This window comes from Talpa occidentalis, unplaced genomic scaffold, assembly GCF_014898055.3.
Source record: "Talpa occidentalis isolate TD23 unplaced genomic scaffold, MPIMG_talOcc4v2.1 talOcc4.9, whole genome shotgun sequence".
Classification (NCBI taxonomy): Eukaryota; Metazoa; Chordata; class Mammalia; order Eulipotyphla; family Talpidae; genus Talpa; species Talpa occidentalis.
In genome coordinates, this window is record NW_023605305.1 from 111,915,522 (window position 1) to 112,045,234 (window position 129,713).

General features: G+C 48.5%; 2 protein-coding genes and 1 long non-coding RNA gene across 3 annotated transcripts; 2 read left to right on the forward strand and 1 right to left on the reverse strand.

Moving 5' to 3' along the window:
• Window positions 1-7,342: 7,342 nt before the first annotated feature.
• PTGFRN (prostaglandin F2 receptor inhibitor) lies at window positions 7,343-75,007 on the forward strand. Its single transcript, XM_037500555.2, has 9 exons — window positions 7,343-7,444; window positions 32,498-32,866; window positions 35,533-35,946; window positions 40,583-40,963; window positions 51,048-51,473; window positions 56,346-56,765; window positions 65,489-65,596; window positions 69,709-70,014; window positions 71,583-75,007. Exons 1-9 carry the CDS (start codon window positions 7,396-7,398, stop codon window positions 71,747-71,749), a joined length of 2,640 nt encoding a protein of 879 aa, XP_037356452.1. The 5' UTR covers window positions 7,343-7,395; the 3' UTR covers window positions 71,750-75,007.
• An 8,380-nt stretch (window positions 75,008-83,387) lies between these two features.
• On the forward strand, window positions 83,388-114,974 carry CD101 (CD101 molecule). Its single transcript, XM_037499826.2, has 9 exons — window positions 83,388-83,490; window positions 90,361-90,741; window positions 92,084-92,500; window positions 95,447-95,833; window positions 99,296-99,664; window positions 100,309-100,713; window positions 101,469-101,879; window positions 104,388-104,783; window positions 112,328-114,974. The coding sequence occupies exons 1-9, from the start codon at window positions 83,448-83,450 to the stop codon at window positions 112,558-112,560; spliced, it is 3,042 nt and encodes a 1,013-aa protein (XP_037355723.1). The 5' UTR covers window positions 83,388-83,447; the 3' UTR covers window positions 112,561-114,974.
• Window positions 101,585-114,780, reverse strand: LOC129145141 (uncharacterized). The gene is made up of 5 exons (XR_008550265.1): window positions 114,428-114,780; window positions 108,198-108,310; window positions 106,127-106,219; window positions 104,770-104,936; window positions 101,585-101,632 (listed from the first exon to the last, which is right to left on the reverse strand). It is a non-coding gene; the product is annotated as an uncharacterized LOC129145141 (long non-coding RNA).
• Window positions 114,975-129,713: the final 14,739 nt, after the last annotated feature.

A 129,713-nucleotide genomic window follows, 5' to 3' on the forward strand; every position in this document is an offset into this window, starting at 1 on the left:
AGAAGGGGGTGGGGAGGCAGCCACTGCGCAAAAGTGAGAAATGGCAGCTCAGTGCTGGCGGGACCATAACATCTGAGCTGTTGACTGCAAAGCATTTGGGGCAAATGACCATCCATCTGCCTGGGACTCTCAGACCAGCCAACCCTCCAGCCACTGTGTGCTTAGAGAAAGCAAAGTAACTCCAATATTTGCTCTCCCAGGGCAGATGGGGGGCCAGTAGACTTGCCTCAGGTTGGGGCAGAGAGGCAGCTGCCTCTGCTCCTGGAAACATGTCCTTTCTCAGGAGCCCCTGGGACTCTTGGGGGCCACCGTGCCCTCTCTCCTCACGCAGGCCTGGAGTTCAAGGGCAGTTGACACAGCTAATTACATTCCAGCCTTTCTCAGGAAGCAGAGTTCATTGTGATTATTACCTCATTGTATTTAATCTGCAAATGAGGAGTTAGAATTTAAAATGACTCTTGAAGGGCAGGAGGTGTGGAATAGAGTTTTACAGTAGGATGGATAAGAAAGCAGTTCCTACATTGTGTAACCTCATGGACAGAATAAACGAAATGAAAATGAGGAAAAGAAAGGGAAAATATAGATGATGAGGGAAGGAGGAACTGGAAGTGAGGTTATTCGAAATTCATGCTTTAAATCCTATTCATTTGCTAGTGGGGAAACACAGATTTGACCATAAGTTGTCTCACCACCACCATGAAAAAGGAAACACCGGCAGTTATATTTACAGAGTCCTTAAGGCAGAAAGAAACCGGTCGTAAGGAAAGGCACAAACATTTGTAGTGTTGAGATGAGCGTACCATTTCTCTGTGGACCCTAAATAGAGCGGCTGCTTCCTAACATAATGAAGAGCATCTGTAAACCTGCCCTTCTAGAAGCTGCCGCCTGCATCAGGCCGGTTCTTAGGATATATACGTTGATGGCTTCATGACAAAATGCAGTTCAGTAAAAGCAATTTTATGGGGGTGCTGATGTTATATCGCCAGGTATCAAGCTCACTGTTGGCCTTTATAATTCATGATTCAAGAGTAGATCTTAGGGTGTCTAGAAGAAAGTAAGACTGCATTTACTTCAGATCATCTCCCATAAATATTGTTTCTCACAGCTGAGCTTTTGCGAATATTGAGAAGCAATAAGTTAGCAATCTTCCAATGGGTGGTAGCTGTTCAGGCACTGGTTATGTGCAGAAGTATCTGCTCTACTCATCCATCAGCCTGCTTGGCCCCCAAGATATCCTCTTGGGGAGATTCTGGGGCCATACCAGGACACCCACTGAGGCTCAGAAGTGGCCCCCTGGGTTTTTCATCAACAGGGTGCTCTGTTGTGACACAAAGTCTGTTCTTTTTAATTCAGGGGCAAATGGGCAAGCAAGACCCCACAGGTACATGTCACAAAGCATGGATGCAACATATTTAGGCTGGAAAAACAATTACTACAAACCTGCTTTTACTGTAGGGGGAGAGATCACTCAGACAAGCATCCATGAAGTGGCTAGCTGGCAAAATGCCACTCTCTGGCACCTTCCAAGACAAAGTTGCAAAATGTACCCCTGCTAAGTCACTTGGTAAGGGACAGTATGAGCTACAGAGTAGGGTAGGTGGGGAGAGGACTTGATTTTAGAATGATTCACCTGAGACCTGTCCAGGTGAGAGCAGGCAGGTGGCAGGGGGATCAAACCTAGTTTCCACAATAAAACTGTGGCACCTGCATGAACTTGCTGTTCTGTCACAGGGCCACCGTGCCATCTGACCCCAAAGGGGTGGAGGTTCGAGAAATGGGCAGAGCAGCACAGACAAAGATTTCACTTTGGAAGAGGCATGAGGAAACAGAGCTGGCAGGATTTAGATATATCACCCCATCTTAAGGCTGAGGCCTTCCTTGGAGGTCAGCCTGCCTAGATCGCCACTGAAGGCAATAATTCCTCTCTCCGGTCATAAGGAAAAGCACAACCACAGGTAAGCATTTAACCTCTTGATTGAGTGCTTTTCAGAGGAGAAAACACCATCAAACAATGCAGCTTCTCTCATCATTGAGCGAGCTATGTTTATGACAAACTAGGCCAATTCTGTCTCTTGGCAGTTTTTACCTAGTAACTCAATATAACATCCTGAAGCAAGCCTAGTCCTCCTTTGAAATGCAAAACTTCCAAATAATCTGGAGAGAAGTACTGACTGCCCTGTTGTCTTCTCCAAGTCTTCCAGAAGAACCTATTTCCATATAAGGTAACTCATTTCTGGGTGAGTGTTGCCCCATTTAGCCAACATAAATATAGAATGCCCGGTTGAATTTGAATTTTGGAATAACAGAAACACGTGTGAGTATAAGTAGGCTCCATATGATATTTGGGACAAACTTATAACTCAAAAATAATTCCTTGTTTATCAGATATTTGAATTTAACTGGGCATCCTATATTTTAGCTTGGAAACTTTCTCGGGAGGCATTTAAGTTTGCAAATGTGTTTTAAATTGTACTGTTTTGAACTTCAGCTAATATGCCAGTTGAACCCAGAGAGCTTAAAGAGGGATGAGAGAATCTGGTGGGGAGATAGTAAGGACTAGGAAGGAGAACACCCTATTCTTCACTCCCTCCTGACCTGCGTGTGAAGCTTAGGGTAAAGTGCCTTCCCGTGAGGGGGTTAAAGTTCCCCCCTTACCAGTTCAATGCAGGGACAAGGTTGCACCAGGCGGGTGCTGTTAGTGTGCAGACTGAGGGGTGTCCCAGGATCTCCGAACCTACAGGCTCTAAAGGGGGTTCTGCCATCCATCACATAAAGACCAAACATACTCTTCATGTGAAAGAACTTTAATAGGGTTAATGCATAAAGAGGGAAGAAAAGATAACAGTTTTGCAATAAAACACCCAAAGTCACCCATCCCCTCATGGGTGAACGCCCAGCCAAACAGGGTTGGTCCAAAGTGGAGCCACTGAGGCCTGAAAATTTGCCCCAAGTCTAAGGCACCTTCTGGTGGGCACCCATAGGGAAGGAAGGGGCAGAAGGTTGCAGGCAAGTCTGGGACAAAAGGAGCCAAATTCAAGTACAAGTCAAGATACAGGCTGCCATGGTCAGCCTCCCCATGGGCCTCTCACCCCATCTCTTCCATGTGTCTCCTCCCATGTCCCCCAAGTTCCTGGTGCAAGTCCACAGCTGAGAAGCAAGCTCACCTCCTTCACATTTCTCTGCGAGGGAATCAGCTCTCCAGTCTCCTCCAGCTTCCCTCCCTGCTCAGCTTCCTCTCCACTCTGTGAGGCAGGGGACCGCCCCCTTTATGGAGATTCCTCTCTGTGATAGTACCTCTGGGTGCCACTAGCACTGTGGTATTTCTAACATCCCAGATGTGACACCTCTTCCGTCGCGTAATCACTCTGCAGTCTTCACTCCGTGTAGGAGTTGTTTCCAGCCCAGACGACAGCAGATTTGCAGAAAACTCCGCACAATGGCTTGTGCGCCTCTTATCTACTTACCTCCCTTTTCATTTTCCTCTGCTGTTCTGGCATCAATTTCTTCTCTTCCTTTACAGATCCCAGCACTTTCAGTACCTTAAACTAGACCAGCAGCTCCCCAACGGCAAGGACCATATTCTTTAGCAGTAATAATGCCTCACTTTCACAGAGGGCTGGGGCTGGTCCTGCGCAACACCAGTCTCACTCCGTCTTCCTAATTTCTGGTCACACTCGTCCACCCCAGGGTCCCTGCTGGTGTGGGTCCTCCAGAGAGGATGCTCAGGAGATACTTCCTACCTGGTGGGGGTGGAAGTTCAGAGCACTTTCTCCACTACCCCCCAACTCCCAGACACCAAGCTTAGCCCGTTCCCAGCAGACCAGGCCTCTCACTGTTAGTGAAACCTGTCAGATGAGCATTCCAGAGCCTCCCCACCCTCGAGGACTAAATGGCTCTCACTTATCAGGAAATGAGTCTTCTTCTCCCCACCCCTCTCTTTTCAACTCTTAATTTCATTTTCTAGTTCTATGATTAAGTCTTCAATTTCTTTTTCATTAGTAATCCCTTGTTTAACTTCAATAGGGGACTCCGCACCTGGAAGTCTAACAGAGACTATTTTAATGAACATGATTAATAGAGTTGAAATGTTGTCATGAATCACACAGCCTTTCCCCGCCACACTGCTGAAGTAGTGTGGGGTCATCTGGAGTCTTCTCTGTGTGTGTGTGTGTTGGTGGAGGTGACAGGGTCAATATACCAGGTCTGGGTGGCTCTCAAAACACTCAGAAAATTCACTTATGGGAACCTTTTAACATTTCCATTCTTAACTTTAAATAATAAGATGATTTGGTGATCTCAGCAGTGTCTGGGAAGAAAGTGAGGACCCTCCTGGTGTTTTCTGGGGTGGTGCCTAGAGCCAGACAAAGTGACTGGCCACTGTGACCAGAGGCAGAGGGACTGTGATCTGGGGAAGGAAAGCACGCAGGGTGCGGGGCAGAGCCGCTGAGAGTGAGTCTTCCTGCCCCAGGCCAGCAGGTAGACTAACCCATGTGAGAACAATGGATTGGGGCAAAGCCATACCTGGACGGGTTAGTCACTCTGACAAATAAATAGCTTTCTGAATAAAAGCATCATCAGAGTCCAAAGTCCTGAATGGACAGATTGTGCTGTCGGCTGCAGGTGCTGTTTCTTTAGTTAGAAATGTATTTTATCCTTTGGTAGTCAGGGGCCAGCGGCTGTGGAGGTGATGAACATGAGGTGTGGAGGTGATGACCACCTGGACTTATTAACTGACCCTCATTTTCTGCTACAAAAACGCCCGACTTTCACGACACAGTCACCGGACCCTCCCCAACAGGCTGCCCACTTTTGCCCTATTCCACATGCGCTGCCTGGCCTGTCTCATTTATTTTTTCCATTTCTATTACTAACCACTGTTCTTTCCATGATTATAACATGTACTATTAATTTAATAACACCTGGGGCAGGGAGGGCAGGGAGAAGAATCTGTCAAATACACAACATTCACTGAAAGCGCGGCCCACCTCACGACTAAAGACCTGCCGATCCTCCAAGATTCTTTCCACAGTCACCCCCTCTGGCTTTTTTCTGATAACCTCACCCAAGCCTGAGCACTCCCTGTGTCCACACTGCACCTTGTCCCTGGCCCTACCCTGCTCAGCCATGACGCCCAGGTTGGAAGTGCCTCAAAGGCAGGACCTGCCTCACCTATCACTGGACTCGCCGGGTCTGGCCCCACTTCCTGGCCTTCATTCATTCTGTGAATATTTATTGAAGACCTACTGTGTGCCAGACACACTTTTGGACTTGTACTTGCTTGTTAAAGGGCTTTTAGGAAACATGGACTTGCAGTGACTGGAGAACACAAAATGAGAAGGGGACAGAATCTCTGGGCCTTTTATTACTCGAGATGGAGCGACACGTCCGCTGTGCTGTCTCAGTTGGCTCTGCGATGAACACTGTAGATTAACCATTAATTTCAGAGAGTTTGGAGGTGGGGAAGTCCAGGACCAAGGTGCTGGCCTTCTCAGTCCCTGCCCACCCCTGGTGGGAGCTCTCTTTCAGGTCTGTAGACAGCTGCTTTCTTGTTGGATCCTCTTTGGGCAGAGAGAGCTACCTGGTGTCTCTTCTTATGAGGACACTAATTCCATTCTGGGGAGGGTCCCATCCTCAGGATCTAATTATCACTCCCCAAAGCCCCACCTCAGGTACCATTGGGAGGTAAGGTTTCAACATGTGAATTGGAGGTGAGGGGACACAGTCAATCAGTCCAGTGCCAAAATGTATGGGTCAGACATTAGGTGCTGAGGGTAAAGAAAGAGAAAAATCTGGATGTGCTGCAATCTGAGGTGCAATCGAGAGAAATCAGATCTTACTCTTCTCTGTAGTCCCAGCATCTTCCAAGGCCTAACATCCAACTTGCATTCAAGGTTAATGGAATTAAATAGAAAAAATTCCCGGAGAAATTCTAGGGAAGAGGTGGAATGAGAAGCAGAAACGAATTCCAGGGTAGATGAACAGCACGGAGAAATGCTTGGTGGCGACGTTGAATTAAAAAATAGTTTCCCATAATCTTACACTATCATCACACCATTCTGATGTGTACAATTCCGTGGCATTAACTACATTCACGTGATTGCACCACCACTGACAAGTTTTTAAGTCTCTTCCAGAAAGATTCCAACCTGGCTGCTCCCACTTTTGTTAGTGGAAATAACAAAAGATGCAACAGAACTAAGGCCGTGTTCCTGCACACCCCCTCCCCCACTTGTGCAGTCTCCCCATTAACATCCGTGATTCATTTTGCACATATCAATGACAGGCCCTAGTGATGGGGGGGGGGGCCTCCAGCCGGTGCCTGTACGTTTGAATCATCCTTGTGAAGTTTTATACAATGAACACAGCCCCCGCCCCCATAAGGGTCTTTTGTATTCCACTCAAAAACACAAAAAACCTACTGTGGGGGAAGGGAGTCTTTATTAGCAAACAGTTGTGTCCACTTAAAACAAGAAATATAAGTCTTAAGAGCACATTCCATAGGAAGGGCTGTAGCTATAAATACCCTCTCCCCACGGGCGCTCGAATCGGTGCCACCGCCAGCCCTGGGGGGGTCGGAGCCGGCCAGGGAAGGCCGGGCCCGCCCAGGGTGAGCAGAACCTGGACACCAGGTTCGGATCCTGCCCCCTCGGCGCCACGCATTCTCGAGCAAGTCACCTAAGCACTCCAGGCCTCTGCTCCACCCGGAGCTTGGACTCCGGCCTTCAAAGCCCCTTCCTTTCCTCCAGCCCTGTCCGCCTGGTGTCCAGCAAGGCCCGGCGGCGGGCAGGCGGGGTCCCCAGGTGGGCACGCGTGGATGGACCAGGGCCCAGCGGACACACGTGGGCGAAGCCGCGCGGGGGCCGGCGGGGTGTCCGGGACGCGGCTGCAGCCGGGGGCTCTCCAGACCCGCCTTGCCAAGCCCAACTTTTAAAGGTCGGCGGAAAGTTTGCCACGGGGTGGGGGCCCGCGGGGGCGCAGGGGGCTCGGCCGCCGCCTCCCCTTTAAGCGGGTGGCCCCGGCGCGTCCTCCGTTACCTGGAGCGGGGAGGGGCTTGGGAAAGTTTGTGTTTGTTGCTGGCAGAGCGCCGGATGGGAGGCGCGGGCGGGCGGGCGGGCGCTGCGGCTCTTCCCTTTTGCTTTCGGGAGGCGGCCGGGCTGCGCGCTCGGCTCGGCGGGGCGGCTCCGCGCCCGGCTCCCGGGGCCTGGCTGGCGGCGGCGGGGCGCGCGGGGGCGGCGGCGGGCGCGGGCTGGCGAGGGGCGCACGCACGCCCGGGCGCGGGGACCTCTCGGCTCGCGCGGAGAGCGGGGCGGGCGCGCGGCCCAGGCGGGGGAGCGCCGACTCTGGAGCAGCCGGAGCTGGAGGAGGAGGAGCGGGAGGCGCTCCCGCCCGGCGAGCATGGGGCGCCTGGCGCCGAGGCCGCTGCTGCTGGCGCTGCTGTCGCTGGGTGAGTGCGCGCGGGGCCGGCCGGGCGCGGGGGGCCGGCGCCCCCGGGAGATCGCGGGGCGCGGCTGCGGCGCGCGGCCTGGGGCGCCGAGGGTGCCGCGGGGACACCCGGCCCGGGCGGCTGGGCACGGCGGGGCACGGCTGGGCACGGCCGCGGGGTCGCCCGGCGGCGGGCGCGGACCCGGCCCGGGCGCGCGCGGGGTCCGGGGGCCGCTCCTCCTCCAGGCCGAGCCTCGCCCCCCACATGTGCGGGGGGAGTGGCCCCGGGCGGCTCGCCCCAGCCCGCCCTACCTGTTGGCCGTCGCGAGCCCGGCTCACCTTGAACTCGCGGCCCGGAAGGTGCCCGCGGTCCCGGCCGGCGGCCCCAGCCGGGGGCGGAACGCGCGCCTGGATGCGCCCCGCCATGGCAGCCGCGGGCCGGGGCGCTCCAAGCCGGGCCCACGCCGAGTTGCCTTTCCAGGGAGGCGAGGAAACCCACCAACTTCCTTCCACGAAGGTCACCTGGCGGCCCGGAGCGCAGCGGTCAGGACCGGTGTGCCAGCCCTTCTCCGTGGCGATCGTGGCCACGGCATCTGCCCCATTCTCCTTGCTCGAGACCGTCTGCAAGCGCCCGCCCTGCGTGTTTATACACAAAGACCTGGAGCCTTGGCTGCTTCAACTTTTCCTACCTGTTACTTTCCTCCCTGCTGGCCCCTGCCCTTTGCCCTGCTGAAACCCTTGGCGCCTGTTGACAGTTTGGCCCCAGGGCCCTCCTCCACCCCAAGGAGTCGTTGGATCCTGGGTGGTTTATTTCCTCTCCATTTTCCATGCACCCCAGGCACGCAGACACCATCTTCGGGGTTATCTTAACGTGGTTACCAGCCATGGAGATACCTCTGTTTATTAAGTGCCCACCGAGGCCCCCCGGGGCAAACCTTTAAATCTTTCATCTTCTTGGATTTCTTTGGTTAGTGTCAACCAGGACAGAATAAATCCTGCAGCCTGACTGTGGGTTCCCGTCCAAGCCCCTAGGGAAAGGCCTTCTGAGCTCTCGCAGTGCGGGTGGATGTGGTGTCTGTCCCAGACAGGCCGCAGCTGCACACAGGGTAAATGACTGCCCTGCACTTACAGGCAGAGGGTCCCAGAGGGAGCCTGTCACCACCTCCGTGACCTGCTGGCACCAGGGCTCAACTGTCCCGGCCCCCTGGACGGCTGCTGCTCATCCCCCAGCCCTCCAGCTGCCTCTGTGTTTTCTTCCTTCACCTCTGAGGGGCTTTCTGGAACTCACTTCCTAAGAGAGCTTCCCCTAGTCACATGGCTTTTAGCTGAAACCATGTGCAGGAGGCTTCCTGCCTTTCTCTGAGCATCTCTCCTAGGCTTCTGATCTGCTGCTTTTGTTCTTCCCCTCCACCCAGGGACCCTTGCCACTGCTCTGTCCTTGCACACTGCTCGTGGGAGTTCCCACCGGCGAACTGGCTAACATGTCTGGGTCAGTTAGGGCCAGGGCCTCTGGCTGCACAGACGGTGTGCTGTGTAACTCTAGGAGCTGCTGTTCACTTTGTAGTCAGTGTGAATGGCTCCCCCTAGAGTTGTGCACTTCACAACCCTGCTTGCTTGTAAGGGGGTGGGGGAGTGAGGCAGAAGTTTGAAAAGAATTACCTTGAGTAATTATGGTTAGGGAGAAATGGAGGGGGCAAAGAGAGACCTGCAAAAGCAAAATAGAAGCCGGTAAAGCTTGGGCCTCTTGATACACTCTATCAGCGTGTCCTACCTGGGCTGGGCAGCTCATGTCCACTCCACTGGAATTTCTCTTGTGTCATCAGCCAGGACCTTTTCCCCTAACAGTTCCATGAACTTGGTGTTGACCTGGTTGCTCGCGCCCGCAGAATCTGGAGTGGCTTCCCTCTACTGTACTGATTCCTGAAACTTAAGATGCTGATCGGCAAGGTGATCTTTCCTCTTGTGTTGCAGCCTGGCATCATCTCGCTGTCACTGCTGTCTTGACCTCCACATTTGCACTGCACCTCCATTTGGTGGCTCCCCGCCCCACCCAACACACACACACACACTCGACCTTCTTCCTGCCCTTCCTGGTTGTATGACTTCTACCTTGGATCATTCCCCATGCAAGTAACGTCTGACATCTTCCTGGCTGGCCTTTTCTCCCAGCCTTGCTTCTTAGTTCATCCTTTTCCTAAAGGGTCATTCTTGGGAGTTCCACCTTTATTGGTTCTTTGTGATTTTCTTCCAGAAATAGTCTGGCCCTTAAGTTCTCTCTACTCTGGATGTCTCTGATTCAGACACTCCATTCCCAGGACCTTGTTTCTGTCCTTTACTTAGAAACTATATCAACCTTTGACCTTCCCATTTTCCATCGCCTTGGGATGCCTCTCCTGTTTCTCTTCCCTTGCCTGTGTATTTCCTTTCCCCCCAAAACTCACTTTGTCCATGAAGCTTTCCTAGCTATGTCAACCTGTCACCATCGCGTCAGAACCCACTCAGCTTCATACTCAGTTTTCACTTCTGCCTACGTCTGACCAGTCTTGTCCGCTCAAAACATTATTCCTTAAATTCCCATGAGAGTCCACGAAGTCTCCCAGATCGGTGCTTCACTGAGTGGTTGTTGGGGGTGGATGGACAGACGATAAAACAACTAACCACACGACAGAATGAAATACCTGACATAGAAACCAAGTGTTGTTAGGAAGCAAAAAGAGAATGATTCATTTTGACTTGGGATTGGGGTTGATTTTGCTGAAGATGTGACATTTGAGCTGAGCCTTGAGGATAATTATAATATTGAGAGGAAGAATGGAAAGCGTTTCAGGCTCTGGGGAAGGCAGCAAGTGTGGATGAGTTGAAAGGACATGGCTCATTCAGAAATGGCGTGTGAGTGCCGTGTGACTGGAGGTGGGCGGAGGAGTATCTAAGCAAGCTGGAAAGGTAGGCCTGGGGTGGTCCTGAAGGTTTTTCCCATTGTGCTGAGGGGTCTGGACTGTGGGTTTGTTGGTCTGTGGGTTGCCACCAGGCAGCCTGTGCTTCTCCATCACCACCAGTATTTATCTCATTGTATCTTTTTTTTTTTTTTTTAATCTCATTGTATCTTACTGTCTGTTCCTGGTCTCAATCCTACCCCTGATTATGGGACCGTGTTGGCCTTACCTGCAAACGTGTTCCTATTACTAAGAGAGTGCCTGGCAAGAGTAGGTATGTGATAAATATTGAGGAAACACATGTTTATACCTTTTATCTCTGGGTAGCGGGTAGTCATCAGAAATTCAGAGGGAGGATTAACACAGCACAGCCGTGTGCTTGAGAAGGTGAGCCCCATGGGTGTGAATCATGCATTAGAGACTGGAACGTAGAGGACCATGGTGATGGTGATATTCTCTTAATTTCAGTCTTTTTAGAAAAAAATATACAAACCTATCGGAAGAGTTCTAAAGCAACAAAAGCATTTCAATCTGTATCTTACAATGTATTATCAGAAAGGTGAAACGACACTACAAATAGCCCGAAGCAAAGCAATTTGAACAGTGGAAGTGTCTTTCCTAATAGTCCCGAGAGGATGAAAAGTTTGGGTGGGGTCTCTCCACACAGCTGCTCTGGCCCCCAGGCTGCCGTCTCCTCGCTGTCCTCAACACACAGTTTCTCAGATCACTTTGTTGGCATCTTCGTCTTTCTGGTCCTATAAGAGGAGAGAGAGGGTGGAGGATGCAAGGTTGCTTCTCAGCCAAGCTTGGAAGCAGCTCGAGGCATCTCTGCACAAGCACCATTGGCCGGAAAGTCATCTGCTAGCTGCAAGGGATGCTGGGAGTGGAGGGTGTCCTGGCAGCCATGTGCCCACTTCATGGGGGCAGGGAAGACCGAGCTGGCAGCTCTGTGCCAGTCAGAGACTACAAGGTAAAAAGAAGCACGTGCCCTCGACACCCCCCACCACAGCCGGAGCACAGCCACTCGTGTAATGTACGCGCATCCGTATGCGGGATATTTTCTTCCTTTATAGCCGCTCGCAGCCCCTTGCACCTAAACAGGCACAGAGTGATAGTAGTGATAGTGCACATAGTGATAGTGCACATAGTGCACACCAGGCATTGGGCGCTTCTGTGTGTTCTCTTACTTAATACTCACAAGGGCACTTTGAGAGAGGCACCGTTGTTCCATACTATACAGTTGGGGAGACTGTGCCCCGCATCACAGGGGCATGGGGCGCGGCTCATCCTGGTGCTGCTAAGGAGAAGTGGGCCACAGAAGCCAGCCTCGCCGGACCCTGCTTGAGAGCATGTTCTGAAAAGGATGATCCCAGTTTGAAAGCTCCAACGTGGTTAAAAGAAGGAGGGCCTGGTGCAGCCTAGGCCCAAGTCCTGGCAGGTCACCTGGGCTGCTCTGGGGAAGCGACCTGGGAAACTGGCTTCTTCCAGAAAACAGGGCAGGCGGGGGCGGGCTGCAGGAGGAAGCCTGCGAATCCATCCAGCTTAACGGGCTTTGAAGTGCCCTGGCCTTCAGAGATTCCTTGGCACTCATTTTAGCCTTGTTAACAGAATTCCTGTATCTGCCAAGCTGATTAATGCCTGCCCTGGCTATAATTATTCTTATTAGCCTGCTGAATAGGAACTGGAGTTGTCAGTGATCGTCCTTACAAGGCAGCCGGGCTAGTCGGCATTTATATGGCTGTTTTGTTTCTGTGTGGAGCTGCGGAGCTCGATTTTGACCCCTTAGATTGAATGTGCCTTTTCCTCTGGGAGCTGGGCCTGGCAGGTAAATCAGGTGTGTGCTTGTCAGGTGTGTGCTTATCTGCAGTGCCGGGCCGGGTCTCACCTGATCACATGAAGTTGGGGGAAGCTGTCCTGGGGGTCCATCCCGTTGGATTCATTCATTGTCCTGGTGTCTTAAAGGCCATGCGACTCTCTGCTTTGTGGAAAATAACTTGGACTGGCAAAAAATTCTAAGTAATTTATCTTGTGGAAAAGGCGAAGTGCTGCAGTTGGCACGGTCGGTGGCTTTTGAGATCCTGGAATATTTTTCCCCGCGCCAACTGTATTCTTTGCGAAGCAACAGAATTAGACCCGCGAGTTACCCCGTGGCGATCCGGCGGTGTGATTTCCAGGAGAGGAGCGATAATGGCCCCGTGTACACGTTTGTGTTCTTCGAATGCTGATTTCTCCACAATATGCCCGAAGTGTTTGTGCTAGATTACGGAGTCGCTAAGCAGCATGATTCAAGTTTAAGTATGATGTTCGGGGACCTTAATTGCATCCTGCTTCGCACCTTTATAAGCAGCTGGAACCTGAAAGCACTTACATCACTCAGGATATTTCAGGGGGATGGAGAAACGCTGCTTGGCTGTGTTGCTCTGTCTAGGATGAATTTGGTTGAGACTCCTGAGCTACAGAATCGTGCTTACAGGTTCGGAGAGGGTCCACCTTGAATTCCTAATGAAATAGAGCAGTCTACACACAGATGGGTCACTTCCAAGACCTTAAAAATGACACAATGTCCTGCTCATGGCTCCTCCTGGTTCTTATTTAGAGCTGGACTGGACCAGAACTTCCCAGCTCATGGCCCTGGCAAGGGACTCACCTGGGTTTCAGGTGTGTCGCATTGATGCCCTCAGTCCCCAGAGCTTGCAGTGGGAGCCCCCTGCAATCTAGGATCCCCTGTGAGCCACATAAATGTTCAAACTGCATGTGCTGTGATTTGACCTGGGGAAACCCAGCTCTTTAGGAAATGCATGCAGCGAGGAGGCAGCAGCGGGAGGGAGAGCTCTAGGAGTATCAAGGGCATGACAGAAGAATGGGGGTGGGGTGGGAGGGACTTGTTGGAAACCAAGCAGAGATGCAGGTGAATAGACTTGTTAAAACGGGACTGGCCGGATGCTCCCCAAAAGTCAGAGAGGTGAATACAAAGAGAAGCCTTAGGTTTGGAAACTGAGGTTGCATCCATGAGTAGGGAAAGAGGAAGGGAAATTGCAGGCATTAAGGAGAGAGGCAGAGACTATAACCCACCTGTTTAAGTGGTCCAGAGTGGAAGAGCAGGCGAAGGGAGGAGTTGGGGCCCAGCTGACTCAAACAGGATCCGGGGGACTCCAACTTGGCCATCTGGGAGACTCCCGGAAAGAAGTAGGCAGGGTTGATCGCTGGCCAGCGACCCCAGAGAAGGTGGGACAGTGGGGCGGATAGCGCTCTGGCCCTGGAGGTCGGTGTGAAACCTTCTCCTGGAAGGAGGGAGAGAAGGTAGCTGGGGCCAGGGGAACGTGGAGGGGCAGTGTGGTGTGGGGAGCAGGGTCTCTGCAGCACTGTCAGCCGTCCCGGACACGCCAGTGAGAGGTTATCATGTTCCCTCTCTCTGTCTGCACACATTTCCCATGTCCTCTGGAAGCACCTGCTGTTGGTTGGTGGGATCAGCCTCCATCTCTGAGCGCTGCTGTCACATAGACTCTCCAGCACGGGGACCTTACAGCCACAGTATAACCCTGCTTCCCCCATCTTCATCAGCGCAGAAGATTTCAGTAATTTGCATTCTACATAAACTCTTCCAGGTGTGTTTCCACTAGTGGAGGCGACTGGCCTGATCTCATGATTTTATCCAGTTCAGCAGCCTGGGAGGAAGGGAGGACATGGTGTGGCGCTCCGTGGATGAGGGTGGAGGGGTGAAGGACTCTTCCGGGAGCTGTGTTCGTATCACAGAGAAGATGCCAACAGTGCAGGCCAGACAGGTGGGTGAGCGAGGCTGGAAGGCTGGTGAATTGCAGAAGGTTTGAGGGACAGAGGCTGTGATGAGAGTGGAGAAGCAGATTCAGAGACACAGGGAGTGGGTGAGCCAGGCAGGCAGGAGGTGAGGATCAAGAGCACTAACTTTTGAGTCCAGGGTCTGGTAAGTGGAAATCCGGAGGGGATTAGGCAGGGCAAGCAGTAATTAATAAACACTTGTCCAGTGTTTTCGCCTCTCATGTCATTTCATCCACTTCCTGCCTAGTTTCTGACTGGGTTGAACCTGAATGAAATAGGGGATGATCATGTGACTGTAGAAGCATTAGCCCCAGATGGTGTAGGGGACAGGTGGTACCTGTGACTGGGATGGGTTAGGGTTTAGGAGCAGAGGTGCTGGGGAGAAGCCAATGTGAGAATTATATCCTCCCAAAGAAATCCCTCCTGCTCTTTTTTTAAAAAACAAAGATTTATTTATGTATGCATACAAGAACTGGGGTACAGGCTGGAGGTATGGGGGTGAGAAGATTCACCAGAACAGAGTGGGGAACAGAACAGGCAGATCTACTGAAATACACTGCTGTGGGGGGCAGCGGGGAGACAGGAGAGGTCTGCTGAGCCATGAGGATCAGCTCCCTGGCTGGGGCTCGAACTTGTGCTGCAGTGGCTGCAGATACCTTCATAGTGTTTCGACTTAACCCCTTGAGCCACCAGGGAGGCCCTTCTGTTTTTTTAATAGCACTTACTGTGCTGGGCACTGCCCTGCCCATGCAGTAACTCACTTGGTAGACTCATGACCTGATGAGGCAGCTGCTGCCATTACCTTCCTGCCATAGATGAAGAAACTGAGTCACAGAGGGGTGTAATGACTTGCTCAAGGTCACACAGTAAATGCAGAGCTAGCTGCAGGGTTTGGGCTCTGCCTCCTTTAGTCCAGATGTTCAGAGGCAAACATGTTTGAAAAACATAGTAAGGAATAAGTACAATTAGCCAAATATGGTAACATTTGTTTCCTTGTCTTTGAATGTGGGTGGCTTTGATTCTGGCCCTTGATCCTAGCTTTGCGACCTTGGACAAGTTGCTGAATAGCACTTAGCGAGTCTGTGAGTAGGGGACGGCACAAGCTGATCCCTAAGGCCCCCCTTTATCTCCAGGATTCTTTGAGTCCACGCTGACCCCTGCTGTTGGCCATATGGCACTTGGTTGGCCCGGCTGCCCTGGCTCCATGCCCATCTTCCCTGCACACCTCCCATCTGCAGCCTGAGATCTTATCTCCCACCTGCCTGGCCCCTCTCCAGGATGGCCAATGGTGCCTTGGAGGGCTCAGAAAATTGTTTGCCGTTCTCGCACTGTTTCAACAACTACTTCTTCTTTCTAGCCCCTGTCCTGTGCTGTGGCACTGGGTGTCTTTTCCTGAGGTCCACTAGGTAACAGCAGTGTCCTGTCTCCAGGCTGTGTTTTTAGGTGGACTTTGGAAAACAGTCACAAAACAGTAAAACCAAAAACGTGTTTCTAGGTGGCTGCCTCTTTGTTATGACTGATTTTGTTTTCACAAATTTTGTTAAGGAATCAGCCAGGAGTGAGTTGGGACTAAGTGACCAAGTCCTGGCCCCAGGACTGGTGTTTTCTTCTGCCTTCAGTGGTCCAGGGAAGAGCTGGGTAGTCGGTGCTGATGCCCAGACTTTCCTTCTGCTACTACCCCGCAGGCCGCAGTGAGGAGGACACAGACATCTTTACCCGTTTCCAAGGTGTAGGCACTAAGGCTCTCCCACCATCCTAAGGGGTAGGAGGGTTGAAATTCAGACATCTCTGACTATGAGCCTTGGCGGAGACATGGGATCTAGTTCGGGGTGGTTCTTTGTTTTCATCCTCCTAGTCTAAAAGAGGGAAAAGTTCATAGTGATGATCAATGTGGTACCCACTGAAAGGACACAACCTGCAAAACCTCCACATTGTTGGGGGGCCTGGGCCTCTCCGACCAACATCCTTGCTGCCTGCTGGCTGCTGCTGACCTCACAGTTTTCTCTGCTTGTCTTGGAGACAAAAGTGTTTGAGGCTTATCAAGAACCCTCTAGCAGGGAAGTCTCGTCTGTATTCGAATGACTTGCTGTCCTGTGCTGCTCTGGAGGTGAAGGGCTGGGGAGCGCTTTGTAAATGCTCTGCCCTCCCGGGGGGCCTGAGAACAGAGGATTAGCTGCTGTGGGGTCTGTCCAGTTTGCTGCTGCTTTGCTTCATATTGCAGAGAGGACTTAACACAACCAAACCAAACCACTTTTGGCACGGCTATTCATTTCTCCATTTTCTGAACGCTGGCACATCCAAATGTTTTCTCATTTATTAGAAGACATTATAGTCCATCATTTTGATGGAGAAATCCATACAGTAAACTTCAAGTTCAGACCCCAATGCTTAGCTCTGAGCCTGGCTCCTGGTCTCGTTGTTCAGGCTGTACCTGGTTGCGAGGACACCTCTTGTGTCCAAGTCTTACTCTCCTCTGCACTACAAGACACCCCTCCCTTTCCTTGTTGTTTAGCACTTCAGCAGCAATTAGGGAAAATTTACCAGGTTTCTGACACTGTGGAATAGTACAAAGGAATTGCGAAGTGGCTTCTGAAATGGAAACTGAGCCAGTTGTAATTGAACAGCAGAAGGTGCTTTTAAAACACCTGAGTGGATGTGTTACTAGGAAGCTGTGTGTGGGGGGGGTGGGGGGGAGGTGCTGTGGAGTTATGGGGTTAAAACTGAAACCAGGAGCTGTGAGTGTGAGCAGACTCTGCATGGCAGGTGGAACTGGAAAGTGGTCTGAGCCAGGAGCAGGAAAAGCATTTCAGGTATGAAAATGATCTGAGTGCTTTTACAAAGGTGGGCGGACATCAGTGTGCAGGTGAATGTCTCCTGTGGGGATTAGCTGACACCCTGGAACAGTCAGCGAGACCTTCGGGGATGTGGCTTGCCAACTGTGGGGAGGGGAGGCTGGCAGAGCGGAGGAATGTGAGCAAAGTCACCCTGGAAGGTGTTGGCAGCATCTTCAGTGCCCACAGAGCAGCTAAGAGCCCACATGCTGGAGGCTGGTGAGGTCTGCTGGGGCTTGCAGGAAGCCGGCCTGCTAAATTAAGGTGATAAGTCAGGCCATAATCCTATTTTGAGTTGCTTCTTACAAGGAAAATGGCTCACAAAACAATTACTGATGTTCCCCTTAGGTAGTTTATCAGAACATTTCTTCAAAGGACTATCACCTGATAAGGGACTCAGATATGTCTTAGAGGAAGGATGGTGCATTTTAGGTGGTTTTCTATGGAAACGAGGTTTGTGCAATCACAAGGCCTATTCATCAGAGTCCCATTTTAATAGCAATTTATCCCACAAACAAGTTTCATCGGAAACATCAGTATGAGTCCCAGAAACCTTAGTGTCGTGCCTGACTTGGGCATAACTAGGGGAGCTACCTCTGTTACCCCAGGACTGTGGGGTCCCCTCTGGGATCACCTGTAGACCTGTTGGGAGTTCTCACCCAGCAGGGTGTGAGTTTGAGCCTCAGAAAAAAGCTACAATAAACGGAAGCTCTGTGTTCTGTTTGGTCCAGTGAGTTCATTGAAGGTATTTGGGCCTCAAAACAAAGAAGTAGGAAAACAGCGCATGCCGAAGTTTTGTGTTTTTTTTAAAAGATTTATTTATTTATGCATGCAAGAGCTGGGGTGCGGGCCAGAGGTGTGGAAGGATGAGCGGATTCACCAGAGACAGAGTGGGGAGCAGAACGGGGGGATCTACTGAAACACACTGCTGAAGGAGCAGCAGGTGAGGCAGGAGAGGTCTGCTGTGCCATGTGGGTAGCTCCCTGGTCGGGGATTGAACTAGTGTTGCAGAGGCTGCAGATAGCTTCACAGTGCTGTGCTTAAGCCCTTGCACCGCCAGGGAGGCCCATGCTGAAGTTTTGATGGCTCCTTGAAGATTGCCCCTCCCTCCACGCCTCAAGAAACATCTGTATGACCTGGTACCATGCCCCGCATGTGTGTGCGTACTGTTCTGGAGTTTTTGCCTTGGTTTGATGCCTTGGAGCGCAAGTCAAGTCTCCCTTCCCTGGAGAGAGGAGGACGTGTTCTGACCCGGCCAGGCGGACTGCGGCAGAGCCTGTGTCCTGGGCTCTCGTCCAGCTGTGTTGCTCTGGAGTCAGCCATCGATTTATAATCATCTGTATTAGGGCGAGAGTCTCTCTGCCCCAGCCCGGACTAGAAGCTCCGTGAAGGCGGGGCCAGGCCTGTTTTTGTTTAAATCAGTGTGTAAAGAGTCAGGTCTTTGAATGATTATCTTTTAGATAATCATTTATGCATTTAGAAGACGCCTCGTGTAGATCTCATAAATACATACATATGTAATACACAGCACGTATGACGTGTGCAGTGTGTGTGTAAAATACCCTTATAAATCTGTGCTGTGGATCTGAAGTCATCAAGGGGGCCAGATTGGCCTCTGTGTCCCTACCACCTTTTGAATTTTTATTTATGTATTTATTTTTTTAAAGATTTATTTATTTATGCATACAAGAGCTGGGGTACAGGCCAGAGGCACGGGGGGGTGGGGGGGGTAAGATGATTCATCAGAGACAGAGTGGGGAACAGAACAGGCAGACTGACTGAAATACACTGCTGAGGGGAGCAGCAGGCGAGACAGGAGAGGTCTGCTGTGCCATGTGGGTTTCCCCCTGGCCGGCTGGGGATCGAACTCATGCTGTGGAGGCTGTGGCTTGCTTCATAGTGCGGTGCTTAAGCCCTCACACCACCAGGGAGGCCCCTTTACCACCTTTTGTAGGTGGCCCTCCTGTGTGTTTTGGCCACTACCACAGTCTCTGAAAGAACTGCACGGTGGGTTTTATTTCTAAAAGAGGAGCGTGTGGGGCTGGGGGGTAGAAGAAAGTGGAGCCTGCGCATGCAAGAGAAGGGGCGGAACATCTCCGTTCTTCTTCCTCTTGTGATTTTTCTCTGTCTTTCTTCTGGCAGCGGGTGTGGATGGCCATTGAATCATGGGTTCTCACTATTGTGTCCACGCTCCCTCCACCCCTTCCTCCCTTTGTGAGGTCGACACACCCGCTCCCATCCCAAGCTGGCATCTGTGCCTTCCTGCTCTTCGTCTTGGTGGCCCACAGCGTGGAGACGCAGACGTCCTCAGCTCCAGCGCGTGCTCCGAGCGCCCGAGGCTGTGTGAGTCCAAACCACAGAGTGTCTCCTTGGCGTCGCCGTCCTAGCAAGGGCCCCGCTCTGGCCTCGCCCGGGAACACGTGCCCCGTCTCCCTGCCTGCCCGCTTCGCAACCACCAGTTAGCTCTGCCTCGTGCCAGGCGTTCCTCTAGTTCTGGGCACACAAGGACGTAGGCGCAGCTTGATGCCCACAGCTGCCAGTCTGCACGTGGAGGTGTGACCACGCACAGGAAGAGGGTGGCCCGGGCTTCAGAGACAAAGAAATGCAGAAAGTCTAGAGGAAAGGGGAAGGCATTCTGGGCAAAAATGCTCTTGCGGGGAAGGGAAGACTCCGGACACAATCCTCTCTCCCTGCCTGGACCCCTGGCTGTGCCTCGTCTCCCCACACGCGCATGTTTTAGGTTTGGGGTGGAGAGACCATGTGGGGACCCTGGGGCTTTTGTAAGGATTTAAAACTTCCATGGAATGGGTTTGTCCTGCCCCAAAGAAGAATGATGACTGAACTGATGTGGCAAAAGTCAGGCTTTGGAATAGGCCGTGTCACTTCCTGGGTGCTGAGAACGGCCCCCTCCACTGCAGCTGCGCATGAAGGGGTCTCCAGGCACGTGCGTAGCATGTTCCGTGATGGCTTAGTAAAGCACCCCGATGAGAATTCACTGGTGAGCAACCACTTCTGAGATTCAGGAGATGAAGTAACACCTCGGTGATGACCTGAAGATCAATTCCGGCTGTAGAGTCCCAGCCTGCAGACACCCTTGGAGGGGGGCGCGGGGAGGAGATGGGGTCATTACTCACCAGGTGTGTTGCTAGGCTGGGTGGGGGGACTTGGGAGCTGCCCATCAAGGGCTCACAGCCCAGTGATGGCAGCAGACAGCCAAATAAACTTGGGGTACATACGGTGGTCAAGCCAACTGGCCCCTCAGCAGAGACATCCTAAACTGCCTAGGAGGGGCTGGACTGATCGGGGGGAGGATCAGAAAAGACCTCGCCCAGGTAGGCTTGTCTGAGCTCATTGAATCCTGATGACCAGTTGGTTTTTGTCTGGCAGAGAAGGGGTGGGTTGCTTCCAGCAGAAGGAAAAGTATGGGTAAAAAGTGTACCTGTTTATAAGAGTGCACTGGCCTTAATGAAGAAAGGTTTGCGCGTGTGTGGCTGCTGGAGAGGGAAGCTAAGGTGAAGGGTCTTTGGAGGGCAGGGGTTGGGGCTGGAGGCAAAGGCATAATTGGGAAGAGCCATGAATGTCACCTGGAGGGGTTAGTGAGCCTGAGGCTATAGATGAATTTGTCTGTTTTTCTGGTTCTGCCTTCCCTAGAATGTTCCACGTCCCTGGTGTCCTGTGTTTACTTGACATCTTGAAAGATGCTCATAATGGGGAGAGCTCATCTCAGCATTTCTACGAAGGTCACAGTGTCTCAGCCTCCTGCACTCTGACTCAGGCAAGGTATTGGCTCCTCAGCTTGGCTAATGACGTGTTTTGCACACAGTAGGTGTGCAGAGACGATCTCCCAGTGGAGCAATGAAGCATCACACTGATGGAGCATAAAGCATTTTTCTTAAAGGGCCCATGAACCCAGAATCTGTCAATTCCTTGCAGGCCAAACTACCACACTGTACTCAGCGTGGCAGCTCTGGAGGCTGGGCCTGGGTCTTCGGTGTTGAGGGCTTGCTTGCATAAGCCCTATTTGGGCAGGGAGTGAACAAGGCAAGGGAAGAACAGAAAATGGGCATGAGAAAAAGGACAACAGCGAGAGACAGGAGAGAGCCGCCCCGGGGTGAGGAGTCGGCAATTATCTCAGGTGCCACTGTGCCCACAGAGTTTAAACCGAATATAAATCCCCATCTCGTTACACTGGAGGCTAAAAGGAGGGCCAGGTGTTCATGCAGAACTTGGCAGGCTACGTCGGCCAGTTTGAACATGGAGAGGGTTGAAGATGGCTGAGCAGCGAGAGATACTGGGCACCGCTTGGTGCTCGAGCAGCTGTTAAATTTATAGAGCGCTCTAAAATAATCCTTGTGCATAGATTTTTGCTTCAACCGTTTCTATCTCTGGCCCTTGGACAGAGAATTGTTTGCCTCATTTCTGGTTTACTGAGTTATTTTGGTTACTGATCAGTGCACACCGCCTTGGAGCGGGGGTTGCATTTTGTTATTTTCGTCGGGTTCGCCTCACTTCTTGGAACCCCAGTTTCCTTAGTGAATCCTCTCAAGGTCACGTGAGCGGGGTTTGCAAACCATGCAGCAGTGCTATAAATGTGAGGCACTTTCGGTCAATTACTGGGTCCTTGCGGGCAAAGCCATCGCTCGGGGTTTGGCGACGTGTCTCAGAGAGGCTTCCACAGGAAGCAGCGCCACTATAAATATTATGGAGCCAGACATTTATTAGAAGAATTAGACTTTACACAGTTGTGGGAGGAGCTGGCAAGTGAAGGCCTGAGAAGGGCACTTGGAGCGTTGGGAGAACTACCCGCCAGGGGTGACGATTTGGACTCTGGGTGCCAGACTGCGTGGTACTGGAGGGGGGCGGCAGACGTGGTGCCTGTGGAGATTCATGTCTTTTCTTAGATGCCACCTCTGAGTTTGCAGCCAAGTGTCTAGTGGTCTCTGGCCAGGAAGGCCTGCAGCCCGGAAGAAACCGGGGGCAGAAGAGTGAGTGTGAACTGGGTCCGCTGACACCTGTGCTTCTGCTCTCGCTGTCGTCATGACCCCCAGGCTTAGTGACCGCTGCTTCCCTTCACCACCCAAATCCCCGCCACCCCCACTTCTCTAATCCCTGGAACAGCCCAGGGAAGAGGATTCTGTACTATCATCAGGTGGACACAGTACAAATCCCCACAACTTAATAATGTAGAATTAAAATTTGGGCCTGGCCCTGGCCCCCAGAGTCCCAAAGCCTGCAGAACTGGCAGCAGTGGTGTGGCTGTGTCTCCCTGTACCTCACGGTGGGCGCTTCTGCTGGGCATTGGTCCGGGTCTGGTGGTGCCTTGCAGTGTGTCCCCGGCTGCTGGTGGGCTGCACGGCCCCCGCCTTCCTTGCACTCCTGTCTGTAGTGCCGGAGGTGATGATTATCTCCGCAGCAAAAGCTAAGTCAAGTCGCACTGTCCCCAAAGGGCCTGTCATTTCCTGTGGAGTACAGTCTCCTTTCTGTCACCATGTTCGTGTTTGATCAGGGATCATCGATTCTTATTCCTCCTTCTCACTCCTCCGTGAAGGCTTCCAGAAGGTTTCCAGAAATGCCTGAGTACAGACTGGAGTGAGAAACTGTCATGTTTGTGCTGAGAATGAGCTTAGACGCTGCACCTCTCCTGTTCACACCCTGCTCTGCTAGACACACCCCACTTTCCTGGGGTTTCTGCCACCAGCCGGGCCTGAAAGACACGGGGAGTACTGTCGACGGTCATCTGAACCCCTGGAAAATAACAGCTTTATGAGATTTTAGGGCCATACCTGGGCCTGGTCATCACTCAGAACTCTGTCACTGGTTTTTTTTGTGTGTGTGTTTTTGGTTTTTTTTTAAAGATTTATTTATTTATATACAACAATTGGGGTGTAGGCCAGAGATGTGGGGGGTGAGAGGATTCACCAGAGACAGAGTGGGGAGCAGAACAGGCAGGCTGACTAAAATACACTGCTGAGGGGAACAGCGGGTGAGACAGGAGAGGTCTGCTGCACCATGTGGGTAGCTCCCTGGCCGGGAATCGCGCTCGTGCTGCAGAGGCTGCGGATTACTTCATAGGTTGCGTCTTAACCCCTGCGCCACCAGGAGGCCCTCTGTCACTGTTTTGAGGTCAATTCTGGTATTTCCCTCTGTGACCACGACCTCTCCCCTTTACGCCCTTCTGATTTCCTCGTGCCTGCTGCTCATCCTCACTGTGGTGGGTCCCCGTCCTGAGACTTTTATTTTCCAGCCCACCAAGCCATGAGGTGAGGACCTCATGGGCTCCTACCAGGTCGGGTTTTCCCAGTGAGCATGTTCCGTCCTAGGACCTTCTGTCCTGTGTCTTTGCCAGGCCTCAGCTTGTATTTCAGTCGTCTCCACCAAGCCCTCCCTGTCTCAGGGCCGGAGGCTCCCAGCTTGCTGGGGAGAATCTCCAGCGGCCCCCCAGCCCCCGGTGCTTAACCTCTGAAAAAAGGGCTCTTTGCCCCTGTTGAGATTCTTTGCCCCTGTCCGCGTGCTCCCTTCCCCACGTGCCCCGGGCCTGAGTGTCTGTGCTGATGACTCGCCAGTGAGACTCTCGGCTTGGGCCTCCTCTAGGCTCCAGCCTTGACTCTCCGGTGCCGGCTGCCTGCACCCCACCCGCCTGGCAGCGTCTTAACTTACAGGGAGCAGAGGAGAAAGCTCGCTCAGCCAGACGCGTGTTTGGGCCCCTCAGGTTCCCCCTCATCTCCGGAAATGTCTCTACCCTGCGCCCCGATGGCCACGTCACAGCCCGATTCCTCCCTCCTCCCTCGCTCTCCATTTCATTCCATGTTCAAGACGTGCCCCCCGTCCGCCTGCTCCCGAGGCAGCCCCACGTCCCCCAGGCGGGTGTCCATCCCCTTTCACTTGATCTGCTGCAACTACCTCTTCATTCTGAGGTCCTGGCTTCCAAATTGGCCACAATCCATGTTTCACACAAAAAGCCTGGCTCCACACACCCCCCCCCCAGTTTATGGGCTCCCATTTCACCCAGAACCGACGCCCCCGCCCCCTCATCCATCACAGGCCGGGCGCGCTGATCTCTTTTCCATCCTTTGCACAGAGATGCCTGCTCCACCTCGTTGTTCTCGCGCTTGCTGCTCTCTGCCCCAGCAGCTGGTCCCAGAGCTTCTGCGCCGCCGCCTCCTGCCTCTGGGCTGACCTCAGACGCGCCCTTCTCAGAGGGCCCTCGCCTGACCACGGGCTGAGAGCAGCTTGGCCACCCAGGGCCATCACATTGGACACCTCCTCTCCATGCACCCACCCTCAGTCTCTCCTGCCGGGAACACGAGCTCCCCGCCAGCAGGGACCCCCGGCCATGTGGCCTCCGCGCCTAGAGGTGCCGAGAGGGCGGCTGCTGCTCCAGAGCGAGCTGCTGCGTGTCCTGTGTCTCCCCTTGCTGCTTCGGCCTCTCTCTGCTTGCACCTTTGATCATCCGCTCCTCCTGTCTGGCCCCCTGCAAGCCCCACAGCAGCGCCCCTCTGTCTCCCTGGGAGGCTGGGGTCATGGGTTCAGCCCACCTGGACTTTTCTGAGGGTTTGAAGTTGTGCTTTTCCACCCTAAACTGAAACCTACATCAGGAGTCTGCTCTAGATATTCCACAGGCTGCAGATGTGGGTCCCACCCGGGAGCTTGCTGCCTGCCAGGCACAAGCAGAGGAGTCTGCCCCTAGGAAAGGCTGTACCCCAACCCTTCCGTCTTTGCATTCTTGCATTTCAAGCATTTGGGCTGCTGGGATAGGACTCTTTTCTGGACTTTTTCCTGACCCCCCTCTCTCTCTCCCCGCTTCTCCTCCCTCTTACATCTGCTGGTGTCTTAAATAAAAGAGTTTGTTATGACTTTGCTTTCCCCTCCCCTGCTTCTCCTACCCCTAGGCTGCCCTGTGGACTCCCACATCTCACCCTGGGTGGGCCTCTCTTTACCCCCCTACCCCACCCTCTGCATGTGGCACCACATTCATTTTGGGCTCAGGAATCTTGTGGGAGTTTCCGTTCCCGCCACCTGCTGAACCTTTGAACTTGTCTAAAGCTCACGGTCTCCGCTGTGATGCCTCTCACCCCACAGGTCTATCCATGGATCCTTTTAGCAGGAGTCTCAGAGTGCCTCTCTTTCTGGTCCAGCATTGCTCTTAGTGTTTCTCCCCTGTCATCTTTGCTCTTATTTTAATTCTTAGTGTTTCTCCCCCGTTTCTCCCCAGTCACCTTGTAGAAGGTGCTGGACTGGCTCCCAGGTGTCTGCTCAGCCTGCTCTTCGTACACTGCTCTACCTGCTCTTCCGCACACCTGGGCTGTGCCTAGTCCCTCCCTTGAACTGCGCTCACCTTGCTTCTCAGTGCCCCCGGTCTGCCCCACCCCCACCATTGTTCAGAGGCCCAGCTCAGATGTTGACACTGCAGAAAGCTTTTCACTAATCCCTTGGGTAGGCACACCCTCACTTTTGAACCCCTTGGCATTTGTTAATACCTCTCTTTGGTTACTTATGTCCTGTCTTATGTTACAATTTTCATACACACCTCATGCCTCTTAACGTGCCACGCGCCCCTTCGAGATCCAGGGACTGATTTCCTTTCTCTTTTGAATATCATCTAGCACAGGGGCTTCTTGCTCAGGTGTTGCTTGTTGAACGAGTAATAGTATCTTTTGTCTAGTGCATCTCAGGGAGGTCTTAGCTGAACCCCTTCTTTTCTTAATGATTATAAGGCCTGCTCTAGTAGAACCTTGTTTGTGTCTGGCTGGGATCTTGAAGTGCTGCCATATGTGACTTCATTATACAGTCTCCGATGGCTGTAACTTGTTTAATGTGTGCATTGCTGCATTTTCATCACTTAGGGACTGTCTGCACTAAAGCTGGCACCATCCCTTCCTGCCAGATCGCTCAGCGGCAGACATGAAGAGACAAAGGTTTTTCATGTGTGAGTCAAGTGCTCCAATAAAGGCACAATGAGAATTTACAGATTTGACCTTCTGCATGTTCATTTGCGGCTCACATGTGAACCGGGAAGGTCGTGGGGAAAGGCAGAGACCCCCAGTCTCTAAAGGTCTTGTAAGGATATGGGAGGAAGGGTGAGGTGCCCTTTTGCAAACTGAAATAGCATCAGCGCTTTAGTTTCTGTGGGTCAGCTCTACCTGTATTGCTGGAATCAATAGCTGCCAATACTTATCTTACAAATGGCTCGGGTTGGCAAGCAGATTGCTTCTAGGCAGCTCGGGGAGATGATAACATTTGAGCAATAAAAGACACAATTGCAAAAGTCCTATGCAGATATACCGTACTCTGCAGGTCTTGATTTAGAATAATGTTGCTGATAAACCAGTGAAATAAAATCTATTTCCCATGGATATCTCAAGGGGGAGGAAAAGGGTAGGTAAATACAGTTTAGTCTTCATTAGCTTGACTCTTTCAGTGATTCCTGGTGGTTGCCAGTAGCACTTACTGAAAGAAACATTGCAGCAATAGTTTACCTTTGAGAACTTGTCTGACTTTTCCTGCTCGGCCATCCATCCATTCTACAAGGTAGAAGAAAGTTGAAGGCACTTAATTATTTTCTTGAGTACATCAAAGACAGGGAGATGGTGATCTGGAAACTGTTACCTCTTGGTTGTTAATTACCTCTACTGCTGAAAAGAGCAGCAGGGCTTCCTAAAGTCTTGTCTATATGATTTTGGGATACATTTCTCTCCACCTTTTTAAAATATGAATGGTGAGATGTTACCCTTAGTATCATTTACAGCAATGAAAGCAGTGTGTCAGAAAAAAAACAAATAAACTAGAAGTTACTTTTCACAGTCCTATTATTTTGTTTCCCCCATCTATCTATTCACACTGAGAAGATACAGTATTTCTTAGTGACTCATTTGTTACTGTGCTGCCTATCTGATAGCTGTTACCCTTCTAGGATATACAATATTTTATAGGGAATTTCAAGCTGTTTCTTCTTCCTACTCAGAGCAAAAAGATGAAATCAACAGAAGGTGGTATGTTACCTGGCAAACTGAGGGGCTACCCAGGACCCCCAACTCTGCCTGCTGTAAATGGGTTCTGCCATCTGCCACATGAAGACAAAACAAACTCTAGTGCATAAGACCTTCAAGAGAAAAGAACTTTAACAGAATTAGTGTGCAATAGAGAGGAGAGAGATTAACCTTTTAGCCTCTTAGTATTTACTTCTTGCTTAGCTCTCAGCCGCTTAGCTCCCACCACTGGCCTCTAAGCAGCTTTGCTCTGGGCAGCTGCCTTGAGGGGGAAAGTCATGGTGCTTGATGGGTTGTTTCTCTGCTGTTGTCTTTCTTTCCTAGCATCTTGGCTCCTCAAACTATGACTTTCTTAGAGGCGCTGGACTTCAATTCTTGTATTCTTGGCCTCTGACATGCTGGAAGTTCTGAGCTACTCACTTCTGCTTGGACTTTGGCCTACACCACTTAAAAATAGGCAAATATCTTAAGAGAAGAGACAGTGGATCCCTGTGCTTTGTCTCTAATCTTGGCCCTTTGATCATGGATACCTTGATTGCTCACCAGGGCATTCAGTTATCTGTACCTTCTATTTTATCCATCTTTTGTAATAATGGGGAAGGTGGTGCTGATCTGATACAACTGCTTATAGCTGAAAACTGTTAAGTGGAAATCTCGGTTATTGGTTGTTTGAAATAGCTCTCCATCCCCTCCCAAAACTATGGAGGCAGTTTACACTGAAATACACATACATGGGGTAAAAATCTTAAAACAAGGGTAAAATAAATCAAAAGCATGGGGCAGCGGGGAAGGCAGAGCAAGATATGAAGATGGAGGAAGGACATAATCATTAGGCCTTTAAATCATGGATGGCTTCCCTAGTTGACCATCAGATTTAATACTGGACTTCCATGAAGCTAAGGCATAAAACATAAAAGGACACTGCCTTTTTTATGTGTTGGGGAAACAGGAAGTTTGAGATGCAGAAAGGAGAGATGAAGTTAGCAGTAATGACTGTATTAGGGCTGTTGGCTGGTCTGCACTGGGAGTTAGGAGGCAGGGAGGGCTCTGGGGCTTGGCTAAGAGGAGCTGATCTGATCAGGGCATCGACAGTGGGGTGCGGGGCCACTTAGTAATAGGGGTTGGGAATGGTTTGGCATAGAAGTCTGGCCCCACCTCACCAATGTGGCCGTAAAGTGCCCTTATTTTGTCTTATGTATCAGAGATACTCCCAGACTGTGATAACTGACTTATGCATACAAGAACTGGGGTATAGGCTAGAGGTATGGAGGTGAGAGGATTCACCAGAGACAGAGTGGGGAGCAGGATAGGTGGATCTACTGAAATACATGGCTGAGGGGAGCAGCAGGCGAGACAGGAGAGGTCTGCTGCACCAGGTGGGTCAGCTCCCTAGCTGGGGATTGAACTCATGCCCAGTAGTTCACAATAGCTTGATATCACTGAGACTTTAACCCCTGTGCCACCAGGGAGGCCCTCCTTGTACTGAATGAATGTTCAGGGAATTTTATCAGATGGATTCTTATGTCATTGAACTACGCAATGGTGTCCTCAATAGTACTTTTAAGGTTGATAAAGAAACACTTTTCAAATGAAGATGTCTTGTATTGCCCATGAAAGCAAATGAAACCACTTTAAATGGAGACAAAACCAACACAGTTTAGGTACCAAGTGTTTTGAATGGTGGTACAATTTGGAAAACCAGAGGAAAATCTTGTTCTTTTCCCCTCAGTTATCAACTGTTACAAGAGGTTTTGACAAAAATTGGCAATGTGTGGGTATGTAAATAATCTTTTTTTGATTTGAAAAGAGCCATATGCTTTACTTTTTTATATTCTATTTATTTAAAAATAATATTGTTATATCATAATATTAGAGGAAATCTGTGCTAACTACCAGATTGCTGGTAGCAAGTTAAAATTCTGTTCCCAAAATTTAAAATTTTGTTTTGCATGGAAGAGGGACCATCCAACTCTGCATGCAAGACACTGCTTGGGTCTATAACTTTTTAGATTAGAATTTGATCTGTCAAGCATCTGTTCTTATCTACTTTACTTTCCCCAGAGGCACTATAGCATAGCTGCCATGGAAGGTTCTTTGCAGGATGGGTTGGATCGTGGAAGCAGTGATGCCCAAGCTAGGGAAGGCTTCACAGAGGAGGTGGTGCTGGGACTGTTGCTTGCAAAAGGATGAGGAGGTTGCTGGGAGGGCTTTCCAGGTGACAGGTGCACAACAGAGACAGAGGCTTTGGAGGCTTTGGAATTTCCAGAAAATGAAGAGTCATTTGCCTGGTGGAGTATGACATTATGGAGGGACAATGGCAGGCGACAAAGCTGGAATGGTAACTGTGAGACAGATCATGAAGTCTTTTGTATGTCATCTATTCATTCACTCATTTAGCCAAATATATTGAACAACTACTGTATACCAGGCCCTGTTTTAGGCCCTGGTGTTCAGCAGTGAGGAAAAAAACCATCACTGCTCTTATAGAATATTCCAGTGGAAAGAAACAGACAATAAATAGTAAAAACATAGAAGTGCACATGAAATATATTAGGTATTAGTGATAAGGAAATTTAGCAGGTGCAACCCTAGGGGTGGGCTGCAATTTTAAGGTGGTCTGGAAAGGCCTCACTAAGGTGGCATTGGGACGAAGATCTGAAGCTGGCAGAGAATGACAGAGTGCTGCAGACTGAGGAGCTGTGCAAAGGCCCTGAGGTTGAAGGCGGGCTGATATTTTCAGGAAAGCATGAAATGTAGTAGAGAGAGCAAGGGGTGAGGGGGGGCATCAAGGAATATGGTTGGAGGAACAAGAGGACCAGATCTGTACAGTCTTGCTGGCCTCTGAGAGCATGTTGGGTTTTCTCTGAGTAGGATGGGAAGTACGCACGAAGTTCTGAGCAGAGGGATGACTAATACAGTGGAAGATTTAAAAAGATCACTTTGCCTGCTGTGTTGAGAGCAGAGGGTGAGAACAGAAGCTAGGGGCCAGTCGGGAGACCATTGTAGTAATGCAGGGAGCAGGATGGTGGCCTGAAGCAGAGGGACAGCGTGGGGGGTGTGGAGGTAAATCGTGACATGTAGGTGATGAGGAACTACTGAAGACTTTTGACCGCTGAAGTGACATACGGTGTGTGTGTTATAAAGACGATCTTGGCAACCACATGGAAGGACTGGAGAGCCGAGAGAGGTGCTGGATCAGCTTCCCATCCTCCGGCCACTACAAATAACGAGAGACCTCGCAGGGAAGGTAGTTTTATGCCTGGGCCTGCTGGACGCGTTGCTAATGCTGTCCACTTCTCCACAAGGAAATTCCTTTGTGAATTTTGCCAATGGGGCAAAGTGAGAGATTGTGACCAGTTTATTCTAGAGGCAGCCTGCAAAGCAGGGGGCAGCAGACCCCTCCCACATGAGGGCCTTGGTTGCCTCCTGGCTCTGTTAACCTTACATGGCCCCGTAAGTCAGAGAGGGGCTTGGTGACTCGTGTCCTTTTTGTAGGTGAGGACACTCAGGCACAAGAGGGCTCAGCACGAGACTGTGTTCCCTCCTAAGGGTCTCCACCGGGACCCTCCCTCTGAAAGGTCTCTTTGGTGGACACAGAATTGTCTGCCCATCTCTAAAATTAAATGTAAAAAAGAGCTCACTGCTTCCCTGCTAGGCGGTTTGTGTTATTCAGTGCCCTGAGAGGCCAGTGACAGAAATTAGCTGAAGGAACTTGAGTGGGATGAGTGGAATTGCAAGAAACTAAAGTGTTCAGGGGAAAGTGTGTGTGGGGATGTGGGGGTCCAGGTGAGTGTGGAATGATATAGAAAGTGTGGCTGATCCGGTGGCCCAGGTGATGGCATCAGGCCACCTGGCTGCCTTCTCCCCACCCTGTGGCCCAGCGTGGGCACGCGGATCTCTTCTACTCGATGGTTTCCTCGCCAAGTCAGGAGGGCACCTTCCAGCAAATCATGTTTGTGCTAAGTGCCTCCACCAGAGTCAGTGTCTTCCTGAGATGCTAACACAAAAACGAGCCAGGAGGATTGTGATGACTGGGTTCCAGCCCAGAGACTCTCTCTGGGACCAGGTATGTGAGGTCAGCCCCATCTGAGGGGTGTTGGGCTGCACCCACAGATACTCTGATGACTTTTCTGGAAGTGCCAGGTGAGAGGTCATGGAGCATCAGTCCCTAGATTAGGGACGCTCCCTAGTTACAGACCTTCCTTTATTTTAATGACATCTGCAATGACGCTGACCCCAGACAAGGCCCCTTTTGGGGTAGATTTTGAGGGGAAGGGAGACATACTTCAACCTGTAGCAAATGACAAAGACACAAAATTAAACGTTAGTGGTAGAAGCTCCTGTCTCCTGTGGTGCTTGTTGCACGCGGACTCAGCTGGGCATTCCACGTCAGGCTCTCAGTGGATCCTTGACCCACTTCATAGTTGAGGAAACCAGAGGTAAGAGAGGGTGGGCGCCCAGATTTGAATGTCGTCTCCTTGAGTTTAGACCCACGCCTTCTCCTGCATCCTTCGTGCTACACCTGTTGATAGGACATCAGAAAGGAGCTGGGCTCAGACGGGCCGCCCTGAAATCATCCACACAGGAAGTGAACATGCTGCAAAGTCACAAAGGTCACTGCCATGAAGACCTCCTAAAGCTTGTTAAGGAGTCGCTGGGATGGGAAAAAGAGTTGCCCTCTTTTTCCTGAGGTAAATAATTGCCTCTGGGATGGTGTCTGTCACCTCACACCTCACCTGTGTTGCAGACACAGGTGATGACCCCTCAGGCCCAGAGGTCTGTGAGGCATGTGCTCATGGGGCAGAAAATGCCAGTGAGTTCTCGGCTTTGTCCATCGGCTCATCCCAACGAGCCGCTGCATTCCTCGTGACTCCCAGCAACCAGCCAGAGGCCTCTCTCCTCCTGTGCTTCCCTCTCCTCATCCTGAATTTAGATCGGAGTGAAGAGTAGAGAGAAGGAAATGAGCCAGAAAATAGAAAATTAATACTTGGTAGAGTCATCATATTTTTAAATTAATTTATAGGCAATGTCAGATTACTGGAGTTAAATCATTTTATCAGCAGGTTGCTCTAGGATTTAAAAGTTGGCATCCATCATTGTAAACCCAGTCTTGGGGGGGCCCCCCGGGAACGGTCTCTAGGGATGAGGATTGATAAAGGGTGGGCAGAAGTGTAAATACTTGATTAGCTGTGTCCTTCTCTTTCACACAAAACCTCAAATATTTCTCCATCACATCGAGTGATAATGGCATGTTAAATAGCAGCAGGAGGGAAGGAGCTATTCAGGGTTATGGTTAGCCTCCTTTCTAGACTTGACTTCCCTCCTGTCCATCCTGGAAATGTATTGTCTGAGAGGGGTGCTTATTTCAGGGTGTGCTCCTGGTTCTAGGCATGGGCTGAACTCCCTTCCGCCAGACACAGGCGGCCACTGCCCCCTGGTCTGAAGGCCACACCCCGTGCACATGCACGGGAGCACCCTCAGGCCCCCCAGAAGACCCAGGTGATGAAGGCCTCCATCTCTGTTGTTGCAGCTCTTTCTCGAGGGCGCGTGGTGAGAGTCCCCCGGGGGAGCCTGGTCCGCGTGGTGGGCACTGAGCTGGTCATCCCCTGCAACGTCAGCGACTATGACGGCCCCAGCGAGCAGAACTTCGACTGGAGCTTCTCGCCCTCGGGGAGCAGCTACGTGGAGCTGGCCAGCACCTGGGAGGTGGGCTTCCCGGCGCAGCAGTACCGGGAGCGCCTGCACCGGGGCGAGATCCTCCTGCGGAGGACGGCCAATGACGCTGTGGAGCTCCTCATCAAGAACGTGCAGCCCTCCGACCAGGGACACTACAAGTGTTCAACCCCCAGCACCGACGCCACCGTGCAGGGCAACTATGAGGACACGGTGCAGGTTAAAGGTAGGGACGCCCTCTCGGGGGTCACGCAGGGGTCAGACTTCTCACCGCCCCTCAGCTCAGGGTGATTTTGTCCAGACACTTAACCCTGCCTGGCTCTGCTCCGTCCTCTGTCTCATGGCTCCTCTTTCCTGAGTCAAATCATAGGATGGGCTGGGGGCCTCCGAGGCCCTTTCACCTCCCTCCGCCAGGTTTCCCCACCAGCCGTTACTGGGGAGTTGGAGGCAGCATGTAGAGGGCTGCCTGCATTCAGTGAGTCCAGCTGCCGGTTCTACCTCCTCCTTAGAGGTTGTGCAGGCACAGTGGGTCAGCTCGTGTAAAGCCTCTGAGAGCAGGGCATGGTAAGCTTTCGGTGAAGGTGAGGTGTCAGTTTATGGGAATGTCAGAGCCATCAGAGCTCACGTCTCTCTGTGGCCATCATGACATCAAGGCCTGTTCCAGAACCTATTGGTAGAGGAACAGTGATGTGTTCGCTGCTGGCTCACTGTCCTGGCTGTTGAAGTAATCACGCCATGAATATCTGGAATATTTTGGGTTTGGTTTCATTTTCTATTTCCCAAGTCCCTTTATAGTTATTTACACATCTGATTCTCGGAATCCAGTAAAGAAGGTGGTGCAGGATATTTCCCTAATTTAAACATGAAGAAATGGAAGAGCATAGGTTAATTACTCGCCTAAAACCACACAACTAATTGGTAGATGAGCAAGAACAAACAATTTTAATTTGGAGCTAGCAACATAGAAATATTATTGTTGTTGTTTTATTATTATTACTTAATTATGCATTTATTTGTCCCCTGCCTTGTTTCAAAAAGAATTTATGTCAGAGCAGGAGTGTATTTAAACCATCAGGAAAATAGAAGATATGTGATAGAAAAAGACAGCTTGATCCAGGCATTTGTTTCCCCTGGAAGGATTTGCAGGCCCTCCATATTTCAGGCACTGCTCCCCCTTTCAACTCACAAGGGGATAAAACAGCCATGCCTGTTATGGAGGTGACAAAACATCAAACTACCTTTTCCATGACCTCTGTCTTACTCTTACAGAACAATCCAAACATGTTTTAGCAGGAGGTCCTATAAGATGTTCTTGCATTGGAGTTAAATAATGTGCTACCTGGATAGTCATCATACACATGTTCCACCTGCCAGCATCAGGTGCACCCTGGTCTTCCCTGGAGGAGGGAGAATAGAGTTTGTCCCCCTAGGCCCCGGTGTCTTTCTGTTTCTTCTCCTGTCTTGGGAAGGCAGGAGCAGGGCAAGGCTCTTGTAGGGTCAGGAAAACAGCGGGGTGGCCATGAAGGAGATGGCTAACTGCCCAGGGGGAGCCTTTGGCGGCTGCCAGGCCTGCCCCAGGGTCTCTCTGACCCTCAGCTTCTTGGGTCTTGAAACTGTTCATTCGTGACCTGAGAGAGAACCAGCCTTGGGAACCGAGTCGTGGTGACGAACATGACTTGTCCCATAGGCTGACGAACATGCCAGAAGGCCGTTACGTCCATTCTGCAGTGGAGCTGGGCCTTGGGAGTAACCTACTGAAGATGCTGTAGTTTCTTCTGTCATCTGGAGTAGGCCCTTCTCGAGGACACTGAATTAGCTTCTGAGAGTGGGCTTGTGGGAACTTCCAGAGAGGACGGGCAGTGCTTGAGGGCCTTTGTCCCATTTCTCATCGAGTCTGTGAGCTGGCCCCTGCCTCTTGGGAAGGCCTCCTCTCTGCTTACTGCTTCCCTTCCTGAACAGCAATCACGCCACTTCCTCAGCCCCCTCCTCGATAGTGGGAGCAGAGCTTTCTTCCAGGTGACCCTCACAGAAGAGCTGGCCGAGGCAGTGGACTTGCTTGACCAGGTCCTGCCCCTAGAGGCCCTCTGCTCTCCGGGCCTCTCCCGGACCTCTGCCCGGCCTCAGGGCACAGGCATCTCATGTCACGCTTTTGCTCTTTGTGGACCAAGCTGCTTTAACTCCCCCAGATCCTTCCAGCCCTGTGTCCTAATGAAGGCGCGTGTGACAGCGGCAGCTGGTGATGATTGTGATTGCTAAGAGCCTGCACTGGCGCGGGCACGTTCCCTTATTAAGAGCACCTTGAATCCTCAGCGCCCCCTCCCTGAGCAGGGCCGGCTGCCATCTCTTTATGGATGAGGAAACTGAGGCCAAAGGGGTGAAGTCAGTTGCTTAAAGGCATCCCCAGGCACCACGCTGCAAGGGGAGTGTTCAACCACCCATTTCTAGCAGAGGGTCTTATCAAGGCCTCTTAAGTGGGAAAACGTGTCCACCTGGGCATTATTATTTTTTTTTAAAGATTTATTTGTGTATACAAGAGCTGGGGTGTTGGCCAGAGATGTGGGGGGTCGGCCAGGGATTGGGGGCTAAGAGGATTCACCAGAGACAGAGCGGGGAGCAGAACAGGAAGATCTGCCGAATACACTGCTGAAGGGAGCAGCGTGCAAGACAGGAGAGGTCTGCCGCACCATGTGGGTAGCTCCCTGTGTGTGTGTGGGGGGGGAATTGAACAAGTGTTGCAGAGGCTGCAGATAGCCTCACAGTGCTGTGCTTAACCCTTGCACAACCAGGGAGACCCTGGACTGGACAGGAAGGCCCTGCAGGAGGCAGGAGCCTGCTTGTTGAGGGGGTGCGCGGGCTGCTGTCTGTCTGCTGACTCGGTGTTCCCCCCTCCAGTGCTGGCCGATGCCCTGCGCCTGGGCGCGCCCCCGCAGTCGCCCCGAGGCCTGAGCCTGCGCGAGGGCGAGCCCTTCGAGCTGCGCTGCTCGGCGTCCACCGCGTCCCCCCTGCACACGCACCTGGCGCTGCTGTGGGAGCAGCGGCGCGGCCCGGACCGGCGGAGCGTGCTGGCCCTGACGCACGAGGGCAGGTTCCGGCCCGGCCCCGGCTACGAGCAGCGCTACCACGCGGGCGACCTGCGCCTGGACACGGTGGGCAGCGACGGCTACCGCCTCGCCGTGTCCCGCGCGCTGTCCGCCGACCAGGGCTCCTACCGGTGCGTCGTCAGCGAGTGGATCGCGGAGCAGGGCAGCTGGCAGGAGATCCAAGAGAAGGCCGTGGAAGTGGGCAGCGTGGTGATCCAGCCAACAGGTGAGCTGGGTGGGAGTTCCCTCTGCTTCCCTGGGAGGGCCCGCCTGGGTGTGGGGCTGGGGGCGCAGGCGGGCTTGGCGGTTTGGTTGGGGGCGTGTTTGTTTTGTGGTGCGGGCTTGGAAGTTCACCCTGCAGCTGCTTGTCACCTGAGCGCACAACCATGGAAGCTGCTGTTACCTACCCCTGCAGGATAGGTTTTTTTTTCCTCCAGAAGATGAAGTCCTCCTGCCAGAATGAGGTCCCGCCTGGGGTCCAGGGGGCTTTGCGGGTGCAGCTGCCCCATCCCCCTGCTCCCTTTGCTTTATCTTGTCTGGTGTTCCTTGAATCCATCTGCTTTTCCCCACAGCTGTTGGAGGGGTGTGTCTGGCTCACCCCAAGACCTCTCCCCTCACTGGGATGCTCTGGGCATGCCTCAGGGCCCCTCAGATGCACCTGCCAGACGGGGCCTTCTTTGGCTGGGCCTCTTCTTATTTCCTGTGTGTCACACGCCGCACCCCGGGGCAGCCCGCCTGCCCTGGGACCTCTGTGCAGGAGGCCTTTGTCCTGTCACCTCTGAACCAGCCTTTTTAAACAATAAGCATCCTTGCCCTCCTACTACAGAATTAAAATACAAAATGCATTTTAGAAAATCCATAAAAATAAAAGAAAAATATGCAAGAACAACCAGTCATTATTGACTCTGTCCAGCAAGCATCGATGGAGACCCTGCTGGCTCCCCGTCTGTGCGGGGCTTTGGGCTCAGGGGTGCCTGTGATGGCTCCCCAGCCCTGTGCTCCTCTGGCTTCGGCAGGAACCAAGCACAAAGTGATGATCTCAGGGTGATGTCACTGCACAGCAGGGCATACACGCTTGTTTTTCTGGGAGTCAGATATCTTTGGATCACAAAGTACTTTGTTTGCCCCGTTGCTGCTGTCTGTTTTGTAAACTGGGAACACCTGGCCTGGACTCACTTTCTGAGGGTAAATACGTGTGGCTGCTCTGTTGGTCAGTTGGGAAGGGAAGCAGGAAACCGCGCACATGGAAGGAACTGTCCTGTGTCATCTGTGCTGTGCAGGTACTTGACCCTGCAGTTCCCCTGCCATGCGGAACCAGCTCTGGAGAAGGTGAACAGCAGGACTTGGGCTTCTTGGCCATGGAGCCCCTCAGTGAGGTGGGGGTGTTCCTGTTGTGGAGAGGGGCTGCCTGCCACAGTTACCATGACGCCCTGGATGCAGAACTTGCTTTCCACGTGGACTCGAGTCACCTTCCTTTTCGGAAGTGATCTACCCGGTCTCTGTCCCGAGAAACCTCCAGCGATGAGTTTGCATCAAACAACCATTTTCATGGGGCAGAAGGATTAAGAGTTGGATTTGCAGCATGTTAACCTTTTATGCAGGGATGACCTGCCTCTTCACCGGTGTTTTTTATTCAAATAAGTCACAAAGCCCATCAGGTACAGTTGTGAGACCTGCACACTCTGAACCTGTTGGCATCTGACTCCCACCTGGGCCCAGGGGACTCATCATGTTTTTGTGCTGTGGATTTTGTTGACCACCGCAGACCCTTTCTCAGAATTCCCATGTTTCAATTCATAACATTCATACGCAGAATGACAAAGGAATGAAACTGTTGTCAAGCTATTTTTAAAACAAATTTATTCCCTAATAGTTTGCCTTATTAACACATTCAATAAGGTAATGGCAGGCCTAACTACTGTAATTTCTAAGTGGCAGTGAATGCAAACCGTATTTCAGGATATCTACAACAATACGGAAATAGCTATCATTAGACATGAACTGTCATTTCCGTTGGGGTCTTCATCCCAGGGGCAGATGCTACTGCTGTGCTGTTTGGTTTCATTATAAGAAGGAGATTTTCTGTTTTGGGTAGGGGTTAGTAGAAATAAGCATGTTCTCCCCCCGACTCCCACCCCGTCCTAGTGCGTTACGGTAGACGGCATCGTGACTGACCGGGAGCTGTGACCCCTGTGTGGCCGCACTCCCTGTGTGAGGACTGGACTGTTTGGTGCAGGTTTGGTGCCTATGCTATGGATTCTGTTATGTCCAGCAGGACAAGGCCTGCACCACCTCTGGCTACAGCTGAGGCCCCTTGTTGCTTAGGGACCCCTTAGAACTGGTTCTTCCCTCTCTCCCTGCTTCAACCTGCTCCATCCTGCTTCCCAGAAGTGAAACCCATTACGAAGCAACCGAGACCGTGAAAGGGACATTTCCACCAATATTTCCAAGTCTGAGAATCGGTTTTCCATAACCACATATTGCCTGCCTCTGCACGCACCTGACTCCCTCCCGAGCTTTCTTTATTTTTGGTGGCCAGTACCAAGGGGCTGGAATGGCATCCAGGCCTCCCAACCACGAGCATCCTACAGGGAAACCACAGCTCAGGCTCAGCCAGCAGTGTCCACACTGACTCCTCCCCAAAGATGTCCTCAAATTAACTGTTATTTCTAAGTGGCAGTGAATGAAAATGAAAATCCCTCTAAAGGGATGAAGGAGGAGAAAGAATTTGGGGAGGGAAGTAAAGGTGAGAAATTAGACTTTTAAATTCCTTTTTCTAATACCAGGCCTACCTCATATTCTGTCGTCTTCAGGGTGGATCTTGAACTCAGCCTAATCACTTGTTTGAAATGTTGTCAGACTTTGGAAATATTCATGTGAAAATAATTAGCTGCAGAGGCCTGGGCTTTGGGCTCAGGCCTGTTCTGAGCGACTCGCTAGAGCCGCCTCGTGTCTCCATGTGAACCCCTGGGAGGCGTTCGCCATTTATCATCCAAGCACTGGTTCCCCAGCGTTCCCATGAGCTGAATGTTTTTCTACTTTGATTACAGATGTTCAATTTCTTTTTAAAATTCCTCTGAATAAAATAAAATGTTTCCATGTAAAAAGCTTTGACAGGAGAATGCCGGAACCCCCGGGACGGTGACACCAGATACCCGAGTGCTTTGTCTAAGCTAAGCTACTTCTCATCTTCCCGCTAACAAGACAGGGCAGTGGCATGGGTAACCCCGAAATTCTCACGTCTTGCTTTAGAATAGAGGCCTTCTGCTTAACTTCAAGGCGGGTCTGTCTAGCGGGGCCGGTGATAATCTGAGGACATGGTCTTGAAGACCTGGCTGGGAGCTACACTGTCTGATTTTACTTTTCTGGTCCTTCTGCTTAGGACCCTCTTTTATCCACAAGATGACTTCACCCACCCCTCTTCCGCTCGGTCCCTAACTGATGGTTGGTACCAGTCAGAATTGAGTTAACCTGTCTCAGTAAAATCACCCAAGAGCATGCACTTGGGGAAACGTGTAATTTCCTTCTGTGATGTTCAGCTGACTTCTTGCCAGGGGAGGGTGTAACAGTTATAAGCAGCAGCGTTCCTACAGGCAGACTGCCTGGATGGGAATCCCAGCCCTGCCACATATTAGCTGTGTGTTCTTGGGCAAGTTACTTAACTTCTCTGTGTTCAGTTTCCTTGTCAATAAAATGGAGCTATTAGTACCTCATGATAGGTTATTTTTGGAATTTTTTTTTTAATTTTAATTTTATTTTTATATTCTACATACAATTGCAAACCCCTTACTTTGACCCCAATCCGTCCTGTCCCCACCCCCCACCCCCCATAGAGTGTCTCTGGTTCATAGTTGTTTGTTGATTTTGATTTTCCCTTTCCTATAGTTAGTCTTTTTCCTGGTCCCTTATTTAAGTTTTCTAGATTCCTGCTATGAGTGAGACCATCCGGTATTTTTCTTTTTCTTTCTGGCTTATTTCGCTGAGCATGATCCCTTCCAGCTCCATCCATGTTGCTGCAAATTGCATGTGTTTATCTTTTTTGAATGCTGAGTAATATTCCATGGTGTATATGGACCACATCTTCTTGATCCAGTCATCTATTTTTGGGCATTTGGGTTGTTTCCAAAGCTTAGCTATTGTAAATAGTGCTGCTATAAACATAGGGGTGCAGGTGCTCTTTGGAATTGATGTTTCTGTGTCCTTTGGGTAAATACCTAGGAGTGGAATTGCTGGATCACATGGAAGCTCTATCTTTAGCAGGTTGAGGAATCGCCACACAGCTCTCCATCGTGGTTGGACCAATTTGCACTCCCACCAACAGTGCTATTCTTTCTGAGTAGTGAATAGTCTGTTGTTGTTGTTGTTTCATTTATTTTTTGCATAGAAGAACTGGGGTGCAGGCCAGAGGTGCAGGATTGGGGGTGCGAGGATTCACCAGAGACAGAGTGGGGAGAAGAACAGGCAGATCCACTGAAATCCACTGCCGAGGGGAGCAGCGGGCGACACAGGAGAGGTCTGCTGTGCCAGAGATCCCTGGTCGGGGATCGAACTCAGGCCATAGCATTGAGATAACAGCACTGAGACTTAACCCCATGGCCACTAGGGAGGCCCGATAAGTTTGTTTTGCAGGTTAGTAGTTAAACAAGCACTTAGAACGGTCCCTCGTATGTATATGTCAGTGTTCACTGCTGTGTTTTCTTGAATTAAAGAGAAATGTGGTGTGTTTTATTCATTTAGTCAATAAAATTTTCAAGCACTTACAGTCAATAGGAACATGAAAGGAAAGGCCCTGGAGGGAGAGGAGGGGCAAAGGGGCAAATGTAATCCAGATTATGTGCATGTATTTGCTTTTAATTTTCAAGCTCTGCAGGCAACCGTGCCCAGGAACGTGTCTGTGGCGGAAGGGAAGGAGCTAGACCTGACCTGCAACATCACAACAGACCGTGCGGATGAGGTCCGGCCCGAGGTGACCTGGTACTTCAGAAGGACGCCCGACAGCACCCTGCCAGGGCCCCACGTGCTGGCGCGGCTCGACCGAGACTCCCTGGTGCACAGCTCTCCTCACGTGGCTTTGAGTCACACGGACGCGCGCTCCTACCATTTACTGGTGCGAGATGTTAGCAAAGAAAACTCTGGCTACTATTTCTGCCACGTGGCACTCTGGGCCCCGGGGCACAACAGGAGCTGGCACAAGGTGGCAGAGGCCATGTCTGCCCCGGCCGGGGTGGATGTGACCTGGCTAGGTGAGTGGCTTGGGGGAAGCCTCTCTGGCTTCCTCCCTCCTGGGGGCCTTCGGGGGGGGGGGGGGGGGGGAGTCTGCGCTCTGTGCTTTGTGTTATCTTGGGTTTCTTTCTAGGAGGGCAAGTATACTTTAGCCTGGATTGATCCCAAGCTGGGGGGTGGGGGGGAGCAAGACTGGCTGCAATAGAATCTGGCAGGCAAGGGAAATGTGTAGATAATGTGGCTTCAGTTGTCTTGATACCCTCATTTGAGAGGATATAGTTTCCTTTTGTTGTCGAGATTGGCGAGGTCAGGGACCCTTTGAAATGGATCTTAGTCGGAGGGAGACTCTGTCTTCCTTTCCTGCCCCAGACCCCTGGGTGCTCTGACCCAGCCACAGCTTCTCCAAAGCCCGGTGCAGGACGAGAATCCCTCAATTAACGGGGCACACTTTTATTTGCCGATTGCACTGGAATCCGAGAATAATTTCATTTGCAGGGGCCTGTCCAGTGCCTCTGGCTGCCCAGGCTCTCAGGCCGGCTCCCTACCTCCACCTGGACAGTGGCTCTGACCTCTGCCCACCTCGCCCCCTGGTTTATATGTCCGGGAAGACCACTGTCACCGCTTTGTCTTTACCATTCTCTGCTCTGCTATATCTTAGTTTCCTACACACTTGCCCTCCGGGGCTGGCTGCTCCTAATTCTAGCTACTGTCTTATAATTAGATACAAGTACACTTAGGCAGGACGGGGTGGGGAGTGTGTCCCCTCCTCCATTATTATAAAGAAGGGCGGGCCTGCCGGCAGACTCTCCCATTTTGAGCCTGGTCTTCTCCTGTCCCACAGCTGTCCTGACCCCCGATGGGGACATTTGGTGATGGTTTTGATTATTAGGAGGGTAATTAGCTCTACAGAGGCCGGGCCATTATTTCCTCCTTTGTCTGATGCCCCTGCCGTGGTGACACCCGCCTCATACTTAGCTCTCGTTTGTCTCCGCATGGCAGTCTTGTCTTGGGATGGTGACACAGTCTCTCTTTGCTCTTAACAAGCCTTTCTCTGGCAAAGAATGGGAGTTGGCAAGTCGGGGTGGGGGCAGGGAGAAGGTCACCAGCAAGGAAGCAGAGGCAGAAGGTGCATCCGACTCAGAGTGCGATGAGGCAGCGTGTCCGTCATCCCTGGGAGCAAAGTGACTCTTTGATATCTGAAAAGTAGCAGGAGCAGGGATGATCTGGCAAGCTTTTATTCCTGCGCTTGAGCCTGTGCGAGGGACTCGCTGTGAAGTGCTGAACTGGAACAATGTTGGCCCAGCTAGAACTCTCCTTAGCAACCTTCAAAATAAAACAGATGTTGTCAGCACCAAAAGAAGATTTTTCATCTCTGGAGCTGCATTTGTCTCTCCACTCTGATCCTTGGAACACTGTGTGGCGCTGTCAAGCCTTCCCCTCCCCCCTCCAGCGTGGAATCACAGAGCAAGTGAATTTTTTTTTAAGAAAGTGCTGTCTGCACTCCAGTTTGAGTGCCCCTTTGAAGTGCTCCCGCATCGATCCCTGCGTGCCCAGGGGGAGATGCAGGCACTGGCAGGAGGCAGGAGGGGAGCTCTGGGGGGAAATGAGCACTTTTAGCTGGAAGGGATTGGTGGGGGCTGTGTTCTCCAGAGAATGGGAAGAAGAAGAGATGAATTGCAGGCAGAAGTTCAGTTATGAGCCCAGGGACCCCGTCCTTTGTTCCCTGCAGAGGGTTGGCACCGGTCACCAAGTCCCATGTGCTTTGCTCAACGGAGGCGAGTAACACCCGGAACAGCGCTTTGTATGCAGTGGTGCTCAATAAACGCTGTGCACCACAGCATGGCTAGTGTCACAATACATGCACGGGAAAATGAGAATTGCAAAAATAATAATAATGATAATCTTCAGCTCGTAGACTCTTCAAGGATATTTGCACACAGGCTGTGAGTGGTACATTAACCAGCTGCATCCTTCTCTTGCTTCCTCGTAAATCTCCCTGTCCTGACCCGTGCTGATGACTCATGCCATTGCAGCTGCTTGGACACTTGTCCTGAGGCCAGCCGGCATGAGTACAGCGGAGACCTTTCTCCAGCTCCTCCCAGAAACCCGGGGGCCCGCGTGATTTCGTAGAACGTGGTAGGCGTGTTTCTCCATGGGCCGTGCACATGTGGATACCGTGTCACGTGCCATGGGGGCTGTTGCAGGTAATTGGCAGGCGGCCAGGAGAGACAGGAAGACAGGTGACTTCCCAGCGAGCTCCTTAGACCGGCCGGCTCAGGGTGCGCTGCGTGGAATGCTGTCAAGAACAAGAGTTCTTGAGAAAACTGGTTTCCTCTGCAGGTGCCACACTGAACTCTCAGCTTTGCCACTTGACACATTAAAAGTAATAATTAGCATTTATCGAATACTTACTGTGTGCTAAGCACATGCGTTAAATAGGCAACCCCTCAACAACCCTGGGAATCAGGTTCTACCTTCTAGCCCTATCTGAGAACCACTGCTGTTTTGGAATTTTTATTATGGTTTTGAGGGTTAGGAATGAGGGAGGAGCTGCTGGGATTCATCTCTGAGGACATGTGATTACTGGGAATGCTCAGGCTGGGATCCCCTCCTGGGAAGCTTTCTCATGCATGTGTCCCCTGCACCCGGACCTCTCTCTGTCCCCCGTGGGGGCTTATGCTCCAGGCCCTCTCTGTGGGGTTTGGGCCCTCACTGCACCGTCTCCTCAAGGCGGCCACACCACTCCAAGGTGGCTGGCTTCCAAGAGGTAGGAAGTGGAGGTGCCCAGCCAGTGAGCAGCGGCCCCTGCGCCTGGCACAGAGTCACCTCTGTTGTGTTCTAACCGTGGACGCCATCACCTGGTCCGCCCGAGTTGGAGGGTTTGAGAAGGAGACCCGGTTCTTAGCGGGAGAGAAGCAAGGTCACACTGCAAACGGGCCTGTGGGCAGGGAATGTTACTGTCATCATCTTTGGAAAATAGACTATCACAGTGATTAATACTTGTTTCTTTGATTAAAAAAATGTTTAGGATGACTGAGAGAGAATGCTGGCCCAGGGTCAGGTCTGTCTCAAGCTGACAAGCAAACGGTTTTGCCTTTGGAATCAGCTTCTCTCCTGAAGCTCTCGGGCATCCAGTCTGCAAGGCTGGGCAGTCCTTGTCTTTATTTGTTTGGAATTGGTGCACTGTAGAGCCAAGGGGTTGATGTTGAATTGGGGTCTTCCTGTGTTCCATTGTGTTACCCAGAGACCAGGGCAATGATGTAAATTCTATGTGGACTTGTTCTTGGCAAGTCCAAGAACACGTGTACCAGCTGGGAGGGCCATGATGATTTTTCAGAGTGTAAGAAAAAGTCTCTTTTGCTTGGAATTTATGTCCTATTTTTAAAGGGGAAAAAAAGATTAAGTTGGCTTCGAAAAGGAAGCACATTTTAAAGCAGCAGACAAAAATAAAATTAAGATCAAAAAGGGTAAAAATGAAAAATCAAAGAATAGATATTGCAAGGTGGTTGGGATGAATTAGTTACTGCCTTTGAGCACTGAATTTGCCCCTGGAGTTTTGAAGCGTGGAGGCCAAAAGATGTGATTATACAGTTCTTCTCTTCTGAAGGAAAACAAATTCTTTCAAAGACACAAACTTTGTCTTGGCCCTGAATATATCATGTGCTTTTTATTTAAGGGACCCGGATGCATAATGGACAGTGCTTTCAACTGTTCTTTTACAAAAGGCTCTACGTGATTGTTTAAATGGATCTTTCTTACATCCACTCTCTATAAAAGCTGAGAGCATAAATCTTCAGTGTGTGAAGGAGTTTCTATAAGAAGCTGTGTGACTGTGGGGGACAAATGTTGCTTTGTGTTGATCCAATTTAGTATATGGTTGAAACGAGGGAGAATCTGGAGGCATGGCTAGCTAATCTGCATATTAAGCCATCTCTCCCTGCTATCAGATGTCTTAAATGAGCCTTTGGCAAGAGCTGGATACTAATCAGTTCATGGTTGAGTTCTCTGCTCAAAGTCCCAGACTTGTGTGGTGTTAATTGGAGAGGGTTCCACGGCTTCGGGTGAGGAGCAAGAGGAGGCAGAGCTGAGTTCTGCCTTCAGGCTTCTGAGCCTGATTTGCATTCCTCTCCACCAGAGACCCATCCCCTGTCCTCTCTTCTAGCAGAGTGCCAGCTAAGAAGGTAATTATTTTTCTTTAAAAGGAGCTGTTAATCTGCTAAGTACTTGGTGGAGACTTCAGAGTTCTGTGCCATCTATAGAAGTTAAGATTTAGATCTGCAGGATTTTATGGGCAGCTGTTATCACTGTCTGTCCAGGATTGTGTGAAGGCGGGAGAGCCCTTGGGTGGGCATTAAGTCCAGCCCCTCTTTGACCCGCACCTTCTAGGGATGTTATCTCAGGTGTGTTGCTTAAGGTTTCTGAGCTTTGACTTTCTTGGTTCCGTGGATTAATGTACATAAAGGGTTCAGCAAAGTTTTGGATGCCTTCAGGGACCAATACACTGTCACAGCAGTGATGATGATAATGAATTATGGGTGTGTGTGGGGGGGTATCAATATAGAACAGCCTCTTCCCCATTTAGTTCTATTTTAAATTTTTGTTGCAGTCACCTTGGTTTATAACAGAAGTTTCAGGGGTGCAGCATTAAAATTCAATGTCCTCACCCAGTTCTTGCCTGAGTAAGACACAGGAGTGTGTGCGTCCTGATAACAGCTGCTCCCCAGGAGAAGGTGCTGGCCTGTACCTTCTGTCCCTTCCCTGTCCTGGCCTCCCAATCTGGGAATTCACCCTTCTCTGGTGGGAGGAGTGAGAGAGATTGAAGAGGAAAAGACATGTGAGTGTTCCATTCAAGTGATGTCATCTTCCCTGCTCTCAATGGCCACTGCTGTTTACGACCTCATAACAACAGTTCTGCTAAGGTGGGGTAAAGCGTATCCCAAACAACAGCTCCTTCTCTATTTAAATGTTAGAGAATATCGTCATACAAATCTGGATTGTGAAACTCTGACAATCGGTCCACTCGCTCAGCTGCCTCCAAAGTGTTTGCCCAATTCAAGAAAGCACAACCTCCATCAGCAGAGGCAGCGCTCCCTCTCCTGCCTCCATAACTTATGTGTGCAGCCTGTTCTTTTAATTAGCTCTGTACCGAGTAACTAAGCTTAGAGGGGGGTTAGAACTTGGCCCTCTGGTACACAGTTCAGTATTAGCGCCTCACTCTTATCCTCGCCCTGGGACGTGGAAGACTCTGAGAAAGCTTTAATAGCTGGGTGTGGAACAAGATGGTGCTCTTTGCTGCCGGTGGAAGCCAGGTCAGAGGGCTAAAGCCTCGCCTATCATCCCGCTCACACAGTCTGTGCAAGCCCTTCGTCTTTGAACTGAGCTCCTCTGGGCTCTGTTTTTATTTAGGAATCGTGGATGAGAATAGCACCTTATCGCATAAGGTTACAAAGATTAAGCAACAACGCAAGGGAAGTGTATATAGCACAGTATCTGGCTTCTAGAAAGCCCTTGATAAATGCCAGTTGTTATCCCTGTAAAATGGGGGGTAATGATACCTTGCTTATAGAAGTGCTGTGAGAATAAAAGGAACTAATCTAGGAAAACTTCCAGTTCAGGTCCCTGCACTCAGTAGGCACAAAATATCTGTTTTTACAAGTTAACCATTGATTCTGGAAGCTTTTCATTATTTTGAAAGTTGTAAGAAAGGCGTTAAATAACCCGTATTCAAATAGCAGTCTTTCCTTGGTGGCAGGTCGCTGTTGCAGGCTGTAGCTTTAGGCAGGAGATGGGTCCCTGGGAGGACACGTCCCAGGAGCCAGATTAGGGAGAGATCCTTGCTGCTCAGAACCCGGGCAGCTGCATGCTCGGACCGACTGGCTTCAGCATTCTGTGAAGGTGCTTATGGTGTGGGTGGGCTGTTTGTTTTTAATTTTGGGAATAGAAATTTACACAGAAATAGAAGAGCCACCAGCTTCAACAGTCATCAGTATTTTCCTAATCCGATAGCAGCTTTCTCCCAACCCAGACACACACACACACACACACACACACACACACACACACACTTTCTCTCCCTCTCTCTCCTCCTTGCTCCCTCTCTCGCTCCCTCTCTCTGCCTCTCTCCCTCCCTCCCTCTCCTGGAAGAAATTAAAGCACATCCTAGACATCATGTCATTTTGCTATTAAATACTTTCATATGCATTCAACTGATAAGCATCTTTTAAACAACGCCATTGCATTCTTAGCTGATTTCTTGATGAGAGCCAGCAGAACATAGCGGTAATCAGTAGTGGAATGCTTATTCCAAAAATGAGCATTTTTATGCAAAATATTAAATTTAGTCCAATTCAGCAAGTATGTTAATGCAGTTTATGCTCAAGGCACTGCATGCGAGCACAGACAAATGCATGAGGAGGTAGTTCTGACCCTGGGAAGAGTCCTATAGAAGGTCCATAATTCATGCATTCAAATAACCAGAGTTCAAAACAGTGTTCAAATAAAATCCTGACAGAGCAGGGAGCCCAGCAGGTGGTAGGGTCGCTGTGAACGTCACTGGAATAAGAAGCAGAAGTGCCATGTCCCAGGTGAGTGCAAATTGTCCGGGAAGCAGGAGAGCTCTCACCAAAGGGCTGCGAGCAGATGGCCCTCGAGGGAGGGCCCGGCCTCCCTGAACGTCTCTACAATCATAAAATAGCTTTAAGGGAAGATGTCTACACTCGCGCCAAAGCAAACGCGTGCTAAGAACCCACCACACTGCTGCCTGCCAGGCTGGTGGGTATTTCACGTGGCCTTTGAACAGCCTGTAAGTCACTGCAGCTGACAGCTTGTAAGTCCAGAATCCACTTGTTTTGTTTGTGTTTACATTGAGGCCCTCCTTGGGGGCCCAAGATTGCATTTTAATAGTGAGCAGGAGGCCAGCCAGTGCAGAGATGGGGCGCTGCGGCTATGCTGGAAATCCTGCAGCTATGCTCGTGCTGAAATGGCCCCGCACTTTTCTCTGCATTTGATACAAGCATTTAATCTGATCCATTTGGGGTAGGGTATGGAGGGGGATGGGGGTCTGCTCAGTCTTTCACGCGACACCTTCCTGAGCAGATGTCCAGGTGTGAGGCTGGGGGATGTCAGGAGTGGGTGCAGAAAGCCTGGAAGCAGAGAAGGTGAGCAGGGAACTGGGGCTTTGGGGGTGTCGTGGTGGGTGGTAGGGCTGCTCGAGGCTGAGCCTCCGCTGTGGGGCCTGCGGGCCCAGCTGGGAGTGTGTTCTTCACTCTGTGGGCAAGAGAAGCCGTGGGAGGTCTGTGGAGCAGCTGGGGCAGCCTGGAGGTGGCATGGAGGCTCCCTTTGTCTTGAGTGGAGGCAAAGAGGGCCAGGGTGAAGGGGGTAATCAAGAGCTTTTCGCTTCTGTTCACAAACACTTGTGGCGCACCTACTATGTGTCGGGCCACGGCGGGGAAATGGGAGACTCACGAAGGAGGTAGGAGGTGTGAGCGCTAGGTACCCTCAGAGTGGGGATGTGGAGGTAGGGCGACCAAGTGGGTGAGTGGGCGGCGGCAGAGAGCAGACGGGGCCGCGACTGGGAAGCCGGGAGGAGGCGCTGGCTGTGCTGGCTTAGGGTAGGGTTCTCCTGTGTGTGCGTGTCTGTCTGTCTGTCTCCACTGATGTGAAGAATCTTGAAAAACAACTTACAAATCTGTATGTGTTTGTGTATACTTGTGTGTACGCTCACACTCACACACACACTCACACACACACACTCACCAGGCACTCCTGTATATTTTAACTCTTCGTCCTTGGTAGCGCACCACTTACTGTGATTATATCCCATTTTATAAGGGAGTCATCAGAGAGGCCCACTCGGCAGCCCAAGGCCACACCGACCACAAACCACAAACCCACACCCAGTGGGGCCATGCTCTGACTTCTGGCCCTGCTGTCCGCCCGTCTGGCTGGCTCCCGGGGTCTTTGTGCAGTTAGTCCATCTAACTGCATGGAGTGGAATCAGGCCTAGACAAGGGGCAGGGCTGCCCCCGCTGCTGGAGGTCTCACGAGGCCACACATCCCGGGGGTCCCGACAGGCTGGCATGAGTGGGGCCCTGTGCGCAAAGCTGGTTCACGCCACATGGACTTGGTCGGCCTTGTCTGCCCCCAGCTGCTCTGCCCCAGCCCAGCAGGAGAACAGGGTCTGACACTTCGCACGTGGGTTAGTTTGGGGCCCACGTCTTCTGCAGCTCCTGGTAGACGTACGTTTCGGGGACTTTGCTTCCTTACTCAGTGTGTTAGTGCTGTGCCCGCCAGCAGGAAGCCCTCGGCTGCGTGGCTTCAGCACATTCACCAGTGAAATGGAGGCAGGGTGGCTTCTTACGTCCTTGCCAGGACTGACACGCCGGCAGCCTGTGGCATTTCTCTGCGGCCTGCACGTCACGGCGGGGCGTGCCCCCCACGGGCAGGCAGGGCGGACAGCGCTGGCTTAACTTGATCCTGTGCAGGGTCCGATCTCATTGCAATGAAATGCTTGATTTTTGAGAATGGCATTTGAGGGAATGAGGATTTTCCATTTCCTAGCCCCCTGAATCATTCCTGGAGAAGTCATGATGTTGGACTTTTCATTAGGAGTGTAAATCACAACAGAACAGTTCCTTGACCTCAGCAGTTTATAATCTGCATGAGTCATAAATAAAAGCAACGCTAAGTAAAACGAAGCTCTTTGATCCGAGGGGGTGTGAATAAAGATAGGATTGGCGCATGGAAAGCTCTGCTGAGATGGAATTATTTTTCTCCTAGCAGGCAAAGTGTTAAAAGAAAAATGTAGCTTTTTCTGAGGCAGACAACATTTATTGAGTGCCTGCTGCATGCGAGGCTGTGTGTTTGGAGCTTGGGGATGAGATCTTCAAGTGAGAAGGGGGTGTGTGCACAAGAGTGGGTCACTGCCATGTAACAGTGCATGCAGGACTCAGGGAGTGCAGAGAGGGGGTCACTCTCTGGGGACTCAGGAAGGGGCTTAGAGGAGGGGGCACTGAAGAGTGAGTGGGAGTTGGCAGGGCAATCAGAAGGGGATCACTGTGGACAGACCACCACAGTGGGGAGAGCCTGGTACTGGACCCCTTCTTATCTCTAGGGGTGATGTGGAGGGAGCAGGGGTGGAGAAAGGAGGCAACACAGGGCTTCCAGTCCTTGGCAGGTGTGCATTCAGAAGCCTCTGGACCCCTGAAGACAGAAATGTGGGCTTGCTGAAATGGGTATGAAGTCAATGCAGAGGCCCTCAGAGGATGGGGGAGTTTTTACACAAGTGAAAAATAACAGGACTCTGACAGTGGTAGGGAGCATGGCCAGGGGATGCCAGGAGAGGCCTGGCTTTCCTCCTGCCCCATGAGAGTTTGCCAGGTGGGGAAGTGGGCGATCGTGAGTGAACAGGCTTCCAAGAGCCAAGTTCACAAAAGCTGGTGGTATGGCTAGTAGATCTCCCCAGCAGAGTTGCGTGCGTGGGAGAAGGGGGTGTCGTCTCTGCCATGTGAGGATGGGGCAGGGGTGTTTATGACCGCCGAACCCAGATTCAGTGGAAAAAGTTAAAGGAGCAGTAACGTGAGGATAAGAGTGTGTGGGGGGAACATGACCTGAGGGCCTTGCATTTGGGGCTCGGCCAAGGATGGCAGGAACCCAAGCCGTGATGGGTTGATTGGCCTGGAGTGCTGGAATGTTCTCTGGGAGGGGGTTTTCCAGTGCTGCTCCAGTGGGGGCTCTGGAAGTCTGTGGGCTCTTGGCATTCCAGAGAAAGTCTTGATAGTGCATGGGCACTGAGCTTCTAAGAGATCGGTGGGGGTGGGGAGACCAACAGCAAACCCCAGCCCTATGGCAAGATCAGGACTGATCAGAGGCATCTGGCTTCTGGCCTTGGGAGGGTTCTTGGGGACCCAGGGAGGCCATGTTTTACAAGTTTTGCAATAACATACTCTTGCCAGATCCTTCACGGGCAATGCAAAAACTTTCATTTCCATCCGTGGGGTTGGCAGGAAAGGCACGTAGTTGTCAGGACGAGAACTACTTGGGACATTGCTGTCTGATTCTTTTTTTTTTTTTTTTTAATTATCTCACCCTCTCCCTTTTGTGCAGAACCAGAATACCAGGTATATCTGAACGCTTCGAAGGTGCCTGAGTTTTCCGACGACCTCACCGAGCTGGAGTGCCGGCTGGTGGACCCGAAGGGCACCGAGGCCAGCGTCCGCTTCACGGTGTCCTGGTACTACCGGGTGAGCCGGCGCAGCGACGACGTGGTGGCCAGCGAGCTGCTGGCGGTCATGAACGGGGACTGGACGCTGAAGTATGGGGAGAGGAGCAAGCAGCGGGCCCAGGAGGGCGACTTCATTTTCTCGAAGGAGCAGATGAACACGTTCAGTTTCCGGATCCAAAGGACTACGGAGGAGGACAGAGGCAATTATTACTGTGTTGTGTCTGCTTGGACCAAACAGCGTAACAACAGCTGGGTCAAGAGCAAGGACGTCATCTCCAAACCCGTCAACATATTTTGGGCGTCAGAAGGTAGATGCTGGTTTTGGTTCATTGGATTTGTTGTGGCTTCCATCGTCCCGCGTGCATTTTCCGCGGCGGGGTCACCCCACGCGTTCCCATTTCTGCTGGGAATCCGAGAAATGTTTGCTGTTGAAATGAATGACTGTTGCTCTTGTCTCGGGTGTGAGCCCTTGATGTTGACGGTGCTGAGAAGGAAACGTCTAGGCAAGAGCTGCGGCTTGGTCGGGAGAACGGGCGCCTCGAAGCAGTGTGGGGTGAGGCCTTGACACATGCTCTGCAGGTGGCTGTGGGCCCCACCTTGCCTGTGTGTCCCTGTCCCTGAGTTCCCACGGGAGGCAGGACATGTGAGGTGCCCCAGATTAAGTGGGCAGCCAGAGGCCTTTGTGCCTGTCCCCCCAGAATAGTCATCCATTCAAAGAGATTGCTTCTAGGGAGAGGCAACAACACTGTTCGTCTGCTCCCGAGTGCTCAGGGCACTTTCTGGCCAGGACATCCGATTTGAGGCTCAGTCCCTGTACTGTCTGTTGCCATAGGAAGCCCCAGCCTCCCAGACCTGCGGCCTCTGCAGCTGCTGTTGACTCATTGTCCCCTGCTGCATCTCCAAGTCCCAAACAGGGGCCCCGAGACCCAGCCAGATATCCTGGCCTGGACATTCCTTTCTCTTTCTCGCATTAGGAAGACCCCATTCCCTTGGCGCCCTCCTGAGGGGGCTGGTGATCCCTGTCCTGTGCACCTGGGCCTGGTGGGGCTGGTGCCCACACTGCAGCTTCTGGATCCTTCTCCCTCCCTTAGGAGCAGCCAGCTTGGACTCTCTTGTCATCAGGTCTTCCCACCTCCACCCCTGGCCACCCCCAGCGAGGGCCAGGCCCTCTTCGTTCTTCAAGGACATTAGCTTTGGGCCACAGCCCTCTCCCAGGACTGCCCCTGACTCTGACTTCCCTGTCGGCAGGGAACACTGGGCCACAGCTCACCTGCCCTGCTCTCACCTGGGCGCTCTCACCTGTCCTGACGCTCCAGTCCCACCGGCATGTCTGGCCTGATGGGGCAGGTGCAGTCTAGTCACTGGGGACTTAATGCTCGCAGATGGTTGTCACGTCCGCCAAGGCTGGGAACTTGGGTGCTGTCATTTCCATCACTCTCAGGCCCTGCCCTGCTGGCTGCTCAGTCCGGCCTCTAGTTTTGGTTTTCCCCACCAAGCTCACGCCTGCACGATGCTGTCTCTTTCTCCCCAGGAGCCCTTCAGCCTCTCCCACCCCCAACTGGCAGCAGCCTGCAGCCTGCAGTGTCCTTCACTCATTGTGTCTCCACTTCTCACATCAGAGCGTGACCACTGTCACCCACACCTGTCCTGTGTCATTGCTGATCTCACCCTTTCCTTCCTAAAGTGTCCGGAATGGGAGGCCTGATGAATTACGCAGCCACCCTTGCTGATTCCCAGTCCATCACAGTCCCTCCCTGGCATGCACCCTTAGCTCCCTCACTTTCCTTTTGCCCTCTGTTCTGGCTAAACCACACCCCAGTTCCAAGCCAGGGCTCTGCCGCCTCCCTGTCGCCTCTGCAGAGCTGATGTAGTGGAGAAATAATCCCAGCGTGTCGGCTCTCGTCGCTTTAAATCTGATCACTCATGTTAAGTGGACTCTGCCGGGACTCACTGCGTTTCCTTAATCTGTTTACTTCCTTACTCTCCAAGATGATTATTGCAAGCACCTTATCTCTTCACCACCACCCCCCCGCCCCCCCTACTCCCAGCTGTTGGTCCTGCTTTCTGTTTCCCTAAAACACCAGAAACAGAGAATTTCACCCACATTCTCTGGCTCAGTGACCAGCCCTTGTCATTCGGCCTCCTGTCCTCGCAGGGACCTGCCCCCCTCACTGCCCAGGCCCGCGGGCACACAGCCCCACTCTCTACAGCTCAGTATTTCTCTCTTCCCAGCCTTTCCCACTGGGCGCTGAACATGCCACTAAGCCTCTTAGTTTTGTTGTTTTACAGCTAAGTCTCGATCTTGCCTTCCCTTCATCGTTCTGTTCTCACACCCTTGGCCACCGTCACGCTGACTTTCCTTGCATGGCCAAGCTGTCCCCAGTCGCCTCCCGTTCTCCATGGTACCCACTGTCCTCAGGCTCTTGCCCCCGCTGCTGTTCAGATCACCAGCCTGATTGGTCTTACCTTTCCGAAGCAGGATGTGACGAGGTAACTGTTCCCTCCTCCTGGAATTACTGTGACTTTTCCTTGACGCTGGGGTTCCAGCCCCTGTGGGCTTTCCTCAGCCTCGTAGGCCTTCCTTCTCAGCCTGCCCTGCTGGCCCCTCATCGTCTCTCTGGCCCTCAAACATTAGACCGCCTCGGGACACAGTCCTGGGCCTGTGCGTCTCTCTACTGCCTTGATGGCCTCTGCTAATTGTGTGGATTTAAAGACCACCTCGACACCGTCACTCCCACATTTTGTTTCTAGCCTCGATGTCTTTCCTGGACTCCAGGCTCAGTATTGTTTTGCCCTCCTGGCATGTCCACTCGTCCAGTGGACGTCTCCAGCTGTCCTCTGGTCCTCCTTGGCCTTCTCTAGCACTGTGGTTCCCCATTACTCAGACCAAACCTTCATCCTTAATTCCCCACTCTTCGAGCTTGATCTTAGAGTCTCGCCACTGCCCACACCCCACTGTCCCCAGGTTCCCGCCACCTCTTGCCCGTAATGTGTCCCCAGCCACCTGACCTGACTGGGCTCCCTGCTTCTGCCCTTGGGCCAGGCAGCTGGAGCCGTCCTGTTAAAATATGAGTCTGATCATGAAACTTCTCTGCTCTGAACTTTCAAAGTCTCCTGCTCTCAAAGCAAAACCCAAAGTTCTCTCCTTGACCAGGGACACCCTGTGCCAACTGGTCCTGAGTAGCTGTGACCTGACCTGCAGCTGACGTCACGGCACCTGCTCTGCCTCTGCCTTCCCCACGCTTCCTCAATAGGACAGCCTGGAATGCTGTCCCCGGGTGGACACAGGGGCTTGCTCCCTCTCCCGGGGGCCAACCCTGGCCACGTCCTGACCCTCCACCTCTCGCTTTTCCTCTTCTTCCCCTGCCTTGATTCTCTTAAACATTTATCACCATCTCACCTCGTCGTGCATTTTATTCATTAATTTTGTTGGTCTTTCTCCACTAGATTAGAGGCGGGGAGTCTGTGTGTTTTGTTTGCGGTAGTATCCCCAGTGCCTGGAGTCTGGGACACTCTCAATAAGTGCCTCCGGGATGAATGAGTGGATTATGAAATTCAGTGGAGAGTCAGGAAGGAAGGCAGGTGACTCTGGGACCGCAGGAGCCTGGGCTCTGGGGACTGAAACATGACGTCCCTGTGCTGCTGGTGGGCGCCGTGGAGCTGCTGATCCAAAGAGTCCAATGTAAAAGTTTCATTTTATAACTGAACAAATTATAGATTTATCTTATTAGAGGATTAAAAAGGATGATTTAATGCATGTGTTCATCCCTTCAACAAATTCTCAAGCATCTTCCCGGTGCTTGACACTGAATCTTTATGTGCCCTGATGGGTTTAGTTACCCAGGACCAGCCATGGCCTGAAAATACGGGGCACAAGAGGGTATTTTGAGAAAGAGCACAGACTCGTGATGTTCACTGTAGTGGGTGGTTGTGATTATTCTACTTTATGTTGCTGTGGTTAACCTCTTACTGTAATTTATAAATCAAGCCCTATCATGGGGGTTTGTGTGTCTCACGGGTGTGTATGTATGTATTAGGTGTGTATGTGTTCATAGGTGTGTGTGTGTATCATGGGCATGTATGCATGTATCACATATGTGTGTATCATGGGTGTGTATGTATCATAAGTGTGTATGTGTGTATCTGGGGTGTATGTGTTCATAGGTGTGTGTGTATCATGGGTGTGTATGTGTGTATCACGTGTGTGTGTGTATCACAGGTGTGCATGTATGGAACAAGCTGCATATGGTCATGAATCGCTTAATAATGGAGAAATAGGAGTAGTGCATCATTAGGTGATTCTGTCATTGTGCAGACGCCACAGGATGCCAGTGACATCCCTTGGTGGGATAACTCTCAGCACACCTAGGCTGACCCCCGCCATGTATGTGCTTAGCCCCTGACGGGATGTTGTTTTTTTGCTAAGCCACGCACGAGATTGTGTGGGGTCTGGTGTTCACCATTCAGGTATCCCCTGGGGTCTTGGAACATACCCTGAAGATAAAGGGTGGGGGGACTATTGTATAGGGGGGGATTGTTTTCAATGGAGAAGCTGGGAGTAAGGCTCCGAAGCCTAAAGTTAATGCAGCCACGGACACTTGCTCAGCATATCCAGGCAGCATCTGAGTGGGCATGACCAGGTGCTCAAGCATGTGCGCTCCAGCCGCTTTTGTAATAATCCAGGCTAAGGTGGCATCATGGTGAAATAGAGGTCAGGTCCCCCCATTCTCAGGCCTTTCCCTGCCTCTGCGGGACCTGAAGGCAGGGTGGGGGCAGGTGGCACCGCTTGGGGACTGACTGGGTGCTGTGTTTCACCTTGTATTCTGTGTCCCTAAAAGTAAGCCCCCCACATCCTCGTGGGCACTGGTGGCCTCCCAAGTTCTCAATGTAGGTGAAACTTCTCAAGGACTTGAAAACCCTTTAAACCAAATTCTCCCCCTGGGTCTTCTCTTCCCTCACACCCACTACAGCTCCTTAAATGACTCTGCTTTATTCAGGGGGGTGGATTTCAGCCAGATTAGAGATATATCTGGTTTTTCTTTTAGAGTTTCCAGAATTCCCTAAGTACTAGTGCGTGTCAGTTTGCAAATAGATTCCTCTGTCCTGACATTGGGCTTTCCAATGCACCTGCATTTCGACTACTGCTGTTGCAAATCACCTCTTTCTGGTGCTCATTCCAGATTCCGTGCTTGTGGTGAAAGCCAGGCAGCCAAAACCATTCTTTGCTGCAGGAAATACATTTGAGATGACTTGCAAAGTGTCTTCCAAGAATATTAAGTCGCCACGCTACTCTGTTCTCATCACGGCCGAGAAGCCTGTTGGGGATCTCTCCAGTCCCAACGAGACCAAGTACATCATCTCCCTGGACCAGGATTCTGTGGTCAAGCTGGAGAACTGGACAGATGCGTCACGTGTGGATGGCGTGGTGTTAGAGAAAGTGCAGGAAGATGAATTTCGCTATCGAATGTACCAGACTCAGGTCTCAGATGCGGGACTGTACCGCTGCGTGGTGACAGCCTGGTCCCCTGTCCGGGGCAGCCTGTGGCGCGAAGCAGCGACCAGCCTCTCTAATCCTATCGAGATTGACTTCCAAACCTCAGGTGAGCAGAGAATGCGACTAAATCACAGACTAAGCTAAAAGAGACCCTAGGGTTTTGATCCAAACTCTTTTTTAAAAAAAGATTTATTTACTTGTGCATACAAGAACTGGGGTACAGGCTAGAGGCGTGGGGGTGAGAGCAAGGGGTTAAGATGCAACCTATGAAGCTGTTGGCAGCTACTGCAGCACAAGTTCGATCCCCGGCCAGGGAGCTACCCACATGGTGCAGCAGACCTCTCCTGACTCTCCTGCTGCTCCCCTCAGCAGTGTAATTCAGTCATTCTGCTTCTTTTTTTTTTTTAACAGCTTAATGCAGATGTAATTCACATGCCGTACAATTTGTCCATGGAAGTATATATTCTGTGACTTGCACTGTATTCAGAATTGTGCACCAATCACCATAATCAATTGTAGGACATTTTCATCACACCTAGTAGAAAGCTGTGCCCTAACTTAACTGACCCCTTCACCATCCCCCTGTCCTGCAAGCCGTCACTGCTGTACTTTCTGTCTCTATGAATTCCTATTCTGGAAATGTCACGTAAATGGAATATAACATGTGACCTTCATGCCTGGCTTCACTAACTTTAACATAGTGTTTCTGAGGGTCATGTGTCTAGCATGTGTCAAACTTCCTTTTTAGGACTGAATAATATTCCATTGCATGAATACACCATGTTTTGTTTATCCATTTATCAGCTAATAGACATTTGGGTGTTTGTAGTTCTTGGCTATTATGAACAACGTTGCAATGAACTTGTGTGTGAACATAATTACCCTCATTTTCACTCTTTTTAAAATAGATAAATCAAAACTCAGCTGTTTCAGATCTTTTAGGAAACATGGTAGGGTATAAATAGAGGAAGGCACTGAGCCGGGAGTTTTAAATGACTTGCTAGGTTTGAGGGATTCAGTGAAGACCCCAGTTTTATCTAGGTGATGGCCTTCACTCTTAGGGGTTCCCAAGGGCTGAAAACAGTGGGCTGTGTCTGGCCCCAGCTTCTAAGAGTGCTATTTCCATCCAGGGGATGTGTATCCCAGCCTCCTGCTTCGCCTGGCTTTTGAATTGGGAAAAAAATTCCTTGTCAATTAGCTGGGTCGCCAGAGCTGCTGTGCCGTGGATGAATATGTCTGTTCTCCCTATTTGTTAAGGTTGGGAAGGTTAATTGAAACAAGGGCATTTTTGTGTCTATCCTGAATTGATTTTATTGTTAGTAAGTAAAATGTTTTTATACTTTAAGGTAGGAAGGTTGGCTTTTTTCATGCTACAGGTACTACCTATTCTCAAGTAGAAATATTCTTCCTCTGTGGAATTCGTTAACTTCCTCTGACACGTGTGTGTGTTTCAGCAGGTTGATGACTGAGAAATTTTTGATCCTCAACTTTATTTAGAATAGTAATGTGAAGTGAAGATTTTCACTTGGTGTCTCCTGCATTCCAATCAGAAATTTCTGAATATGTAAATCCATGTGGACCTATAAACTTAAGGCTGAATTGAATCAATATAGTGCATGCAAGATATTTGTTGAATTAAATGAATACTATATATCCTAAAAGTAAACTAGATCCTTGAATGTTTCTATTAATATTATTTTGTTTACAAATAATTTTCAGGCGCGTTTACTCTGAGCATTAGCATAATGAAGAATAAATATAGACTTAAACCCTTAGATTTAGAAAGAGCCAAGAAACACTGGCTTCTTTTATTGTCTGTCTGCTTGTTTTTTTAATAATAGCTTTATTGAGATACAATTAACTCACCATAAAATTCACCATTTGAAGTGAACAATTCAGTGATTTTTAATCTATTCACAATTGCGCGACCAAAACCGTTATCTAATTCCAGACTTTTTAACCACTCAGGAAAGAAACTCCGTATCCATGCAGAGTCCCCCATCCTCCTGCTCCCAGCCCCTGACAACTGCTGACCTCTTCCTCTCCCTAGAGATTTGCCTCTTCCACATGCTTCATATGAATTGGGTGGTGCACGAGCGGACTTCTGTACTTGGCTTCTTTCACTTAGCATGGTGCTTTCAAGGTTCATCTGTGCTAGGGCAGGTGTGAGTGCAGTCATCCCTTAACTTTAGGGCCATGCTCTGAAAAATGCAACAGGTGATTGCACACTTATGCTAATGTCAGAGAGTGTATTTACACACACCTAGATGGTGTAGCTGACTACACACCTGTATGCACACCTATCCTGTAGGTGCCTACTGCTGTCCACCATGGACTGAAACATCCATGGACGGTTCCTGGCAGGACCTCGTTTTTTTTAAGGTTTATTTATTTATTTATGCATACAAGAACTGGGGTACAGGTCAGAGGTGTGGGGTGTGAAAGGATTCACCAGAGACAGAGTGGGAAACAGAACAGGCAGACTGACTGAAATACACTGCTGAGGGGAGCAGCGGGTGGGGCAGGAGAGGTCTGCTGTGCCATGTGGATAGCTCCCTGGCCAGGGATGGAACTCGTGCTGCAGTGGCTGCGGACGGCTTCATAGATTACTTTCCAACCCCTTGTGCCACAGGACCTCATGTTTTTTTATGCCTGAATAATTTTCCATTCTGCACTCTTATCTGTTCGCCCACTGATGTATTCATCATTTGCCTATTAGGACTCATGCTGATATTAACATTAGTTTACAAGTTTTTGTGCGCATAAAACTTTTATTTCTCATAGGAGCAATACAATATTGGGTATGTGTGGTCACTCTGATTAACTCTTTTTTTTTTTTCACAAGCACTGGGTACAGTGAGGAGCGTGGGAGGGTGAGAGAGAATTCACCAGAAACAGAGCGGGGAACAGAACAGGCAGACTGACAAAATACACTGCTGTGGGGAGCAGTGGGCGTGGCAGGAGAGGTCTGCGTGCCATGTGGGACCCTCGCCGGTGGCCGGGGATAGAACCGGTGCTGCAGAGGCTGCGGGCAGCTTTGCAGCCCAGCACTCCACCATTGCACCACCAGGGGAGGCCCCCACTCTGATTAACTCTTCAAAAGATATTTGTTGAATTAAATGAATACTATATATCCTAAAAGTAAACTAGATCCTTGAATGTTTCTATTAATATTATGTTTGCCAAAGCAGCTGCACTAGCAGGGTATTAGGATTCTGATTTCTCCACATCCTCACTGGCCCGGGTGTATCACCATCTCCCCAGCCTAGTGGATTGAAGTAATGTTTTATTATGGATTTTTAAACTTGCATTTCCCTAATGGTAATTATTTTGAGTATCTTTTCATATGGTTGCTGGCAATATGCACATCTTTGGAGAAATGTCTTTTCAGATCATTTTCCCATTTTCAAATTTCTCTTTTTTTGTTCTATTGTTGTTCATAGAGTCTGGAAACAAGTCCCTTAACAGATACGGGATTTGAAAATATATTCTCCCATTCTGGGGAGGCTTTTCACTTTTTTAATGGTGAGAACCTGGAAACAACCAAGTTTTTAATTTTGATCATCCATTTTTTTTTTTCTTTTTGTTGCTTATTCTTCTGGTGTTACATCTACAAAACTCCATTGCCTAATCCAAGTTTGTGGCGCGTTATGCTTCTGTCTTCTAAGAGTCTTATAGTTTGAACTCTTAGGTTTTGTTATATGCTCCATTTTGAGTTAATTTTTGTGTGTGAGATAAGGAAATAATAAGATTTTTTCCTTTTGCATGTGAATACAATGGTACCCCCTTAGTGCCATTTGTTGAAAAGTACTTCTTCCCCACTGACTTGTCTTGCACATTTACAAAGTCACTTACCCAAAATTGTCAGGGTTGACATGTGGTCTCCCAGTTCTGTCCGATTCACCTAGATGTCTGTCTCTTTCTATACCAGTACCATATTGTTTGGTCACTATAGCTTGCAGTAGGTTTTGAAATCAAGGAGTTTGCTTCTTATACCTTTGTTCTTTTTTCAAGATCGTTTTGGCTACTCTGGGCCCCATGCTTTTCCATACCAATTTTTTTAAGATCAGCCCATTACTTTCTGCAAAAAAAAAAAAAAAAAAAAGACAGCTGGGTCTTTGATAGGGAATATGTTGGATCTATAGTTCAATTTGGGAATATAGCTGGCACTTACCTTGCAAGCTGTGACTATGAGGAATATTTCCATTTATTTAGGTCTTTAATTTCTGGCAATGGTGTTTTATAGTTGTCAGCATATAAATCGTGAATATGCACCCTTCAGTTAAGTCTTATATTTTATTCTTTTGGGAACTGTTGTAAAAAGAATTGCTTTCTTAATTTCCTTTCTGATTTGTTCATGGCAAGTGTATACAAACACAGCTCATTTCTATATTGATCTTGTGTCCTGTAACCTGGCTGAGATAGTTTTATTTTCTCCTTGCTGGATGAATACCTTCTATTTCTTTTTCTTATCTTGTCACCCTCGCTACAACCTTCAACACAGAGCCGAGGAGCAGTGAGGCACAAGTGAATACCTTTGTCTTGTTCCTGATCTTAGTGGGAAAGTCTTCAATCTTTTACCACTAAGTATCATGGCAGCAGGGGGTTTTCACTGATACCATTTTTGGAGAAGTTTCCTTTCATTCCTACTTTGTTGAATACTTTTACCTTGAGGAGGCGTTGGGTGTTTCCAAATGTTTTTTTCTGTGCCTGCTGAGATCAGAAGATTATGGGTTTTTTTTGTCCTATATTTGTATACCTGTCTCGCTGTCTCTAAGAGTTTATTTCTCCTTTATAGCTTTATTTCTTTATGTCTTGTTTTACATTTGTCACTTGTTACTGTTACGAGGAAGAGGGGAGAGAAAATCTTTTGTATGTATTTTTGTGTGAGGAATGGGCATCAAACCTCTCAATTCTTTAAATCTCAGCCAAACAGATAAAATCACTGTAGCTTCCAGGTTGAATAGATACCTAAGGTTTTTATGTAATTTAATCCATGGAGTTGTCATGGCCAGTTCTCGGTCTAATTAAGAGATGCTGCCGACAAATTCAGCACCCAGTACAGCCCCCTAACTCTGAATAGCTCCCAGCAAATATTGGCTTGGTACTCAAGAGTCTTCACTCTTACCAACCCACTGAGCACTCTGAGGCCTGTGCAACAGAGAGGACCTTCCTCGTGTCTATCTCCCTGGCCCCGGGTTCCGGGACACCGTCCAGTTGGTATATGGATAGTGTTTTCCCCGCACCCTACTGAGTCGTGACCTTTTCTGACTCAGTGTCAGGAGCAAAGACATTTAAATGTGATGATGTTAAAGTTTTTTTCCTTAAGAGAAAGAAAGTTTGAAAATAAAATAAAGCAGAAAGAAGGAAAAGCCAATCACCCATAACCCTACCAGCCAAAGACAGCTCATTTGTGTTGCTCATTCCCCTACAGTTTCTCCCTTGAGTGTTTTCTTCATGACCTTGAGATGAGACTATATGTGCAATTATATGGTGTCCCCTCCTGCACCTCCTTTGAATATTTTAAGATCAGCATTTTCCACGTTATCACAAATCCCAGGTAAACACTGACTTTAATGAGTACTAGGCTGGGTCAGCGCCCACCCCCTTGGTGCACCAGCAGAGAGGATGCCGTTTTGACTTTCAAAAAAACATTACGGCGGATAAGAGCTTTTTCAGGGGTTGGAGTTCAAAGTCTGTTGTCTTGCATCAATGTTTGTATTTAAAAGCTAAGTGGACTAAATTGTATGTAAAAGCTCTAACTCCTGTCGAGGAAGAATTGGGGGTCTGTGACTGACTCTGGTGGTTCACTTAAATTCCCCATGCCTTCGCCTGTCATCTGTGAAGTTGGCCAGACAAATCTCCTCACAAAAACAGCATTACTACAGAAATTGACCATAATAAAAATATTTCTAAGCCTGGGATAATGACCCACATTAACAGTGAGTTGTTGATTTCATTAGAAGGAAATCCACTGCTGTGAATAGCTCACAATGAAGGCCTTTTCCCCGGACCTTATCTGCATGGTGAGCCGCAGCACAAATGCCCTGTTGTTCCCACAGCCGGGACCAGTCAGGGAAATGAGAACTGTAACTTGTGACCTAGAAGGCATTTGGGGTTTTCTTTGGGAATATAAAGGGAAAAAAGTGAACTCTGTCCAAATGAAGTAAGTCTAGCTTTGTTGTTTCAGATTAATAGAAACTCAAACCTATAATGAGGATTTCTTTGTTAGATCGTTCTGAGTTCTCTTAGAAAGGAATCTGAGCCCTTTAATATAACTCTCTCGGAGCTCTAGTACCGTGAAATTTCTAGTCAGAGAAAAAGTTATACACCTCACTCATCCTGGTTTACTGACCTGTACTCACAGGTAGACGGGCAAAGTCCTGGTCGGTTACTACTAAGCCAGCTCGGAGCAGCAGGCTTTGCTACCTCATTGCTCTAAGCAGAGCGAGTCCAAGGCTAAGGTACTCAGGGAATCACGGTTGAAAGTTGAGTTGCTTGGAGGACATCACGCCCAGAAATAGATCAAGTTGTCTGTTCCACTTTGCCTGCCTCGGTTTCCCCTTTCTTGGGGCCAGCTTTCTGTGAGGTTCGTGGTGCCCTGGAGTCAGGCCTCCTGCTGCTGTGATCTGGCTAGTTGGACTTCTCAGAGGACCCTTTGAGGGCTGTGTCCTCACCCTGGCTGCTCTTTCTCACAGTGCCCTTCACCTGTCTCCCTACAAAACACAGATAACTTGGGCACTTGGTGGTAGGAAAGCTGTCTGATGAATTCACCTACTGCTCTGTTAAAATGAAAATACAGATTTTTCTATCTTCATCCCTTTAGTTTGTGTGACCTTTTAGTAAACTCTTTCTATGGTAATTTCTTTTAGATGTTAGAACAGTTCTTGTTCCTTTTTGATAATCTGATTTAAAAGGTAGTCCCACCTGTATTCTTAGGGCCTGATGAGTTTCAGAATCATTGTTCGAAACCACCTATCTTTGTTTCCTAGGAACAAGGAAAATCCCATAGGATTAATATTCTGGAAACTTCTTCAGCTTTACCTGTTCCTAGATACTAGGAATTGGGATGAGATAAATATCGGGCTCTTAGGATTAGGTTGACTTAAAGCTATGTGATGTGATGCTTAAAGCTATGCGATGCTTTCACTTAAAAGTGAGTCCAAAAGGGGTTTAAAAAAAGGAAAGCAGTTCCCAGCCCCTCTGCATGCTAAGGGGCAGGTGGGTGCCCCTGGTGCTTCCAGACAAGGCTTACTTAAAAAAAAAAAAAAAAAGGAAAATATCAGATGGTTCCGCTTATAGAAGGAATGCAGCGGGACCAAAAATTATAGAAGGAATGCAGGGGGACCAGGAAAAAAAATTACATTAATTAAAAACCAAAATTAACAGGCAACTATTAATCAGAGACACTGCAGGGGAGAAGGAGGGAGGGGAATCAAAACAGGGGAGGGAATGTGTTCTCACACAAGGGACTATGGTGCTGGTGTGCGGGTAAATTGGTGGTGGGAATTTTGTGGGGATTACATCGGAGAGCAGAAAGCATGCATTGTACAAAAAGGAAGAACAATGTAATATATATATATATATATATAATTAAATTTAATTTATAGTAACTTAGTAGAAACAAACAAACAAGCAAACCCAAGTAAGCCACTTACTCGCCTGCTAATCAAAGAGCACAGTAATAACTATGTCTATAGCCCGCTGCATCCAACCCACAATGGCAAACATTACTAAATCCTACCATTAAATTCTCTTATTGTGTTGCCTGTAAGTATATTCAGTACCTTATAGCTCAAATACTTGGAGCTTCCGTGCCTTGCAGTAAGGAGATGGTGCTGAGAGGCACTACCTAACCAGGAGATAGGTAGAAGCATCTTCTGGCCTTTGGAAGAAAGAAGGGTCTTTCATGATGATAAACTGGAATGTTCTCAGGAAGATCTGGGTAGTTCTTGAAAAGAATATTGACCCCTCAGGTCCGCCCGGCAGATTAGCTCCATGCCTTCTTCTGTTCGCCCACCATCCCCAATCGAGATGTCACCTTGTCAACACTTCTGTCTCCTCATTGGCTTTCTACCTCTTAAAAAAAGCAGGGTCTTGTGCTCAGCACCCAGCATGAAGGGGCCTCTTACTGCACCAGGACTGAAGCGGCCTCTTCTGTCCTGAGCCCTCCCCCCTCCACCCTCCCCAGGCCAGAAGGGAATCAGGGGAAGCAAGACAACCCAGACTGCACCAGGGAGGGAGCCGGGGCTGGCCTTCACATGAGACTGTTAGTTGCCATCAGAGAAGAGGTCTAGAAAAAGCCAGAAGCAAAATTAACTCTTTAGGAATGTTTTCTTGGTTGTAATCTTCAGATGAAGCCCATTCAGATGTGCCCAATGCACATGTCTTGAGTAGAAGAGAAGCAGCTTAGAACACCTTTTCAGTCGGTTTTTAGCTCAGTTCCAAGGAAAGGCGGCCACATGTAGACGCCCGTTAGAAAGGGACCAAGAGGGCCTCCCTGGTGGCCTAGGGGTTAAGTCACAGCACTATCACCATGACGGCCTGAGTTGCAATGGCCTGAGTTCGATCCCTGGCCAGGGAGCTGACCCATATGGTGCAGCAGACCTCGCCTGTCTCCCCACTGCTCCCCTCAACAGTGTATTTTAGTAGATCTGCTTGTTCTGCTCCCCACTCTGTCTCTGGTGAATCCCCTTAACCCCCCACACTTCTGGCCTACACCCCAGTTCTATTATGCGTAAATAAATCTTAAAAAAAAAAAAAAAAGTACCAAGAACAGAATCTAAACAAAAGTGAAAAGGAGACTCACGGAGCCTCGCTGTTTTCCAGGCCCCGTGTTCAATGCCTCCGTGCACTCAGACACGCCGTCCGTCGTGCGGGGGGAGCTCATCAAGTTGTTCTGCATCATCTCTGTCGAAGGAGCAGCGCTGGACCCAGGTACCTCTCTCCATCCTTCCTCCTTCCCCACGTTGCTTCTGGGAGTGTTTCTCCCCCACTGCTTGACACGAGCTTGACACGAGTGGAGATCAGGGGTCCGGGTGCCTGCCTGTCCCCCACCTGCCCGGTGTAGTGATTTGCACTCAGTAGGTGTTTAATAAACACTTGTGGCATGGGTGCAGCTGCCTGTAGGTGATGTGAAAACACAGCCAGACTTTGGAGTCTGCGTTGTCGAGGTGAGCTGGGGGACCCTTCTGGGAGTGATTCAAGCTGGTTTGAAATGCACTGGCAGAGCCTCCCTCCTTCTGCCTTTCATTCATGGGTTCATCGGCGCTTCATTGAGCTCCTCCTATGTGCAGATGCTGCTGTAGATGCTGGAACTAGAGGAGGGAGCAGAGTGCACAAATCTGCCCTCACAATCTGCAACCTAGTTAAGAAGACAGAAGAAACTCCACGTAACGTGCTGGCAGAGAACAGTTAGCCGCTCTGTGCAGGACGGAGCAGACCGAGTGAGATGCAAGCGGCCAGGTGCTTGGCATATGTTAAGTTACTAGGAAACCTTTGTAAATCTTTCTGTGCCGAAAATATAAGCGGCCCCCGCGAGACACCTGAAGTCGTGGGGCATCAGCCTTGAGCATCCTCTGCTGGGCCCCTCGGTGACCTGTTCTACCTGTGGCGCTCTTAGGCCCTCAGGGTTTGGAGGAACATTCAGGGCGCCCAGGGGCCTCTGTTGCTGAGCCGCATTGTGCCCACCTCCTCCTTCCCCCAGGGGCCCATGGGGAGCTGGACGCGCTGTCTGTGGCGTCTTCTCTCTGCGCTTGACCTTGTGTCTCTGTCCTGCTCCGCACCCCCACCCCTGTCACAAATCGAGCCAGAATCTCACACATTTGTACATTTTAAAAAAGCAGAATTGTACAGGATTCACAGAATTCTGTGACTCTGGGACCTGGGGTGGACACTGGGGGCGGCAATTAAAGGGCAGATGATAAGCCACGGCAGGGCAGGTGCAGCGAAGCTAGCGTGAGGCCCTGAGCCGGGGCTGCATCTGGCGGAGTGGAGGAGCCGAGGCCCGGGCAGCCTGCCTGGGGCTGGCTTCTGCAGGCCCTCCAGGGTGTGCGTCAGGGGACCCTAGCTCAAGTCCAGCAAACATTTTGCATCAAGGATCAGGTGGGATGATGTTTCACTCTGTGGTCACTGCAGCAGCTGTCTAAGGGGCTCCGCGGAGTTGCCAGGAAGCTGGTGGCCCGAGCTGGCCTGCGGGCTGGTGTAGTGACCTGTGGACTAGTGGCTCCAGCCAGGAATTGGGCTCCTCAGAACCTGAACATACTTGAGCTTAGGTGGGAAAAGGAGAAGAGTCTGTTGACAGAGGAAAGGAGATTGAAGAAGCTGAACCGAACCAGTGGCGTGGTTAGCTCTGTTCTCTGGGGGTAGGGGAGCATTCAGGCGAGCTGCCGCTGCTGTTCCTGAGGTGCAGGAAAACAGGGGACCCAGGGCAGGCTTCAGGAGTGACGTGAAGGTAAAAGTAGAAGAGACTCCCAGGGAAAGGGAGGGAAAGGCTTGCAAATGTATGAAATCACTGATACCAGTTTTATCCTCATTTATGATCCATCAGAGTAAAGCGTTGCAATGCTCTGACAGAGAGTTAATGGATCACCAGTTGTGCCCTTCACCTACAGGTCCGTTCCTCCAGGGTAACTGCTGAAGCTCTAGGCAGCTGTTATCCTGCAGATCACAATTTTCCAGAACTTTGCACTCTTGGACTGTGTGGGTGGAAGATTCTGAATAATTAAACACAAGTTATAATTTAGTTTTTCCTTATGCAGGCTAGGGGCAGTGGAGGGGTTCTGTTCTGGAAGGGGCCATGTTGGCGAGGTGGAGGAGGTGCTGGGCCCAGGGCGCAGAGGGCTGGGCCTGATCACGGCCCTGGAGAGGCAGAAGTCGGGTTCTCTGCAGCCGAGCCTGAGGCGAGCATGCGCGTGATGAGTTGAGGATGTGCTCTCGGGAGAAAACTGAGGGAGAGAGGACTCGAGGTGGAGTAGGGAAAGAAGGCAGGCAGAGATGTGAATTAAATTCAAGTCGTAACTCCCCTCAGGGAGCTCTGCAGCTCAATGGTACCCCAGAGTGTGGCTGCCTGAAGGTAAAGGTCTGGGCCCTTACATCCCCCCAACTAGTCAATCTCCAGCTGTTTCTTAACACCCAAATGCATCTCCAGGAGGTGGCTGCTGGCAGCTGAGACCAGTCCCCTGGGGAAGGTGCAGGTGGGGGGCTCTGCAGCCAGCAACTGCACAGCGACCGGTCTGTGTGGGACACCGGTGTGTATACTACAGGCATTGACTCCCATCCCGTTAGCCACATCTACCTCGGCCCTTGAGCGACCTGGGTTTGAACTGTGCTGGTCCATTTATATGCAGATGTTTCTCTATCCACAGACTCTGTGTTCACAGATTCAACCAACTCTGATGTTGGCTGAGGAATCTGCAGATAGAGCTGCTGAGCACCCAGGATTTTGGCATCCAGGCAGGGTCCTAAAAACAGTTTTGAAATGACAACAGCACGACAATGGCACCCATGGTGGAATTAGTTATCTTACAAAGTGCCGAGAACAGCACCTGGAATATAGTATACGCTCAATAAAAGCCGGCTACCAGCAGTACCCCCACACAGAGATCCGAGTGTAACTTCTGACTCTCCAAAAACAGCCATAGTCATCTCCTCGATTGTTTTTAGGACCCTGCCTGGTAATGACATCCCCACCCATAAACTTAAGTCATGCGATTAGCAAGTGCTGGCTTCAGGGCTCTAGCCCGGGCAGCCTGGCCACCACCCTGTATGGCTTGGCGGGATAGGTTTGCATCTGGGCACAGGTAACTGGGACACTTGTGACTTTGTCCTCAGTTTACTACCCGGCACCTGCAGGCGACAGCACCACAGTGAGGGAGCGAGGATGCCAGCGGCACTCCCTCTGCCCCCAGGGGGCTGGTCTACTTGGCGAGAGTTGACCTGCATGCTGGGATCAAGCAGAGTTTACGCTCAAGTGCCTCAGTGGGTCATTGGGGAGGAAAGAAGATATTTTGAGTGTCAGAGTAGAGTCCTGTCATCACGTGGGGCAGGGTGAGATTCGCCTGTGGCCACTGGTAATTTTAGAGTGAGTTGAAAAGGAATTACCAGTTGGATCATTTTACAGAAATCCTTGCTTTAGTTTTGCGTGCATCTTTCTTTGTTAGGAAGCATCTGAATGCATTTACCTTATCCAGTGCTTTCTGAGGTTCAGTATCTTTTTGTTGAATGAGCAAGTGTTACATCTAGAAGGCCTCGCCAGGCGACTTCAAGGTGACGCCCTGCGGGTGACCCCATGTGCTCTCTGGCCTGCCGGCAGGGTCTCAGACCAGACACAGCCGGTGTCAGTGGGCAGCGCCTGTGACGTGCACCGTGTCCACATTCTGGGGACCCCACCCCACCCCTGTGTCTTCTTCTTTTGTGCCCTTATTCGTTTATTGGACCTTGGTTTTGCAGAGTCCCTCTCGAGGCAGCCGCCTCACTCGCCGGGACTGTTAACTGCATCCAGTTTTCTCAGCTTGACGTTTTTTCCCTCTTGTTCTGAACGGAAACCTTTCTGCAGGGGGCAGAAGTAACAGCCGCAAACAATATGTTTATGACTCCCGGTTGTGTGCATTTCACTGTTTGGCTTCCCAGGTCTGTCTACTGAGATGACCAAGGACCTGCTTTCTTTGGGAGACAGAAGGTGCTGTGCCCCCATGCACCAGTGTCAAGTCCTGTGTCCTGGGGGAGATGTTTTGGCTCTGACACATCTGCCTGTGTGCTATAGCTGGGGGTGCGGCATGGTTAAGAATCCAGCCCCAGAATCCTCTCTGCCCCTGGACTCCCAGTGTTAAGCCACCACACTCTGCTCCCTCCTGGCCGTGTGACCTTGAACAAGGTGTTTCGTGCTGCTGTAAAGAGGGGGGTGTGATGGCACCTCTTGTAGGGTGGTTGTGGGGAGCCCATGGGACCCAGGGTACCTGCGCCGTGCGGCCGGAGTGAAGTTCCATGCATTCCGGCCGCGTGTGCCTGTCTTGTGTGCGCTGACCCGGCTTCTGGTTGCTCGCCCGCAGACGACATGGCCTTTGACGTGTCCTGGTTTGCGGTGCACTCCTTCGGCCTGGACAAGGCGCCCGTGCTCCTGTCTTCCCTGGATCAGAAGGGCATCGTGAGCACCGCCCAGAGGGACTGGAAGAGCGACCTTAGCCTGGAGCGCGTGAGCGTTCTCGAGTTCCTGCTGCGTGTGCACAGCTCCGAGGACCAGGACTTTGGCAACTACTACTGTTCCGTGACTCCGTGGGTGAAGTCCCCAACAGGTTCCTGGCAGAAGGAGGCCGAGATCCACTCCAGGCCCATCTTTATTACTGTGAAGATGGATGGTAAGCATTTCTCCCGGTGTCTGGGGAGCCTCTCCCTCGGTGCCCCCATTTGGAACGCGCCACGGCAAACCCTGCTTGCTCTCTGCCCTGGCAGGCCTGTGCCGGGAAGGGCATCGGCAGCCCTCGCTGTGTGCCCAGTTCTGGTGTCACGGGCTGGAGGCTCCATCAGGAAAGGATTCTTTAAGGCTCATGGCAGGATTTGCAATGATTTACCTCTCTGGAAATTCTGGGCCAGCCCACTCTGTGTGCCCTGGTGTGGTTGTGACCAGCCGAGGCAGAGAGGACACTGCATGGGGTCTGGTCCCTGACAGACTGGGGTGGGGGGGCAGGAGGGGTCCTGCTGATATTATCTTCCTGTTGGCTTTGCTTCTTAGAAAAGGCAGGGGGCTCCCCACGAGCCTAGCACAGAGGGGTTCTTCACAGAACTCTGACATGGAGAGGGAGCTCCTGGCCTTGCTAGCCCATGCTGACCGCCAGGGTCAGCCTAGGGCCCCCTCCCACCCCTTTGTTCCCTGAGCACCCCAGGAACGGGGATGTTCCTCCTAGTTGAGGAGAAACGTGTCTTCTCCACAAAAAGCTTCAGAGTAAACATTAATCAAAAAACTGCATGGAGAGAAGGGAAGTCCAGGTGCCTCTGAGGTTAGTCAGAGCCTTTGAGGGTGTTTCCCTAGTGATACGTCAGTTTGGGGGAGACTGGAATTGACACCCCAACTTCCTTAGTTGACTTAGTTGTTCTGATCCTTTACTTCCTCCCTGAGAAGATGGGGCAATACTCTCTTGCGTGTTAGGAAATTAAAGCCTGGGATGTGTCCGGCACCCACCACTGGACCAGCGTTCACCCCAGGGTGTCGGTGCTTGTGGGGAAGTAGCGTGGGCTTTGGCTTGTGGGGTAGGGACACGTTTGTGCATTCCTGAAACTTAGTCACTTAGACCATATTTGCATCTTAGAAATTCCTTGCGTGAAGTGATTCCATATGAACACCCAGATTTAACAAACAAGTTAAGGGAGTGATTATTCACTTTGCTAGATAATTTACTATAGTGTTGCTTAAAATAGCTCCCCAGTACACTTCAGCTATTTGATGCATAGAATTGATTTATGCACAGTTTTGGTTTTTTTTTTTTAAGGCTGCATCTGCCACTGAATGTGTGGTGCCCTTATAGTGACTTTTAAAAATCAATCTCCTGCCAAAACCCTAAAAAGCAAGTTGACATTCAAGGACATGGAATGAGAGCTTTTTTCTGTTCCCTGCCACCACCACAGAGCTGGGTGCGGAGACATTTGCTCATTTTTGGACAGATATGACAGAGCTGCTATTATGTTTTCAGCACACTGTGCTAAGTGCTGCATCCTAGACGTGCTAGGTGCTACGTACGAGGCGGTGCTAGGTGCTATGTATGAGGCGGTGCTAGGTGCTGCATCCTAGATGGTGCTAGGTGCTATGTATGAGGTGGTGCTAGGTGCTGCATCCGAGACAGTGCTAGGTGCTACATACAAGTCCAAGGGGATGGGGATGGTGGTCTTCTCTTTATCACTAACCAGCTTCCCTTTGACCTCTGCCTCCCAGTGCTGAACGCTTTCAAGTACCCCCTGCTGATCGGCGTGGGCCTGTCTACCATCATCGGGCTCCTGTCCTGCCTCATCGGGTACTGCAGCTCCCACTGGTGCTGCAAGAAGGAAGTCCAGGAGACTCGGCGCGAGCGCCGCCGCCTCATGTCCATGGAGATGGACTAGCCGGACCCAGAGCTGGGATCGCGATGGAGGGCCGGTCCGGGAGCAGCGTGGGCGAGGAGAGGACAGTGACCTTGAACGCGACGTGTGTTGCGCCTGACCCCGTCCTCTCTAATCTCAGGTGGGACGTGGCGGCGCCCCCCTCTGCATGTCAAGTTCTGAGCGCGGGGGCGCTGCCCGGCACACGGCTCTTCTCCCCACGGCACTTTCTGATCGAACAATCGAGTGTGTGTTCTCCCAACTGCGGCTTTTTAATGGTTAACCTTTGTCTAATTTTTTTCTCCTACTGGTTTATAGATCCTCTGGCGTGTGTGTGTTTCTATCTTTCGTTTCGAGGGGTTGCAGTGAGGAGGGGGCGATGGCATTCGGAGTTCTTGGTCTGGGGTGAGGATGGACCAGCCGCCCCAGAGCCGGCTTCCGAGCGGGAGGCTCACGGAGGGCAGCGGCTGGCGTGGCCTCCGCCCCGGCGTGAGATGACCCGGGCCTGGATGAGAGCTGACTGTGGCTTCCACGGCCCTACCCTACCCCCTATTTTCAGGGGTTTAGACGACATTTGAGATCTAAACTTGCAGTATGTAACTTCTTCTTGAGCCCAAATGCTTTTCTTTTTTTTGCTTCTCTGCCCCCCTTCCATTTCTTTCGTACTTGCTTTATGTGAGAGTGCTGAAATGGCAGCCCTGGAATCTAGAACTTGCTCTCCACCGAGCACCTTATCTTGCCACCTTAGCCTTAAGAATGAATATGAAGAAAAATACACAGCCACCTCTCTCCAGGGCGGCCAGTGGCCTGCAGGAAGAGGAGGTTGGGGACAGGAAAGGGATGAAGCTCAGTCCAGGGCTTGTGTGCCCGGCTGCCTTGGGGCCCGGAGCGGGACGGGGGTCCCGTGAGTCCCCGTCCCCAGCCTGTGCCGAACCGGTCAGTGGTGCCCCGTGTGTCAGGTGAACGAGGCTGCCTCCATCCCTCCTGCCTGCCCTTTGCAGGAGAAAAGGCCTTGGCTACCACAGGGCCACCAAGGGGCCCACAGATACCCCACGTCCCTCATGGGCTTCTTGGGTTCCTTAACGTGAAGGCAGATTGCTGCTTGCAAGACTGACTTCACAGAATCAGAAATTGCCTAGAAGAACCATGCATTTTCCATGACCTTTTCAGTCCTTCAAGTCTTTTTAAGATCCCCTCCAGGGGGCTGGTGAGAGAGGGTGTACTTTGTGGTGCGTTCGCTTTCCTGTTAGGAACATGAAGGAAACCCAGCAATTTATTGCCACGTGAACAGCCTACAAAGTAGATCAGGGAGCAGGCTGTCTGCTCAATGGCTCCCACCGGGACCAGGACAGAGACCCAAAGAGCTCTTCACCCTCCCTGGAGCCTCCCCCAGGGCTGAGCACCGGCCTTCGGGCGGCTTCCCAGGGCTTCCAAGGCTCACTGCTGTCTCGTGACAACCCCCCCAGCCCCCGCATCCCCGGTGCTTCTGTCCCGGCCCTGAAGGATCTGACACTGCTCAGTCTTCCAGAAAGGAGAAAAGATTCAGATTCACTTGTTTTGAGCAATAAAGTAATACAAAGCGATGGCCATCCACGTGCAGCTCTTTGTCACGAGCAGAGCCACGTCCGGCCTGCTCGCCACCCCCTCCCTCCCTGTCCCGCTCAGCTCTGCATGCCTCAGCCCGGGGGCTCATCGCTGTGACTCTCCCCTGTGGTTTCTGTCTCCTGGAGAGAAGATAGATTCTAGGCTGCTGGCGCTGGCTCCTGAGTCCCAGCCCCCCAGTGTGGGTGGGGGGCAGGCAGCCAGTCACCACCTTGAGAGCGCTGGATTTGGGTGTTTTCTGCAGGTGATTTCCTGTGCTGTTTCAGAGCAGGTGGGCCATGGCTGCTGGTACAAACAGGAATGAAAGAGATTGTACAAAAAGGAACCCTCTTCCAAACATGGGAAAATGTGCTGTGTTAGTAACAGCCAGTGCCCTTGAACACTTGCAGTTTCACACCCCGAAAAGATGGAGGCTGTCCTCGGCCCTTTCTTAGTTGGAGGATAGGAGAGTTAGCTTCGGACATGACCCTGAGGCCCAGGGGTGTGTAAAACCACGATGGGTCACACCACACGCTCAGTGGTGGCCAGTGCTGCGTGCTCACACACCACCTTGTCCTGCAGGCTGCTGTTGCAGGTCAAGGCTGGAGTTGTGGCTTTGACCCCAACCCTATCCTCTGTCTGTTGAGCTGGCCGCACGGCAAGTCCGCCCACGGCTGTAGGAAGGGGGCGGACATCCCAGGGCAGTGGACCTACAACCTCCCTCCATGACGTACACCTGCCTGGCCCGTGTGTCTTTGGAAAGTGTGAGACACTTTTGTTGTACCAAATAGGGCTCCCACAAAGTGCTCTTTGGAAGAGGTTCCTGCCAGGATCACTGGTGTGAATGAGAGAAAGACCAGCTACGATTCTCAGATGAAATTGCACTTCTGAACTAAAAGAAACTTTATAAAAAAACATTTGGGTTTTATTTCTAATCATAAAAGCATCCCCAGAAAAGAGCCTCAGCTTCGTTCAGATAGAAGCCTCGAAATTAAATTGTTTACTTTACAATGTTTACATACACTTTTCACTTTTTTTTTCTAATAAAAAAATACAAACTCTTGACTTTTGGACAACTTTTCAGATTTTTTCATGGGACGGTGGAACTCTGACTCACCAACTGGATTTCAATCCTAACTTGGAAATTTATTTATTTGTATGCCCACCCCTCCCACCACCCCATGACTTTCCCTGTGACCCCAGTAAAGGAGGCCCCTCCTGCCCAGACCCTCCTCTCTTTTCCCCAGTGGCTCTTGCTTCTTGCTTTACAACTGCCTGCAGCCTTGATTTTGTCACTGACATCTGTGAGCCAAAGACTGAGCCTTTTTGGCAGGAATAATAAGCAATACTACACAACTTGCTACTTTCAGAAAACTTTTTTAATTTAGCTTCACTGATGACAACAGAGGAAGAAGGGAACTGGGATTTGGGTAAGTTCTCCTCCACTGTTCGACCAAATTCTCAGTGAGAAGTATTGTGTGCAGATCATTAGGAGAAAAAAGTTGACTTTGTTTCTTTTTTAGCGTGGCGCATAAGGATCTGCCGAATTTTACGTAGACAAAGAAAGGGTCTTGTGTATTTTTGTCCATATCCAATGTTATATGAACTAATTGTATTGTTTTATACTGTGACCACAAGTATTATGCAATGCACCATTTGTTTTTTATTTCATTAAAGGAAGTTTAATTTAAATTGAAGTTGTGTGAGGAACTTGGTGTTGGCCTCTGTTCTCCTTCTGTCTCGACTGCACGAGAGCTGGTGGCTGGATTCCACTTGCGATGAAAGCACCTTCTGATCTCTGACTTCTAGGAAAGTGTTATAGATTTTCATTAAAGATAAATGAGACGGATTTATCAGCATCGATATTGAGATTCCCACCAAGCTACAGGGTAAGGGCGAGGATCCTGTTGCTGATGGAAGGTCCTCTGGTCTTTTGGTGAATTCTCATGACCTTCTAGGTCTCCTGTCAGGAAACAGAGAAGTCCAGGGTGGTTCCTCTCTGCGGATGAGGAAACACACACCAAAGTCCTGTGACCATGTTGCGACTGGAACAGAATGGCCTTTCTGACTCATGACCCAGTGCGAGCCAAACTCAAGGACCAGCCCCCATAGTAGGAGCCACCCTTCTTTCCCGGACCGCTGGCGAGGGCCCCCCAGCTCCCTGCTGGCCCCTGGAGCACCTGGGTCCTTGGCTGGCTCTCCTGAGTCCTGGGCAGGGACCCCTTACAGCTGTGGATCTTCAGGGCCTGGGGCTGGGTCCCAAGATTGGGGCCACAGAGGGCACCAAAAATGCCTGCTGTTTATAGATGCACAGTTGCTGCTCTTCCTTGGGAGCTGGCCCGTCCTTGCAGCTTCCCAATGAACCAGGAGGGTTCTGCATGCACCCAAATGCTGACCCCGTCAAAGCTGATCTTTAGCAACCCTCTGCCTATCATGGAACCTGGTCATGCCTCAGTTTAAATGAAAAACATAACAGAAACTGGCTGGCACTCTTGCTGTGTGCCCAGGCATTGTGCTATGCAGAGAACCTGCCACTAACTTGCACATGTTTGCTTGCCTAGAAACTTCTTTCTACCTGCTAACTCTTACTTCTCCCTCAGGTCCCAGGGAGCCTTTTCTGCCCCTCCAGGCTTGGTTGGGCTCCCCGACAGGCTCTGAAAGTGCACGAAGTGGAGGCCACTCACTGTGTGGCCCCATGCCTGACTGTGACCACAGCTCACGCTGAACTCTTACAATGCATAGGACAATTGCCTCAGGTCACCCCAAGGTGATGACAGCAGAAGCTCCCTTCCCATATTCCCTTTAACTAGATCTTCCAAATAATAACTACCCATTTCCTTGACACACAGACCATGTGGTTGGCGCACCTTTAAAACGGAAATTTTGATTATTTAGCTGTGGCTGGCCAGCTGGTCAGAAGATGACTGTTACACAGATCCCTGGGGTGGGGGGCACCCACACCCTGGGGAGGGGTCATGCAGGAGAGTCCCTGTGTCCATCAGGAGGCAGAGGGAATGTGGTAGAAACATGGGCAACAAACTTTATTCTGGTTTTCACAAGAAGCACTGAGCAGGTCAGGGCAAACACATTCGGATTGACTGGTTTGGATAATTTCAACAGGCTTTTGGACATAGAAGTTGTCCCCAGTGATCTAACATGTCATCCTGGGCTGATTAGAGCAGGGGATGGGGATCCTGAGTGTGTGAGTCCGACGGAGGAGCTGGTGGGCTCAGGGTGGGTGAGGATCGGTGGGCTTGTCACATGTCCTGTTTGTAGAAACCAGCCAGCCCTTAAAGGGGCATCATCTCCAGGATCTGCAAGACCCTAGATGTCAACTTATCAGAAACCAGAAAATAAAATGACAAGATTTTGACACTTGCCACTTGAGACTTACAGACTGCTCAGGTGCACCAGGATGCCCCAGCTCCATCTGGGTAAGTGATCACCCGAGTATGTAATCTCCTACCTATTGGTGCTATCAGTCCTGGCCACCATGATTACATAAGGTCATGGAATAGAATGTTAAGCAATGAACTATGAATGCTAAAGAAAGATAAAAGTGAGATGGATTCTCTGGAAAAAGTCAACACAGGCAAATTGCTATTTTAAAAAAAATTACCAATTTTGGTCTGGGCAAAGCAGTTGTAAAAGATTAAAAAGGTTAAATCACAAAAATGTGGATAGAGGTTATCCTCTGTTGGCTTCACAAATGTTTTAAAATTTTTTACTCCATTTTAAAGATTTATTTATTTACGCGTACAGTAACTGGGGTACAGGCCAGAGGTATGGGGGTGGTGAGAGGATTCACCAGAGATAGAGTGGTGAACAGAACAGGTGGATATACTGAAATACACTGCTAAGGGGAGCAGCAAGTGAGACGGGAGAGGTCTGCTGCGCCGTGTGGTTCAGCTCCTTGGCCGGGGATCGAACTCATGTCACAGTGGCTGCCAATAGCTTCATAGCGCTGTGTTTTGAATTCCTGCGCCACCAGGGAGACTCCTACTCCATTTTAAAGAAATCAAACTGGGAAGTTGTAGAAAAGACATTGTCATTTTGGTTTATGCAAGAAAGTGATACAATCTCCAGGCACTAGATCCAAACGCAGTGAGGAAGAACTGGGTCTGTGTCAGGAGGTTGATGAATCATCATATGTATGCGTGGTTGTCAAAAGTAAACTCTCTAAGACACATAGGTGTACTTTCATGATTCTCAAATTTACCTGACACTGTTAACTGATTAGCTAATAGCTGAAATTGTGTCCTATAATCAAGTTTCCACTGTTCTTTGTCCCCATTCTTACAGATGAGAAATTTGGGACTTAAAGAAATGAAGTTAATTTCCTCACCATTTGAACCAGATTTTTCTCTCTCCAAAGTCTATACATGTCCTAAATCTAAACACCAGCCACATGCCTGAATGTTTTAGGCATTCAGTAAATGTTTGTTAAATAAATAGAAAGATGGGTAAGAACTGGACCCTGCTTTGTGAAATTTGTGGTGTTGTAGGAGGAGCTACATCAAGAATTCAGTTTATTACCAGGTAATAAATTAAATTACAGGGCTTCACTGACATAGCACAGAGGTAAACTCTGAGATGTAAGAAGTTTCACACAGAAGGTACAAACCTGGCTTTACACATTTATAAATGAATAGACATTTACCAGGTAGGGGTGAGGCAGCTTCTGGCAGAAGGATGGATAGCATTTGCAAAGGAAGAAGGAATGTGTGGAGAAAAAGACAAGCAGTTTTGTGTCTGAGGGGTAACAATGATCCCAAGGGCCAGAAAGGTCAAGTGGAGTTTGGCCTTGAATCTCCAGATATATTTGGGGAGTCATTGAGAAATGTTCATCCGGAGATATATTTGTATTTTAGATGGCTCAGGCAGCAGGGGTTGTGGGGGCACGGCTGGGGGAGATGGCAGCAGATAGAAGGAACTCATGAAAGATTCCAGGAAAACTGACAGGACTTTGGAAGGGGATATGGAATATGGTGTGTCTGGGTGGCTATTGGGCCTTTCAACCACAATGGGCAATAGCAGTGAAAGAGAAAGCAATTATTTCAGCTTCAACTCAAGTTTGTGCTTCTTGTGGGATCTTCAAGTGGAAATTTTCAACTCCAACTAGATGGTCTGGAGCTTTGGGGGAAGTTGGGGTTGGAGCTACATTAGTGATTGTCAGTAACCAGACAGGGGATGAGAGTGTCCAGTCTTGCTTGTGGTGAAGACCACAATAGGACTAGGGTGGGGGAGGCTGGGTAGAGAAAAGGATCTTGGGAGAAGAAACGTCCCAAGGGCTGAGGGAATCGCGGGAAGAGAGTGGCGTCAGAGAAGAAAGGAAAGAATTCCAAGCTAGTTTGTCAATGGCCAGTCATACCTGGTGCCTCAGAAAGACCAAGTCGAGGGGGAACTGGGTAGTGCCCACTGTTGTGACCTGGACATTCAGGAGGAGCTCAGTCAGACAGCAGTGGGCTGACGGGTAGCCAGTTACAGCTATCACAGAATAGAGTTACAGCATCACAGAATACAGAACACAGGGAAACAAGAAGTCTGAAGAGAAGAGGAAGTTGAAGTGGTTTGAAAGGAGGGTAAAAAGGTGACCAGCAGGAAGGAGCCCCCCGAGCTCAGTGGACCGCGTGAGCAGTGCCTGTACCCCAATCTAAGTGGGTGGCAGGACCAAAGCCCAGTCGAGAGCTTCCTGCCCCCTCCTGGCCATGCTCCCTCTTTTTGGGATCTAGTCAGCCCTTTTCCTTTCTTTGTCCATCATCAGAGCTTATTGTCATTTAATCCCTGATAGGAAATTTAAGGACTAGCCTTTCCCAAAGGAGGATTTGGAAATAGATGGAGTCGCAACTGTGGCCCCTTCTGCTACCATCTCCTCTTCCCCATCTCCCGCCTGACCCAGCCCACCCCAGGCCCTGGCCTTTGCTCTGCCTGTGAATATCTAGGTCAGGGTTTTCCCACAAGTGGAGGGAGTCATCACCCACTTGGAAGAGATCTTCAGCCTTTGTCAGCTCATTGTCGGCCCTGGAGAGGTGGGCCAGTGGGAAGTTAGAGCCAAAGGAGTTGGGAACTGACACATGGGCATCACCCTCCATCTGGGACAGGCATAGGGTTCACTCAGGACTTGGGGGTCCACACACATAGGCGTGAGGCTCAACTGAAGGGCTTCCTACACCTGGGCGAGGCCCACACCTATGGAGTGACCCTCAATTTGACTATAATTGTAAGAACTCAAGTAGGGAGGGGAAGGGGCACGAGAATCAATTTTCTGCTGACCCCTGGGGGTCTTTCTTGTCCGGCCTCCAGTCACTCATTAGCTCACGCAGTCTACCTTCTGACAATCAGAAGCAGTGAGCCAGAATGTGTCCGAAACAGTCCACTGGACCCGCAGCGGACAGCCTAGGCGGGCAGCCACATCCTGATCAGACAATTCAGTCTTGGATGGGTCGGTTGATTTCTCTGAGCCTCTGCTTTCTCATCTGTAAAAGTGGGGTTGGTAATAGCAATCTCATACTGACGTGATTCCATACAGATGCATATATGGAAATGCCCCGCACCGCCTGTTAAATAGAAGGTCCCTGTTTAAATATTTCTTGGCCTGAATGCTTAGGAGAAGAGACCACAACAGCTGTCATTTCCAGGATCTGTGGAATTGATATTTGAGCATGTCAAACCTCAAAAAAAATATTTGTTTTCATTAATCTTCCAAGAACTGGAACAGAACTGTCTCTTTAGTATATTCCTGTGTGCTTTGTCCAGCACTGGCACTCTGCACCAGAATCAGGAACTACTCTTCCACATTCCTTTCAACCAACACAATTGCAAGGCAGCGATTCCCAAGGTAGTAGGATAATTCTTTCTCCCTGGCTCCATTTTTTTCATCTTTTTTTTTTTTTTCCCTTGACAACAAAAAGCTTTTTTCCCTCCAGAGAAGAAGTGACATCAACCTGTCAATGCTAAATTCTGGCAGAAAAGGAGCCACTAAAATGGAAAAAACAAAAAAAAAAAAAAATGGCAACAGCTGGGAATGAGAAGTTGCACAGCAATTATTTGGTTGTGTGTATTTCATAAATACAGGGGACTCGTCCTGCCAGCAGTGATCGTTTTTTCTCTGCAGTCAGTGCTTAATTCTAAATAATTCTGTTTTCACTGCACATGACAAATTGATGGCATCAGTGTCCTGACTGCTCTTTTTGCCACACACTTTGCAATTGCCCTCCCCGAAGAGGTGGGGGTCTGTTAACCCGTCTCTCGCATTAGGAGTTGGCCATGGATTTGCTTGGGCCTTTGGGATGTTGGCAGTCATGATGCAAATAGAAGCTTTAAAAAGTGCTGTGTGTTTCGATGGGTTCTTTGGAAGCCCTGATGTCACCATGGCAACGTGTGGGGGTTAGCCTGCTAGGGGATAGGAGAGACACATGGAGGACAGCAGAGGCATTCAAAGCAAGGCCCTCCTAGCCCAGCTGACCCCAGCTGAGCCGCCAGCAAACCCACCCACTTCACCAGACTCACCTAATGGGTCATAGACATAGAAACAAAAACAAATGCTAAAAGCTGCCACGTTTTGTGGTTGCTGGCTACACACTCATAACTAATGGATACAGTGCATTGGCCTAAAATGTTGGCACCTGGGGGTGACATGTGACTTCTCCAATTGAAATGGTGAGCAAGGACCTGTGTTTGAAGTCTCACAGGTGTCAGAGTCATCCTTCTGGAGAGGTGGTTTTGAAATGTCCGTTCTAGGCAAACCGCCCCTTAATTGCCCCCTAAATGCAGCCTGCACATCCTTGTCTCTGTCCCTTCGTACCTGTCATCCCTCCCTGCTCGGAGTGTCCTTCGCTCTCTTCTCTGCTTGTTGGAATCATTCCAGATCTGCAAGGACATATTTAAAACCGGTCTTTTCGGAATGACTGATGGCTGCCCTATGCCCACGGTGGCCGCTCCAGTCTATTAACTCGTAGGTTATTTCTTGCCTGAGCCATAAATCGGATCCCTAACATGTGCTGCCTAACGGGGCTCCTGCTTCTTATCTATAGTTGTTTATTAAACTAGAACCCAAATTCCTGGTGGGGGAGGGCCTGTGGCCTTTTTATCCCCTCCCAGTCTTGCCCAGTTCCTTGAAAAGGGAAGTGCAGGGCCTTTCACTCATTAATCTTTGGAGGTTGACTGACATTGGGGGCGAGTGATGAGGTGTCATTGATAATCAATAAAACAAAGAAAGAAAAATATATAAATAAATAAAAATAAAATGATTAAAAGGGTCAGAGTTAGAGGCTCCAGACCTGAGTTTGTCAAATGTTACCCTGTACTACTTTCATTCCGGTTAAGAAATTAGTATTATTTAAAATACCTCCTTGTTCCTGAAGAATCGACTGATTTCCCATTCTCAAATTAGACGTTCTGCCCCCTCCCCCAAGTGTCTCTTTACTTGCATTTCTCCAGGAGGGCTCCCCTAATTTACCCCATGTGTCGGCTCGTCTGTCCTACTCGCCGCCACCTGCCACCTCTTCGCCATCGCAAACAGAATGTCCTAAGGTCAGAGGCGACGCTTGTAGCCCAACTGCATCCCTAACACCTGGTAGGTGCTTCCCAGATGGGGGCTCTCTGAGTCCTCGGTGACCCCTTCCTCTGTCTCTCCTTGTCTGAGTTAACGCCCTAAAGCAGGCCCTCCTCGTTGCTCGTGCAGAAAACTGCCAAAGTCTTGTCACTGGCCTTCCTGCTTCTACCCTTGTCTCTCTCCCTCAACTTGCAAGCGGTTAGCCATCCACACATGGAATTTCTTTAAACAGAAAATCCAATCTAAAAAGCCCATCCTCCTGCTTAAAAAACAAAACACCCCTCCCCTGCTCCTCTTTCCTATGGAGTCAAAGACCAGCCTTTGGGTCTGGGGTGTCGGATGGCCACTAGGATCCACCCCCAGGCCGCCTTTATTTACAGCAACCTTCTCCACTTCCCTTGCTCTGACTAGAGAAGGTGGCTGACGCACCATTGCGCACGCCAGACTCCTCCTCCCCAGCTACCTGGTGCTCTTCCTCCCAGTCTCATCTGACCTCCCTGCCCCCACCCCCCTCCGCCAACTTCCCCCAAGGCCTCTTGGGGCCACATCAATTGCTGTGCACGGTATTGCACCGTGATGATCTGAACAAGTGATGTTTTCTGAGAACGAAGACTTGGCTTTGGCATCGCATGCATGCTGAGCCTGCCACGCGCCCTGAGCAGTCCTGCCGCAGGGGGCCTGACAAGGGCACCTGGGTCTGCTGTCACTGTAGCCTGAGGCTCACGGGGTGCTACCGTCCTACCTAGATCTGGGCTTGAGCTAGGGCGCTGATGTCCTCGGTCCCCATCCCCTGTGTGGTCCTGCAGCTACAGTAGCATTCAGGTGAGCTGGGTTTCATGTCAGCTGTCACATGTAGGCACGCCCTGCCATCCTGGGTGTCCAGGCCCCCACTGGGCCAAGGAACATCCACTTCATTGACGGTGATGACAGCAGCTGATAGTCATTGAATCCTACCATGTATCAGACGTTGTCCTAAGTGCTTAAGTGAATGAGTTCATTCAACTCCCATGGCAATGTCAGGCGGGGCAAGCTATTAGTATCTCCATTTTACAGATAGGGGTTACAATAGGTTAATTAACTTTCCTATGATCACACAGATCTATTGAATCTGTTAAAAATAGAATCCGCATGCCAGCCCGGGCAGCTGACTCCCGAAGCCATCCTCACCACCTCATGTGCCCCCAGCCCCGCATCCCCGGGGGTCCGTTCCCTCCTTGTTCGGTCTGTTCTCTCGCAAGACGGAAGGAGAGGCAAGGGTGAAGAGAACATTTTGCACTGATTTTTAAATTCAGGTTACTTAAAAATCCCCTCATGATGACCCATTGATGCACACTTAACTCAGCTTTTCTTAGTTCTCTTTGCATATATTGACCCATGAAGGTAGATCTTTTACACCCAAATGTGAGTGATTAGCAAATAAGTACATAATGCAACCGGTTTTGCTTTTTGCAAGCCACCTCTGTTTTTCAGTGGGCTGCAAACCACACGTTTGCTTCCTCTTAACCTTCCTAGCGAAGGCACCGCGTTCATTACTCAGCGCCTGCCGAGAGTCAGCGACACCAGCAGGAGAGGTCCGTTCTGGCCCACATGGCACTCATCCCACGAGTGGCATCTTTTTTCCTTTTTCTGAGTAAGTGTCTCATTCTGCATGTTCCTCTTGGCGCGGGGCTAGTCACCCCAAGCTGCTGGGTGATGGGTTTTACAGCAAGACCAGGCCACACATCGCGGAGGGTGATGATAATTACTTCTTGATGACGGCTCTGGCTTAGCAAGACACCCTGGGCCCCAGGAGGTGCTCTGCTGATCTCGCTGGCTTTCACATTTGTCTGTGTGCCAGACCTGCCCATGTTGCTGGCCCTGTCCTTATCATCTTGGGCTCGCCCATTCCTGGAGAAAGAAATTCAGCTTCCCCAACTCAGGTTTGTGTGATATTAGAGCTTGGTGAGTCAGGGATGCTTTGGGTGTGGCTCTATGCAAGGAAAATTTATGCAAGCACTTAGTAGTTTTAGCTAAGCTCAGAGAAGATTCTGGACTTCACCTGTGAGCTGAAGTGGTGGCTGATTACTGAGATGGGAGAAGGGGGCAGGAAGGTTCACTTAGCTCTACTGAGGAGCCTATGGGGGAACTTAGCAGGGCCAGGGACATTTAAACATGCTAGAACCAAGTGGAAAGATGAAGGAAGATGAGAGAACAGATGAACCAGCAGTAAATGAACTAACTGGTTCCAGAGTTCCAGAGCAGGTAGCAGGTACTTTTTTATACTATGGCTTCCATCGCAGAATAATTTTTTCAATGCATAAAATAAGAGGCCTGGAATTCTAGGGGAGTGCAATCATTTTGAAATGCAGTTATCAAAACTTTTTAAATGAATAAATTGCTGCTTTATTTACATATTCTATAGCAAAATTGAGAGGTGGACAATTAACCACCAGACTTCAAAGAAGTGATGAGTAGGAACAATATTTCAAGATACCTCCAAGTGTAATGTGATAAGGAAACGGCTGTGGTTTGTTGGCTACCTTCATAACTGAAGGAAATGCTAAATTCCCTTGAAGATCAGTGAGAATAAAAATGAAGTTTTGTTCTTGCTCCCAAGTTCATGGAATCTTTAATCCTCTCTGCGGGTCCAGGTTAAGAACCGCTGCTTTGGAGAGAAGAGACTGAGCTGGTGCAGGGCCTGTGACGGCAGGGGGAACTAAGTGAACTCGCAATCACTGTGACCAGGGCTGTGGTTCATGCATGAAAAGGGTGCAGTGTTCACACAGAGCAGGATAAAATTGAGTTGAGTTGATCGGGGCTCCTGTCTCAAGGGACATGGACTAGTGTGAGGTAAGGAGCAGCTCTGGAGCCCCATGGGTAAGAGGTGGTCAGCATGGAAGGCGCTAGGCTACTGCAGGGAGGGCTTGGCTGCCACATGGGCTCTGTCGGCGCCGATCAGTAGGTAGGCGGGGGAGCCGTGTGGGGCCCCGTGGCTGGCCTGTTCCGTTGACCCTGTTTAGTTTTCTGAGTGTGATTCTCAAGTGTCTGAGCGGTGTTTGAACTGTATTTGGCTTGTGTATAGGGGAAACTGGGCTTGCATTGTGTAATGAGTCAGGTGATTACCAATTCTCTCTCTTGTTCTTTTTTTTTCTTTTTCCATGAGCAGGCTGGAAGGCCCAGGGGGGAAAGAAAGTAGTAACTAGCAGTAACCAAGGCCCAAAAAAAGGGAAGTTAGATGCTTCTCTCTAACCCATTCCAATAGTTACTAAACTAAGCTGTCTATTAATTCTAAATTCTGGCTCATCCATAGCACTCCTTTTGAATAGAACCACGGTTTTTTAAGTGAAGGGCACCCAAATCAGGAAGCAACTTGAAAAAGCTTTGGAAGCCTGGTATTGGCCATTGCAAATAGAGTGGGGGGCAGGGGGAGAAAGAAATTAATGAAACAATGAGCAATTGATCCATTCCTTTGTTTGTAATCTTTGTCCTAATTACTTTTTAAAAAATAAATGTAAAACCTGATTCATCCTGTTAGGATGTGGTGCTGGAAGAGGTTAAAGGTCAGGTGTAAACATGTGGGTTAAACAGTTCCTTAGCTTTGCCTGCTTGACCTTTCACCCCTCACCCCGATGAGCTGTCCTACAAATAAGCCATTCACCTGAGAGGATCCTGGGGAGGGTCGTGATCTTCCTGAGACTGTTTTCATGGGAAAAAAAAAAAAAGATTCCACTGAATTTTGGGTGGAAGTTCTCTTGGCCTCCAAGCATGTAGGGGTCTGGTAGGTGGAAAGAAAGAGAAGTTGCTTGTTGTATTTGATGCCCCCAGGTAGGGTTCGTACAGGTGCCATCATTTGAAATTGCTGTTTCCGTGTACCAAATGGTGGGATAATAGTGACAGGTGGCAATCCTGGAGAGCTTATTTAAAGGCGGCCCCATCGGGGAATTCTTCGTGTGTCAAATGTGTGAGTCCCTTGCAATATGTCAAGGGCAGACTCTGGGCCCAGCTGTCCACAAGAACCTGCACTGCTGTGCAGAGGAGCCGATCCCTCCTTCCATCAAGAGAGAAGACCATAGGGGTCTTCAGCTCCTCAGCTGTCCTAACATACCCACAGCAGCTGCATTGAAAACAAGGCTTGAGTGTGACCCTCAGAGCCCTGGAACTGACCTCAACCCCTACAGAAGCTCCAAATACTATTTTCTTTTACTTTTCTGAGAAAGCTGCCCCGTGATCCTGTTCTTGCCTTCATGCCTCTGCTGCGACCTCACTCCACACGTCATCCTCTCTTGCTTCATCCATTTCTACCCTCTGGTATTCTTCTGCCATAAACAGGCACCAACACCCAGGCCCTCCCGACCCTGCCTGCTACTCCCCACACATGTGTGCTTTCTAGCTGTCATTTTATTTTCTCTTCTTTCTCAGGAAACTTCTCGAAGTTTATACTTTCTGCAGTCACTTCTTGCCCTTGAGAACTGCGGCTTCTGCTCCACTGAAATCTCTTTCACAGAGGCCTCCACTGACCTCCTCATTCAGACTGAAAGGGTTTTCCTGTAGAGTCTGCCTCTCGGCAGCATTTGGCAGTGCTGGGGAGTCCTCTCCTCTGGAAACATTTTGCCTCCTTTGGTTGCTAAGCTGATGTGTCCTGCCTGCCCTCCCACCTCGATGACTCTTCCTTCTTTCATTTTCTTTTTAAAGATTTGTTTATTTATGCATACAAGAGCTGGGGTGCAGGCTAGAGATGGGAGGGGTGAGAGGATTCACCAGAGACAGAGTGGGGAACAGAACAGGAGGATCTACTGAAATACCCTGCTGAGGGGAGCAGCAGGCGAGACAGGAGAGGTCTGCTGTGCCATGTGGGTAGCTCCCGGCCAGGGTTTGAACTTGTGCTGCAGTGGCTGCAGATAGCTTCATAGTGCTGAAACTTAACCACTTGTGCCACCAGGGAGGCCCTGACTCTTCCTTCTGTGGGTTTTGTTTTTCCCCCTACTCCCTAGTTCAGACAGGCATTCATAGGAGGCAGTGAGAACAATGGGACTGGACTTTGGGATGCGACATTCAAGTCTCACTCAACATTTACAAGATCTGACATTGCTAAATGCAGGAATATTAGAGTTCCAAAAAGGATGAGATTACACATATTTTATGATTTCCAAATATTTGCTGGAGATCCTTCTAATTTATTCCATGATGCTCAAATTTAGTATTCCCAATCTATATGCCATTCTTTGTCTTTCCCCTCACCCCTTAACTTGCAACTGTTAATCTTCCTGGTAGCCTTATTTCGGCCACCCAGTTGCAATAAATCTCCTATCACCCTCTTTGATCTTCCCGCCTTCCATTCCTCCTCCACTCCTCCTCACTGCAAGCAGCCAGCACTGAAGCACTTCACAGATTTTATCTCTACGGCGACTCTTAAATTATCATCCCTCTTTCCCTCTCCTGTAGTCTTCATCATGCTACCCTGGACTTGGTAATCACTGAATGTCAATTTCTAGCTTCCATCATCTGACACACAGCTGTCAAGATAATTTTCATGCGATCTTTCAAATATTTTCAGTGGGTTCCCGTTGTCTGATTATCAAGTCCAAACTTCCAAACATGATAGTCAGGTCCTTTGTGTTCCAGATCAAAATTTCTACCCAGTCTTGTCTCCTTCTTCTAGTCTTCATGAACCCTCCCCCAATCCAGCTGACTTCTCCTGTTTCCCAAGCCTTTTGATCCCCACTTACACAATTGTTTTATGAAGTTTCCTTTACCTGAAAGGTCTTGTTTCCCCAAGTCAGTTGTCATAATCTTTCCAATTCTCCAAAGTCCATTTTTAATATGATCTTTCCCACCAGCCTTACTTATCTCCCTTCTCCCAAAATGTAATCTCTCCTTCCTACAAATTCCTTGAAGCACTTTTCTCATAGAGAGATGACTACTATCCTACTTGACTAAATTGCAACATCTAGAAGTTAGAGACTATTCCAACTCATCTTTATATCTGAAGCATCAGAAATATACTGAAAGTATATCTTTATACCCCTGAAGCATCAGAAATATACTGAAAGTGGTCAAATAAATATTTACTGAATTGACAAATAAAGCAAGAGAAAAAGAAGTGTCAGTTTTCAAAATAATATGTTTCCAATGTGAAGCCATGTCTCTTAAAATTCATAGAAAATGTTCAAGAAGTGTTGCCTAGCCACAAAAATAATATTGTGGAACAGGTTCTTATACCTCAGACACCCTATTTTTTTTTTAAAAAAATTACTGCAAAATGTAACACATAGAAATTACTTAACACGCAGGTACAAAGTAAAAACCATGTAATCACTACCCAAGTCAAGACTGAATCTTGTTAAGCTCCTAAAAGCACCCACCCACCACCCACCCTGCAAGTGCGCATCCAGATCACAACCTACACACACAATCACTTTCATTACTGCCACTTTTCTGCTTTTCTTTTTTTAATGGCTTTACCGCTAAACAATACAGTGTGATTTGATGTTTTTATCCTTGAATAGAATCATTCTGTAGATGATAAAAGAGATTCCAAAGTGGTTTTGCATCTTTCCTTAAACACCATCATCTACATTATTGCAACCAGTTGCAATTCATCCACTTTCATTTCTGTAGAATTTTCCATTTTATGAATGAACCTCAGTTTATCTATCCTACTGATGAAGGGTGTATGGTGGGATGTGGTGAACAGTGAGGCTGTGGATATTCTTTCTCTAACCTTAGAGAAACAGACACTCCTCTGAGATGTGTGTCTAAGACTGGCTGGCATTGCTGAAAATGCTTTAAATTGTCTCTGTAGTATAATTTTTTTCAAGTAATAATTTAAAGTTTTCTCAGATGTTCTAACCTCTAGGTACCTATTACAAAGAGAACATAATATAAATATGTCACATAAACTGGGATTTATGAATAAATTAGTGTATTTTAAATCAGCACTGGAGTGTGTGTGTGTTGGTAGATTGGTTGAAAGTTTATTTTCCAGTTTTGCATCGAGTATACACAGATACTCAAAATTTTAATTTATTCATATTTTTAGGTTACACTTATTTTTTCTGCTCATTTTCTGTAGTTCCCTCCCATCAGAATTATTTTAATTTCCTTTACTCTTTGTCCTGTGGATTCACAAAATGTAGCAAGTGTCCTGCTCCCCCACATCTCCTGTGCACCCCCATTGTGTCCATTCCATGGTTGCCCCCTTCACCGGCCCCAGGCCCCACTGAATGACCCAGCTCACCTTGGAGGCATATTTGCCATTTGCCCTTTGTTCCTTCCGTGACAAAATAAACTCGCCTTTATTAAAATGATACGTAAGCACATACTCTTTTTTTCTTTTTACATTTTAAAAATGTAGAAAAAGGAGAAACGAGAGGCAGCTGCATAGTCACAGGTGGGCAGGAGAGCTGCCCACATACATTTTGCTTCTGCAAATGCTTGATTTTGAAAATGTGTGAGAGTCATTATCATTGAATAATGTTTTCTCCTTTAAACGCAATATTTGAGATTTGTCCAATGGGAAACATGCCCTAGTGGTCTCACTGAAAACTCAGTAAGTGAAGAACTAAATAAATCATCCCAGATCCTACTGGACTTGAAGGTCTTCTTTATGAAGCTTTCCTATAAAGATGAAGGGGCTCTGTAAAAAAATCACAAAGCAGTGGCTGCCCTGTTTTGCGGTGCAAGGGGTTAAGACACGGCACTATGAAGCTGTCCACAGGCACTGCAACATGAGTTTGAGCCCCGGCCAGGGAGCTACCCACATGGCGCAGCAGACCTCTCCTGTCTCGCCCACTGCCCCCCTCAGCAGTGTCTTTCAGTCAATGTCTTTCAGTGTCTTCTGCCTGTTCTGCTCCCCACTCTGTCTCTGGTGAATCCTTTCAACCCCACACCTCTGGCCTGTGCCTCAGTTCTTGTATGCATAAATAAATAAATCTTTTTAAAAAAAATCACAAAACAAACAAACAAACAAAAAACTTTCCTGATAAAGAATGGAAATGCGCCGCCTCTTCAAATGTTAATTTTAGCTGGTCTTGCTTGAGACCTGGCCAGCTGCTACAAATAGTTCCAACCCACCAGAAAGAATGAGTGGCACTGGGGGCGGTGGCTCAGACTTTGCTCTGCAACACTCAGGTTGCAGCTACCCAGGCAGCTGAGGCTTGAGGATGTAGATGCTGGATCTTCCTAGAAAATAATGCAAAAGGTAAATTACCATACATTGGATTTACTTTAAAATAAATACATTGAAATGTCTTATTGAAGTGGCTGTGTTACACTGATGAAGCAACACTTTTTTTAAGAGTCTAGAGATTACTATGGAAGTTAAAGTTATAAAAGAACAATTAACTCATCAAGTCATTTCACTACTCAGCCTGAAGAAGGTGTTGAGTATTTGAGTTGATTATAGCTAATAACCTACGATCTCATTTACCAGAATTGGAATACAGGGAGCTACATCCTGTGGTACATTGGGCACTGGAGCACTAATCTATTTTTATTCCCCTGTCTTTCTCCTACTTGCAAGCTAAGCTCAGCATTGGCCAGAGACAAGTAACAGTTCAGAAAGGACCGCTGTATCGAGCTGAAGGTTACCCCATCAGCATTGGCTGCCAGGTAACAGGCTACAAGGGACCTTCAGAGCAGCAATTCCAGTGGTCTGTTTACCTGCCCGAATCCCCCAACCAGGAAATTCAGATCATTAGCACCTCGGATGAAACCTTCACTTATGCAAAGTATGGGCAAAGGGTTCGAAATAAGGAAATCTACGTGGAGAGGCTCCTGGGCAACTCAGTCTTGTTGCATATCTCAAAGTCGCTGTTGACGGATTCTGGCGAGTATGAGTGTCACACACCGAACACTGATGGCAAGTTCTTCGGGAATTATCATGCGAAGACCACTCTGATCGGTAAGCAGTCTGCCCTCCTCTGCCAGCCAGCACCTCCCCACCACTGAGGCCTGCATCCCCGCCACCCGGGTTCCTGGCCATGCCACTTGGCTTTCTACTGTTCTGGTTGCTTTGGCAAAAAAGCCCAAATATGCTTCTGGATATTTTGGAGATTTGTCACAAACACAGTATCTCATATTCTCTAAAATTCTCAGTTCATGTTTCCAACCAACTTTGCCACGAAGATTTAGGTAGTGTGTGGTCTTTCCAGGCCGGATCCACTGCTATCCATCAGCTGATTATAGCAACAGCATTAGGCAAAGCTTTGAGACCTCTCCCCATGCAACGTCCCTCCTTGGAGGCAGAAAATTTACTTAAGAGAACTGGTGATGTATATACAATAAACGATAATCACAAAACTTGGACATGATTGTTCTCAAACTATGATTCTTTAGCCTGTTTACCTGTGGGGAGAGGGTCATAGTCATAGCAACTATAATTTTGTCCCATTTCCTAGGATATCCATCCCCCTTTATTCAGCCTAGCAAGCTCCTACATATACTTCAAGACCCCGTTTAAAAAGCACCTCTTGGGTGAGACCTGTGCTGATGGTCTGGGCAGCATTCCCATCTTTGTTCTTTCTCAATGCTCTATTCACACCACTATTACGAGCATTCACCCAGTATATGCGGCAATTGGCTGCTTAGATGGCTCTCTCATCCATGAGAGTAGAACATTTATCTCAGCCTCTAACACAATGGCTAGCACTAAGTAGATGCTCAGTAGACAACCACTGATTAAATCTAAATGTAGGAGAGTGGGATCTAAGCGTAAGACAGAGTGATAGTGTAGGATAATGGGTATTAGAACTTTGGTAAGAGTTTTGGCTCCTAATGATGGATTATAGCAGATTATTATAGAACTATGTTTTATAAAGGAGCAGGTGAAGTTCCAGGGAAATGAAGTGAGATGTTCCAGGTCACTGAATCAAGTAGGGACAGATTTAGTATCAGAATGTAGGTCCCCTAAGCCCCAGGGACTTTTCCCCTTTAAATACTCTGTAGCTGAGAAGCTAAATTGGTTTCAGCCTATACTACAAAAAGCAACATCAGGGTGGATGTATCCTGATATAACTGATATATCCATGAGCTTTCCAAGCTCCATAGACTGTATGTATGTTTGTATGCATTTGACGATGTTACCCTTGGCAATAGGGCAAGCAAATGGGTAGGAAAGGTGACAGCTAGTGGAAAACCATCTCAAAGGACATGCTTTACAGATCAAGGGGCTGGCACCATCTGCCCTTAGGAGACTGGCCTGACAGGTCCATGACTACTCAAATACATCTTTCCTTTGCTTCCAGTGATTCCAGATACCCTCTCTGCTACCATGGGACCCCAGACTCTCAGTAAAAAGGAAGGTGAACCATTAGAACTCACCTGCGAGGCATCCAAAGCCACAACTCAGCATACTCACCTCTCTGTCACCTGGTACCTGGTGCAGGACGAAGAACAAAGCCAAGCCACCAAGATTATTTCTCTCTCCAGAGAGTTCACATTGGAGCCCGGGCCTTTGTATGCAAACAGGTTTGCAGCTGGCCATGTGGGGCTTGACAAACTTGGGGAAACCACCTATAGGTTGTCCATAGAGAGGCTCCTGCCCTCCGATCAGGGCCAGCTGTTCTGTGAGGCAAGTGAATGGATTCAGGACCCGGATAAGAACTGGACTCCCATCACGAGAACGCAGACAAATCAAGTGACCCTGGGAATCCAGCCCGCAGGTAATTCTCGTCTCTGCAAATTCCCTCATTCGCTGGTGGCAGGCATTAAGAGGTATCTCTTTTAAAACATGGAAATTTTATTAATGACTGTATTCCCAAGGCAAAAAAAAAATCAATAGAAATATAAACAAAGGATATGAACATGCAATTCGCAGAAAAGGAAGCCTGCTAAGACAATAAATTTTTTAAAATATGAATGGTATGAAAAATGTTAAACTTCATCCTGATGAGAAAGTTAAAATCCATAAGAATGTAAAAAAAAAAAAAAAGGAAAGTTAGAGAACAGGAAGTTGGCAAGGTTGTGGGGGTTTTTTTTTTTTAAGATTTATTTATTCATGCATACAAGAACCGGGATACAGGCCAGAGATGCGGGGGGTGAGAGGATTCACAAGAGACAGAGTGGGGAGCAGAACAGGCAGATTGACTGAAGTACACTGCTGAGGGGAGCAGCGGGTGAGAGAGGAAAGGTCTGCCATGCCATGTGGGTATCTCGCCAGCAGACTGGGATCAAACCCGCACTGCAGAGGCTGAAGACAGCTTCACTGCATGGCGCTCAACTGCCTGCACCACCAGGGGAGGCCCCGGTTGTGGGATTTTGATAGTCTCGTCCTCTGGTACAAACATAACCACCTCGGTCATTTTGGAAAATAAGCTGATAGGATTTAGTGCTCTTATGGCTCTTATGTATTCTCACGCTCAGTGACTCGGAATATCTGTAATTTCTTTCTCTTTTTTTTTAGGTAGATTACATTTATTATTTTTTGGTGTATTTTATTTTTAGTTCTAGATTTTATTTAGATTGTAAGTAAACTTTTTTCTAAATTTCTTTTTTTATTGAGATAACATTAAATGGGATATCTTTTTTTCCTGAGATTTCATTGGCTGCAAAAAATGGCTTAGGAAATTTAAAAAATTTGGGTTTTGCAATGTGGGAGTATCACTGAGAAGAACATTCAGTTGACTCCAAGAATAAGATGTGTTGATGGTTGGCCGGATTACACAAGCTATGTGTGCACATAGTTTCATGACCATTCTTGCCAAGCTCTGTGTAAACACCTTATCTGTGCTACCTAATTTAGTCCTAACCCTCTGAAGCAAGGAATTGACGCCCCATTTTTAATACAACCACCAGCCCTTAGACTTGCTGGACTGGCCCAGCTGGCGGGGGAGGAGGGGGACGGGGGTGCATGTGAAGACAGGTGTACCTCTCTGAGGTCCACGCAGCACAGGCACCCAGGCCCCAGAGCAGCTCCAGTTTCCATTGTGAGGTTTTGTCTTTGTCGGTGCTGGCATTTCCTTCCACCTGAGCCCTTTCCTGATTTGGAATGGTGTCATTCTTCATGAGGCCCTGGAATGCTCATCAAAGCAAACAGAAAGGCTCAGCTGTGATTTTTGGTCTTTCTACAAAGGCTTTGGTCCAATAGGAAGATGTCACTAAAATCATACATAACCAGTGATCATGCATGAGAGCGACATTCTCTTCCACCATAATTGTCCTGCTGGCATCGTGACCAAATTTCCCTGAGTTCTGAGGGAACACATGACCTGTGCTTTTTTTAACCTGTGCTTTATTATTTTGTCTTTAAAATTTTTGGGGGGGCATGTGAAGCAGACTTTTTATTTTTTTACAAAAAAATTGTGTATATTTAAGTGTACGGCATATTTTATGCTGTACATATTATATGATTACTACAATCAAGACAATCAGCATACCTATCACCTTGCTTGGTTACTATGTGTGTGCATGTGTGTGCGTGTGTGTGTGTGTATGTTGAGAACACTTACAATCTACCTCAGCAAATTTCAAGTAGTATTAACAATGCTGTAACTGTGCTTTATATTTCATTTCTAGAACTTACTCCTGCATAATTGAAATGTAGAACACTTTGATCGATATCATTTCCCCCCAGTCCCTAGTAACAAGCATTCTACTCATGTTTCTATGAGCTCAACATTTTTAGATTCCACAAGTGAGTGAAATCCTCCAGTACTTGTCTTTCTATGTCTGGTTTATTTCAATTAGCATAATGTCCTGCAAGTTCATTCATATTATTGAAAATGGAAGGATTTCCTTCCTTTTCATTGCTGAATAATATTCCTCAGTGTGTGTATGTGTGTGTGTGTGTGTGTAAGAGAGAGAGAGAGAGAGAGAGAGATTTTTTATCTGTTCATCAATCACGGGACACTTAGGTTATTTTCATATCTTAACTATTATAAATAATGCTACAGTGAACTCAGGATATATCCGTCAAGATACTGATGCATTTCCATTGGGAACATACCCAGTGGAATTGCTGGAACATATGGTGGTAGTTCTACTTCTGATTTTTTAAGGAGTCTCCCTACTATTTACCACAATTCAAGAGTATAAAATATTTTTATTTTAAAAAGAGATACACTGTATACTTTGTATATCTATGCACACTTAGCAGGATTGCACTCAGAAAGCTATGCGTTGATACACAGTCTTTTCTGGATGATACAAAGAACAGTCAAGGGCATTTTTGATTCTGGGCACTTCTTTGGCTTACCCACTCCTTTTTTTCAAAAGATTTATTCATTTATACATACAAGAACTGAGGTACAGGCCAGAGGTGTGGGGGGTGAGAGGATTCACCAGAGAGGAGTCGGGAACAGAACAGGCGGATCTACTGAAACACACTGCTGAGGCGAGCAGCGGGCGAGGCAGGAGAGGTCTGCTGCACCATGTGGGTTGCTCCCTGGCGTGGGATCGAACACATGCTGTAGTGGCTGGCGGTTGCTTAATAGCGCTGTCTTTAACCCCTGCACAACCAGGGAGGCTCCTGGCTTACCCACTTTCTCAGAACTGAGTTTCCACATGAATTCAGTCCCTATGCTGTCCTTGCCAGAGGTAGCATCTGTCTCTAATATTGAAAGGACAGATGCAGTGACTCTCTAAACACCTGCCTTGCTTTTGTTTCCTAGAGAGAGATTTTCAAGTGCGCATTAAGGCCGAGAGCACCTTTACTGAAGGCAAATCCTTAGAACTGCTTTGCCTGGTAGAGGGCAGTAGCTGGAACCCACAGCTTCAGGGCATTTGGTTCTTCAATAGTGATGAAATTGCCCGCATCGATGCCAGTGGAGTTCAGCGCTTGAACAAAGACTACAACAAGAGAGCAAGCCAAGGACTACTCCAGGTTTCAAAGTTAGGCCCCACGAATTTCTCACTCAACATCTTCTCTGCGGGTCCGGAGGATGAAGGTACCTACAGATGTGAAGTGTCAGAGATGGAGAGAACTCAGGTGGGTTCCTGGCAAGTGCTCCAGCAAAAGAAGTCACAGGACCATCGAGTGCACCTGAGGAAACCAACAGGTATGTGACATGGAGACCAGAAGCAATTGGGTGGCTTTAGGATGCCCTTCTTTGTTAGCACAGGTGCCTTCTTGGACAGTGGAGGCCTACAGAAGAGTTGGGTGTCAATCAGCACCCTGGAGGTGAAGAGAAGCAAACCCAGAACTAACTGAACACCTGAATCTTTCTTGAGCCATTAAATGGGTTGTGACAATGAACATAGCACTTTACTTCTCTAAATCTCATCTTCCTCAACTGTCAAATAATGACATAAAATTAGATTGATCTCAACAAATGTATTACTGTCTTAGAGTATCTATTTGCTGTTGGGCTTAATTTTTTTTTAAGATTTTTTTTTTTTTTTTTTGGCATAGAAGAACTGGGGTATAGACCAGAGGTACAGGAGGTAAGAGGATTCACCCGAGACAGAATGGGGAGCAAACCAGCAGCTCTACTGAAATACACTGCTGAGGGGAGCAGCAGGCAAGACAGGAGAGATCTGCTGCGCCATATGCGGGTCAGCTCCCTGGCCGGGGATGGGACTCAGACCATAGAAGTGATAGTGCTGAGACTTAATCCCTAGGCACCAGGGAGGCCCAGTCCTAATTTCTATACATTGGGTTTTTCTTCAAGCAGAGAATGCCATCCTTTGTTGTGTGTATGACGTGAACACATTAAGAGGCAGGAGCTACACTTTGCCCCTTCTCTGGGGAATAAACACCCACATGAGTACTCCCACACCTCTAACATCTTTCAATTGCTTTTTGTCAATCCTCTATCGTCTTAACCTGCTATCGGAATGAAACTCATTCTTAGTTCTTCATCAAAGTATGAGTCAGAGGAAGAAATGACAAGGTAAATGACAGTGGGCACCCCATTTCCTGCAGCCTGCTATGGTGTGGTGAGATGTCTGCGCAAACCAGCCTGAGGTTTCGTAGGTGTCAAAGGAGGAAGGCCTTCCAGCTCTTGCTTGGTTTATGCAAGCCAGTGGGTTCCTGCACGCATGTTTGAATAATCCCTGCTTTTGTGTGCAGAGAAAACAAACAAATCTGCAACTAATATCAGGATCCTCTGGGCTAGGTGTTAAATTCAAAACACAGAAAGATTAATTTCCCAAAAGCAAACACAAAATAAACAAAAACTACAGCTATTCGGTTGCACTTGTTCATCTGAGGCCTCCCCAAAGGGTGATACATTTCACTTTCTTGTTCTTCTCCACTGTCGCATTTGCTAAGAATGAAGATGATCAAGCTTTGGCCTATGTGGCAAGCCAGGAAGTGTGTTGTGTTAGTTTTCACACTAAACATTTGCTCTAACTTTCTAGGATTCAGGAAAAACTATGTAGGCGGGTTTACATATTTACATAGAGCTAAATCTCTGCTCCACGCATCTCAATCTCCCTGGCATCTATCCGCATCCTTGCTTAAGTCCATATGTGGGCACCTGTACTAAAAAGACCTAAAAGTGTGCTTTCTGGCATGCAGTTCATGAGCCTATCAATCGGGTGGGCTTCCACAATTAAAAGTAGTTCTTCATGTGGGCTGGAGACCCCGCTGGGCCTAAGATGTAGAAACATAAAACACTTTTAGTAAATTTAAGGATCCTGCTGGGTCTTTGGTTTTGAAACCAATGCTTGAAGGATGAACAGGGGCCTATCATTCCATGGCTATTTTAAACAGAAGAGGTACTCACTGTCACCGTGAAGGCGTAACTTCCACACGCTTAGTAAGTTTATCATTTCTTATTTATTTATTTATACAAGAGCTGGGCTACAGGCCAGATGCGCGGGAGGGTGAGAGGATTCACCAGAGACAGAGTGGGGAACAGAACAGGCAGACTGACAAAATACACTGCTGAGGGGAGCAGCGGGCAAGACAGGAGAGGTCTGCTCGCCATGTGGGATTCTTGCCGGCCGGCAGGGAACAAACCCGCACTGAAGAGGCTGCGGACAGCTTCACAGCACTGCGCTCAACCCACTGCGCCACCAGGGAGGCCCAAGTTTATCATTTCTTATCAAGAGGAAATAACCACAATGATGTAAAAAGTAAATTTACAAAAAGGAAAAAAAAAGAGGCAGTAACCACCACAAATGAACTCTGGGGGAAAGAAGCTGATGTTTGTGGAAACTAATCATAATGATTATATTGGAGTGGTGAGATTATGAGTAATAATTTCCCCTCTGATTTCTGAACTTCAGTTATGAGCTTATTTTGAATGTAAAAAACATATGTATAATCATGCCTCAACTGCCCCAAATTTGGAAGCAGTCCTGTATGTGTGTGTGTGTGTATCTTTTTATCTATTTGTGGACATTAATGTTCATTATACCTTTGTACCTTACATACCTGTACAAATAGAACAGTAGAAGACTAAGCTCCTTCCTCAGCAGGGAAGAACAATTTGCAAGCTCATTTAGATCCTATTTGGATTTCCTGTTCTGTTTTGTTTTTCTCTTTTGGCTCTGCCTTCCCTCTGCTTTCACTAAGTGCCTGTCAATAGCTCCCCTTTGCCGGACACTTACCCTTACCAGCCATGTTAAACCTTTTGTATTTTATCCTTTCAACAATGCTTTAATGGGGATGCTGTCATTATCCTCATATTTACAAGAAAGAAAATTGAAGCTCAGAGAGGTCATCTGTGTCCCCTAGTTAATTCTGCTTCCAGGGCCCTTGACTTTAAGTATGATGCTGGGTTGTGCAGAATATACATACTCCTGAGATATCTTTGCATTTCCTGCAAAGCATTACCTGCAAAGTCCTCACACAGGGGATGTTTGTTGAATGAATGTCTGCATTGCTATACATCTTGAATTTCCCATCTGGGAACCAGACTTACATTTATAGTTTTACATTGTAGTTCAGACATAAAAAGGCTCTTCCTTCAACCAACAACATACATATATATATTTATATTTATATATATTTATACATATTTATTTATATGTATCCATATGTGTGTATATACCAATGTATTTCCTCCCGAGTAATTATTTTTAATAGTACTGTTGTACCATAAAGAGATCTAATTAACAATGCTCCTTCCTGGTTCAAAATGCATACTAATTAGGGGAAAATAAGTAGAGAGAAGAAGGTCATTTTGAACTGTGAAAGTCTGAATTGCAGAAAACTAAAAATTTAAATAAATATAGCTTCATTGCTTCCAGGCTCATACACCCACCTAATTAATCTAGCAAAATATTACCAGATGTTTTCCCAACTAGATGTTCTTAAGAAAGGGCCAATTTAACAAATTGCTAAAAATAAGGATAAATTATAAATTAAGTGTAAATAGGTTCTCCTGCTATTCTTTCTGCTGTCTTATTTTCACTATTTAAGTGTTCAGCAAATCATTTTTCGGGGGATGGTGCAGGAGTAAACAGCCAGATCTGATTTGTCAAACACTAGTCAAGTCCTAATTATGAGCTTTCACGGTATTTTAGAAAAGGTCTTATTTACTGGAAATACTCTCTTCTACAATCTGCAGCTAGAAGTGTGGTGGTGTCTACTAAGAACAAGCGGCAAGCAGTGTGGGAAGGAGAGCCACTTGCCCTTCTCTGCCAGGTGGAGGGACCTGAGAGTGTCCTGTCTGTGAGCTGGCTGCATGCCCCACAGGGCCAGGCACATTCAGACTTAGTGGCCCACATGGGACAGGATGGCACCGTGAAGCTGGGACCCAACAACCGTGCCAACACGAGGCTGGAGAAAAGGGACTGGGCCACCTTCCAGCTGGACATCAGCTCCACCACTGTCTCAGATGGTGGCCTGTACGAGTGCAGGGTGTCTGAGAGAACCTGGACACAGGCCCAAGATCTGGGCTGGTCTGGGATGATGTCAGTCACTGTCAACTCTCTGGGTAAGTATCAAAGCCCCTTTCCTACACTTGCACCTTCCTTTGCTGTGGAATAGAGTGGGATATCATCGTGTGTCCTCCTGAATAGCCAGGACACAGGGCACATAGTCTCTGGCTTTCAAGTCTGTCAGTTAATCTGTAAAGTTTACTCATCTTTATAAAGCTTCAGAGATGTAAGTTGTTCAAGGTTAAAATCAAAGTCCTATGAGTCAGAGTCGACTTACAGAAGAGAGAGGCTGAGTGTAGCTGGGCCTTGTACTTGGGCTTTGACAGCTGCAGCCCGGAACTGCAAGCCTTGTCTAGTGTGTACAGAAGAGCCATGGTGCGCTCAGAGTGGGGTATGGAAGGAGGCCTCACTGGGGCTGGGGAGCGCCCCACCCACTCAATCGCAGCTGTCTAAACAGCTGACTGAGAAACATCGGTTATTGTCGCTGCTGAGAGCAGTCTTAGAAGAGGGTCAGCTTTGGAAAATTGAGGTCAGAATTCAATAGACTACTGTGAATCAACTTTACCCCCAAATATAAGCTCCCCTCAATGGATGGAGCCATAGCTCAGTGTGAAGAGGGGGGTGACTGGGGAAATTTACAAGTACTGTCCTTTGATTTGGTAAACATATCAAAAGTTCTGTTTTGCATTTCTGCCTGCAGGCTCAAGTTTGCAAGTTAACCTGATTAGCCGTCAACCACAAGTGCAGCTAGCCAATACCTTTGACCTGTCCTGTTTGGTGAAGGCCGACTACTCTGACCTCCAGGTACTACTAACCATGACCTGGGAGTTCCGGCCAACTGGATCTCAAGTCTCTCACCAGTTTCTTCGAATCACCCACGATGGCATTATTGAATGGGGCGATTCCCTACCCCAGTTCCAAAGGAAGACAAAGGTTTCACAGTCTCCATTTCGTTCTCAACTCCTGATCCATTATGCCACCGAGAAAGAGGCAGGACTGTATCAGTGCAAGGTCCAAGTTTATGACAAAAATTCCCTGCACACAAAGGGCCCAGAGAGGGCCTCTGCCACCTCCCACCCCTTGAAAATAGCCGTCACATTGCCAGGTAAGCTTGAAATTAACCCCTGCCTTTTATTTCTTTTAAATATTCCTCCTGTTTTGGGTGAGTTATAGAGTGAAAGCCTAAAATACCTCTTCCTATGCCTATACTACACAAGCATGACATATAAGTGACATCCAGGCTGACATGACAGGAGGATGCTCTATGGCGGCTGCTCAGTCATTGAAATAGTTCCCTGCTGTTGCTCCCTGTCTCCCGCTTCTTCCCAAAGTCCCCACCACCCAGCAGCCATAGGGCCCCAGGCGCACAGCAGACGCCCCTAAGACCAGCCCCAGGGCTCACTCTGATAGTGAACACACAAACAAAACATAATTAGGGCACATTTTCTACCACTGATTTATGAAATGCTACAGAAAAGATGTCTGTGCTTAAGCCCTGAAGCACCATCATGTGGAGGAGAGTGGGGGTTCCTATAACATGGTCCTCAACTCGCTCTCCCCCGCCCACCCCCACCTCCAGGCAAGAATAGAACTGGAATGGTGGAAGGAAGCCACGGAGAGATGATATCCGACTTAATACCACAGAGAATTCTCCGGTGGCAGAGCCGCCCGAGGTGGAACAGGCTGCTTAGTCAGAGAGTGAGCAGTTCCAAGGCTGAATGAGTGACGGGCACTGCCGGGGAGGGCGTTGACATCCGGGGGTGTGGGCGGCATTGGCCTCCTTGACCTAATGACCTCTCCACCGTAAAATTCCATTGTCTAGCAAAGAAAGAGAAGTAACTTTCTGTTCTTTTCATTTAGAGAGCAAACTCAAAGTAAACTCAAGCAGTCAAGTTCAGGAGCTCTTCATCAACTCCAACACCGTCATAGAATGCGGCATCTTGTCCCAGTCCACTGGAAACCTTCATTTAGCCATTACTTGGTACTTTTCTCCTGTTTCCACTAATGCAACCTGGCTGAGGCTCCTGGAAATGGACCAGACCAATGTTGTCAAAGATGAGGATGAATTTCACAATCCGCGGAGAAAACAAAAATTCCACACCAAGAAAGTTTCCCAAGACCTGTTTCAGCTACACATTCTGAGCGTGGAAGATGGCGACCAGGGCAAATACCGCTGTGCCGTGGGGGAGTGGCTCTTATCTACAGATGGCACTTGGCATAAGCTTGGAGAAAAAATGTCAGGCCTAACAGAATTGAGACTCAGGCCCACAGGTAAACCCCGTGAATGTGTTCTCACGAGTCTTTCTGTGGGATTTCCCTATGCTCTTGGGCAGCCGTTCCACAGAGTGATTACGGGAAGGTACAGATGTGAGCTAGAGTCCCGGGGGATGGTGTCCACCTACTCCATGGCTGCAGGGCCTGAAGGCTCCCCAGAAGAGGCGGGGTCACTTCAGGTGAAGCAATGGAGGTTTTGCAGAGCTCGGTGGGAACAAGATCCCTCAGACTGGCTTGCTCACCAGCCCGGCCGCCTGGCCTGTGCAGGGCACCATCTCCCCGCCTCTGTAATAACACGCTGTGTCATTCCGGCGGGACTCTGCTGTAATTTGGCAGGGAAAGAGTAATACGAAGCATATTTCTCCCACTGTGAACAGAAACTGTACAACTCTATAGGGATGTGTGGAGAAATTGCTTTCCAACATTTGACTGCCTAAACATAAGGCAAATAAGAGTAGTTAACTGTTGGAATGGCTTACTGAGGGAATCTCTCTTCCTCAGGAGATGTGTAAAAAGGCAATAGAAGTCCCATCCATTTGCTTTGGTCTGAGCGAGCTGCGGGCTGAATGTGGGCAGGGTTGATTAGATCCCTTAGCATTCGTTTGGTCACCGCCAGTGTTGATTAAAATTAAATGAATGTCACAGTGAAGGTCTGGGAACTGGCTGAGACCCAAACGCGCAATGCGAAGAACTAAATCGAGTTTGGCGCTTAAAATCCTATTTTCAATGGAACATCAAAAAAGATTATAATGATCATCACTATGGGTTGGGCAATTAGGAAAACAAAGGTTTAAGTCGCAGCTCTTGCCTGAAGGAGCTCACAGTTTGCTGGGGGCAGCAGAGACTGAACAGCAGCTTGGTGCTGGTGGCCTGTCTCTGAGTTCCTCGCCCTGCTAAAGGTGGGTGCTCCTAAGGGTAGATCCTAGCCCCCTTTTCCTGGTGTTCTGGGTGCCCTTCAGGACTTGTTAAACACTGCCTTGCTTTCAGCTGCCACCTTCAAGATAATAATGCTAAGCTCCAAGCTGTTCTACCATTTCTGCTTGGACACCCGGGAGACCCTCAGACTCAGCATGTCCCGACTCATTCCTCATCTCTGCTGTCCCACAAGCCTTGTGCTCCCGCCTTCCCCATCTGTGGGACTGGCATCTTTCTCTCCCAGCCGTGCAAGCCAAGAAATGTGTTGTCTAATCTTCTAGTGTATCAAGAGATGCCTAGAATCTTTCAATTCCAGAACATCTCTGCACTTGAGAATGTTCCCAATTTAACTCAAATTCTTTCCAAATAAATAATGAGGATGACAGACAAAACATCAGGGGCTGAGTGTGGATAGTTGGTGGGCGGGGGGTGGGGGTACATGGTTGAACACCCTAGCTTGGGGGTGAGTTAAGGAAGAAGCCTCAGGGGAAGTTCTAGAAGGACTGATCAGAACTGCAAGAGGGAAATTTCTCTAAACTCAAAAAAGGAGAGGATTTCAAGAAGAAAATGGACTTTAATGACAAAACCACAGAAAGGGTGAAAAAGACTGACGGGTCTTTGGAAATAAGAAATGGGCCCTTCCTGCAAACTGATATTATTATACTTCTCCATGAGGGGACAGGAGAGTAAAGGTGGTACAAAGAGTCCAGAATCAGACAAAGTTGTTCTTTTAAATACAGGTGAATAAATGTGTTGTAGTAGCGCTCAACACTTACACACTGTGTTTTCTTAGTTTCTGCTCTGGTCTTGGTTCCATGTCCTCACCTGCTGGTTAGCAGGGAATATTTTTAAAAAGATCAAGTTGAAATCTGTTTAAAACCTGGTCTAATCCAAGCGTTTAAATAGTCCCTTTGGGTGGGATGCTAACACTTGTATAAAAACATTGAGTCTCTCATAGTCTCCTCTTTCTCTGTGACGCCACCTGAATGGAGCGAACAAAAAGAGGGTAATCTGCTGAAGGGAGAGTAGCAGTGGCAGCTACACCCTCAGGGGAGAGCTAGAAGTTCCCAAGGGTCCCTCCGGGGGAAGTTGACCAGAGAGAAGTGAAAACCTCAGGCAGAGGGCCTGCGGTGGCTGGTGGTTTTCAGTGCAGGGTCCTATAGTCAGAAGCAGGCTGGAGAAGGGATGTACTTGGGGTGATTCATAGCAGAGAATGTGCTAGCAAATATGGAAGATGCACAGGGGTCTAACAAGAGTAATATGGGTGAAGGAGCTGATGTCTAAAGAATATTCTCAAGAAGAGCTAGATTTTTTGCAGGAGGGCTTTCAATCTAAAACAGAGAAGGAGAGGAAAGGGCGCTGGCACAAGGGGGTATAAAGAGCTGCCCCTGAAAGGCACAGGTTAGAAGAGACACCTGCAGAGTCCCAGGGAGGCAGCCATGGGAGCAGAGCTGCTGCTGCTGCTTTGCAAGGGGAGAAGGTGGGTGACGAGAAATACCTGCATAGTCACAGGCGGGCAGGGGAGCTGCTGCCAGGTTTCCAATCTGAAAGTCCAGGTTCGTCTCTTACTCACGCCCTGTTGGTTTTCAGGAAATAATGTACGTGTTTCCAAGGAGCACTGGACAGAGAATGTCACCGAGCACAGTGAGGTGACCCTGCGCTGCAGCCTGGAGAGTTCTGGCAGCTCAGCCTCCCTGTTCTCTGTGACGTGGTTCTGGGGCCCAGACCCTTCTGGAAGTAAAACGCTGGCGCACCTGCAGCATGACGGCCTGCTGGAGTACAGCGGGGAGGAGCTGCGGAGCCGCCTGCACTGCTACCGCGCCTCTGCCCGCGACTTCGTGCTGACGCTGCACCGGGTGGAGGCAGCGGATGCCGGCTGGTACTGGTGCCGTGTGACAGAGTGGCGGCTGCATGGAGACCCCAGCAAGTGGGTCAGCCAAGCGTCAGATGAGTCGCTGCGCATGGTGCTCACCGTGCTGCCTTCAGGTATGGCGGGCTCCAGCTTCATGGGCTCAGGTCAGGAGAACCTTGCATCCTCCCTCTGCTTTCCCTGCCAGCTCTGATTTGCCCCTTTTCAGGCTGAAGACAACTTGCAGGCTCCCTGAAGACAGTGGCTGCCAGTCTCCCTCCTAGTAACATCTGCCATAGCAACATAGAACATGACAGGGTCTTGTTTTAGCATAGTCGTTGAAATGTCAGGAGCATCTGACCTGTGCCTGCCTTCCACTCGCAAATAACAGAGTCAAACCTGTACCCCTTCAAAGAGCCAAGGGGTACCTTCAAGCAGCTACATGGCAGCTTTACATTTTGATTCAGATGAACCCAAATCAGCTACCTCTAAATGCTTCCTGAGGTCATAACACAATGAAACAAAAACCTTTCATGGTAAATACGAGCCGGGCTTCTTATCTCTGTGCTCTGAACAAGCTCCCAGGGCTGACCTTGGCAGTCATTTGGGGTACCGCTCCTCATTGCCCCCAAAAGCCACCAGCCAGGAAGCGCATGCATAGGATGTGCTGACGGGCCCCAGCCAGGAGGACCAAGGCCAGAAGCAGCCCTTCTCCATGTGGGGGGGCCCTATGCGGCGAGTGTGGGTGTCACTGGGGATGTGTAATGGGGCGAGGGCTGCTGGACTGTCCTTCCAGCCTAGGACAGTGCCAGCCCCATCCCAGGCGCTTATCAAGATTTTACACATGAAAGCAAGAATTTCTCCAGCCAGAGCAGTGCTTCCCTGGGGATCCCTGAGCTGGTTGATGCTGGGGTAGCTGCTTTCTGGTGGGATTTAAGGAGAAGGCTAGAGCGATCTAAGTGAAGCTGACAGTGGGCAGGAGCTGATGGAGAGGCAGAGGTGTGTTGGTGCCCACATCCGGGATGCTGGATAGAACGTTACCAGAAGCTGACATTCCCAAAACACCGCCAGCTTTGGTGACACCCAAGGACAGATGGGGCAGAAGATGTGGCTTATTCCTAGAAGTGGGGAGTGGTGCCCCCCGGCCCCAGGAAGGTGTCTGTGGACATCACAGGGATCTGGGCTGTTTCCTGGGGTGCCTCCTTCTCCCGCCTCCTCTCCCCTCCTCCCTCATCCATTCTTCAGCAGAACTTTCCTCCCACGTCTCCGCACAGGCTGTCTCTTCCTATCAGCTTTTCTTCCATTCCAGCAGCTGTGGGAGCAGCCCTGCGCCCCTGAGCACACTCTGTGCCCTGGGATTCGTGGTTACACTGGAATCCGTGGTTTGGTCCAAACAGCAGGGTTTGTTGTTTATTTGTTTTTTTCCTTCAGTAGGATAAATAGAAAATTACGGTAAAATTCTGTGACCTTAGAAACTCACCTTCTCTAGGACAATGGGAATCTTCACAGGTAAATATGTTACTAGTCTTTGTGGAATGCTTGTAAAACAGGTGTCTGCATTTAAAAAAGAAATCTGGAAAGAAAATGTTAAAAAAAATGAGTTGTCTTTGTGTCTTTGACAATCGAAGAAGCCTGGATGCCTGGGCGTGGCAAACTGAGGGCTTTCATTCTTGGTACAGGGAGTTCCCACGTCAATTCTCATAATCCAGCATGCGGCTCCGTCTACCTGACTGCCCCTTCTGCTAGCTGGGGAGGTGGTGCGGGCTGAGGAGAATGCTCAGGGTTTGGGAGCTACAGTCCTAGGCCTAAATCACCAGCTCTGCCAGTCCCCTGCCAGCTGAAGTCCCGCCCGGAGACTTTACCCTGTGACTTCGGCCTCCTCACAAAACGACAATCAGTACAAAGGCACGTGAAGCAGTGAGCATGGTCCCTGGTGTGTTGGGAGTGCTCAGGAAATGCTAAGTCCTTTCTCCCTGTGCCTGCAAACATGCCACAGACACATACATGCCACACACATGCCACACACATACTACACATCACACACACCACACTACACACACAGCACACCACACACATACACCACACAGCACACCATACACATACACTACACACCACACATACACCACACATATACACCACACACACAACACACCCCACACCACACTCATATACCACACACACCACACACATATACCATACACATATACCACACACATACCATACACACACCACATACCACACACGTGCATATCCACCCATGTAACAAATATTTTAATTTGTGCAGTAAACACCTATGTGAGGTTCCGAGGACACGAAAGTGTATGTGACAGAGTCTATTCACCCAGAGCTGAGTTGGGTGGAAGGGCAGAGCTACAAGATAGGGCTTGTCAAGAGTAGCTCCAGGGTGCCACAAGGGGAGCAGAGGCAGACTGGGGAGAAGGTCTGCAAGGTTCCCCAGCATGTGGGGTCTATGAGAAGGAAGAAACATATCTTAGGAGGGGCTAAGTCCTTTCCCTCTGTGCCTGCAAACATGCCACAGACACACACATGCACACAACACACACACACATACACACACACACATACCACACACACACCACACCGCACACACAGCACACCACACACACAGCACACCACACACCACACACATACCACACACATACACCACACACACAACACACACCCCACAGGTCTGAAGCTGAGGAAGGCAAACTTTATCATGAAAGTAACTAGCTCCACAGGAAGAGACAGCATCAGATTTACATTTTAAAAGTGGGGCCTCGGAGCAAAGCTAGATGGATTGGATGGGACACGGAGCAGGGAGGGTAATTTGAAATTGATTGTGGGAGCCCAGGTAAGACACGATGAAGGCCTGAATCGGGCAGTGCCCGTGAGGCCTCACAGAGAGCAGTCAGTATTGGGTGCTGTGATGTGAAGGACTCAGAGAATAATTAGACATATGTGGAGGGTGAAAGAGCAGACGGGAAGATTCAAGAACAATATCAGGTTTCTGGTACAGGCAAGCAGTGAGGACATCACCCACTGAGGCAATACAGGAGGAGGGCCTGAAGGGGAAGATCAGTTCAATTTTACAAAAGTCAGGTTGGAACTGACTTGGGAGTACGTGTGAGTTGTCCAGGGAGACTTATTGACTAGACACTGGAAGTTCCAAGTGAGACAGTTGCCGGAGTCGTCAATTAGAAGTCATCAACTTTTAGCCACTAGTGAGGCCCAAAGTCAGACCCCTGAGACATGCCCTGCTTCCTGATCGGGGTGCAGAAGAGGAGCATATGAAGGGGAATGGAAGGCATGGAAGAAAGAGGGAGGAGAGCCAGGGTTGGGGTATCAGAAGAATCATGGAGGGGGCGGGAGTTAGGAGCCCAGGAGGGAGGAAGACCCAGTGAACTGAACTCTTGCAAAAGGTCAATTAAGGTAAGAACAGGACCGTGTGTCCCTTGGATTTAACAAGACAGAGCAATTACAGAAAAGTAATGAGAGAAAGCAGACTGCAGTGAGAAAATGGACTCATCAAATAACGACTATCTTCTCACCAGTTTGATGGAAAGAGAAAGAAAGCACAATCACACGTGGCTCGAGGTGTCACTGAAGTTTTGCTTTCTTCTGTTTTGTCTGAAGTTGGTAGGGACTTGAGCACATTTAAATTCTACAGGGGAAAGAGTGGAGAGGAAGCAGATGATGAATAGAAGAAAGCAGACATGACTGACAGTACAACCTCTTACACGAGCATCCACCACCTCCAGGCTGGAACGCACCTGCGTGCATCTTTCCCTGATCAGCACTCACTGATCCTTCACCTCCCAACTTAACTGACACTTCCTCAGCGGCTCACCTTAGTCCCTTAATCGTCACACCTACTCTATCCATCCTCCCTGCCTGCCTGTCGGTGAGTAGGCAAATTCTGAGTGTCTCCTTCCCGGCACTGACACCCTGCCTGGCACAGAGCGTCACAGAGGATGCTCAAATACTTGCTGGATCACAGCTAATTGCGCTCCTGGTGAGACCAGCTCTCTGTAGCCAGAAAGTCCAAATCCAGGCCTCGCTTCTCAAATGGTTATCCAGCCTCTCCATTGACTGTTTTAGGTTGGGTGAGTGGAGCACCTGCCTTTCGCAGAGACAGAAGAGTTAAGAGGCATTTCCCTAGGTGGGAGGTAGGGGGTGGACCTTGCATTTTCTTCTCCATCCCACGTCTTTGCTTGTGAGCAACTCGAGGCACGATGCACCTTCTCTGTGATTAGTTAATAAGCCAGGCTCTTTGGCTTTCTGGCGATAGTGGCATTTGTAGTAGTGTCGTATTTATTAGTATATGCTAGGTTTTTTTTGGGGGGGGTTAAAGATCCATTTAGAAGGTGGATCTACAAAAGATATTTGTACCCCCAGCACAGAGAAGATTCTGGAGAGACTCTCTACACTTCCTATGAGTGCCTCCAACAAGCACATTCTACTCACAAATGCTTAATGAAAGCAGGAGCCAAGAAGGCAATCGGGTTGAGGCAGATTGCTGTCAGGGAGCCCCTATTCTGGGCTCACCTGCCTGTGTTCCTGTACCCTCTTTTCTTGGCATGAGCCTCTCCCACGTGGCTGCACGTGGCACGATCGGTCACTGACATATGGGTTGAGGTCAGGGAGGAGTTGCCCGTACCTCTCTTCTTCTGAAGTCAACTTTTCTGAGGTTCTGTCCAAAAGGCGAGCCCTGGTGACGTGTTTGGCTGTGGGTAGAATTGGATCCTAAATGCCATGTGATGAAGCGGCTCCATACATCTTCGGCTCTGTCGTGGCAGGCCCTGTCCTTTCAGCACTGGGCTCCTACTCAGATGGATTCGAAACGGCAAAGCTTAATAGTTTAGAATGTCACTAATTCTGATTCAGAGCTGGGCGAGAGGCAGATGGCAGGAACTGGGCATGGTGGGATCCAGAACAAGCGCAGTCCTCCCTGGAGAGCTGGGGTGGGAGCACCGTTGCGGACAGTCACTAGTTGTTGGCAAGTCAGCTCCGCCAAGAGCACGCTGTGCCGTCCTGGGCGGCAGCAAGCTCGGAACCGGTAGCCTCCGCCCATCAAGATCGTCAACAACCCCCCCCAACCCCGGGCTATCCCTTCATGCTGAGACTTGGTCTCTGTGGCAGAAAAGTCAAATGCCATGTTTCTTTCCATCTTCTATGTTCTGTGCTAGCCCCATCTCCCGCATCACGTAACCCCATTCCAGCAAGGGTGATACACGGTGCCAGTGTCTCTAATTCTCTCTTTCTCATCTCTGGGAAAGGAAACCAGAGTTTCCTCAGCAGCCACTTGACTCTTGGTTGAATGTCACCCAGTTCTGGGGACAGAGGGGTCAGAGAGAAAGAGAGCGAGAGCAAGAGGGAGAGAGAGTTGTCTTTCTCAGGAACATTCTAGCTAAAATGATTTCTTTGCTAAGCCAACAGTCTCGTAGGCGCCATGCTCTACTGTGCACTGGCTCACCACAACCTGAGAAATGGCCATCCCCAGATGACTGAGGACACTAATGATTAGAGAAGATAACTCCCTTGCCCCGTGGCAGTAATGGCAAGGTGAAGAGGCAGGATTCGAACTCGGCTCTCTGAGCTGTAGGCGCTCAGCCACTCCTCTCAGCAGCGGCCAGGCAAGGGGCCAGGGCTCTGTTCTCCCGCAGCACTGGGGTCCTGTTCCTCCTCCCCGGCCACATGCCTGCAATGCTCTCTGCGTGGGGCCTGGGCGTTTACTGTGGTCATGCTACAGCAGAGTCTGGAGAGAGGGGTGGGTGGGATGTGGACAGCAGTGAAGAGAACTGAAATCGAGTTTTGTCATGGCCCACCCTTTCCAAAACACACACCAAATTTCAGCTGGTGACTGTAAATGAGGCCAGAGAAAATCCAGGTGACCAGCAGCTCCTGGTCAGCCCCGTTCAGAGCTGCCGAGCTGATGTTCAGAGACGCGCTTTACTCCATGTCATGGACAGCAGCACCCCTGCGACTCTCCATGCTCTGTGTGCAGGATTTGCACCCGCATTTCCTCCAGCCTCCTTTGCTGAGCCCGCAGACAAGGTGCTGCACAAAATAAAAAGCTTCATAAGACACAGGCCTCGTCCTCCAGGAACTCACGATGGAGGAGGTGAAAAATGTGGAGATTCCTCCTTGGCTCTATCAAAGAGACGTACTTCAAGGTGCAGAAATCATCCACGATGTGGAAAATGGAGTTCTAGCAGTACACGGTTAGCAGATGTGACCTCTCAACCTGTTTCATCTCTAAGAGTCTATAATCCCATGAATCCTCTAGCTTAACCTTTGAAGAAGAAATTGCTTCTATCGCTAAATTTTCCAATAACAGTACAGCTACTATTAGCATCCGCTTTTTCAGAATAACCCTCCCATATCCTGACATAGAGAAATGCCACTGGAAGGCTCCCTCTGGGCGTCTCTTTCGGCAGGTGTCTGTCACAGCTTGCGTCTGTAACCTGCTCCTCTGACCCGGGGCGTGGAGAATCCCTCCTGGCTCCTGTGCTGTTTGCAGTCTGCGGTCTCAGCTTCCCGGGCTGTGGGGCCAGGCCCACGTCGGGCTGCTTGTGCGTGCTTCCCACCCCATGTGCTTCCCCATGGACTGCGGCTGCAGGGGCGGACGTACCGTCAGCCTGTCTTGATGGAGACTCTCCTGCCTTGGTGGAGATGCCTTGATGAGAATCTTCTGCTTGATGGAGAATCTCCTGCCTTGGTGAAGAATCTCCTGCCATGGTGGAGAATCTCCTGCCATGGTGGAGAATCTCCTGTCTGGTGGAGAATCTCCTGCCTTGGTGGAGAATCTCCTGCTTTGATAAGAGTCTCTTGCCTTGATGAGCGTCTCCTGCCCATGCAGTTGTGGTTGATCCAGTTTCACTCAGATCAGCAAGAGTCTCCCAGCCCCCGTGCTAGGCACTGTGGGAAAGGGAAACCTCAGGACACCTGCAGACAGATTCCAGTAACTGTGATGAAAAAAAGCAAATGCTTAAAAGGAAAAGGGAAGTGTCCAGAGCCGCATGAGGAGAAATTAGAAGCGCAAGGCAGGAGGGCCTTGGGGAGTCAGCAACTCCCTCTGGGCCAGGCCACAAGGACCCGGAGCCTCAGGGGAGCAGAGCCTGCAGCTGGAGGACAGCAGCGCAGCCGAGGAGCGGAGGACGGGAAGGTGCTCCTGGCTGCAGGTGCTCCTGTGATGAGGCCTGGGGGGCGCGTGAGCACAGCGCTCAAGGCGTCTTCTGTGGGGCCCCGCGTCTGTGTGCGCCCGCACACCCGTGTTTAAGAAGCAGCGGTGGGAATTACTCTGTTAAAAATTCAGGCCCAGCAACAGAGTTGAGAACGAGGGTTGAATTATAGATATCTTTTCTGAGGAAAGAAGATTAAAGGAGAGGCTTTCTTTTCGTGTTTTGTTTTTCTTTCTGGCTGTTAGTTTTAAGTAGGTCACTGGATCTGGTTGGAAACGGCCGGGGGGAGGGGAGGTGGGCCGGGAGGGGGTGTGGAGTGGCAGGAGCACAGTTCTGGAGTTTTCCTTTGCTCCTGACATAGGCTACCAGGAGCCAACGACTATTTGGCCCTGTTATTTTCACATATATTTGCCTGGAACAATCACATCGCAGGAGAGTGTCATGGAGCAATGCAAATAGCCTGGGGCCGATGGCTCTATTTTTCTTTTTCGTTGCAGAATCCACGATTCCTTCCAGGATCTGCTCCTCGGAACCTTTGCTCTACTTCCTGCTCATCTTCCCCTTCATTATATTCATCCTTCTGCTCATTTCCCTCCTCTCCTTGTACCGGATGGCCAGAAAGCTGTCAACACTGAACATCAATGCCCGGAAGGAGAAGGCTCTGTGGGTGGACATGAAGAGGACGGCAGACAAGGCCCCGAGCATGGGGGAAGAGGACTCAGACGACTGAGTCCCTGGGGGTGCCTGCAGCCCGAGGGCAAGCGTCTGGACTTTGGACTTGGACTGACCTAGGTCGCTCCTTCTCTGTGCCTGAGGTCAAGCTCCCTGGGAACCAGAGGGGACATTTACGGAACAGCCAGAGGGAGCATATACTGAGCCCCTACATGATGCCAATTCTGTTAAGAGTTTGTGTGTGAACCTCCTCTGTGCCTTGCACGCCCCAGGAGCTAGGAGGCATCATTACCCCGCTTGCCACACCCCTCCAGAGGCTGAGGTTCTCGATTGCAAGGAGAGAAGCCCCTCCCTCACACAGCCTCTTGGGGAGTAACTGAGATTCTAAGGCAAGTCCAGCAAGAGGTGTCCCCCGCCTGCCTCCTCTGCTGCCTTGCTGGGGCGCGGGCACTCTGGTGCGAGGTGGCCTTTGTCCGCAGATGAGAGGCTCCTGGTGGGCCTGATGTCAGCCAGGCAGAGGGACTTGGGCATATGACCTTCACCGATGTCACCTCTGAGTGGAACTGCCTTCCCGAAAGCCTGTCTTCTTCCTGTGCCCCATCAGAAAGGCCACTCCAGAGCAAGCGCTGCAGAGTAGGTGCTTGGTCAACACTGGTTGAAAAACGCAAAAACATTTTATAGCCCGCCGCTCTCTCTTTCTCTCTCTCTTCCTCTCTCTTCTCTTTAAGTCATTGCTAAAGAAAACCTTTTTCTTTTAATTTCAGGCTACAGTGTTCTTGCCAGCACCCCCGGGCCATGTGTCTGCCTTTCTTTCCACCCCAGAGCTCCATGTGGCTCCTGCTTCTCAGCCGGTGCCTTATTCCCCTGAACCTGACAAACACTGGGTGTCGGAGAGGGTGCTGCGTGATTATCTGAGAAGCAGGGGCTAGGAGTTCAGGGGGAGTAGAGGCCACATCTGGTTCCACAGGACCCCCTATTCTCAGCCAGGACTAAAGCCAAGGGGCTGGGACTGGGGGTGTCAGCACTTCAAGCGTCCATCACTTGTTCCTCAGGAGATAACAGCTGCCCCCACTGGGCATGAGGTCCCTCATGTTTGTTTCAAAAGCTGTTCAGAGCCTGCCATAGCCAGAAATGGAAATCAATCAGCGCCACCTAACAGACTCACGGAAACGCATCTATTTATCGTCTACGAGTGGCCGACAGTGTTGCTTTAACAGTGAGTAATTTGCATTTCCAAGGAGAGCAATTTATTTTTAATTATTTTATCAGACGCACAGTCCTCTCCAAACATAATTAGCTCCCCTGCAAGAGGATCATTGGTGGCTCGGATCTCCCACTGTAGACCTGTTGCCTCCTTAAATCCTCTCCCTTTATGGCCTAACTTGAAGTACTCCAAGTGTTGCCTTTAACATGTCAACCCATTTGCTTCTCGCTCAGCTAAAGGAGCATATTTTTTAGTAAACGAAAGTCAAGACTGCTTAGAAAATATGATCCCCTCCATCATTATAGAAGCCTGTGTTTGGATGATTCTGGAAGGAATGCCTGTTTTCTTTTCAGCCATTTCCAAATAAATAAATAAGACATGGTTTTTTATTTAATATTAATATTCAGTGTGGGAGGTTTCCTTGAAGTGTAATTTAGTAGATTCTGGGGCTGCCCCTGCCTGGGGTGCTCCCAACCCCAACCCCACACCAACTTTGAGCTCGTGGCTCAAGTACCCGCACAGAAATCTCACGCAGCAGGCCGTCGAGTGCCCAGCCACTTCCATCAGAGCCAAGCACAGAACTATTCCTCCCCGTGGAGATGGGGGTCCAGTGTGGGCCAGGCCCAACCGGGCACAGTCCCGCACTAGGGACAGTTTGTCCTGGATCTTCAGCTTCCATCAGCAGGACCTAGAACCCAGTGGACTTTCTAGGCATCCTCACCAGACTCTGGCCCACAGTGAGTTCCGGACCTCTGGACACTCAAGCCATCTTGTGTTCCTTTTGGAAGTTCTAGAGTAAAATGTATTTTCATCCAATTCAGCAAACTTTTTATATGAGCCCCTTTCTCCAATTACGTCCTTGTTCATTTTGTTTTTTAAAAGTTTGCTTTCACTCATTGCTTTCAACTTGATGTCATGAGCTGCCTTTGCTTTCAACTTCTTGTTTGTAAATCCTCCTTGGTAACAGCACAAACCTCTATCTCAAGAGCTGGCCAACTGCTGTCCATCGGCCAAATGCAGTCAGCCACCTGTCTTTTAAAGTACAATTTGTTGGAATGGAGCCACTTGCATCTGTCTACATATTATCTGTGGCTGATGTCACAATGAAATGGCAATGTTGAGTCATAGCCACAAGGGCAACTTGACAGGCAAAGTCTAGAATGTTTGCTACCTAACCCTTTATAGAAAAAAGCTGCCATTTCCTGCTCTCTTTTAGTGGTTAATGTTCTATCTGCCACATCATGTATGGTGTTCCTGGGAAATTTCATTTGACCCTTTAAAACTGTATTTATATATCTGATTAATAAATACTCTTAGGATCACAGGAGTGGTATCTAGTCCAAGCAATTCTGGAGTTTGGATCCTCTCAGTCACACTCCCACTAGAGGTGAGAAACGCCCTGAGTCCCTGCTTTGCAGGATGAGATGACACAGATGTATAAACACAAGTAAAGCTCTTTATTTTTCGTCTATTGAGACACACGCAGCAACAACTGATTTATGGCCAGTGGTGAATGCGCTGGTAGAAATTCATGTGCCATAAAAATTTCTTAAATTGCATAGGAGTTGTTCATCATCTCAGAGTTTCATGGCATCCTCATGCAGAAGGGATTGTTATTCCTGTCCTGCACGCAAGAAATTAAAGCATAGAGAGACTGGGATTTATCCAGGATCATCCAGTCCTATGCAGAAGAGTAAGAGCTCAAACTTGGTTTGCTGACAGCAAGTCTGGAGTCTTTCCACAATAAACACTGTGCTCAAATCCATTGCTATGGGGGAAATCTGGCAATAATAATATCCACCTCACATGGTTGTTACGGCGACCAAATCAGATACTTATATGGTCTTGCCATCTATAAAGTGTTCATCACGGATTTCTGGGGATTAACCAGGATTCTGGGAATTCATATGAGCTCACAAATGGTTCTATTCCCAAGTGGTTTCTAGCTGCTTCACTCAGTTCTAGGGGGTCCCACTGCAGCTGGGATGCTGGGGAGCATGAGATGCCAAGCTGGGTGGTGTTCAGTGGTAAATAAGCAAGAAAAAGTTCCTGATTCTCATTCTGCTCTTGCTTTACACTCTGGATTGCAAACGAATCAAAGATTGCTTGTACCCCATGTCTTTTTTTTTGTTTCACTTCTTCCGCTGTCTTATAGGTTCATTTGTGAAAACAGTCCTATGTATATATATATATATATATATATATATATATATATATATGATTATATATATTGATGATATGTAATGGTTATATGTGTTATATACATATAATCTCCTTTCTCCTCAGGGTCTAGACCCCAGTCAGTCTGGGATGAGCCTGGGAGACAGACTTCATGCTCCGCTTCCTGTTTCCCACCCTCGACTCCCAGGAACCACTGAGTTAGCCTCTTCATCACAGACCTCTTTTCCTTCCTGCAGGTGGGTCATGCAAATTGTGCTTCTGGGAGAGTCCTCCCTCATCAGGAAGGTCCGGAGGAGTTTGCATTCCCTGTAGGCTTATCTGGGATGTCAGCTATCCTGGTTATAATGTCCACCCCTCATGTAGTAAAGTACTTTGGAAATTGAGACAACCTCACAAAGGACATATTTGAACTGGGCTTGAAGAGTCAGGAAATATTTGACAGGCTCATTTGGGGTGAGTAGTAGTCTGGGGGCAGAGGTAATCCCATGAATAGTATAAAAGAGCTTGATTTGACTTAAATATCAGATTTATGGAGGGGAGCAATGGGAGATAATAGGGAAAGGTAGTTAAAGTGAAATTCTGGAATGAGGAGGGACTGGGGAATAGATCTGGAGCATGCATAAGAATTTGGACCTTATTAGGCAGACAATGGTGAGCTGTTGAATGAAGGCGCAGCTGCTGTGTTTTAGGAGAATTAAAAAGTAGCAGCATAGAGAATGGATGGGGTTTGGGTGAGCACTTGCTTATTTACCAAGGCAAAGCAGGGCAGCCAACCTCAAGAAACCCTTCTCTACTTGTCTGATTTGGGTAAGAGATGATACCAATTTTGGGACAGTTTTTAGGAATAATAAAATTATCAGAAAGTTTCAAGTAACCTATCAAATGCATAGAGGTAGCTAGTATATACTTCTTAAATACAAATTCAGTAAGTGTAGTATAAGAGCTATTCATATCAGTTTACTATCTCAACTGGCTTTCTGTTTACTTTCTCTTTTTTGTTACTTGCTTCTCTGTTTAATTTGCTTATTGGAAATTTGAAGTTTCTACCATGTTGTCTCTGAATCCAAGATTCCTGCTAAAGCAGCTCTGACTGCCAAGAAGAGCTGTTTTGACTGGAAGCATAATTATCACATTAAGCCATTTGCTGAGATAGAAGACCACATTGGATAAGAACAGTTATTAATAAGTTCATGTGTTGTAAATAATCAGTTCATGAAAACCCAAACTTATTATGTCTTCAGGGTTACAATAGAGAGGGTGCTTCAGTTTTAAAGTGTCTGTTCAATAATAGAATCATTGGGTGGACTCATCTTACCCTTGTCCATTTCTGGTGCCCACATCAAATTACTCACTCATTCTAGTTGTGTTCCTGGCTTTGTACCTTCCATTTTGGAAAAGTTTTTCTTTTTAGGATTCCACCCATCCCCCATTGAATTGTTTTTCATGCTTGCCTATTGCTGAGGGTGTCCACTTAAGCTGCTTACTAGGGGCAACAATGCTGTTTGATCTTTTTCTTCTCTTTATTTTTATTTATGTATACTTATAAGAACTGAGGTGTGGGGGGATTGATAGTGGGGAGCAGAACAGGCAGATCATACTGAAATACACTGCTGAGGAGAGCAGCGGATGAGACAGGAGAGGTCTGCTGCTCCATATGGGTCAACTCCCTGGCAGGGGATTGAACTCATGCCACGGTGGCTGGTGATAGTTTGATAGCACCAAGATTTAATCTCTGTGCCACCAGGGAGGTCCCCAATGCTGTTTGATCCTCAATTAGCATTTTCTGGATTGTGCTCAGGTGGAGAGTGATGATGCAAGTCCAAATCTCAGAGAAACCTCTCCCCTTCTTGGTTCCTGTAATATTTATAATATATAAACCTAAATATATATAAAAACATAGTAAAATAACTATATATAATACATACTATAATAATAATTGATAGTCCCAGGACAGTAGAACAGAGACACACCAGGATAATAACAATAAATATTCTTTGATAACATGCATATGTATATGCTGTATATATATGCTGTATATCCCTAACAAGAACATGTATGTAATAGTTCTTTGGATACATTAATACCACAGACCAGGAGTCATAAGTCTAGATGTCTTAGGGTCCAGGCAGGTAAATTTAAAAAAAAAAATAAACTATTCTGGGAAAGCCCTTAGGGAGTGATGAAAAATTGGAGCAATTGGAACTTGTGTTATCTATTTAAAGGCACTCAAATTCAGTATATAAGCTATTGTTCAAAGTAATTTAAACATGTTGGGTGTAGAGTTCTATTCTTTGTAATCTTGTATTACATTCTAAAACCACCAACCAATGTTAAAACTTTTCCATCAAAATAGCATCTCCAGGTTTTGCATCTAACTCAAGGTAAGGAATGACTTTGCCTAAGTTTTCTTTCAGAATCTCCGGATTTTGCCATTGAAAATTTTAATTTTTGTTTAACATGTGTGGCAAAGGTTCCAATTCATTTTTGTCTCTATGCAATTGTCCAATTGCTTCAGCACCATTTATTAAAAAGACCATCCTTCCCCACTTCAGCAGCACCTCTAACATAAATTAGATGAATGTGAGTTTTCATGCACCGTATGAGCACTCTGCACATGTTCTCAAAAGATTTCTATAATAATATTGATTCACAATCAGTCATGACTTAACCACAATTTATTATTGACCATGATTTTTTACAGGAGTGCAGGGTTGGCTTAACATTTGTAATTCAATCTATGTAATTCACTAAGAGAAGAAAGAAGAAAAATACTTGATCAACACAATAAATACAGAAAAGCATTTTTTAAATATTTAACACTTACTCATGATAATATTTCTCAGTTAACTAGCAATAGAGGGAAACTTTCCAAATTTGATAAAGAATATAGTACGCATTGGTGAAATAGTGAATATTTCTCCCCTGAAGTTAGGACTAAGATGAAAATGACAATCATCTCTACATCTACTGACCATTATAGAAAAGATTCCAGCATATGCAATAAGACACAAAAAAGAAATGAAGGTAAAAAGATTGAAACAGAAGTTAAATGGCCTTTACTTGAAGATGATATGACTATATTTGTAGAAAATTCTAAAGTATTTATAAACAAGATTTCTAGAACAAGATCAATACAAAAATGAACTCTTTATATATTCAAATAACAAAAAAAACTAATTTGAAAATTACTGTTTATAGCATGAAAAATCAAATGCCTTGGAATAATTTTTTTAAGATTTATTTATTTATTTATACAAGAACCGGGGTACAGGCCAGATGCGCGGGAGGGTGAGAGGATTCACCAGAGACAAAGCGGGGAACAGAACAGGCAGACTGACAAAATTCACTGCTGAGGGGAGCAGTGGGCAAGACAGGAGAGGTCTGCCGCGCCATGCAGGACCCTCACTGGCTGGCCAGGATCAAACTGGCGCTGCAGAGGCTGTGGACAGCTTCACAGCGCTGTGCTCAACCACCTGCACCACCAGGGGAAGCCCTGCCATGGAATAAATTTAACAAAAAATGTGCAAGAATTCTACACTGAAAATTATGAGACATTGCTGAGATAAATTAACAATGAACTATCTAAATGGAAAGAGATTTCATTTTTATGGATTAAAAATCTCAGTACTATTAAAATAACAAGTTTTTCTAAATTGATCTATAGAGCTGATATGGTGGTGATCAAAAGAATAGAGAGAGAGTGGCAATTTAGCTCCCCAGGAGAATTTGGCATTTCATGGAGACATTCTTTGATTTGTAACCTGAAGTAAGGAGTTGCTGCTGGCATCAGTGGGGAGAGGCTAGGATGCTGATACACATCCTACCATGTGCGTGATATCCCCCGCCCTCATAATACAGAATTATCTGGCCCAAAACCTCAATAGCCTTGAGGTTGAAAAACTCTGATTTAATGAAATCCTAATCCAAATCCCAGATAATACTAGAAATTAACAAACTCATTCTAATAAATGAAAGTACAGGGCCTCCCCGGTGGCACAAGGGGTTAAGTCTAAGCACTGTGAAGCTATCAGCAGCCACTGCAGCATGAGTTCGATCCCCGGCCAGGGAGCTGACCCACATGGCATAGCAGACCTCTCCTGTCTCATCCCCTGCTCCTCTCAGCAGTGCATTTCAGTCAGTCTGCCTGTTCTGTTCCCACTCTGTCACTGCTGAATCCTCTCACCTCCCATATCTCTGGCCTCCACCCCAGCTCTTGTATGCATAAATAAATAAAATAAATGAAAATACAAATTATCCAGAATAGACAAATCAATATTTAAGAAGAAAATATTGGATTAATAGCACTCTCAAGTTCCAGGACATTCTATAAAGCTATAATAATTAAAACAATGCAGACAGGTGCAAGAATAAACAGAGAACCAGCGGAGCATAAGAGTCCAGAAATACATCTGCACATTTATATACATTTGCCTAATTTTCATTGCGGCTGCTACTGCACTGGGGAAATAATGTTCTCTCTAATAAAGGGTGCTGAAGCAAATAGAAAATCGCATGGAAAAAAGATGAATCTTGGCATCTACCTCACATTTTTTTGTAGAAAAGAAAAAAATGAATAAATTGGACATCATTAAAAATTTCTGCTCATCAAAGACATTATTAAGAAAGTAATTATACAAGTCATGGACAGTGGGGGGAATATTCACAAAACATATCTAACAAAGAGCCAGAAGTCACAATCTTTCTATCATAGTATACTTCTTCTAGTTGTCAAATTCTACCACTGTGAGCAAAGATCTGTACGCACAAGGTGAGGACCAGTGGGAGAGAAAATGACGGTAGGTGCTTGCTGTGTCACACGGCCCCTAACAGCACTTTGCTCTAAAAAGGGGAGGTGAGTTTGGACTGAACCCCTTTGCTTTCTTTGCCCCGGTTCCCACAGATCACCATCCAGCCAAGGCTTGCTGATTGAAGGGCTACTCTGTTGCCTTATGATGCTGTTCAAATAGACACAGGAGAGCATGTTCTTGTTATGGTCTCTCATGACTGCAGACAGATGCTGCAAGCGGTTTGTCTTCAGGACATCTTTGTACTGTTTAATAGTCTGTCTGACAGCAGCTATTCGTCCTACCTTGCTGGCAGCAGAAAATATTTGAGGATTCTTCTGTTTTCAATACCCAAGACATGACCGGCCCAATGAAAAAGTGGTGATGTCAGCATGACCTTTATTTCTTAAGTGTAGGCCAAATACCTTCCAGGCCCCATGCTGACAAATGGGGCTGTTGTGTCATAAAAAGCATCAGTATTGAAGCAATACGCAAAGCAGTGTTTCAGGAGTCTGAAGAGTCTGGGCTTGGCTTCAGTACTAAGTCAGGGCTACTGGATCTGCTCAGCATCAGCTCCTGCATAAGGGGCTCCTGTGTTACATGCAGAAATACTTCCCTTGAAACTGTCTTGATTGAGGGAAAGTTTTCAGTGTAATATTCAATTGCAGTAAGCCAGATTTCCCACCTGGCCACAGTAGGCTAAATGGCAACTAAGACAGTTAGTTATCCTTTTACACAAAAGAAATAGTCAACTCTGAGTCCCTATAAGAAGTGAACTGAATTCAGCACGATAGAACTGAGGCAGCCAGCTACTATCTCGTAGGCTCCTCCACTTGGATTTCTTGCTCCCTTTACATGATGTGCCCAGTGGCTCCATCTTGATTATCAGGATGTGAGTCTGGATTTAAACTGCCTAGATTCAAATCCTGACAACGTCGCTCACTGAGTGTGTGATCTCTGGCAGTTAATCTCTCTTTGCCTAACTTTCCTCAATCGCAAATGAGGATTATATCCATTATTCATGGGGTTTGTTGTAAGGATTAAATGAAATATACATGTGGAGGAGACAGAAATCATATATGTGGGTCTCCATCATCATGATGCACAGACCAGATTCATCCTTTCTCCTCCTGAAAAGAAAACCAGATGCCTGCATTTTACTATTTCTTTTTTTTTATTTTTTAATTTTATATATTTTTACATCATTTTTCATTTTTGCACAATGTATGCATTTTCATGTTGGTTATAGTCCCCATACAATTCCTACCCCCCTTGTTTTGATCCTACTCTCTCCCCGCCACCCCATAGTGTGTCTCTGGTTTATAGTTGCTTGTTGATTTTGATTTTTACTTTATTATAATTAGGTTTTCACCCTGCTACCTTCTTTAGGTTTTCTAAATTCCTGCTATGAGTGAGACCATCTGGTATTTTTCTTTTTCTTTCTGGCTTATTCCACTGAGCTTGATCCCTTCCAGCTCCATCCATGTTGCTGAAAATTGCATGTGTTTATCTTTTTTGATTGCTGAGTAATATTCCATGGTGTATATGCACCACATCTTCGTGATCCAGTTATCTATTTGGGGGCATTTGGGTTGTTTCCATAGCTTGCCTACACTCTGGTTTCTCTTCAGGTCACATAAATCTTTTGACTTTTACTCCTGATTCTTAACGCCATAGTGGAGAGAACAGGATCTGGGAATGAGAAGCAGGCATGGGTTTTGCCTCAAAATGGAATCATTGCCTGGGTCCTCAGGCCAAGAGGCTAATTTAGAGAAAGCTACATGTCAAGTTTCAGGAGGAGTCAGGTTATCAAGGCAATGTGGAAGAAATGTTTGGATAAAATTGTCTGAGTGCTCTGCGTTAAATGAGAAGTCAGGATTGTATCATCCAGGAGTTCCAAGTGAAGATATATAAATATATGGGAATAAATGGGAAATGGAGTTGCCAAGGACTCTTATCCTACTACTTTCTACTTGTATTAATGAACCAATTCAATTTGCATGTAGATGTGAGTGCCAATGGCACATTTGAAAAACAAATATTATGGCAGGTAGCAAATAATTAGCTTGGGCATTTGTATTAGTCTGCTTGACTGCCATAACAGAATGCTGTAGACCAGGTAACTTCAAGAGCAGAAATTTATTTTCTCATTGTTTTGGAGGCTGGGAAGTCCCAGGTCATGGTACCTGCTGACTGGCAAAGGGAGGGTTCTTTTCCCAATCTGTAGACTATCAGCTGCTTGCTGTGTCCTCATACAACAAAGAAACAGAGAGAGTTCTCTGCTGTCTCTTCTTAGAAGGGCACTAACACCATCATGAGGGCCCCACCCACATGACCTCATGTCACCCTCATCACCCCCCAAGATCCCATCTCTAGATACCATCACACGGCGGGGGGAAGAGGGTAGACTTCAGCATACGAGTTTGGGGGACCATAATTCAGTCTGCCGCAGAACTGACAGCATGATTAACCAATTCGAACTGTGCTTTGCCCTGTACCAATTCCCTTCATGCCCATTCATGTGGTTCAGGTGGAGTAAGTGATTTGAGTGCCTGTTTGGTATTTTGTGATGCACGTGCACACATTGGGTAGGGTGTGCAACTTAAAAGCAAAACCATTCAACTGAGCCGAGCAGCTTCCCCACCTACCGCTTAGCCACGGTCCAGTTCTTCCATCAGAAACAGGTAATTACGGAAGGAGCAGGAACGGCCACCATGAATAAAGCCTAAAGATGAAAGGGGTGGCTTAAACACGCATGTCGAGCTCTGGCGGGAATACCAAGAACCAGGGCGTCTCCTCCTCCACAGATCATCATTAATGCTGGGTTTGTCTCCGCTGGAGTGAAGGAGCAGTGTTGAGGGCCTGAGGAAAGGGTAGTGAGGAAAGTAAGAGCAAAAGGAGTGATACGAGAGAAGAAACAGAAGACACACTTCTCACAAAAGAGCGAGAGAGCAGGAATAAAAGCTCAGCAACCATGGAAAGAAGAACCCCACATTCCTGCCTCCGCCAGGCCTTTCTCCTGCACCAGGGGCAGCAGGCTCCTCGGTGGGGAGCAGGCCCTCTGTCCTCTGGTCCAAGAGAAGAGTAAGTGCTGCCTGTGTGAGTGAGGGCAGGTCTGTCTGCTTCTGCTCAGAGTGAGGTGGGAGTTCAGTCCTGGGAAGGGGGTGAGAAAGCACACAGGAGGAGCTGAAGAGCAAGGGATTGCAAGATCCTTTGAAGGAGGTGCCCTGGCCCAAACAGAAAGGCAGCCTCAGATCTTCATCAAAGGAGTTACGAGCGCTTCCCTTCTCACTGTTGGGCCACACGGAAACCCTCGCTTAGAACGCCCTAGTCTTCACCCAAGTGCAAGTCAACTTCGAGAAAGGGCCACGGAGGAGAGAAAAGAGGTGTCAAACAGCAGAAGCAAGAAGTGACAGGTGCTTGTGGCAGTGGATGGTGTGACTGCGTCATCACTAGCCAAGTGCCAGGCAAGTGTGTCCTGGAGAACCACATCCCCTTCAGCTTCTGGGCTACTTCCTGTGCTGATCACCAAAAGCCACCCAGATTAGCTCCACTTCCTTTTCTGCTATGCTTTGCCTTCTGGTAAATCAAAGGACAGCTATAGTTAGAGCATGCATGGGCTGTAGGGAGGCCTCTGAGCCGGAAGGAGCATCATGACATTTATGTGGCTCCAAGCATGATGGAATGACTGTCCCCGGGGTGTGGTGACAGGGCCAGCAATCCGGGCCAGGCTAAGATGCTCAGCCTTGTTTGCTGGCAACCTGGACAAAGTCAAAAATGAAGCTTTGCCAAGTGTTCAGTTGGTACAGAGTCAGGATATAGCCCTGATAACTCATATCAGGATAAAACAGGAACAAGACTCACAGAAGCCTAGACAGGTCAGGATGAGGAATCACAACTAACAAGAAGAAATAGAAAATCCAAGCAATTAGATGCACCAGGTAAGGGAAACTTGAGTTCATGTGTGAAAAATGAAAGCATCAGTCTTGGTTGATTGCACACTCAATATAAATGACTAGCATGACATATTTGTTAAAGAAGAGAAAGAATTTTGGGGGGGTTTTATATTGCATTTATAAAGCGGTCATATCCAAAATAAAGGAGGCAATTATCCAACAGTATTGCTCATATTGAATTCTATTCAAGATGCCTCAAATTAAGCAAACGTTCATTCAAAAGTACTGGTAAGGGCTTCTGAAGGGAACAGACATAACTGAAAGGCTTGGAGCAGTTTTGCTGAGAAATGAGGTTACATGTGGTATGTGGAGAGGATGAAATAATCATATTCAAACATGTGAAAGTGACACTGAAAAAAATTAGGTATTTTATGTGTCACTCCACAAGACAAGTACAAGTTTCAGATAGGAAGACAGACTTCTAGTCAATATACATTAGAATTAATTGACATTTTGAGAGGCCCAAATAGACAATACACTGTGACCAGATGTTTCCATGCTGAATCAATTAGGGATGAGGTAGATGGGATTGGGGCGGGGGTTGGGGGGGAACCACCAGATGACATTCGTGTACCTTCCACTCTGTGTTTTAATTTATTTCAGTTAACAGATATGCATGGAATTCTATGTGCTGTGTATATCATGAGCAGTGAGCAAAGCAGAAGGAAGTCCCTGCTGGATGTATTATCCAGGGGAGTCTATTCCATCAACCAGTGAGCAGACAACTTGCTCCAGATTAAATGTTACATATAAAGCACCCAGGATGCCGAGAAAGAGGCACGAGAAAGGGTCTCTGCAGGTAAAGTGTTCAAGGAAAGTCTCCCGGCGGTTGATTCTGAGGCCCAAAGGATAAGAGCCTAGACTTTAAAAGAACACGGAAAAACATCCCAGGCAGACAGTACAGCCTGGACAAAAATCTTCAGGTAAGACAAAGCTGGGCACGGTTAGGAATGGCGAGCAGGTGGGGCGGGGAGAGGTGAACATAGGGTGGCAGGTGAGAGGGAGAAGTAGGCAGATCCAGGTCAGGTGAGGCCCCATCTGAACCAAGATGAGGATTTAAAAACTTTTTTTCTAAGTTCAATAGAAAGTCATTGAAGAGTTTTACAAGAGGAGCGACAGAATCTGACTCATGTTTGAAAGGGTGGGTGAGTTCTGTAAGACCAGGAGTTCTGAAGTCCCCCTGTTGGGCACAGTGCAGGTTTTCTGATCATCCAGAGTCCTCAGGTTTTCTTCACCAGCATATGGCAAGTGCTGGCTGGGGGGCTTGGCAGGCCTCCCAAGCAAGTCTTCACTCTATCTGGGCTCTCTGGCGTTCTCTGCTTCTGCTTCGGCTTCTCCTTCATGCGTCCCCCGTGACGCCGCCCTTAAAAGCACAGTCTTAACTCAGCTGTCCCATCTCTATGCCCACACCCTATTCAGGTGCCCGCCATCAGGCATTTCAGGACATTCATCATCCTGATGGCGGAAGGGCAGAAAAGCCTGACATTTTCTTTACCCTACACCCCTTTACCTCATCCATGGGTTCTTAGAAAGTTTGGCTTTAAGCAAAATGATGTAAAAGGAAACAGGTCTTCGAATCATGTCATTTCATTCAGCACTGGTGGAGATTCTTTTTTCCCAAGTTCATGACAGCACTGAAATGTTAGTTGAGGCTCTGCTATACCCAGAAAACAGAGCGGATCCAGCGTCTAGGTTAACTCAGAAAGGAGATGTTGGGAACTAGCCAACCATTACCTCAGCTCCTAAGACCCTGGTATTTAGGGAGGTTCCAAACAGCAGAGCAAATCTTTGGTGCCCTGGGCAGAGTATTTGTTCTCACTTTGAGAACCTGGAATCCACCCTAGTGCCATAATGCACCTTCCAGAAGAAATGCACCTGGGGGTGGCTCCCAGAGAGCAAATGCATAGCCACAGGAGGGCTGGACACCCAAGATTGCCTGTGATTTGTAAAGAGGCAAGGGTCTCTGAAAACACGGGGCACGTGTTCTTGATTTCTGTGATGTGGAATTACGGTTGAGGATTAGGTTAGAATCAAGCAGATTGAGGGGAAGAGGGAAAAGATCTGGCTATAAATTTTAGAATTAGACACCAAAAATGTGGGAGGAATAAAGAAATACAAGAAAGGATTAATTACAGGAAGGTCAGGCTTTACTGGCTGACCTGAGAGTGAAGTGATTTAAGAGGTGCTGCCGTGGATGTGGAGACGCGGGCCCAGAACAGCCCCATGGCAAACAGTGCAAGAAGGTGGCGTCCTGCATAGAAAATGCGAGAAAGAAAAAGCCCCAATAATCCTACCGTCTTAAAAAGCATTAGTGTTATTTGGTGCATTTTTTTCCTGGAATGTTTTTCTACCTATCTGCTTTTAGTGTCTTTATTGGATTCTTTAAATCGTAAGAGTAACACATGCGAGTTGTGGAAAATAAAACCTGCCTCTGTCTCCCAACCCAACCTCTCAGAGGTATAGAAATGGAACCACAGAGTCTTAAAAGCTAGTAGTTTGTTGTGGTTAAAATATTTTTCACATGACTATAATCATAGTATAGATGCACTTTTATTACTTAAAAGTATACAAACCATTACTATTTCTTTGATCTCCTCGGATTAATAACTATTTTTATTTAAGTTTTAGTTTAAGTTCCATATAAACTTTTAAAGGAAAAAGCCTTTCAAGATCATTTAAGTGGACAAAGATGAAGGCTAATAAGTACTTGAAAAGTTGCTGACATCAGTAGTCATTATGAAATACAAATTAAAACCAAAATGAGATACACTTCACAATTACAGGAAGGACTATAATAATAATTTTTTAAAAAGACAGAAAACAGCAAGTGTTGATAAGGTTGTGGGGACCTGAGACCCTTCATACATTGCTGTAGGAATGTGAAATAGTACAGTTGCTTTAGAAAACAATTTTGCATTTTCTTCAAAAGTTAAGCATAATTCAATCAACACCATCAGCAATTCCATCCATCGGCATCTACCTAAGAGGAATGGAAACAAATATCCACATAGAGACTTATATTCCTAAAAGAGACTTTATTCCTAATAACCCCAATGGGAAAACAATCCAATATCTGTCAACCGTTGCATGAACACAATGGAATCCTATTTAGCAGTAAAAAGGAGTGAATTCCTGGTGTAATGCTGGAGGAACCTGCAAAGTCTAGGTGAAAGGAGACAAGGCAGCAGACTATATTTTGTGGGACTTCATTTGTATGAAATGTCTCCAAAGGCAAATTTAGAAAGACAGAAAGCAGATCACGGTTGCCTCGGTACTGGGAGGATAGTCAGGGATGGATTACCTAGGAGGCCTTGATGCCCCAGCCAGATAAGACACTGGCAAGCAGCAAAGGTAAAGGGCCTCACACTGTGGGGCTGAAGCTAAAGAGCCTCACACCGTGGGGCTGAAGGTTCCTTGTGCCTCACACTGTGGGGCTGAAGATCTAACATTCCTTCATTTTTTGTTCTTGGTCATAAAAAGAAAAAAATTTATCAGAAAAGTACATTAGACAATAAATTATATGTATCAGTAGACTGCAAGCAATTGGCATGGAAAATTACCTGTTTAAATATTAGTTATTAAACAATTTGGCCCACTTGACAATGGAAGATGATTTATTGTACATATCTGACAAGCAAACCAGCACAACTAGTATAGTAAGTCCTTCTTTTGCTTTTTTAGAAGTTCCTTTTATTTAGAAGTTTCTTAGGAAAGTTTTTAAATGAAGTTGACTGTATTAAGAAGTTTGTAGGTAAAAAAAGTTCTGATAGCTGAGCAGCAGCTGGTCTCCGGCTGAAGGCCATGTGAATAAAATAGTCTTTTGATGCTGAGGCTTTAGCTGATAGGGATGCACTGGCGGCTCTCCACTGTCTTAGATAATTGTCTAGCTAAAAAAATAAGTTTTAGTGTTAGGTCTGGTTTTTTATCTATTAACCTTGAAGGCTACCGTCTAGCTGGGACCCATAGGAGCCAGTAGTCCATGGGAATAAAATACACTAATTGTTTCTGCTTTACACATGACAATGTATTTTTTTTTCTCTGCTTACTAAAAATGAATAAATAAAGACCTGCTGAGTCTCTCGGCAGAAGATACTAGCACCTCACCAAGTGTCAGTGTCTCCGCATTCTACCTCGTCCCCTTCCCCTCAGCCCTTTCGTTTTCGCCGACGCCGTCTCATCCTTTCAGGAACCCCTGACACGACATTTTGCCAGAGGCTGGTCCCCGGCAGTTGGACGGAAGTTTTGGGGGTGATTGAAATGTTCTAAAACAGGATTGTGGTGATGGCCGCACGATTTTATAAATTTTACCAGGAAACACTGAATTGTACACTAACCTAAAAAAGGAGACGAGGAAGCTGTGCTTTGAACCATTTTAGGACTAGTATTTTAAGGTCAGTGAAATATGAAACCTAATGCTACAAAATATTGGTGCAACAAAAGAATTTGTAAAGTCTCTTGGTTTTTCAAATTATAACCAGATTTGTCCTTACTATCGAATCATTCTATGCCTATGTCATAGGGCAAGTTTAAAATGATCATATATTTGCAAGCACGCAATCAAAGGCAATGGCATTACCATTCCAGTTAAACAAACAAACAAAAGGAAGCCGCAGGAGAGGCGGGACCTTCTGTTTGGTTTCTATGTTAACATGCTGCTACCTAGTGATCGTTTATAAAATGGCAGTACTTGATTCCATGTATTTATTTTTTTTAATCCTGGATTTGTTGGGGCACGTCTATATACCACAAATATACGAATGTTTGGCTGTGTGTAGGTTACATATGTGAATGAATCACTGCATCATTTATGCTTCATAAAAAGACCGTAGGGTCAAGAATTGGATTGGGAGTCTTTAAAATAAATTTCCATTCCTGATGTGCTGGTGTCAGTTTTGTGACTTTGAGCCAGGACATGATTAATGTATGGACACCTACCCGTTCCAGAGCTCAAGGAGAAGATCTGTAAGATAGGGTTTGAGATGTAGCTTTGGGACAAGCTTGGTAGCTAATCAAAACTTTGGTATCACACATTTTAAAATAGGGATAAAAGAACACCCACTGCTGGGCCTCCCCAGTGGCGCAGCGA

Coding starts and splice junctions, on each gene's coding strand:
- PTGFRN (XM_037500555.2), top strand. CDS start 7,396: ATGGGGCGCCTGGCGCCGAGGCCGCTGCTGCTGGCGCTGCTGTCGCTG. Junction 7,445..32,497: donor GCTGGCGCTGCTGTCGCTGG/GTGAGTGCGCGC, acceptor CTGTTGTTGCAG/CTCTTTCTCGAGGGCGCGTG. Junction 32,867..35,532: donor GGACACGGTGCAGGTTAAAG/GTAGGGACGCCC, acceptor TCCCCCCTCCAG/TGCTGGCCGATGCCCTGCGC.
- CD101 (XM_037499826.2), top strand. CDS start 83,448: ATGGCACTCATCCCACGAGTGGCATCTTTTTTCCTTTTTCTGA. Junction 100,714..101,468: donor AATAGCCGTCACATTGCCAG/GTAAGCTTGAAA, acceptor CTTTTCATTTAG/AGAGCAAACTCAAAGTAAAC. Junction 101,880..104,387: donor ATTGAGACTCAGGCCCACAG/GTAAACCCCGTG, acceptor GTTGGTTTTCAG/GAAATAATGTACGTGTTTCC.